Raw genomic sequence first — 122092 nt, forward strand, 5'->3', positions numbered from 1 at the left:
TTCGGTACTAATCATGGTTTCAGGGATCCACTGGGGGTCTTGGAACATCTCCTCAGACAAAGGAACAGAATGCTCTACTTCTACACCTCAACATAGACTGAACAACCAACGAATATGAATTTCTAGTACCTCATATAAGGTCAAGATCTTTCAGAGGACCTTGCAAATAATCTACTTTGGAGACTTTCCTTGCCAGAGGAAGCCAAAACTGAAAGTTTTAGCAAAACTGAGAGGCCCTTACCAAGTTCTAAGTCTAGAACTGCCTTTCCTCGATGTTTGCATTCATCTTCTTGCGTAGGGAAGGACAGGGAGAGAGGCTCTAAGAAACCTGTGCACCTGCCTTTACCAGAGAATTGCTACACCAGTGGTGGGTCTGCAGTGTGAATGGTTAAGAATGAGGGAAACATTACATGTTTCCCCCACTGTCTGAAGTTAAATGTTCTGTAAAACCTTTTGTAAGCTGGAAAGTCATAAAGAAGCAGTTAAAAAGTGTAAATCCTCCTCTGATTTGTTTTGGTTAACAAAACAGGTAGTAAAGTGGGGCTTTCATAAAAGCAAAGTGGAGCAAAGCAAACTATTGGATAGTAGAGGTAATCGTCTTCCATTTTCCCGGCTAAGCACTTGGTTTGGCTGGCAGCTCAGGTATGATGGCATGTTGTTCTCTCTATACTGGATCTTAACAAAGAATTCCATAGCAAAGCAGGTTTTTATCAAGAGTAAAGAAGGCTAGGGGCCCCTGAGTGGCTCAGTGGGTTAAGCCTCTGCCTTCGGCTCAGGTCATGATCCCAGGGTCCTGGGATCAAGCCCCACATCAGGCTCTCTGCTCTGTGGGGAGCCTGCTTCCTCCTCTCTCTCTGCCTGCCTCTCTGCCTACTTGTGATCTGTCAAATAAATAAATAAAATCTTAAAAAAAGAAAAGGCTAGGATAATCAGGTTTTGAAAATAGGTACAGGTATGTTCTTACACTTCAGAATTTGTAAATTTATTTCTTAATTAATATGTAATATTTGTTTCACGGGTACAGGTCTGTGATTCATCAGTCTTAAACAACACCCAGCGCTCACCATAACACATATCCTCCCCAATTATTCTTATCAGTGGCTCCCTTAGCATGAAAACCAGACAGTGGTTCTCAAAATACTACCAACTCCCCCCCCCCCCATTCCCAGTCCCACTTAAATTTCTACTTCTATCATTCCAAAACTTTTTGTAAATAAGTGAGACTAGGGGTGTTTATACTATATAGTGAACATCTTTTTCATGACCGTATACTTCCACAACATAATTCAGCTGCAGTAAACTTGTTTCATGGCTATTCCATACCTTCCGGTTTCCTGTTAGTGATTGAGTAACTGGGCAGTGGGGCACTGATCAATTAGGAAGGGACATTGAAAAACCTACTGAGACTGCATTTAATAAAGATTAAGAATAGCTGTTTTCTTGGGGGGCCTGGGTGGCTCAGTCAATTAAGCGTCTGACTCTTGATTTTGGCTCAGGTCATGATCTCGGTCATGAGATGGAGAGCCTGCTTTAAGATGTTCTCTCTGCCCCTCCCCCACCAAAGAAGACTAGCTGTTTTCTTTAAACTGCCATACTTTCCTTCTTGGATATCTTAGAGTGATTATTCCCTTAAAGGATCTTCAAGCTGACCATGAGAAATAATTAAAAACGTGAAAGAATTAAATTTTCTTGCTATTTGGGATTTTCCATGCTCCCTTTGTATTAATGTTTATCTCCTTTTACATTTTAAAAGTAACATTTATACACCAATGCAGGAGACCTTAGAGAAGATAAACATTTAGATACTTTAAATAATAAGTAGAATTCACCAATGAGAGGTGGGAATTGGTAGGCCAAAGAGGAAAACAGCTGAAGAGAAACCATAGATCTCTAGCCCTTCAGGGTGTTCTGGAAAGGTCTCATGGAAGACAGAGGTGTTGAAACCTGATGCCTTTGTGTTTTAAAATTATAAATCTTCAATCTCTCTAAGAGTGTACATAAATAACTTATTAAACATGAAAGTCTTGAGAAGGACCTATGAGGGGCCCCTGGGTGGCTCAGTGGGTTAAGTCTCTGCCTTCAGCTCAGGTCATGATCTCAGGGTCCTGGGATGGAGCCACACATCGGATCGGATCGGGCTCTTTGCTCAGCAGGGAGCCTGCTTCCCCTTCTCCCTCTGCCTGCCTCTCTGCCTACTTGTGATCTCTGTCTGTCAAATAAATAAATAAAATCCTTAAAAAAAAAAAAGACCTATGATATTCAGCTGAATATACAACAAAAAACTGAAAAGAACTGACTTGGTACTAAGAACCTTGCTAGTTTGAAATGGGAAAGGAAGGCCAAGATTATATAAATCTTTGTTCAGAGCCTACCAACGCATTTCAATGTTTACCCAAAGTGTCTAGCAGTGTTATGCATAATTTATTGCATACATTAATACTGAACACCAAGATAGGGGAGGTCAGTCTCACCATCTTAAAGGCTGTACAAAACCTCAAAATATAGGTATGACTGACCTATGCCCCAGCAACAGATGGATGGCCTGTTAAATTAGAATGCTCTTGGATAAGTCAACAGTAGTTAGCCTCTACTAATTGAAACATGAGAAGGCTTTTAAAATGTGATTCTGGCACTGTAAGAATGCAATAATTAGTATTTAAAACCAGGAAATAAATGTTGGTATTTCCCTTTCAAAGTGCCAAGGCTCGTATCTTCCATGACATTTCCCAAGATCAAAAGCAAACAGTGGAACTTTTGACATTTTCTGTTGCTGCAATTTCAGGGGAATTACCAAGACATCATAACAAGTGACCTGAATGGGGTAGTGATTTCAGGACTACCTGAGTCATAGATGTAATGCGCTGAAATAGGGAAACCAGGCATTGTACTCTAAAGACCGATTTACAACTAGGCAAATAAGATTTCAAAAAGGATTGGTAGCTTGTGGATTTTGCTAATGATGATGTATGTGTAAATGACCTTTATTTAAAGTCTTCGAGGTTCACTGTTGGGTGACAGAAGAATATGATAATAGAGTTCATAAGAAATAGCCATGCCTATTAATTATTAAGACATGGTTAATACCACTTGTGAAGAAAAGTCTTCTGAAAGTAAGACTTTAAAACCACAGAGAAAAACAGGAAAGATGGACTAATTCATTTCTTCCATGTTGGTAGAGTCTGCAAGAACTTGCTGGAAATAATTTTAAGAATTGCGTATGTGTGAAAATAATTGTGTGGGTGTCTGAAAGCCGCTCTTAAAGCTACTTGCTTAAAACAGTTTGTACTACTACCTCAGCTGAGGACTTCTTTTCTGTATCCAACTATTGTCAGAACAGATTATGAATGGGTTCTTGGTGGGGTTTGGATTCAGTGGAGCTTTCCTCCGCTCAAATTCCATATGTTACCGAATTTGTACTTCTTGGAAAGTACATTCTTCTTTCCACACGTGTGAAGTCACCAGTGGTACGGCTTAGGATGTTTCTTTCTAATTCTGGAAGTCCCAGTTGTCTAGGAGCTAGACATACCTTCCGAGATTGTCTTTTCCATACATGACAGAGGTTCCAATTCTGAGAAGCACAGTCTCATTCTGAAGTTGAGGAAGCACACCCCCAGTGTCTCCTTTTCCTGGTCTACCCCAGTGGCTTCTCCTGATCCACACGAAAACCAAACCAATCTTATTCTCAGGCCTAGAAGCTTTCAGTGAGGACTCTGGAGTCAGGATCTTATTTTATGTTTTCTCTTCCCGAGCAGGTGATTCCTACTGCTTTCTGGAAAATACAGCTTCAGGTCAAAAGATCATGGTCAAGGATTACAGAAATGGTCCTTTCGCTTTTACTTTCTTTACTAATAGATCAACCTTGCTTTTGTTATTCCATTTCCTCAACCCTTTCAGTGACCTCCTTCAGCCCTTGACCCTACTTCTTTTAACTTTGCCAGGAATAACATTCTTCTGCCTTCCCTTCCATCACCACTATTTGGACACCCTTCGGTATATCTTTCCAGGTAAAAGAAAGAATCAAATGGACTCCAAGTCTGTCTCTCTGAGGCCTTGAAATCCAAGGAGAACACTGACAGGAACTGAGCATGCCACCTTGTAGACGACATCTCATTTTTTTAGTCCTGTCCCGTGCTCGCCTGGTCATTTCATCCTGGAAGCTGCTTCTGGACTGGGCCCACAAAGCTTATTTTTCAGCTTTGGATTCTGTTTCAATTCAAGCTCCCTTCTTTTCCGGTTTTTACCGAGGGCATCTCATCCCATATTTTGCAGACTGTATACTTTGAGTCTCATCTTCTTTATCTGTAAAGTGGGAATGATTACCTGTGAGGAGGACATGAAACTCCAAAAACAAAGCTCGAGAGGTGCTGGGAGGGGACTAATAGGCGTTTCTGGGTCGTATCCCTCATATTCTGCTGCTTCTTAAAACCCAGCCCAGCTCTGGGAAAACAGGAAGTACTGGTAAAGAGCAATGTAAACCAAAAGTAAAAAGCCTGCGGGTTTTAAAACACTACCTTTAGTTGGGTGACTCAGTCAGTACAAAGTGAACTCAGGTGCTTAATCTTACTTCGTTTTACCGCAGCCCTAGGGGTGCAGGCACGGACCCTTCTTTCCATTCTGCGGGGAAAAAGCTGAGGCTTAAAAGTTTAACTAGCTTAAGGTAAAAATGAAAATCCCCAAATCTAAAAGCATCTTCAGAAAGATTATTACGACTGAGATGTGAGCATTTTCCATTGAACTCTGGTTCCAGAATTCCTGGGCTCCCCAACCAAAGATTTCACTAGCACTTCTTAATACAACAGGGTTACTTTGTATTCTCAACCTGTTGTGACCAGGAAGGACCTGGGCTGGGCTGAGGCGCTAATTCTTATTTCAGAATTGATGTGTGGACTCCTATTGGGTACCAAAGTGCTCTGCCAGCAACTGAAAAGTCAAAAATTGGCCAGAACTGTGTTCAGGTCGCAATTTTTACTTAGATTAATTTCATCTTGAAGGCCCTAGGATGAACAGATATTGGCTCTGCCAGATACCTTCGTTGACTTTCTGAGGAATTAGTCTTTCCCTAATCATGGAAACTTCCCTTTGTTTAGTGCTTTATAGTCTCTTAAATGTAGTTTGCCTTATCCTAGCGGGAAAAAATGGAGGGGGGCGCCTGGCTAGCTCAGTCAGTAGAGTGTGCGACTTTTGATCTCAGGGTTTTGAGTTGTGGCCCCACAATGGGTGGAGCGATTACTTAAAAATAAAATCTTTTTTTAAAAATGAGAGATGGGCCTCATCTACTACTGGTATGTGATGCCCTTTTTTTTTCTGGACCCCACTGCAACCTCCAACTGCTTTCCCATGCTGCCCCTCTCATGTCTATAGCTTTTTCACGTCTGACCAAAGATCTGAAGTCAGTCCACTGATCTCTGAGTATCAAGTCAGAATCCAGTTTCTCTAACTTAACCTTGTATGTTATGACTGCTGAAGCTGTCCTCATTGAGAAGAGGATTCCTCTCCCAAGGATATTTGCAGGAATTCTCATTTGCCGCCAGATCCCAGAATTGTAAATCTATTTGCTTCCCTCCCTCCCCTCATCTGGGTGGGTGAACCCCAGCTTCTCCCTTGTTTCCACCTCAGCACTACTGACATTTCGGGCAACAACTGGGCGGGGGAGAGCTGGGGCTGTCCTGTGTGTTGCAGGATGTTTAGAAACATCCTTGCTCTCCAGCTACTTGTTAATCATACAAACACATACACACATCCACACACACACCCCCAGCAGCAGCAATCCAAAACGCCTTCAGACATGGGCAAAATTGCTCCACTGGAGAACCACTGCTTTAGATAAACATCTGACCAAGCCCTCATTTAGCCATTTAGTCAACCTGAGCAAGTCCTAAGTATTAGACATTCTATGGGCAAGTAACAAAACTTTTTAAATAGTTAAAACAGCCACCATTTATGAGTATTTGAGTGAAGCATGCTCTGAAGTATTTAGTCACCTTTAATCCTTAAATTCTGCAAGGGAAGTACCCCCTCTTTTTCAGGGGAGAGGCCCATCTCCAGTGAATGCACCTGCCTGAGGCCACACACTGAGGGGCAGCACCGGTGGGATTCCGAGGTCCCCCTTCACCCCTGCTCTCTACTGCTTCCTTCCCCTTGAGCGGTTTGCCTTCCAAATGGGATAAGCCTCAGGCCCCCTTCTTTACGAAGCCTCCTCTCGGCCTTTCTGGGGACTCCGAGATCTCTCCGCTGACAGATGGCAGACCGCTGTGCCCCAGCGGCTTGCTTTGCTGCTCACCAGATCCTCCCTTGGTTGCATTTGGCGCCTAGGATCGGTGTCCATGAGGCTGGCAGCTGCATCAAGTTTCCTTGAAATCTATTTGGTCAAAGATACTATGCTGTTCGTGGAACAAACAAGGAAGGACTAAGCGGCCTGAAAAAAACCCACATTCTGGGTGCTAAAATTTTATTTGAGAAGTTAGGACATCTGCACTTTTCTGAGAAGTCTCATTTTTCTGTGGCTTATCCCTTTGACCCTGGTTCCATGAAGGAAGCAGAGGTCTTCAGGAACATCACTTCTAGGCCCTGGGAGGGGACGGGGGCCGCTATCTTACTTTTGCAAGGCTTTGTAAGATGTTCTTGGTTCACCTTCCTCCATCAAAAGATGGAAAAAGATCCCTAAGTGTGACTCCTTGGTCCCTTTTGCCAGAATGATGTCCAGGGTCACCGAGGCAAAGTCAGACTCAAAGTGGATGACTGCTTTAAGCTGCAAGCCCAAAACTACTTTGAAGCCTTGCGTTTAATCTTGATCAATGAGCAATTTGCATTTTCTGAAACATCCATATTTGATATTAAAATGACTTAACTCCCCACATGTACTTCTAAGAGTGAAATCAATGCGCCTGGGTGCATGTTTCTCACATACCACATACCCCTGGGGTTGGTGTGTTCATTCGAGGCAGGTGGACTCGAGATCTTTAGGAACCCTTCATGCACTCTCTGTCTATAAAACGGCGTCATGAGAAGAAATCCTCCGGCTTCACAACAGATGATTTTCCTTGGGTTTCTGGGAGCCCCTTTTCTTGGGCATCAGCGAATGGATTTCCCCGTGGTCAGGCTCTGCAGGGGCCTCATAGGTGGCCGGGCTTGCCATTGCTTCTGAACACAAAAGAGGAACAAAAAGCTCTGGACTTGAGTAACAGTCTATTTTGATCAGGAAAGATGGCACAAATGGGGGAGATGCCAACAGAGTACAGCAGGGGACAGGAAGCCTGAGGCAAGAAAAGAATCTCTCTCCAACTCAGGTCTCCAGACTTCGGGGCTTCCGGTCTCCCCAGTGCCTCACCTTCTCTTTATGACTTCATTCCAGGAAGAGTTCCTTCTGTCATTGAGTTTGACGCCTCTGCCAATCCTCTGAAGTAGGGCAGTTCCGCCATTTTGCAGATGAGGGGGGAAACGAGTCTTGGTGAGGTTGCAGAACTGAACCCCAGGAGATGCTGATCCCAGAACAGACTGGGGAAGCTGAGCCCATGCTGGCCACTGGGTCGGCACAACCCCCCCGGGGGGGCCAACCTGAAACCTACCTTTTCTCAATACTTTTCAGCATTTAAAGGTCTCTGAATTCATAGCTTATTAACTATGGTCCCAAAATTCCCCTGGGTGTAAAGTACTTCATCCATAGAAAGTACCTGTCTATTCCATGGTGTTCATAATAATCAGACACTGCTGGCATCTGTGTATCTCCTTCCAGCGCCTGTGGGCACCACACCAGGGGTTCACACCCTATAGCCTATTATCCGCAAGGCCAGCCTGACCCCCTTAGCAGATACAAAGCCTTGTGGTGCCTCTTTTAAGATGGAATTAATCCTACATTGCTGCCTCCACTCCCGTCATTCCCAAACACAAGCCTGTGCTTTGACGCCTTGGGGCCTCAGGAGGAGTTGGGCCAGGGGAGGACTGCTAGCCCCACTCGCACACCAGTATGGAGCGAAGGAACCGCACTGTTGGCACTGGGAGGCCAGGCTGGTGGTATAGTCTCCAGCTTCCACAGTGAACCCAAGCGGTGGGCTGGCCACGCGGAGGGGTCGCACCCCACAGAACCGTCCCCAACACTCCCAAGTGTAGAGGGGGATTTGCATATCATTTCAGAAAAGGGGAGGAGACTGGGGAGAGGACAAAAGTGTGTTCATTCTGAGACTGACCAGAGGGGGAGATCAGAGAAAAAGGTGACCTTCAGTCCAGCAGCCAAGCCCTTGACTGGAGGGCCCAAGCAAGACAATATGGCTCCATAAGGCTTCTGGCCTTGGGTGGGGGTAAGGACCAGGGTAAGGACGGGGTGACCACTAGTCCTGCCGGCAGCCCCTTTCCACCAGGGCCAGCTGGACCTGGCCAGGCGGAGGAATGGGACTCTGGGGGCGGCAGATGGAAACTCTGGGCCAGGATGAAGCCTCAGGAAATGTTTCCACCCCCTCCTGGTCCCCACTATTTCCCAGGCCTCTCCTTGGCACCAGACAACCTCCATGGTTCCCTCCCACCAGCATTTGTCAGCTGGGTCCAGTGCTTGGCCTGGAGAAACAGACACACGGAAAGGACTCTGTCCTTGGCTAGCCGGGTCCTCCCCTCCCACTCACATCTCCCCTGGGGCTTAGGAAACAGAACTTCAGTGCATTCTTCTAATGCTGATTGAATTCCTTCCTTCTAGGCAGCTTTGTGTGCCCTTGGCACAAATGAGAAAAAGAGCAGGAAGGGTTTAAAATAGCACACAACTGGCCAATTCACTCTGCCAGCATGGGCTAGTTATTATAAACAAGAAAACCCAGGTGATGCAATTTGTCACAACTGTCTTTGGCCCGGGCTCCGGTGTGGGTTTGCATTTTTAAGAGCACACGTGTCCGTTAGCCAAATGGAAACAAACATACTAGCCGCATGTTCGGTGGCCCACTCCAGGGCCAGTGCGGGGCGTGGCTGCACTTCGCCCGGCAATGGGTTTCGGTGTCCGAATAAAACGTGGTTGTCATCCATTCCTGGCCTCGGGCCCCCTCAGGTGACCTGGGACTTGTGATCATCAGGTGCTGTTGAAATCAGCTATTTCTAGGAACCGGAAACTGGGACTGCCATAAAAGGAAGCCACTTCCTGGAGTTTTTCTTAAAGGCACGTTGGACAGAATCTAGACAGGGCCGCCTCAGGCCAGAGTCTCCTGATTGCAAGGAAATGCTTTACGGTGGACCCGCAGCACTCCTAGGGAGCTCCTCCCCAGACTTTTGAGAGGGCCTGTGTCAGGAGTATAGAGCCGTCATTTATAAAGGAAGTTTTACATCACTTTATTAGTTATTACATCTGTTCTAACAAGAGAAGAGGGAGCCGTCCTGGGATGAGGCTGCTTGTCCGTCCGCTAGATTCACTCAATGAGCAGCAACCGCGTAAGTCGGTTCTGTGTCTCAGCAAAATGACAAGCGGACAGCCGGGGACCTTCCGGGTGGTTTGGGAATGACTGAACGTCAACGGCACAGATGCCACGGGTCTGCCACAGTCTTGTTGCCAAACCAAGCATCTTGACTGGGGATGGATGAGAACAGCATTGCGACACTTGCGGTCCCTTCTGCTCCCTTCGCCTGGAGAGGAAGTAATGTACCTTATCAGGATTCCAGAGCCTGGCTGATCTTTGCACTTGAGTGATGCTTTAGATCACAAAGCATTTTAGATCACAAAGCATTTCACAGCTATTATCTCCCCGTTTGAGGCCAAGAGGGCAGATTCTGAATGGATGAGAAAAGCACCAGGACGGGAGGAGCCGTTTCGCTCAGATGACATAATTATTAGTTAGTTGAAGCCAGAATTAGAAACTCCAGTCTGCTCTTTCACAACCTGGGGGCTCTTTGTTCCTCGGCTCTAATTTTCCCCACACCTTCTCCTGGCCGAGTCAGCCGGAGGGAGCCACTTGCCGTGGATAGGCGTCTAGAGTCTGCCATGAAGGACTTCATCTCTGCTGCTTAAGACAGGAGAGTCAATTAAAGTTCAAATGCCCCTGGAAGGAGGGATCTAAGTCGGGGATCGGCACACTTTCTCTGCAAAGCACCAGATAATAGGTAGTTCAGGTTTTTCTGGCCATCTGTCCTCTGTCACCCCTCCTCCAGCCCTGCCTGTAGCGTGAAAGTGGCCCAAGACTACACAACGAGGGAACAAGGCCCTATTTATGGACACTGACATTTGAATTGTGTGACTGTCACATGTCACAAAATATTACTTTTTTTTTTTTTTTTTTTTAAGAATTTCACACCATTTCAGGGTGTGAAAACTCTTCTCAGCTCACGGGCCATGCAAAAGCAGGCAGAGGGCCAGACCTCTGCTCTCAGAGGTCCTGGGTCGGTAGCTGTGCGTGGCCGGGTAAAGGCTCAGATGAAAGCATGAGGTGGGGAGAGCCCAGGAGACCAGCCAGTGCCCCAGGCATCCCGGGAGGCAGGGTACAGACAGGTGGCCCTTGCTGCCTCGATGCCGTCCCCTGGGTCCATCTCAAAGGAAGCGGCTGCCCACTGGCCAGCTGTGCAGCCACTGAACCCGGGACATTCGCTGCAGCTTCTCGGGCCTTAATGCCGGTGTCGGTCGGCCAGCCTAGTGGGGAGCCGGCCGCGTCCACCCCGCCCCGCGTGCAGAGCTGCGCCCGGATTCAGCTTTTCTTCTCACGCCATCCTTCTGTGGGGGTCCTTGCCTCGCTTGCCTCCATCAACGAGGATGAAAGGTCAGATTGCTCCATGTTGCGGTGACATTTGAGGGGTTTCATTATGGATTTGCTGTTTTTAAAATATAAAAGCCCCTTTGAGGAGAAGGCTGTCGCTGTAGACACAGTAGGTATCGAGTATAAGGCGCTATTGTCCTCAAAGCACTTCTTATGATCTCACCTGGTTCTCCTGAGTGGAGTGAAAAAGGAGATAGAATTAGCACCATTTTACAGATGGAAAAACTGAGGCTCAGAGCACTAAAATGACCTTACCAACACAAAGAAGGAGGGCAGGATCTGCTTCCAGATCTGAGTCCAAAGCCCTGACTCGGTGGCCTTTGGCACAGCAGGTTGCCTCTAGGAAGGAAGGTAAGCAGAGAAGGGCTCCAGTAGGGACCAGGAGCCTTGTCTGGACCCAGACCCCTCCAGCCTCAGCCTCCCCTTTGTCTCACTGTGAGCCCTTAGGCAGGGCAGCCACTTTGTGATTCTTCTGCTGCTTTGCCTGGAGGTGGAAATAGGCTTCCATCTACTGGCAGTGCCTGCTGCCCGCCAGCCCTTACCTCCCTCTCCCTGCCTCCCCCAGAAGCACAGTCTCCAGGGAGACCCACCCTGAGCCTCAAAGCCATTCTGCAATGAAAACCTCTCCTAGAGAAGCTTTTCTTTTTTTTTTTTTTTAAGATTTTATTCATTTATTTATAAGAGAGAGAGGGAAAGAGCACAAGTGGGGGACGAGCAGCAGGGAGGGGAGGAGAGGGAGAAGCAGACACTGAGCAGGGAGCCTGACTCGGGCTCCATCCCAGGACCCTGCGATCATGGCCTGAACCACCGAAGGCAGATGCTTAACTGACTGAGCCGCCCAGGCACCCCTCCCAGAGGGGTCTTTACTGTTCTTTGTTCTTATATACTTATTAGTTCATTGTCTGACCTGCACTCAGCACTCAGGATTTCCATGTGCATGAATGAATGAGTTAATGTCTCTCACCTTCATGTACCCGGGGAACCCGGGATAAGTTCTCCAAGTTTAGCTTTCAGTGCAGTAACCCACATGTAGCCAGACTGAAGCAGTCCGTAATAAGGTGGCAGGGGAGCAACCCAAGGGCCTGGCACTCTGCACACATTCCCCACATCCCTGGTTCCATCCACAGCGGGCGCCCTCATCACCCATGGCTCAAGGCCAGCGGCTGGCCATAAGGATTTGGACCCCAGTCTTGAGAGCCCACACTGTTTTCACTGGCTCCTCATGGGCACTATGCTGTGGGTAAAGGAGGCTCATAATTACCCCTAAGGACAAACCCTGGGCCCTGTGAGGAGAGCTGAGGAAGGAAGGAGCGCAGGCCCCCTCACCCCACCCCAGCCCCTACCCTAGCAGGCTAGCAGGCCAGCGCCTGTGCCTGGCCACACTGGGGGCTCAGCTGCTCCCTGCAGGCTGCGTGCCACGGGCTGGAATTCTAATATTCTTCATTGGCAGCCAGGGTAGGCAGGTGCAGAAAACTGACCTGATAGCACTGCTTCCCTCTGAAGCACACGGCCTAGGGATGGATGTGATGGGGGCCCCGTTTATAAGGGACACTGACTCTTTACCTCCTAGCCTGAGCTTGAAATCCTGCCATCAGAACTACATCCCTTGGTGTGTTACTGCTTCTGGTTTTCAAGAGACTCCCTGGAAAAATGTTTAAAAAAAAAAAAAAAGAAAGAAAGAAAAGAAGTTGGCTGTGAATATTTGTGGGAGGAAGCCCAGAGCAGAGGGGAATAGGGGAAAACCACCATTCTTTGCCAGGGCCCAGACCTCCGCACCAGGCCTTTGCCACCGGATGAGAGATGCGGGACTCAGCCCCATCTTTGCCCTATTTGCTATGAGTGCAAGGGACAGGGGAGCAGTGTGAGGCCTGAAAAACCCCCCTACCCCCGCCACACACACACTGTTCACAGCTTCCTTCTCAAGTCCCCCCAGTGCTGACCACAGCTTCCTCCTCCTGCCCGCCCCCCAGCAGACCACCCCACCCAGCTCCTGCCCCCGCCCCTTCCCCCAGGGGTAGTTCAGTTCCTCCTCCAGTACCACCCTTCTCAGAGGCAGCAAAAGAGTGGAAAAATAAGATATTTTTGTCCCGTTGCACAAAGTTTACCTTATTGAAGATTTGAGGTCAAAAGCTAGCGAGTCCCTGCAGGGATGCCATCAGATCTCTGCAACATCACAGCCTGAGAGTTCCAAGCCCTGTGTCCTCAGGTAAGGTAAGTAGGTGGGCTCTAAGCCCCTTACCCCGCACCTGTGCCCCAGGCAGCTGAGCCGTCCCTTAGCGCTGTTTCTTGCTCCCCCCCTTTCCAGACATGGTTGCAAAGCCAGGCTTCAGGCTAAAGGATCTGTCTCTGTGGGAGACTTCCAGGCTGTGTGGCCAGCTGGGCGGTGGCTATCCATGGTCTTCAGGGCGACCCTGGTCTTCACCATGAGGCAGGCTGACGTGGCCTAGCGTCGGCCTGCTTCCCCTTGGGCTGGGCCCACTCCTGTAGACCCCACAGGCCCCAGATGCGGCAACAGCACCTGGGGACCTGTTAGAAGCCCAGACTCTCAAGTCCCACCCCAGAGGGAGTGACTCGGAAACCCTGGAGGTGGGCCCAGCGACCTGTGTTTTAACAAGCCTCCTGGTAATTCTGAGGCACCTCCAGTGTGAAAAACTAGATCAGCCATCCTCGAGTGTTTGAGCTGCCTGCCCACCCTTACCTGCAGACAAAGCGCTGTTCACGCCTCCACATCGGTTCTCTTTGTCTTATTTTACATGTTGTATCTATTTACGTACACATTACTTTTTCCATATAAGGAAAAACATCTGCAAAAAAGATTGAAAAGGGTGCAATCAAGATGAAATTAACAGTATTTGTAAGTGTCTTACTTTTCTCTGGTGATCAGGCCACGGTGGACATCAGCGCCTATGGATGTAAAGTCCCAGCGGTTTGGCCATCTCCTGGTCAGATCTGTGGGAAGCTCTGTGGTTTAACCTCATAACCTGGCTCACTACAAGCTCCCGCAGAGGTGAGAAAAGTCAGTTCTGCCATCCAAGGGCCGCTCACGCTGATTTCCAAATCACGGTCCTCTCCAGTCCCAGGTTCCCTTACAAGGATGACTTAAAGCCACCTGTCATTTTCCGAGTTAGCTTACTTGAGTGTAGAGAATCGAATCTCTCCCCTTCAGCGGGCCTGTGGCCGTTGCCCCAAGCTGCAGGCCCCACTTCTCCCTCAGGGCTCCCCTCCCTCACGACCCTCAGGGGTCAGGGGCCAGGGGCCAGGGGCCAGAGTTCATAGGCATTTGATGTTGATAACGCTGCACAGCTTTCTCTTTTCCCGAAGGCAAACATTAAACAGACTAATGGTTCCTTTCCCGGACCCCACAGAGGATCTTCCACACCCTCTGGAATGTGTGTACCTGGCTTTGCCGACCCTGCCCCAGACTGAACACAGCACTCCTCCTCTTTCCCAAAAAGCCCCATGGAGACCTCTGAAGGGACGTCATCTTCTTAAGGACCCACCAGGAGCTGTAGGGTCCACCTAAGGAAGGCTGTGCCCGGTGGGCCTCAGGGGGCCACCCATCCGCCTTCACTCCATGACCCGCTCTCCCTGACTCTGTTACCAGCCAGGAGGTCCCACATGGGAGCCAGGGGTCTCAGCCACCCGCAGCAGGCAGCCCCCCCGCCCGCGGGCCCCCGCGGGCCCCCTGCACCTGCCTCAGCGCCCCGCCCCGCTGGTCCACAGAGGGGGGGGGCGGGGCGCTGGTGAACGGGGGTGGGGCTTTCCCTGTGGGGGCAGGTCCCAGCTGGCGACCAAAGCAGAGGGAGGGGCTGCTGCCTCCCTGGGGGGCTGCAGGGTGGCATTTCTGAAATTTCATTTCCTGTCACCATTCCGCGGCAGGTGTTTCTGTTTTTAAGTACGTCTCCAGTTGCTAATCCGGTCGTGTGAGGCGCTAGTTTTTTCCAAGGACCCAACTGCTATTTTTTCCTCCGGGGGAGGCGCGGTCAGCAGCCAGTTCCCAGCCAGGATCCGCTGTGTGGCAGAGTCCCCTCCCTGGGCCAGCCCCAGCCCAGAGACCTGGGGACACGCCAGACAGCTGGGGAGCCCCAGTGGAGCGGGGAGCATTCCCTCGGGCAGCTCAACCGCCCTCTGGGTTTTGGTTGCGTTGCACACATCACGCGCACCTGGCCCCACCCAGGGAAAGAAAAATAAAAACAAGCCAGGCCCATGCACCTTCTGGGGACCCAGCCCCACGGGGCCTTAGAGTAGCGGGGTACAAACGCGCACCAGAGAGAAGCAGATGGAAAGCTGCTCACAGGAAAGCCAGAACCTCAAATCCATTGACTTGGGGTTTACAAACACCCTGAGAAGCACCAGATATATTCCGAAGATCCCTGACCCCTCCATGAGAATTTCAGTTTTCCTTTGAACAAAAATCTTAAAAATCAACGTAAACATGTTCCACGGCATATGAAAAGATCATCTCATAACTGTTTCTAGAGATTTTAGAGCCACGAAGTATTGTTTAAAAGGATGGAAAGGAGGACTTCATTCATGAACAACATCACAGTGTTCCAGAAGTGCAAGTGGGGTGTTTGCAGGTTTTCCAGTAGGGGAGAGACACCGAGGAACTGCTTCATCGCACCACACAGGTGGTGTCACTAAACACGATATTCAGTGTTGGGTTCAGGAAAATAACATGGCAGATCCTGTTCAAGAAAGCGTGCTACTGCGAGTTTCACTGGTGTGGAGACTTTGTGCCTTTCATTTGTACACTGGTCTTGGGTAGCATTAGGTAAGGGCTATTAAGCATACAGAGCTTAAATAATGTGTTCATAGTTATTTAAGTAATATAGGTGAAATAATTTGTCATCCCTGGGAGGATCGTTAGACTTTTGGTTTCCTTTTTTTATTTATTTTTAAAGATTTTATTTATTTGAGAGAAAGCATGAGCAAGGGAGGGGGGCCTGGGGAGAGGCAGAGGGGGAAGCAGACTCCCCGCTGAGTGGGGAGCCCACTATGAGGGCGGATCGCAGGACCCCAAGATCATGACCTGAGCCGAACTCAGATGCTTAACTGACTCAGCCAACCAGGTTTCCTCTTTTTAAAAAGAGGATTATACATGACTCACATTTTAAAATCATCACTTTGGTGTTCAAATTAGATATACAGAATTATCTAGAATGAAGGTTGTTGCTGGAGCAGTCTTTCAGGTTTTAGGACGAGCAAAGGGAGGGAACACGTGGGAGGTATCCTATCACTTGTATGTTTACAAGGAGCTGAGTTTAAGCAGAAACTGTTCATTACCAGTGCCCTTCCTTGTGCCTGAAATCTTAGTTTCTAGTGCTTTGTGGTCAATAAGTAAAAAGTGAATTTCATGCATGTGCCATTGCCTGCAGGACAAAAGGAAATGTGATTTGAACATACACACGTGGGCACACGCACAGCCTGTCCCCCCACCCCCACCCTGGAGCAGTGGCAGGCGGACAAGCTCACCACCCAGGAGCGAATTGGTGTCTCATCTCCCAGTCCGCCTTCCCAAGTCCTTCCCGGCCTCGCTCACCTGTGGGTTGCAGGTCATCTAGCTTAGGTCCCAGCTGTCATGCCATGAGGGCAAGAACCACAGCTCGGTTTGGGTCATTCTCAGACCCTGAGAGCCCCGCCTGGCTCACAGGAATAGAACTAGAAACAGCAGGGCAAGAGGCTTAGGAATGGTAAGTTCCTGTAAGTCACGAGCAACCCATGAAGTGGCAAGGTGTCCCGGCCCCCCATGATGTGGAGCAAATCCAATCCCAAGTCCTTTTGGTGCTTCCAGCAGAGCCAGAAACTCAGGTGGCAGCAACCCTCAGGACAGAAACCCCAGAGATCTGGACTCCCTGCCTTCAGAGAAGAAACCTGCCAGAATGTTCTCATTTGGAAGTGGGTGGTTGGTGAAGGAGGATAGACTAAGGCGGGCAAACAGAACAGACAAACGAAGCCCTGGGAAGGGATTTTTCAAAAGCTGGATACCGCAGGACCAGGAGGGGCTAGGGGGTGTTTCCTGGGAGGACAGGGGTTTGTACCATCACCTCTGAGAGAATCTGACGGTACCCTAGGTGTATTCGTGTGCCCAGGCTGCCAAGAACAAAGCACCACAGACGGCAAGGAGGGTGGGTAACACCACAGGAATAGATCTTCTTACAGTCTGAGAAGCTGCAAGTCAGAGCTCAAGGTGTTGGCCGGTTCAGCTCTCCTGAGGCCTCTCTCCTTGGCGTGTGCCTGGCCACCTCCTAGCTGCGTCCTCACGCAGCCTTCTCTCTGTGCGTGCTCATCTCTGCTGTCTCTCCCTCCTCGAATAAGGTCACCAGGTCCTGCTGGATCACGGACCACATGCACAACCTCATCTAACATAAGGATATCTTTAAAAGCCCTATCCCCAAATACAGTTACAGTCCGAGGTAACTGGGGATTAGGACTTCCAACGCGTGAATTCAGGAGGATGTATTTCAGCCCACAACACCAAGAAGATGGCATTGGGCAAGTGTGGAAACTCTGGCCCCACACTGTGCCCTTGCCAGTGAAGGTCATGCAGAGCCCCGCTCCGCCCCCCCGCCCCCCCCCCACACCAGTTTGGTTCAGATCCGTAAGAAAGACTACCCACTAGTTCCAGGAATGCCTTGTCTCACCTCTCCTCGGCCCCCTGGCAGGATGCGCCGACGCTGACCTTTGGCTCAGACTCCAGTTTTTGAACCACAGGCTGCTGAACCAGCACTGAGCACTTGTTGTGTCCATCTTTGTGAAAGTGGAACAAAGAGCCTATTTTCGTGTTGACCTGTAGAGGCTAGGTAGGCCCCAATGGCCCTGGGTCCTGGGCACTGATCCCAAATCTGCTCAGCACGGCACAGGCCACCTCAGGTGCCCTTCTGGATTCTGTTTACTCAGACAGCTCGGCAATCTGTCCAGCCCACAGGGCTGGCTGTCACACACATGGCCCTCGGCGCGCCACACGCTGGGTCTGTGAGTCACCTTCCCCAGACGCCGCTGGTCCGGAAGCACTTGGGGATTCCGACAACTCCGTTAGCAGCAATACCTGACCCGCTCACTGGTCTTCATCAACAAGACTGTAGTGACTGGCACGTGATTTCCACTGCCATTAGTGACAGACCAGGTAAATCAGACCAACTCCTTCACCAAGGCCAACTAGAAAAGCTGAATTAGTTGTAAAAGTTATGAAAGACATCCGAGAGCTAACACGAGACTGAACACTTATTGGACCAAGATCCCACACGGAGCAGACACTCAGGTAGGCAAAGTGGCCGTTCCGAGCCTGGGTGCAATTGCTGATATGCAGAGGACGGCAGGTGGAGACAGAGCCTTGCTTTGGAAAGCTTCCCAGGCTGCTGGGCAGGCCCACGTAACTGCAGTAACATGCACATCAGAAATGAGTAAATGGAATTGAGATTTTTCTAAGGTATTCACATTGTCCAAAAAAAAAAGAGATAAAAGTGATCATTTCTTTTAGAAACTGGATAGCTCAAAAAAGTATTGTAATTTCCAAGTTTGACCACTAAAAACTAAAAATTTTTACAAAACTTTGTAAAAAGTATAACTACCAAATGAAGAGAGAAAATAATGAAATCGTTTAAAAAGAACTAAAGCAGGCAAGAAAGAAAAGAGAAGGAAACTTTGACTGGGACAAAAAGAAAATAATAACATTTAAGCCCAAGTGAATTAGTAATTAGATTAAAATGTAAATAGGTTAAATCCTTTAAAAATTTAAAGGTCGGCTGACTTGATAAAAACAAAACCCCATTATAAGCTGCTTACAAGAAGCATCCTTAAAATACAAAGAGAGAGAAAGGTTAAAAGTTAAACTATGGGAAAAGAGACAGCAATCAAAAACCTAAAGAATGTCAGAGTAGACATTATCGGGAAAAAAATAGATTTCAGGGTGCTCAGCTGGCTCAGCTGGGGGAGCATGTGACTCTTGATCTCGGGGTCGTGAGTTCCAGCACTACGTTGGGTGGAAAGATTGCTTAAAAATAAAATCTTTTAAAAAAGAGAGATTTAAAATCAAGAAGTAGTACTAGAGGTAAAGAAGTATTTCCTAGCAATAAAAATTTTGATTCACCAGAAAGATCTAGCAAATTTAAATTCCTATGTGCATAATAAAAACAGCCTCAAAATGTAGAAAGCAAATGTTGATGACTAAAAGAAAAAACAGCAAATTTATAACTCTAGTTAGGAAATAGTAACACATTTCTCCCAAAAACTGGGGAAACAAAAAGTCTGAAAGGAATGGGAAGGACATACCACTTCACTGATCCCAAATGATGCATCCAAGCTATCATCTAGCCAAGTATTGGACTTTAAAAATAAAAAGGAGAAACATCTTTTGGACATCTTGACAAAAAGACAGAGTAACACATCAGGAAAAGAAAATTCAATTCTTAAAAAACATTCTAATAACAACATTCTATGCCACAAGAAAATGGATAAGGTATTTAAGATATTCAAGGAAAGAAAATGAGAGCCAAGGACTTTTTTAACCTAGCCAAGCTGGCTCTTAAAGACAGATATTACAACAACAGGGGTGCCTGGGTGGCTTAGTGGGTTAAAGCCTCTGCGTTTGGCTCAGGTCATGATCCCAGGGTCCTGTGATCGAGCCCCACATCGGGCTCTCTGCTTCGCTGGGAGCCTGCTTCCTCCTCTCTCTCTGCCTGCCTCTCTGCCTACATGTGATCTCTGTCTGTCAAATAAATAAAATCTTAAAAAAAAAAATTACAACAACAACATGCAAAATTGAGGGAATGGCAGTTCCATAGCCCTTGCTTAAGAAACTACTAGAGAATGAAGTTTAGACAACCAAAATGACAGCTATGTGGTCTGTGTGTGTGTGTGTGTGCATGCCACGCTCGTTAAAGGAAGGCTGCATGAAGGGTATAAAAGAGAGAGTATCGTACGTATTAATGCTCCTAAAAGAAGAAGAGAAAGGCGTGGCGTGGAATGAGCACACACACACAAAGTAACCTTTTCAGCTGTTTTCAGTAAACAAATTTTGAGAGTAGTGTATCACTTCCCACCAAAAGAAACCAGTGTCTCAAGGGGAAATGTCTGGGAGAATTGTACAAGATGAGCCTAGGATATCTTGTCCTGGGCGATGGGAAAGAAACTATCAAAGACACAGGAGCCAAGTAGACTTGGCCAAATATGGGACAATTTGAGTATCGAGGACAGTTACTGAACTGAGTGAAACATGAAACACACCCACAGTTTCCTTCTTCTATGTGCATGACCCTTGTTGACACTGAACCACATAGGCTTGGGCTGTGCAGTCCACTTACGTGCAAATTTTGTCCAATAAATACAGTGCTGTCCTGTCAACATACTTTTTCTTCCTTATGATCTTCTTAATAACAATTTTAATTTCTAGAAACAGAAATCCTACCACGGAGCTCCCACTACCTGTTGGAGTTGGGGGGATAACCGGGTAGACAGGAGGCATCCAGAGATTTAAGGATAAAGTCCTACCCAGGCCAAGATGCACCTTTTTTCTTTCCCTGCTTACATTGTTTTTGTTTGCTTGCTTGCTTGCTTTATAATCTATTGAATTGGTTCAAAGGGCATAGAGTTCCACTGGGGAGACATGTATTTATGAGTTTAAAAAAAGGTAAGAATTCCTGGCAAATGAATATGCTCTCAGGGACATGAATCTCAAAGACACCACGGGCTGTAGGAGTTAAGGCAGGAGACTTACTTCTCAGGGCTGTGGCGGAAAGACTTTGGGCTCATAATGGAAAATTTGGGTTTCCAGCTTAGCTCTGTGTGACCTCGGAGAAGCCCATTCCACCTTTCTTCATCCTCATCGGCAAGTCAGCAAAGGAAGCCTCAAAGGTTTGCTCTGAAGCTCTTTGTCCAAGGAATGTCTTATAGGCTGCTTGGTTAGGACCAACTTTCTGTCCAGGCTAGTGGGTGCTAGAGAAAGGGTATAGGCCAAGGAGATACAGCCATTGTCGGGGGAGGGGGGCAAAATAACCCACAGAAGAACTCTAAGATATCAAACAAGGGCAGGCAGGGGTGTCTGCCTCTCCGAAGGAGGCTTCTCACTGCCCTGGGCTCCCCTGGGCTGAATGGGACCAAGATGATCCTGTGTCTGGCAGGTCACCTCTCCTCCCCACCCCACCTGCTCCCCACTTTCCTCAACCTTTAGTAAGGAGGTTCAATGAGTTCTATATCCCTGTCATGGATCTAAGTACTGCAAAGAAAATTCATCCTAAATCATCATCCAGCCTGGAAGGATCTACGTTCCTTGAAATGGGAACCCAGAAACCCACTCTCACCTAGGCCTGCTGATGAGTCCAGCCATCATGCTGCCCTCATTGTCCAAGGCGAATGACTATAAATTACCCTGTTGATTCATCAGCACCAAGGGCTGGGAGGAGGGAGGGGAGGGGGTTGTATATAACCAGGAAGTCCAGAGGACCTGGGCTAGAGAGAAATCCTTGAGACACAAAGGGGTGGTTGTCCTAAAATCCCATTGACATCTCTTTTCCTTTTCTATTTTTTTTTAATTGATAAATCCAATTTTGAATGTGTGATCTGAGTCCCGGCCGAGCCACCAAGCAGTAGATCTGGCCACCCTAGCCTGCTGCTTTCTAATCTCTATAATGGGTCTATGGCACTGCTGCCATGTTACAGAGAGAGACACGAATTGTGAAAGAAAGCACTGTGTGAACTCTGAGTGTTGGGCATTGTCTGTTCATTTCTTCAGACAGCTTCTGCAGGATCACCAAACACGTGCTAGGCATGGCCAGCTGGGCAGAGGGCAGGTTTCTCCCACAGAGGACGCTCCTGAATGTCAGAAAGAACATGTGACCTCATGACAAATTCTTCATCACCAATTCTTCTTCTAAGTCACTCAAGAACCCCTGCTTGGCAAGGGCCCCAGGTCACCATGGATGTACTGGAATGTCCCATAGCCGCATGGCCCAGAAATGCGCTGCTGCTGGACTTTTCCAGGCCCTCGGGGGAAACCCACCCCAGAGCTTTCCAGGAGTCAGGTACTTTTGGATTTGTTTCCTTTTTCGATATGTACCCACAAGGAGCCTGGTTCCCTTGCACTCCCTGGGAGGTGGGATCGTGCAGTGGTTGCCAGGCTGGATCTGGTCACACTGGCTCATTGGATGTCCCTGGGCAGGTCACACTTAGCAGCAACATTTGGGAGGTGTCCCTCTGGTTTCTCATCTGTGTATGCAGCAAGGAAACCATAACTCCCCCCTTCATAGGGTTAAGTGAGGATACAGTAATTCACACAAGTACTGAAAAATGCCTTGCCCCCCAGAAGCCTTCAAAATGTGTTAGCTAATTACTCACAGGGAAAAGTTAAAGCTGTATGAAATGCTTATTTCTCAGAGAGGCAGAGAGGCTCGAGTAGGCCTCTGTTGTGCAATATGGACTCAACATGAAGGAAAAGCTTTTCTGGCCGGTGCACCTTCCAGGCCAAGAAAGGGCAACCAAATGGGCCCCAAGTGGCCCAGGCCTGAGGCTTGAGGGGTAAGTTCATGCACAGCGGTGAGTAGAGGCTTGTCACCAGTGTGGACAGTAACTGAAACCATCCCCCCGCACAGCAGGAGCTGTGGCTCCGAGCAGTAGGCCTCGGGGAGACAAGCGAGGACCCCTTCTCTCGCACTGCTCACTTGACACACAGTTAGACATTATACACTGCATCCCACGGCACTTGACGCAGAAACGCGGGGACCTCCCAACCCCCAGCCACGGCCACGCTGCCCCAGGAGTGATTTAGGGTCTGGGCTTATTTATGAGAGCCCGTGAGTTCATTTCACAATGTCAAACGATCCTTGGTGACTAATGGTCCCTGCGGCACTCAGTACCTTCACAGAGGTCGTCCTTCCGTGCTCTGAGGGCCTCCGTGCTCCGGGAACATCCATCTGGGTGTCTGTTGCAAGGAGCTATTGTGTCATCAAAGCACCCAAAAAAGCCGGGGAGCCCAGCCCCTGCTGAGGTGACTCTGGGGGTATCTCAGCAACAAGGCATACCCCAAAGAACAACGGAGGCAAGAGCTGGAGAATGGGAGCGTACACATTCACCCACCGAGAAAAAAATAAACAGTGCATTGGGCAACTGGGTCTCACGCGACGTGTTCCAGAAACAATTTTATTACTTTACTGTTTTTGCTCATAACTTACCCATTGAAACCTGCTCTGCGGGGCTAGCTCTGATTTTACCCATAAATGAATCTCTGACAGGTTCTGTGGCTCTCCTTTTAAAAAAAAATCCTCTGGCCACTATTTAGCAACTTTTATTATGGAAATTTTCACATATAACCAAAATTTTTAAAAATGCTATAATGAACCCCATATAATGAGTCACACCGCTTTGCTAGTTATGAATGGTCTTGTCTCATCGGTTTGCATTTCGCCCAGAACACACACACGAATATTTTTTTTATAAGGTTTATTAATTTTTTTTAGAGAGAGAGCACGAGTCGGAGGGGCAGAGGTAGAGAGAGAATCCCAAGCAGACTCCCCACTGAGCAGGGACCCCCCCCCCCTCGACGCAGCGCTCGATCCCACGACCCCAAGATCCTGACCTGAGCCGAAGTCAAGACTGGGACACTCAACTCACCAGGCATCCGTGTGCTGGAACCTTTTAAAACAAATCCTCTAGTTATTTTTAGAAACAAAATTGTCTTAGTTGAACTCAGTCTGGTGACATAATCTAGGATCCCAAACTCCTAGACCCCGTGTCAAGTGGAAGTTCCCTCTCCCACCTGAGGCTGCTGCAGGCTGGGAGCCTGTCTCCGAGGTTCTTCTTCTCCTCCCGCTTACAGCTGCCTCCGGCTCCCTCAGGGGGTGGTAAGGAAGAGAGGAGATGTTCCCGCTGGCTCTCAAAGGCTACACGCCAAGGTCAGCTAGGAACCCCCCCACGGCCTTCTCATATCTCTCTTCCATGCAGGTCTTGTCTCCTCAGACTGTGCCCTGATCAGATGGGCAAGGGGTGGAGACAGACAGGTGTCAGGTTGCCCGGGTTGGAGAGCAATGCATGCCGGGTAAACCAGACACAGCATGGCCACCCTTCACTATGATGACATTTTTCCAGTGGAAAGAGAATTTCGGTGGGAGGAAAGGAAGATGCGCCCTGCTTGTATGCACTAGGTGAAGTGCAGAGTTCTCATTCCTGCTTAGGGGACCTGACATCTCACTTGGGGATGTGGAAATAGCTGTCACTTCTTGCCTTGGAGTTCTGCTATGCAGTGTGGATGTCACAAGCCACGTGTGGCTGTGGAGCCCTGGAGATGTGCTGTAAGTGCAAGCCACGCACTGGGCTTCCAACAGTAAGACAATGCCTTACTACTACTTTTTAAATCGATTACGTGCTAAACTGATAATACTTTTACACTGCATTAAGTCAAATGTATTGTTGAAACTAATCTCACCTGTTTCTTTCATGTGGCTACTAGAAAATCTTAAATGTAAAATCGAAAAATGTTATGTTGGAGGCTCCCATCATCCTTCTGCAGACAGCTTGGCCTCTGAGACTCACCGAAAACTGTGAGGGGAAATTGTTGCATTTTAATATCATGTTAGGAACACTCTTCCTCCCTCCCCACCAAAAACAAAAAAAACAAAAATGACAAAAAAAACCCACAAAAAAAACCCACAAAAACTGGTCCTGGAGGGGTGCCTGCATGGCTCAGTGGGTTAAAGCCTCTGCCTTTGGCTCAGGTCATGATCCCAGGGTCCTGGGATCGAGCCCCACATTGGGCTCTCTGCTCAGCAGGGAGCCTGCTTCCTCCTCTCTCTCTGCCTGCCTCTCTGCCTACTTGTGATCTCTGTCTGTCAAATAAATAAATAAAATCTTCAAATAAAAATAAATAAATAAAATAAAAACTGGTTCTGGAGCCAACAAAGGTTTGATCTGGATGCGTGCCCTGTTGGCCCTCTTCCGTGTTACTCATAATAAAGAGAGGCCCGGAGAGAAGTGACTGGTTTGGCCGGGGCCCCCGAGTGTCACTGAGGAGCGCGCCCGTGATTTCCAACTGCTTCTGCGAAACAGTAGGCAAGAGAGGGGCCAAACTTCCAGAAACCCTCCCGCATCAATGCCTCAGAACGAAGTCTGCCAGTGTCCCCTAGCGGACTGCGGGTTGGGGGGGCGAGGCCGGTCGGGGGCCAGGGGGGCCCCCCTGCACCTGTGGCCGGCTGGGTGTGCGCCCCACAGACCGCGCAGGGCCCCGGGAGGCCTGGGCCTGAGGTCAGCAAACCGGCAGCCGGAGGCCGGAATCTGGCCCTCAGACCTGTTTGGACTGGCTCGCCACGTTTTACAGTTTTTTGAATCATTTGCCAACGTTTCAACATTAGGAAACGTCAATAAAAATATGGCTTCCACTTCTGAAGAATGAGCTCTGGCAACATGAGGCTTGCTTTCCTGCCAGGCAGCTGCCTGCCGGCGCTCCCAGCAGCTGCCCCTCGGATGTGGGGATGTGGCCCCGAACCCCCTGAGCCCCCCTCCCCGCAGCCCTGCCCCTGCCCACTCTCTCCCCGCGGGGGCCTCGGGCGGCCTGCGCTCAACTCGACCCGCGGTTCTTCTTGGAGCAGGGGTAGGAGGAAGGGGAAATGGGTTCCACACCTCGCTCCATCGAGGCAAAGAAATCAAATCTAAGCCAAGAGGGCTTCATGTTCCAGCAAAAAGATCTTTTCTCCCTGGCTGCGCCCCCACTTAGCTCCCTCCTCACCGTGGACACCTGGGTGTGCCACCCCAGCAACTCCTTTCTGCTGCATCCCAGGATGAAAGGGAAGGTGGCCGTTTAGTCGTTTGCCCTAAGAAAACTGAGGCCCCTTGAGGTGGCCATCCACTGGATGCTGGGAGCTGGCTGGGGAGTGGGGCCCCCGAGGACCAGGGTGTCTGAGGTCTGGGGCTTCTCTCTAGCCCTAACGCTCTGGGGCCAGGTCACCAGCATTGGTCGGCCATTTGTTGGTTCTTCTGCCCCAGGGACAGATAATGTATCTCAGAGTGGGAGCAAAATTCGATACAGTCAGTCTCCTCCACGGCCCCCTCTTGGCTTTTCCCAAGGGCCACATCCAGGCACAGGGAGGAGAAGGACACGAATTCAGCCAGGCTGAGGGCAGTCACCACTGGTGAGATGCTCAGCTTAGCGCTTCTGCTACTTTCCTGACCATCCGGCCATCCTCTGTTCCTGGTAGCATCCCACCCTCACCGCCCTGGAGCCAGCCCTGTCTCCAGGATGTGGGGCCAGCCACACCCAGACACCTGCAGCTTCCAGAAGAGAGGAAGCAGGGTCCCTGACAAGGCCTGCCATGGGAGGTCAGCAGCCTGACCGGAACCAGGCAGCCTCCGGAGCCACAGCCCCTCGCAGCAGCCTCACTGTCACGGTGACATGCGTCCAGCAGGGTCACGTTCCCTGCCGCTGCCTATTCCCATCCAGTCCTCAAAACCGACGAATCAGTGTGGAAACAGACACTTGTGCAATTGCCTGGAATGGGGAGCCGTGCTTGCTGGGTAGATGGCAAAGGATGTTACATCCTTCATTTCACTAGAAAATGAGCGGAGACAAAGCTCTGGAGTGGAAGGAGGGGGCACGAACTTCTTTGACCAACCAGGTGAGCTCTCAGTGCAGAATCCTGGATTACCTGCCCCTCTGCTAATCACAACATTCACACTTCCATTTGCTCCTTTGTTTTTCCCTTTTGTTTGTTTAGGGGGAAAGTACCATGCATGATAGGATTGAGTGGGAAAAAAAAAAAAAAACAGCCAAGCAGAAACCATGGTTTAGAATGCTACTTTTATGGTAGAATGGGGCAGGGAAAGAATCTCATTCAGGCTTGCTTGGATTTACATCAAGAAAATATGGAAGGATACAGAAGACGCTGGCTAAAATAGTCGCTGGGGGACAAGGGAGAAGAATATATCTTGGAGTATACGTTTAAAAATAAAATAAAATGTCAACTAAATAAAAATACCACAAACAACTCACAAATAGTTTAAAAAGCAGAGCAGGAACTCCCACCCTTAATCCTACTCCTGTAAAATCATACTCATTTTGGTTATTCTCTTTCTGTTGTCATCCATATGCTTTTATATTTTTTTAAAGATTTTTATTTATTTCTTTGTGAGAGAGAGAGAGAGAATGAGGGAGGGAGAGAGAGCATGAGAAGGGGGAGGGTCAGAGGGAGAAGCAGACTCCCTGCCGAGCAGAGAGCCCCATGTGGGACTCGATCCCAGGACTCCGGGATCATGACCTGAGCCGAAGGCAGTTGCTCAACCTACTGAGCCACCCAGGCACCCCATGCTTTTATATTTTATATGTGCCTACAACCACAGCGCACAGAAAAGTGTCCCCTGATCACTTCGCTGAATATTGGAAGCGTTTCGCAGGTTGCAAGTAAGAATTCATTTTGGTTGGATACATAAAATTCCATCAGTCTTCTTGTTTCTAAAGACCCTTGGTCTTTATTTCTTCTTTTCTGAAGCTAACGGGGTTGATTCGCTTTGAAGCTCATCACTCAGCAGAATCGTAGCCAGGTCGATGGAAGAACAAAATGAGAGTCTGTCTCCTCCTAGGACACAAGCAGAAGAACCCACACCTTTCCTCCAGGCCACTGGGATTGTGACCTTACACAGCCGGTGTTCCCACCAAGGGTTTTCATACCCTTCAGAGCTAAGATACTCTCAGATCTGTTTACTTTTCATTTTAAAATGGTTATAGACTTGGGGCGCCTGGGTGGCTCAGTGGGTTAAAGCCTCTGCCTTCAACTCAGGTCATGATCCCAGGGTCCTGGGATCAAGCCCCACATCAGGCTCTCTGCTCAGTGAGGAGCCTGCTTCCCCCCTCTCTCTGCCTGCTGCTCTGCCTACTTGTGATCTCTCTCTCTGTGTCAAATAAATAAATAAAATTAAAAAAAAAAAAACTTTAAAGTGATATAGACTCACAGGAAGTTGCAAAAATGGGACAGAGAGAGCCCGGTGCTCTTCACCCAGCTCCCCCCAGTGGTTACATCGTAGATAAGGACAGTACAGTATCAAGGACAAGAAAATGACTTCGATACAATGTGTGTTGTGCTGAGCCATTTCTCTGCAGATTCCCATAAGCAGCACCCCAGGCAAGATATGGAACTATTCCAGAACAAGAAAGGTTTCCCTCATGTGGGCCCTTCTGCCCAAGCCGTCCCTAATCCCTGGCAACCAGGGACCTCTTCTCAATCTCTCTGATTTTGTCATTTCAAGAATGTATGAATGAGGGGCACCTGGATGCCTCTGTCGGGTAAGCATCTGCCTTCAGTTCAAATCACGATTCCAGGGTCCTGGGATCAAGACCCACATTGAGCTCCCTGCTCAGCGGGTAGCCTGCTTCTCCTTCTCCCTCAGCCCCTGCTTCTGTGCTCTCTCTCTCTCTCTCAATCACTCTCTCGCTCAAATAAATAAATACAATCTTTTTTTTAAAAGAATGTATAAATGAATCATACAGTATGTGACCATTTGAGATTGGCTTTTGGGGGGCTACTACAAAATAAACTTATGAATATTCATGTACAGATTTTCATGTGGACATAAGCTTCCATTTCTCGGGCATAAATGTGTCATTGCTAGGTCATACATCGGCTTAGTTTTTTAAGAAACTGACGGATCGTTTTCAGAGTGTCTGCACCATTCACGTTCCCGTCCACAATGCACAAGAGGCCCAGTTTCCCAGCACCATCTCAGCATTTAGTGTTAAACGTATCACACAAGTGGGCCAGCCAGAGCCTCTCCAGGACGTTAGCCGGCAATGCGGACAAGCACGTTCTTTACCGTGAGGTGTATTCTGTTTTGTTTTTTCTGTATATCTGATGTTTTATTATCTGGGGCCTCACTGACCCTGGCAAGACTGCCCCTCACAGGGCTAGCTGGTTCCTACAAACAGCAAATGATTCTCCTGCAAGCAAGCCTTCCATATGCAGACTAACCATCCACAGCCCACACCCTCAAACCCCTCATTGTTGGGCTCGCTCTCTGCCTTAATTACCCCAGGGCCCTCTGAAATTATTCAAAATAGCCAATCCTAAACCTGCTCAGCCTGCTTACCTGACGTATCCATTCCCACAAAATCCATAAGGCTCCTGCCCTGGTTTTCTTCCTGCCCCTCTCGGCTTCCTGACCTGCATGGCCCTGCTTGACATGGCGAGCCATCTCTAGGGAAACGATCTCCAGGGAGATCCCTTTTCTAGGGAAGCGAGTAGCCAGCGATCTTTTCAGTGGCAATTGCCTCCAGATTGGTGGGCCTCACCTTATCTGAATAATAAACCCACATTTTAAAACAGGAAGACAACATAGGCTTGTAGTTGCTAGTGGCTGCCCTTAGCCCCGACGAAGAGAGCCTATCTGGGGACTAAGCCCACCCGAGGAAGCACAAAGGAGAGACAGCGTGTCGTTTCTGGTCCCAGGTCCATCTGCCCCTGAAAAGCACCCCAGACTTGCTAGTGACATGTGCAAGTTGCCTTTGTGTGGCTGCTGGCTTCAACACTTCGGGGTTGGGTTGTCTGTGCCTGGCACCCTGACCAAGGCACAGACAGGCCATGGTGCTTCCCCACCCCTCCCCCAGGTGCTGCCTTATGGCAAGACCCAGATTCCCCGGAGCGCGGTCCTGACTTGGCAGTGACCCAGCAGAGAAAGGAGTTGGCAGGGGCTGGGCACAAGGCCCAGGTACTAGCGGGGAGAGCAGCTTTCTGGGCTGTTGTTCCCTCCCCTGTAGGAGAAGCGATTAGGCTGGAGGTCCCCATGGGCCCTCCCTGCTCATAGTCGCTAGTTCTCTAAGTTTTCGCTTCGAAGGAAAAATAATACTGTTGACCCTTGAGGAACACGAGTTTGAACTGTGCGGGCCCACGTGTGCACAGGGTTTTGTTGTTGTTGTTGCTGTGTTTCAATAAATACAGTACTGTAAATGTATTTTTCTCTTATGGTTTTTTTAAGATTTTTTAAAAATTTATTTGACAGAGAGGTAGAGAGCACAAGCAGGCAGAGCAGCAGGCAGAGGAAGAGGGAGAAGCAGGGTCACCGCTGAGCAGGGAGCTCGATTGGGGGCTCGATCCCAGGACCCTGGGATCATGACCTGAGGCGAAGGCAGACGCTTAACAGACCTAGCCACCCAGGCGCCCCTCTCTTATGATTTTCTTAATAACATTTTCTTTTCTCTAGCTGCGTTTCTTGTCAGAATACAGTATATAGTCCATAGAACATACGCACCACGTGTTCCTTGACAGTTTACGTGTTCGCTAAGGCTTCAGCTCAACAGCAAGGTATTAGTAGTTAAGTTTTGGGGGAGTCAGAAGTCACACTCAGATTTTCAGCGGTGCGGAGGTTGAGGGGGCGTAGATCCACGCCCCTAATCAGCCCCCCCCACGCCCCTGATTGTTCAAGGATCACCTGTACCAGCCGCCCCTTACCGAGCGCTCACTGCAAGCCAGTCACTACTCTGAGTGAGTCAAATACGTGAATTCATTGAATCCTTTCACAGCCCTGTGAGGGGTGTGATTATCCCCATTCTACAGATGAGGAACCAAGGCTCAGAAGAATGAAGGCCAGGACAGTTAGTGGAAGAGCTAGGATCAGCCCCGAGGAGGGGGCTTGGGAGTTGTTGCTGGTGACCTCCGCTGAGCCCTGGGCCTCACTCTCTGAGGCTCCTTCCAAAGGAAACGCTCCTACCTCTGACCTCAACCTGCGGCATCATTTTTCTCCGTCGTTTCTCTCCCAGACATAATCACCTGCAACTGAACCTCAGCTTCCAATGGGGTCACATCCTGATAAATCCACTGTGCGTTGAAAATCCTGTGAGTTGAAAATGCTTTTCCTGTAGCAAACCTATGGAACACCATAGATTAGCCTTCCATAAACTTGCTCAGAACACATAGGTGAGCCTGCACTAGGGCAAAAGGGTCTCACACAAAGCCTTTTTTTTTTTTAAGATTTTATTTATTTATTTGACAGACAGAGATCACAAGTAGGCAGAGAGGCAGACAGAGAAAGAGGAGGAAGCAGGCTCCCTGCCGAGCAGAGAGCCCAGCCGGGCTCAATCGCAGGACCCTGGGATCATGACCTGAGCTGAAGGCAGAGGCTTTAACCCACTGAGCCACCCAGGCGCCCCCAAGGCCTATTTCATAAAAAATTGGTTATCTCATAACCAATTGAGTGCTGTGCAGAGTGTAAGCATGATGATTCATAAACCTGTATTTTTTTTATTTTATTATTAAAAATAATTTAAAAAAAAAGAATTGGTTATCTCATGCAGTGAAAGTGAAGAACAGAATGGCCTGTGGGCGCAGACGGTGGTCAGTGTGTTGGTCGTGACCCCTGGCTGACGGGGAGCCCCAGCCACTGTCCACCCAGCACTGTGGGAGAGGGTCCTCCCGCCAGGAAGCCTCCAAGCCTCTTTGCCTTGGAGCTGGCAATCGGTGGGCTCTTCTGTAATAACCTTGAAGGTCCGTGCACGCTGGCTGATGGGAGTACATCATTCTGGAGGAGGCTTGCGCCCAAAAGCTATTTGCCTACCCAAACGGGCCGTGGGAGGGCTCAGGGGCCTGGGGCCGCCGTGGAAGCAGTAGGCGCTGACACAGGCAACCCCCCGGGGCACCGGGGCCGATCCTAGCCCCTGCCCGCCCCCTCCTTCCTCCCCACCCCACCCCCCCGCCCCCCGGTGCTGCGCTGGAAGTCGCCCGATGAGCTCGTTCCTCCTGGGGCCTCTGAGGCCGTCCTGGGGGATCCAGACCTCCCCGCCTGGAAGGAAGTGACTGCAGGGCCGCCCTGGCCTGGACGGGGCAGACTTGAGACCCGGGCTTGTGCCATGCCCTCGTCTCTCCGGTAATAGAATTTCTCACCCGTTCGCGGCTTCAGACCACCGAGCACCAGCTCCTTCTGTTTCATCTCTGCCCAGCATCGCCGCTGCCCCACGGCTCACACACCACAAATGCCCGCCTGTCGGGGGCCACCAGTCGGGACAGTCACTCAAGGAGGAACCCCTCCAGCATCGTGTCTACGGGTCAAGCTGCCTCTTGCCCACACCCGGAGGCTTTCCATCACCAGGGTGAGAAATCCCGTCCGGGGCGGACCGCCTGGGACTTTGCCAAGGCGGCGGCACTGCGCGCCCTGTCCACCAGGGGGCGATTGCGGAGAAAAATTCTCGGGCTGTTCGCAGAAGCTTTCCCCCAGGCTCTAGAGCAATTTTTTCTAATGCTCTTCTTTCAGCTCAGTGTATACAAAAAACAAACAAACAAACAAACAAAAAACATACAGCATTTTCCTAGTCTCACCCTTACACCTTGCCACTTAACTCAATGAAACTGCCTTCTAGTTCAGTAAAATAACTTCTGGCTAACGCGGTAGGGGATGGGGCTCTTCCCTCCGGATCCACAGGTCAGTGAACTCCCTGCCCGTGGGGTCTTTAGAAGACTTTCCTTCAAAACTGTTTGACTTTCAGGAAACTGAGTCACAGAGAGGCTTAAGATCTCTGTACCCCGCTCCCCCTCCTCTGTACAACGGCGATCATATTCCCTTACAAAGTCTTTAGGAGGAGTGAGTCATTACAGGTAATGTGCCTACAACAGTGCGAGGCATGCAGTAAGTGCTTACTAAACGTCAGCGGTTGTTCTGCCGCCCGGGCCTGGCTGTGCAATTTCCTGGCCGGCCTTCAGCTCCCCATGCTCAGGGCGGCTGCCCTGTCAGCCACAGGGGCTCTTCGGAGAGCTGACGCCCCGTGGGGGTAATGACGTCCCTTTGGGTGCTCTGAACCCAAGCCACTAGCTTGGAGGGGAGGCTTCTGAGCCCTGGGGAGCCCCGCTGGGCCCCAGGAAGAGAAGGGGCCCGGGAAGCCTGCAGGCCTCCAAGCTGGACCGTCCCAGCGAGGGGGCGTCTGTCCTGAGCAGAGCTCACTCCGCCAGCTTCCAGATCGTCGGCAAGTAAGGACCTGGCGCACTTCTTCTGCAGGACCCCGGCTCTTGAGGACTCAAACGACCGCTGTCACACAGTGTTTCCCAGGAGTCCTTGCAGCATCGGATTGCACATCCTTGATCTGCAGAAATCTAGGCGTCGGGAACATCGGAGTCAGTCCGGTTCCCAGGCCGCAGGGGCAGCAGGTGGGCCCCGCACGTGTGTCCGCAGGCGGCGGCCCCGTTCACTCTGCGCAGGCCTCCGCCATCGGGCTTTGGGGCCACGGCGAGCGATTCAAGATGAGCCGAGGGTCATCTTTGCAGGACCAGGTCTAACTCGGGAGGTGCTGGGGAAGGAGGGAAGGCGGAGCCTCGAAGGACCGACGCTCCCGCGGCCTTTGCGGGGCAAGAGCGACACCTGCTGGTCCGCGCAGGAAGCGGAACGCTCGGAGAGGCGCCTCCCGCCGCCTCTGCCTGTTACCTGGTGGGCCCCGCGCTCCTTCCCTCCGCTCCCCGCCGCAGCCGGCCCTGGGGCCGCGCTCCTCCATCCTCTGCCAGTTCGCCCCCGGCCGCTCTCCCCGGTTCCTCCGCCCCTCCTGGGGACAAGCCGGCGCCAGGGACCCACCGGCCACACCTCTGACTCCAGTCTCCCCTCAGCCAGGATACCTGTCCCCGGACTACCTGGTGGTCTCTACCGCGAACACCGCTCCTGCCGGCCCCTTCGCCTGGCAGATCTGGGGAATTTAGAGCCGGCGCTGAAGAAGAGCCCCCCAACCAGGGGACCGAGGGGTCCTCTGCTTCATGCTGTCACCTGAAATCCGGCTTTTCACCTTGTCCTGGGTGACTTCACAGAGTCATTACCATCCCGCTCCACGTGCCCCACATCTTTGCAGACTGAGGCTCCGGTTCTCAGTGGGTTCCCTTCGGTACCCTGTGACACGGGCTGCCAGCATCTCACCCTGCAGAGAGATGGCCTGAAGCCCCCAGCACAGAGCCTGGCTCAGGGAGCACACGTGATGTGTTTAAAGAATGAACAATGAATGTAGTACTAATTTCCTACAGCAGCCATAACAAAGCACCACAAACAAGTTGGTTTAAAGCAACAGAAACTTATTTTCTCACAGTTTCTGGTGCTTACTTCTGGTCTAGAACTCTTTCACAGAACTGCAGAATCAAGGTATGGGCACAGCCACACTCCTTCTGAAACCCGTAGGGGTGAACACTTCCTTGACTTTTCCAGCCTCTGGTGGCAGCTGGTGATGGCATTCCTTGGCTCCCAGATGAGTCTCGGGGCTCTGTCTCCGTCCTCCTGTGGCCCTCTCCCCACATGTCAGTTTGTCTCTGTTCTATCAATAAGGACACCGGTCCTGTCGGGTTAGGGCCCACCCCTGTGTCCTCATAACTCGATTACATCTGCAAAGACCCTATTTCCAAGTAAGGTCACAATCCCAGATACCAGGAGTTAGGACTTCAACATTTCTTTCTTTCTTTTTTTTTTTTTTTTTTTTTTTCCTTGCGGGGTGGACACAATTCAACCCATAACAAGTGGCACTTTGCTCAGTTAAAACTACAGTTCCAGAGGCATGGTCTGTCCCAGCCTGCTAAAGGCCCGCAGCACTTATGGGGGGGTGGAGGGGAACCTCACCTCCACACTGCAAAGATGTACTTGTTTCCACTGTGAGTCCTGTCCCCTCTTATTAGCTCATGAGGGATACTTTCGTGGTCTTGGCGATACCTGTCTCTCTCTCTTTCATGTTAGGTGTTAATGTGGAATATTAACTTGGAATAAAGCTTCTCCCCCTGGGCAGTGGCAAAAATCATTCTAGCGTCACCCTGTGTCCAGCGGAACAGGCAACCTCACCAAAGTTTGACCTCCTCTGCCTTATCTAGTCCAGACCCGACGGCATTCCCGCTCCTGCTCCTCCGCGCCCACGCTCTCTGGGGGGTCCCCCTGCACCCTGCTGTTCGCCCTTCCAGGAAAAGCCCACAGGCTGCCACATCCGTGCCTCTGCCGTGTCAGTCCTGGATGATCACCTTTCCTGTGCCCAGCTCTTCCTATTGAAATTCTTCCCAATCTTCAAGGCCAAGTTCAAAGCCGACCTCCTCCAGGAAGCTTTCCCAGATCCTCCAGCTCCCTTCACAGGAGACTGGTGACCCTGGCTGACCTTCACTTAAGGCAGGGACTACACATTGCTTAGGCCTGAAGCGAAGTTCTGTCTTTGCCCCACTCCCCCTACTCCTACTCAGCAGGAGAGAAGTAATGGAGAGACGTCTAGAGGCCATTGCCATCCCTGGATGGCAGCGACCGAGGTTGCTGGAGATACTCACGTGGAAAAGAGAAGACATCTGGGAAGTCATGTGCCCCCGGCTTCCTTTAACCGCTAACCCTATCAGACTATGAGCTTCTTGTAGAAACTACACCTGGGCTTCTTTGGAGGTCCTCTGCACACACACACACACACACACACACATACACATGCCACCTGTGCCTAGCACAGAGCAGTGCTCAGAAATAACCTCCTACCCAAAGGAAAAGACCTCTCTTTTGTACCGCTTTTAGGTGATGTGATAAGCAGAATTGTATGGTGGACCCCAAGATTGCCTGCACTCCAGGTGTACCTTCCCTGAATTGAATAATCCTTTCACGCCTGTGAGTAGGTGACGTTATATGGCACAGTTGACCTTAAAATAGGGCGATTATCTGGGTGGGCCTGTCCGAAGCTTATAAGCACTTTAAAAGCGGTTTTCTTAGCTGGTCACGGAAGAGGATGTCCAAGAGCGCCATGTGTGAGAGGTATGACCTGAGGGAGGCCCTCCATGGCTGATGTGGCCACCTGGCAGACCTGAGTGCCGCCCCTAGGTCCCCTAGGAGCAGTCCCCAACCAACCCCTAGCAAGACCACGGGGACCTCGGTCCTCCAACCCTAGGAAAATGAATTCTGCCAACAGCTTGAGGAAGCTTTGATGCAGACCTTTCGGAGCCTCTGGTGAGGACGACACACTGATTTCAGCCTCATGAAAACCAGCGAAAATGTGCCAGACTCCCTAACCGTGGAAACTGGGAGTAAACAAATGGGGCTTAATTGTTGCATCTGCTCTGTATGTGGTGATTTGTCACACAGCAGCTAATCCAGGTGGTCAACCCTCTAATGACTGCATACACCTTTCCCTGCAAATGGAAAAAGAAAAGCAATGAGGGGTAATTTGTCCCAGGAGGCACTCAAACACATTTCAAAGGCAGGAGAACTTTCCTGGTCTTGGCTCAAGGATACAGATAGATCAGATCAATGGAATGCAATAATGGGCCCAGAACGAAACATGCATATATGAAAGTTTTGTTCATCATAAAGGAGGCATACCAAGAAATAAATCAGTGACCAAATGGTTTAATAAACAGTGCTCAATCAGTTAGGTATCCCTTTGGAAGAAATGAAAGTTTGGTCTCTAAACCTCACATTATATATAAAATCAGGATTGAATTAAATGACTGAGATAACCGCACAACCTGTAAAATACTGTGATGTTACAAGACAGAAGAAAGAATATTTGTATAATCTTTGAGTGGGGGAGGCTTTCCTAAGTGAAACGTAGAACACAAAAGCTTCTAAAGGAAATTCCTGAGAGATCTGGCTCCATCAATTCAAAATTTCTATTGAACATTGCGACCAATAACAAAACTAAAAGGAAGGATCCGCCTGGAAGAAATCATTTACATATATAACCGGCAAAGGATAAATATCCAGGTCCAGAAAACATAAAAGTCTGTACTGATAAATTTTAAAATTCCAAACAACTAGATTAGGAACAGGCCATTCATCAAAAAAGTAAGTGGATCATAAACACACAAAAGCTTCTTTTCTTACCAGTAATCAGGGAAATGCAAAGTAAAATCACAGCAAGACATCACTCTTAATCCAATGTTATTGGCACAATTTCTAAGTTGATAATGCCCATTGTCAATAAACAGTGTGAACGGTAATTATTGTAGCATTTTCATAATATTTGGAAACAAGACAGAGATCCATAATAGAACAGTGGCTAGATAAATTGTGGAATATTCGCATTGTGGAATGCTGCAGGTTTTCCCTGTAAAATCTCAGGCAGGCCTCTATGAATGAACGTGAGAAGATCTCCTGCACATATCATTAGGTGAGAAAAGGAAGTTACAGAAAAAACACTGACATGTTTTATCAATTGACTCCAAGACTCACATCTTAACATATTTCAACACCTCTGAAAATCAGAAGTCACATTACAATGAATGGCTTCTTTTAAATGCCATTGGCTTGGTGCCAGTCAGGATATAGCTATGTTGCCTGAGCATGGGTGAACCCTGAAGATTCTATTTTTTTAAAAAGATTTTATTTATTTATTTGACAGAGATCACAAGCAGGCAGAGAGGCAGGCAGAGAGAGAGGGGGGAAGCAGACTCCCTGCTGAGCAGAGAGCCCGATGCGGGGCTCTATCCCAGGACCCTGAGATCATGACCTGAGCTGAAGGCAGAGCCCTAACCCACTGAGCCACCCAGGCACCCCAACCCTGAAGATTTTAGTTAACAAAACCATTTAAGGACCATCTGATGAAGGAACGTGAGTCCTACCACCTAACAACTTTCTGTTAATTCCTGGGAAATCAAGAAAGTGTTAGAATCGACAACTGCAACTCGGAAAAAACTCCCTGAGACAGTAGCAAAGTCATCTTTAAAGAAAGGCTGCCAGAAGACTCTGGATGGCTCACAGAAGGACACAGCGTGTGAAAAGGGGTCCGAAGAGATTCAGAAAAGCCAGATTCTGAACATTCAGAAATTGTAGCAAACACCTGAACCAACTTATGTTTCTGTTTAATGTATGGACTTGAGAAATAATACAAAAAAGAACCACTTTGTGTAAATCAGTCTAAACTCTTCCAATAAATGTCAAATAAAATTTATAAGTGAAAAGAAAGCATATGTCATAGTTTACCTGGCATTATAGTCACTTCTTGGTAGTGTGTGTGTAAGTTATTATTGATGGCATCTTGGAGCTAATAAAATGCTGTAATATAGATCTACTGGTGTGAGCAGAAAATAAACTATATGTGTGTATAAATATACAATGGGAAAACATTAGAAGATAGAAGGCTATAAAACATTGGTGAAGGGTTTGTTAGCTTTAGGGGGAGATATGAAGTAGGAGGTAAACAGTAAAGAAATTTCTGTTACTATGCTCTATGTGTGTTGGGATTGTTTACAATAAAATAGAGCACTAGCCCTACAAGAAGTAAAATATATTATTATGGGGCATCTGGGTGGCTCAGTCATTAAGCACCTGCCTTTGGCTCAGGCCATGATCCCAAGGTCCTGGGATCAAGCCCCATATGAGGCTGCCTGCTTGGTGGGAAGCCAGCATCTCCCTCCTCCACTCCCCCTGCTTATGTTCCCTCTCTCGCTGTGTCTCTCTCCATCAATTAAATAACTAAAATCTTTAAACAATAAAATAAAATATGTGATTACGTATTCGGAGATTGAAAATATGTCATTGTATATTAATATACTAATATGACTATATATTAAATCACATGTATTAAATTACAAATCTATAGGAATTTAAATAGTATAGTAATAATACAGGAATAGGCAAACCAATGAAACTGACTAGAAAACCCAGAAATAGTTCCAAGTAGGTGGGAACGTAGAACTGTGACCCCACTTATTGGCTTAGGTGCCAAGGTCCTGCTGCCGTAAGACTCGCAGAGTATGACGAAAACCATGAGGTCCTAGTTATGCTGAGAAGTCCTCCTTTTGGCCTCTGTCCTCCTATGAAACCCCCAGGGCTCCTGGGTTCCCAGCCCACAGCATGGGATGTGGCTTCTTGGGCTGGGTCCTGTGATCTGGAGGGAGGCAGCCCTGCTTGGGTGAAAAGCTGTTTTTGGAGGGGATGTTCTGAGTTTAGCAATGAAGACTGAGTTTCCTGCTCCAGCCATGAGTACAGGAGTTGAAATGGAAGTCTTGCCCAGCCCTAGATTTTTTGGTTGTTTTTGTCGAGGAGATCGCTGCTCACAAAACTAAACCCCACATGTTACTTCTCTTCCTGACATGTCCTTTCAGTTCACACACATTCTTCACCCACAGTGTAATAAAATCTTTAAAGAAAAAAAAACACAAAAAACTGTAAGTCTAGAATTCTTTATCCAGTGGAATTTTCAAAAAACGATGCCAAAACTTTCTCAAACAAAAACTGAGAAAATGTACTGTCCACAGACCAGCCCTGTAAGAAATGTTAAGGAAATTCTTGAAGCATAAAAAAAATATGCCAACTGGAAACTCAGATCTACACAAAAGAATGAAAGTCACCAGAAATAGTAAGCGTAGATTAAAATGAAGGATTTTCTTTTTGCTTTTTAAATTTCTGAAAAGATAACTGATGGTTTCATTACAAATGGTAGAGTAATGACATTTTTTCCGCTTTTTTGTTACAGTAAGGACTTAAAATTTTATTTGTTTGTTTGTTTATAGCATGAGCAGAGAGAGGGGCAGAGGGAGACGGAAAGAGAGGTTCTCCAGCAGATTCCACCCTGAGACCGACATGAGGCTCGAGCCTGAGATCACGACCTGAGCCACCCAGGAGACCCCGAAGTTTTTTGTGGTTTGTCTTTTTTTTTTATTTTACCGTCATAAGAACACTGAACATTGAGATCTACCTTCTGAACAAATGTTTTAAGTGGACAACATAGTATTAAGCATCAGATGAGGGGCAGTTAAGAGGGTATCTAAGAAGTGGAAAGGGAGATGGAGCAGTGGGTTCTAAAGACGGTGTGCTGCTTTTGGAAGCTTTGCAGATTCCGGAAAATGACCCACCGCTCAGGACCACTCTTGACTTTGCTCAGGAGTAACCGCAGGCAGCGGCTGCTGGGGGCACACTCACCACAGAGCTCTTGAGGCCCCAAAGCCCCAAACCCTGGAGTTGGACACTCGGTAATGACTTTCTTAGGTTAAACTTTTTATTTTGAAACAATTATAGTCATTCGCAGAAAGATACAGAGAAATTCCCCACGCTAACACCTTGCTAAGCTATAGCCCAGTACCACACCGGGACATCCACATTGACGGTCAGGATACACATTTCCATCACTACCAAGATCCCTGTTACCCTCTTACCTTCACACCCACTGACCTCCCAGCCTATCCCCTCCTCAGCCTCTGGCAAACACTGTATGTTTTATATGTTGCTGAATTCTATTTGCTAAAATTTTGTCAAGGACCTCTTTGCAGGTATATTCAAGGGAGATATTTTTTGCATTGCCTTTGGCTTTATATCAGGAGAATACTAGCTTCATACAATGAATTAGGAAGTATTACCTTCACTTCGCTTTTCTGGAAAAGACTGTGTAGTTAGTGTAATTATAATAATTATATATTATTATAATTCTTTGTTTGCCAGAATCTCCAGAGAAACCATCTGGGACTGGAAATTTCATTTTGGGGATTTTTTTTTTTAATTTATTATTTTTTTAAGTAATCGCTACACCCACCATCAGGTTCGAACTCACAACCCTGAGATCAAGAGTCATGCTCTTCCAACCGAGCCAGCCAGGTGCCCCTCTTTTTGGGAGTTTTATAATTATGAATTCAATTTCCTTAAAAGCTATAGAGCTATTCAAATGATTTATTTCATAATGGGTGAACTGTGAAAGTTTGTTTTTCAACAAATTGTTGAAAATTAGATGTTAAAATCATGGAAGTTGACAAATGTGCATAACGTTGTTTCATCATTCCCTTATTATCCTTTTAATGTCTCAAGAGTCTGCAAGTGACATCCTGTACCTCATACTGGTAATCTGTATCTTCTCTTTGGTCAGTCTTGCTGGAGGTTTGTTGATTTTACTTATCTTTCCAAAGAACCAGATCTTTGTTTCATTGATATTCTTTATTGGTTTTGTTTCAATTATATGGGTTTCTGCTCTTTCTTTCTTTCCTTCTGCGTACTTGCTTATTTGGATTTTTTCTAGGTGTCTGAAGTTGAAGCTTGGATTTGAGATTTTTCCTTTTCTCTAGTATTTGCAGTTAGTGTCATAAATTTCCCTTTCACTCTTTTATTAGCTGTATCTCACAATTATCAGTATGTTTTATTTTCACTTTTCTTTCAGTTCAGTGTTTTGTGGGTTTGTTGTTGTTTTTGTTCTTTTAATTTCCCTTGATGCTTTTTGACCCATGGATTTTTTTTTTTATTTTTTATTTTTTTTTAGATGTTGTTTCTTGTTTCTATGTGTTTGGAGATTTTCCTGTTCTCTATTATTCATTCCCAGTTTGATTCCATTGTGGTCAGAGAATATCTGTTATGACTTCAATTTTTAAAATTTGTTGAGCTTTGGGTCTATCCAGGATATAATTTATCTTGGAATATGGTATGTTTACACTTGAAAAGCATATGCATTTTGGTGGTATTGTTGGATGGCTTCTATATCTTTGATGATTTTACATCTAATCGTTCTATTAATTAAGATGTTGAAGTTGCCAACTACAACTGAGGATGTTCATTTCTCCAGTTCTGTCACTTTTTGCATCACACATTTTACAGCTCTGTGATTTGGTGTACACACAGTAAGGATCACTCTATCTTCTTAATGAATTGTCTTTTTTATCATTCAATAATGTCCCTATTTTTTGTTATTGTTTTTGATCTGAAATCTAATATTAACATAGCCACTACTGCTTTTAATTTTTACCTTATATCTTCCTTTTTCTTTCAGCTTGCCTATATTACTAAATTATTGAGGTGTGTTCCCTGCGGACAGTTATAGTTGGATGTTTCTTAATCCACCTTGCCAGTAAGTGTCTTTTAATTGGTATATTTAGACCATTTGCATTTAATGTAATTATTGATATGTTAACACTTAAGCCTGCCATTTTATTTTCTGCTTGTTTTCTTTCCTGCCTCATTGTAAGTTACTTGAGTTTTTTTTTTTTTTAAAGACTTTTCTTATTTAATACACAGAGAGAGATCACAAGTAGGCAGAGAGGCAGGCAGTGGCGGGGGGGCAGGGGAGCAGGCTCCCTGCTGAGCAGAGAGCCCAATACGGGGCTCGATCCCAGGATTCTGAGATCATGACCTGAGCCGAAGGCAGAGCATTAACCCACTGAGCCACCCAGGCGCCCTTTGAGCTTTTTTTTTAAATAATTACATTTTTATCTATAGTATTTGAGTGTCTCTCTTTATATTGCTTTTCAGTAGTTTCAAATATCCCCTCTATATTCATTTAGAATTACCCTCGGCAGTGTTATAATTTTGGCTTTAGCAATCAAACATAAATTTAGAAAACTCATGATGAAAAGGAAAGCCTACTATATTTTTATTTATGCTTACCATGTTTTTTCTTTCTTCAATTTTCTCTTCTTTTGCCATTTCCTTTCTGTTTAGAGAACTTCCTTTAGCCATTCTTTTAGGGTACCCCTACTGGAGATAAATTCTCTGGTCTTCTGAACCCATTCTGTCCATCTGTCTGAGACCAAAGTGGTGGCTCAACAGAGCTACATCAAAATATAGAAGTGGGTGCCATCCCAAAGTATGGCCAGAACCGAAAATAATTACTCTTTTAGAATAGAAAAGGGTGAGGGGAAAGAGCACTGCAATTTATCACAGTGAGATGATGGGGGCAGGAAGGATTTGAAGGGGATTTAGAGCTTTGATGAGGCAGGACATGGAATAAAGCATAAAGAATTAGGGGTCAAGAGCAAAGGGCAGAGAGGAATACATACAACTGCCCTTTACTCTTAAGTGCTTCATAAAGAAATGTTTTTATTTCCCCAAAGAATGCCAAGCTACTACCCCTTTCAAGTTCTAACCTAAAATAAAATACTATAAAACTTCAGGTCAGGTGAGAACATAATAATAAACTAATAAACATCTCTAGAACTCATGTCAGCAAGATCAGAAAGAAAATATTGATTTCATCATGCAATTTATAAGCCATTGCCATAGAGTCACCTTACCTGAACTCATCCCCACCTATCTTGACTCCCAATTCAGAGAACAGGGAGCTAGTAAGCTAATAGCTTTCCTTAATTCTTAGATGGGCAAGGCAGGGTCTCCAATTTTCGATGTCTGTCTCTCCTTAAGCATCTTGGGCCTCATAATCCCTTAGCATCTACCTCTTCTCCAACTACTATCTCTCCACCCTGTCCTTTTAGAAATGAGTAAAGAAAGGGGACTGTTCTTCCATGGTCATATCTGAAATGCTGTATTTTCCATTTCAGTGGTCACAAAGCAGTGAAGGAAACTGTTGTCCTCAAGTTTGAGAATTCTCTAAGTGATTAGGAACTCTTTCCAGATTCAAGACATCCACAAGCTTAAGAAAAAGAATGAGCCCATAATGATTTAATTGGCTTTCTCTTTTAATCAAAAACATACTTTGTTACAGAGTTCTCAAGAAAGGTTCAACTATTTTTTAGCCACAGACTTCAACCAGACAAAAGTATACAGAAAGCCACAAAGGAACTACCGGAGCTTTAGCTGACCAGTTTTCCCAAAAGCAGAAGCTAAGTGTGGCTCTTCTCTGGGTTTTGGCATAGCTGCATTACTCTGATTTCAGGAGAGGAGACAGAGTTGGGAAATACCACCACCAAATCAGTCCCCAACCCCATCACTTCATCCAAATGGTTCTGCAGCCCACCAGGTTTGCATCATCTATAAGCATTCTTGCTGTTCCCTTAAGTCACATGTCCAAGGCATTGGCCAGAAGAACCCCATACTTGGAGGAAGTTTCTTGGCTACCTGTTTAGCCTTTTAACCAATCCAAGCCCATGAGTCCTTCTATGAATGACAAGCAGCCATGACAACAGCAGTTGGTTTCATTCCTTCCTCTCCAGCTAACACAGAGCTGGCCTCTACCAGGACTCCCCAACCCCCCACCCTTGACCCACTCCCAAGGAAGGCTCTCAAGGTCCTTGAAAAGCCAAGTTCATTAATTATACTTATCGAAGAATAAGGTGAAAAAGTACTCTGAAAGGAACACTCCACCCAAAATTCTTCTAAACAAAATGCACCTAAAAAGAGCCAAGAATAAAGTAAAGGATCATCCGCTGGTATTATTTTCTTCTGTCACATGAACCATCTTAACTGATGCTATTCAGAGGGATTTCCCTGTTTTGAACTTAAAAGAGATAAGGAACCAAAGACCAGAGATAAGAAACCAATGACCTCTAATATCATCAGGCATTCACAATAAGTTTTCAATTCATTTTCGTCGGGAAAAAAAAAAATTACCAGCACACAGCACTTAAAAGGATGGTGTCACACACATACCAACCCAAAAGGTGGAATGCCATGACTCAAAAAAAGCCTTAAGAAACCTTTAATAGAGATGACGGGAAAATAAAATGAAGGTTTTTCCCCTCCTCTCTTTTTTTTTTTTTTTCTAAGTTTTTATTGCAGCCCCCAAGGTGGTGCTAGGCCTTTGGTTAAATTTAAGTCTCAAGGACATATTATGTAACTTCTTGTCCATAGGAGAATAATAATAAAATATCAAGCCTAATCTCATTTGAACAATGTGGAAATAAGGAAAAAGCCCCCTCAAACAGCAGAGCAAAAGGAAGGAAGAAATCAAAACCTGCTGCAAGGGAGGCAAGGTCACTTAAATTTCAGAGCTGGAAGAACACATCTAATCCAACTCCCTCATTTTACAGATGAGGCAACTGAGGCCCAGAGAAGGTAAATGACCTGCCCAAGGTCACATATCAGATTAGTGGCAGAGTGCAAGCCAGAGTGTACCTGGTGCCAGCCCAGAGCCACTAGTTTTAGCTTGAACAAGAACATGGGCTCTGAGATCTACTGTGAAAACTATCCACATCAATAGAGAGAAATGATTGTCTTCACCTCAGTTCTTCCTACAAGGGGTTGGGGGGGGGGGGAGAAGGAGAGAGGAAAGAAGGAAGGAAAGAAACAAGGAAGGAAGGAGTATGGTTCATTCATTCATTCAAGTCTGATGTTAAAATCCCTGAAAACATCAGCAATTACTTTTAGCTATTCCTTGGGACAGGATATCAGACCCTCAATTTTCATAAAGGCACCTATAGGTCAAAAATATCTGGAGAGGAGGAAAGCCAGAAGATAGGGCTCAAAAGGGGATACCTAAACAAACAGAAACAACCCTCTCATTTCCCAAGTTTATTTCTTGCTCGTATCCTTTTTTGCTCTGACTACTGATGCTAATGTAGTGAGTCTTGGGACTCCAGTTTTTGTATGAGCAGGATTGAGGTGGAAGCAACAAAACCTTTCAAAATCTTTCAAAGGGGGGAAATATGAATATGACCCACTTCTCCCTACCACAGCTACCTGGAACTCAGCGAAGAATAAGGAAACATTCTAAGCAGTCAAACCGATGAGACACCGAAGCACTGAAGAAGGCCTTTTCAGTACTTTACAGGAAAGTTTCTTAGGACCCAAGCCAGTTTTCCTTGTGTTTTAAAGATGGTTCTAGCAGGTCTAGTTATTTCGTTTTCTTGCCCAAGCAGCTGGAAAAATGAATTCGAAAGGAAAGAAGAAACTCCTAAAGGGAGGTACACATGAAGTGGTCGGAAGAGAATGCTGGAGGGTATGTGTGTAAAAAAAAAAGTGAACATTCAAAAACCAGAGCAGTCTATGACCATTTACTTTATCAAGGCAAAACCTCAGCAGCCTTGGACATCTACAAAGACAGCTAGGCACAAAAGAAACATGCCTAGTATGTTCTCTGATATACATATTAAATAACTCCACCACCACCCCCCAAAATGGCTAAAATAAAAAAGGTTTACTGCTTAAATAAGGCAAGTTTGGATAATGCAGAAAATGCCATTCCACAGTAACAGCAGATAAACAAGATAAACAACCCAGTAGCACTGGGACAGGTGCTAGGGACAAGACCAAGCTGAGGATGCTTCTATGAATGTGACCACTAACCTTATACATCCTTCCTGAAAGATATTAGGAGAAATTACCTAGTTGTCAGGAAAAAAAAGAAAAGGAAAGGTTTACACAAAAGATTCTCAGAGCCTATCTTCTATAAACTTTCCAAAGAAGAATTTAGGCTACTATTTACAGATAGCTATCTGTGACAAGATGAGGTCTGCCTTTAGAAAGAAAAAAACAAAAAGGCATTTCCTTCCCTCTAACTCCTTTTCAGAGTTACTGAAAAGTTACTAAAAAGTTTTGAGTTACTAAAGAGTTACTAAAAAGCTTTGAAAACTGGAAAAAAAAAAAAAGAAAAAAGAAAGCATTTCCTCATGTTGTTATTATCTGCTAGTCTTAGCTCCATCTACTGAAAAGTTGGTAGGTGATTTTACAGGTAATTGCTTTCATGTACTCAGTTACCTCAGTAACTAAAATTCATCAGCCCAATCTGCTATCGTTAAATAAAATGCCAGTAAAATTACTTAATAATGAAAGGAGCCAACCATAGAAAACTATCAACAAAAAGGATTCTGCCCTACTCAGAATAAAACCGCTTCTTCCAAACAACTCTAAAAAAGATCTGAACTAATCTAATTTTGCATAACAGCTAGTAACTATTAACCAGTTACCATCAAACCAGGAATAGAAATATTTCACCTCCACAGATGCATAAGGAGCACCATGGGAAAATGTAAAAATTTCCCTCTCCAGATGGGCATAGTCAAAAAGATAACTGCAATAAACTTTTAAAGTAAAACGTCTATCATCTGGAAGAGCATTTTATTTTGCCTTCAAAATTTCCATTACAAATAGCCCCCTTTACACCATGCCCTTCCCCACAAAAATGAATTTTTAACTTTGAAATACAACACAGCTAATATGTCTTCAGTTTACCTGGATAATTAGAGTATGGTAATCCTTAAGCTAACCACACAGCCTGTACATCTACAATGGTTACAGGAGGAATCGTGAGAGGAGACCTATTTAGTGAGGAGGTCGACACAAATGAGCCGTGCTTCTAGAAAAACAAGGTTATATGGCAGTGATTTACTCATTATCTTTGTATACCAGGGGTAGCATACTATAAAAAATGAGACAGCTTATATCCCATAAAACAATCTACTCCCTGGAAAATAAAGGCAACACCATTAAGGATTCCCTTTGATAACGTACTGAAAGGCACTGGACCAAAATGGAATGGCCTCATACTGGATTATAAAGGTACTTGATTCAACTCTCACTCAGCTTTCAATGAAATTCAACATATTGAGATACGAAATAGCTGGAGAAAACCTACCCAGAACCATATCCTTATAATAATCAGATTCTGAGAACTGAGGAAACTATCCTACCCTAAAGTAGCTGTAAAATTTTAAACCTAGTGATTCTTGAGTCTTACTCATCAAAGATGACTACCTCTAAGAAATGGAAATACTGTTTGACAACTAAGCTCTCAGAAATAACTGATCATTAACATACTAGTTGTGTTCTCAAAAGCAGGTGACTGAATCTAGGTACAAATATAAAGCAATTAATAACTAGAAGAACTCCTACATATTGGTAGTAACATTATGGCTCTTAGCAGAAAGAAACCAAGACAGGTGGCTTGGCTTCAAAGATAGACTTCTTAGCGAATATTTTCCACATACTTTCCCCAGATGACTAAACTTGAAAACCTTCCCTAAAGGAGAAAAGGAGGTGATGGATGATAGCATAGCATGCTAATGATCCTAATCAAATAATCTGAATTTTTAAAATCTTTCCCTTCACTCCTATTCTTCATTCACAGTAAAATAGACCTAAAGTCCGCAATTTCTAGAGAATGAAGGTATCTTTTTTAAAAAAATCTGCCAATAAAACCCGAATCACCAAACATTTATAGATTAAAATTAGGTCTTTAACAAAAGTTATCTGTAAGTACTCAAGAGCTCAAATGAGCCAGCAGAGAAATTATTTTAAAACAAAAGACATGTAGCTCGGATGGATCTATGTTTACATCACAGCAATAAGCAAACTCAGTGGTTTCCAGAATGGTCTTACGAAGAAGACCTTCTGAGCAAGGACACAGACGACTTACCCATTCAAGTCAACAGACGGATGACTATTATGCATAGTGCTTATCAAATCTCAAACTTGTCACACACCTTAAGAATCTTATTACATTTAAGAAGGCCCACCAAGCGATAAGTAAAAGGATCTGAAAGATACCCCTTGGTTTTATTTCACACTGTTTATCCTGTAGACAACCTATTTATCTTATAGACAATCAGGCCTATTTTGCTACAGTAAAATAAAAGCTTAAAAAAAACCCAACCAACTCTACACTTGATACATAATGTCCGGCGGGGAAGTCCTGGCAGAGTGTGAGGGAAACCAAAGCTGCCGGACAGTACTGGCCGCTGCCTGTCATTTAGAAGGTGTCCTGCTTCTGAGGTTGAACTCAAAAGTGCAAAAGAAAACAAAACTTTAAAAATCAAACCTAGAATTCAACTTGGTATGTTGAGATCCGGTTTTATTTATGCTACTAGCTAAGTAAAAAGCATACATATTGTGTCTGTGGTACAGTCAATACATTTGCAACTTTTCTACGTAAATTCTCTATACAAAGTCACTGCCAACTGATATGATCATTGATGGCAAAGGGCTTAGAATAACCAAAAGGTATAAAAAGTTTGCAGTCTTGCCCCAAGATACAAAAACTGAATTTTAAACAATGTCATAACATACATGATTTAAACAGTATACGAAAAAAAAGTCACACATCAAATCAAGTACAAAAATATCCAAACTACCTATTATGAACTGTAATGTTTCCATTATTCTGCACAGTATTTAACATAGAATTTAGCAGTTTCCAAAATACTCACTTTTAGTTTAAGCATTGCCACCTTTGCAGAACAGTGAGATATTAGGTGGAGTGACACTGCTTTTAGTGTTTTTAAAAATACAAAACCTTTCCTTATGAATTCATGAAGGAAAGAAATTCCTCTTCTAGGCTACTTAGTGACCAACCTTATGCCTAGAAATAGAGAAGAATACATCTACTGTATAACAGGGCAAGAGTAGTTCTTAATAGTTACCCAACAGGGATAACAAATGTTAATTTTAAATGGTATTTCTCTGTGGAGTAATTGTAAGGAATTCTCAATATACACACAGATTAGTGTTTTGCCTTGGCAAAAATAAAACTGAAGTTGCAAGACCATCTGAATTGAAATCATCTTCACTAGTTTAACTTGCAAAAAAATATTTTGGATAAAAGGTTATAATACATTACTATCTTATTTTTTAAACACAGAGTGAAGTTGCTCTTGGTAAAATTAACTCACCCACATGGCACAATATTTGGAGTAAAGTATGTTCAACAATAACAACTCGCACACAAAATAACATAGGTGAATTAACTTTGAGAACTTCTCTCCTTTAAAATCAGCAATATTGAATTTATTCTGTAGAATAACACATGTATCAATGTTCTGCATATAAAAGACTCTAAGACATTTTAAAGGGCTAAATTTTCCAGCACTGGAATGATTCCTTCATACATAACTGGTGAGGATTTAATAAGAATGTGTTTTTCCTGATCTTCAAGCTCTGAGCCATGCCTGAAAAGTTCTAAATAGGAAAAAAAAAAAAAATGTTTTAATCCAGTTTCTGTCTGCTAGGAGCAAGGCAGCAAACACACTTTTCAACCCTTTATGAAAAGATAAAGCAGAACAAAAGTGAAATATATATTCGGATTATAAACAGGATTGTATCTTATAGTCCATCATCCTGACAACGTTAAGGGCCCCGACAGTGAAAGACCTCAGTCTAAAGGCTGTGGGTCGGCAATAGGCATGGTGTGAAGCACTTCATCTAAGAGTTGGAGGGCCCGGTGTAAGTGAATCTCAATCCAGCAAGGCGTTTCTTTGATGCTTTGTCTTGGGTAATCCGGTCCCCAGCCTTTCACAAAACTCATCCTGAGTATGCACAAGCGACGAAGGTCATCAACGCCAATGCCGGCAGCCGCTGACAAACCTAACGGAGAAGATTTGGAAGACGTCAGAGGGACAGGCTGGTATCTTCCATCCTCCCTACACCTTATTAATAAAGTGACCAACCAGCTTTCTTTACTTCATGCTCCCCAGCATATAACTTCTCTGTCAAAGTGCCAAGAAGTACATGTAGATCTACAACTTTATCAACAGGGACTGAAAACTTTCGGTTAAGACAATTCACATTCCACATGAGTCTTCTAGCTACCAGCAATTATAAAGTAAGTTACCACAATCCACCAACACCCCACCTATTTTTCTCTTTAGAAGGAGAGGTGAAGGGTTTTTTTTAAAAAAAAAAAAAAAAACAACTTGTTTTTAAGAGGCAGCACATGTCCACAGATTGGTTCTAAGAACCTTACTGTCTGTTTGAACAGCCTCATTCAAAGTAAGACCTGACTAACCGTGAGACAGTTAATAGTCCTGGTTCCACTAAGGATTTCTTGGATGACCCAGAGGATGTCTGTCTCTTAAGTTCACAGTGTCACAGAGATACCGTGCCATTACTCAATGGGGGCAGTAGTTAAGAATGAGAAATTTAATAACAGCTCTGGACTCTTTAGTAAAAGCATGTTTATAACATCAAAACTAGCAAATTAATGGTTTAGATGCTCCAATTATTTAAAAAGCCAATTCTCTAACTGGATATGTCTTATCTACCTCTACACTGTAAACTCCTGAACATAAGTCACAAAGGAGATTCTGCAGCTAATTTTCCAGTCAGAACATACAGTCATATAGTCAATCTCCACTCATCAGTATCACAGTGAATCTAATGGGAGGCGTCTGCATGTGCTGTAGAGAAACCTGCAGGGCCACTGCAGTTTTCTTAGCCAGTGTGATTTGCTTACCACACTGAAGAGGTTAAGAACAGGGGTTGAATGAATCACTAGTTATGCCTTCAGACGTGGAAGATGGGTGCCACGTGTTTCCATCATAAAAGTCTATAGTCAGGAGTTTAACTCTGCAGTAAAAAATTCCCCATCAGTGTGAAACCTGGCACACAGTTCAATTTTACCCTAAAATTAAAAAAAAGTCTACAAGTTATCAAAATACCACCCTCACTTAGTTTTCTCTCCATGCTTAACATACTTAAAAAAAAACCTGGAGAGGTACCTAATTCTGAAATTGATATATGCTTTCCTTCTAGAATAAAGCCAAGCACGTCAGTGATTACAACCCACCCTTGCTGGTGAGGTAAGAATTAAAAGCATCAACAACAACAACAAAAAAATAACAGGAGATTGAGCAATATAATCTAACAATAACCCCCTTTGTCCTTTATCCCATATTCCCTTTTTGATACAGAAAGAATGAAAGTAAGGTCCTAGACAAAGGGCAACTATTACGGAACAGTTTTTTAGTTCAAAATGTTATTATCCCAGTAAAAAAAAGTAGTTTAGTTTTCTGTTATTGCCTAAAGTAACTAAGCAACTGAGTGAATCAAGATAAAATACCAACTATTACACTTCAGGACAAAAAACTGAAAGCATACTTACTGATGGCTGGAGCTATTCCACCTACTGATCCGGGGCCAGGGATATTTCCCGCCACAGCTGCTGCCTGGGCGGCGGCGGCAGCCTGTGCGGTGGCCGCCTGCTGCTGCATCTGACGGTGACACTGACGCAAGTCAAAGACCTTGAAACAAAGAGCATTAAGTTCAATGCTAGGAGTCCATCAGAAATGCTGCCACCGCACATCAAAAACCAATGCACGATTTATTTAAAATTCATAGCTCCACGCAGCTCTAAGAAAAGAAATTAATTTAAAAATCTAAGTTTTTATGTAGAGTCTAACTAGTGGTTAGAGAAGGGGACTGGAGCTCAGCACGAGGCACAGTTCACTATCAGGAGAATTCTGGCTGCCACAGGCCTCTATGGCCCTTATCTAATTCAATGTGGGTCAGTCACTGTCCCTATGAAAAAACCCCACCCTTTATCCTTTATTCATAACCAAATTGCTGAGAGTGCTCTTTAGGCTGAATTGATGGTCTTGGTCATGTGCCAACTTCTTTATCATTCTAGCTATTTGGAAAAGTGTAATAAATGGCACTTGTCACTATTTAAGAAAGCATCTATACTTTTTAGAGATGTACACTTTAGTACATAAGAGCAAAGTAACAAGATATCTAGGACTCATTTTGAAATACTTAAGAAATAAGGGCACCTAGGTGGCTCAGTCAGTTAAACATCCAACTCTTGGTTTCTGCTCAGGTTGTATCTCGGGGTTCTGAGATCAAGCCCCTCATTGGGCTCTGTGCTCAGGGTGGAGTCTGCCAGGCCCTCTTCCTTGGCTCCTCCCTGCACCCCTACCCCACTCTCAATTCTCCCCCACTTGTTAATAAAAAAATTTTTTTAATACTTAAGAAATAAAGAAAAAAAGGATGGATCAAACAAATGTAAAATTGTAACAACTACTGAATCTCAGTGATGGATATACAGGATTTCACTAAACTAGTTTCTCCACTTTTCTGTATGTTGAAAAGTGCTCGTAATTAAAAAAGTTTAGCTTTGAATCTTATCACTAATATCTGCTAATTACATGGGCTAAGATTCTTAATCTCTGTGGAGCCTCAATTTTCTTATCTATAAAATGGGAGTGCTAAGTGTACATGCTTTTTCACAGAGTTGTAGTAAACTTAGCATAATATACAGTAAGCTGTCAATAAATGCTACCTAGTATTTTGGTTTCAGCCTCCCCTGAATCATTTACCTTTCAGGACAACATAAGGAGTTCCTAAGTAATTTCAGGGTTATTTACCAGCCACACCAAGGGCACCAAGGGCTGGTATACTGAGGAAGGGACTGAAACTTTTATCTTTATCCTCATGAAAGTACTGACATACTCTTTAAGTAAGCAGTAAGTTACAAATGACAAATCATATCATCTTTTTTCTAGGAAAAAAACAACTTCCCAAAATAATGTATTTGCTTATATTTGCTTTTTTAAAAAGCACTGAAAGGGATTTCTGGGTGGCACAGTCGGTTAAGTGTCCAACTCTTGCTTTAGGCTCAGGTTGTGATCTTGGGGTCGTGAGCCCTGTGTCAGGCTCTGAGCTCAGTGGGGAGTCTGCTTGAGATCCTCTCTCTCCCTCTCCCTTTGCCTTTCCCACTCATAATCTAGCTCTAAAAAAATAAATAAATCTTCTTTTAAAAAAAGCACTGAAATATTAACAAGCAGAGTGGTCATCTACAGAAGCCACAGGAAACAAAACAGAGTGGAAACAGGCTGCTCAACGCAAACTTTTTATATTATCTTAATTTCTGAACCATGTGACTATATTCCTTATTCAGAGAGTACATTAAATTATTTTAAATATCCTCTCAGTAAATGAAGTCTTGCCATTTGCGACGACATGGATGGAACTAGAGGGTATCATGCTGAGCGAAATAAGTCAATCGGAGAAAGACATCTATCATATGATCTCCCTGATATGAGGAAGTGGAGATGCAACGTGGGAGGCTTGGGGCAGTAAGAAAAGAATACATGAAATAAGATGGGATCGGAAGGAAGACAAACCATAAGAGACTCTTAATCTCACAAAACAAACTGAGGGTTGCCAGGGGGCAGGGGGTAGGGAGAAGATGATTGGGTTATGGACACTGGGGAGGGTATGTGCTATGGTGAGTGCTGTGAAGTGTGTAAACCTGGCGATTCACAGACCTGTACCCCTGGGGGAAAAAAAATATATATATATGTTTATAAAAAATAAAATTATAAAAAAAAAAAATTAAAAATTTTCTTAAAAAAGTGAAGGAAAAAACAAACAAAAATCCTCTTAGTATGCACAAAACCCAGTATGAGCAAGCACAATTATCTTTAACCAAAAAAAAAAAGAAGAATCATCATCATCATCAAAGAATGCATAACACGCAGCTTTATCAGATCAACAAGAAGAAGTTTGGAATCCAAACCACTAATTTTCAGATACCTTAAAAATAAATTCTGATTGTCTTTAATCATGGTATTTGGTATTAAGAAGAACACAGAACTATCCTCTCTAAATTACAATTCATATTCTTATTTACTTATTTCTCTATACAACGTCGATCTTCTACCATCAATGAAGGACAAAACTTATACTATCTCATTCTCTGAAGAGGTATGAATTTGTCAAATATATAGGTATTACCCTGCCAAACTGTAGTTCAAAAAGACTGCAGGACAGAAAGCATGAGAGTCGGGTCTGAAAATCAGAAATCTCACAATGCCCAGAACAGGAAGCATTATTTTTTCAAGATTTCCCAAGAGTCCATTAGACTCTGAACTTTTCCACTGGGCTATGACCTCTCAGAAGGCATTACACCCAGTCAGTACAAAGCAGGAACTCAAATATTTGAAAAGCCAAACAGTTCTACAACTACTTTTTTTTTAAAGAAGGAAATTAACAAACTTTCTATTTTAGAGCAGTTTTAGGTTCATGCTAAAACTGAGCAGAAAGTAAACAGAGTTCTGTCCCCCCTCAAGAACAATGTCCCCTGGCACAGTGATACATTTGTTCATTTGTCCTAATTGATGAACCCACACAGACACATCATCACCCAAGGTCATAGTTTACATTAGGTTTCACTCTTGATTTGACATATATATATATATATATATATATGTACATATATATATATGTATACACACACACACAATGTGTATATATATATACATATATATCTCCTACACACACACACACACACACACATATATATATATATATATATATATATCTCCAATACTGTAGTACCATAAAGAGTAGTGTCAATGCCCTAAAAAATCCTCTGTGTTCTGCCTATTTATCCTTCCCTCCTTTCTTATCCCTAGGAAACCACTGATCTTACTGTCTTCATAGTTTTGCCTTTCCAAGATGTCATATAGTTGTGTTTAACATTTAGGTCTTTACAACCACTTTTAAAAAATTGTTTTAACCGGGATGCCTCCATGGCTCAGTCGTCAAGTGTGTCTGCCTCTGGCTCAGGTCATTATCCCAGGGTCCTGGGGTCAGGCCCCACATTGGGCTCCCTGCTCGGCGGGAGGCCTGCTTCTCCCTCTCCCACTCCCCCTGCTTGTGTTACCTCTCTCGCTGGGTCTCTGTCAAATAAATAAAATCTTTAAAAAAAAAATTGTTTTAATCATCACTAACCAAGTATGGTACCTATATAATCTTACTCTCTGGGAACAGGGAATATAACTAACTTACAAATTCCTAGGGTTCAAATATGCTCTCAACATCCCCCCACTCCCCACCATAAATAACCAATAGATCTTCACACATCGATTCCTTACAATATGTTGTAAACAATCACAATTATGAATGTCTTAGCCTAAATCTAGGCTAACGTCAGCTACAATTATAGTAGCCATAAAAATGAAATTTTAAAATATTATCACTTTTATCTGCAGATGTAGAAATTATTTGTTAAGCACCTCAGCAAACCCTTCCACAGTGGATTATTTATGTAATTAAAGCACTCGAACCAGAAAATTTATAATTACTGGCTATATTGCTAAGTGAAACCTGGGTCGCCTCTCTATATATATCTGATCCATTAAACCATAACAGGTTTTATCTGTTATACCGGATGGCAAAATGAAGGCTATCACTGAAATGCAATCATTTTGCTTTCAGAATCTGACTCAGTTGTTGGTAAAGACAATTCAAAGGAACCAAAGGTTTAAATATTCTTTTGCACTCAGATCCAAAAGATATTTCTTCCTTTCTTTCTTTCTTGTTTGGTTTTTGTTGTGGTTGTTGAAGATTTTACTTATCTGAGAGAGAACATGAGTGGGAGGGAGGGGCAGAGGGATAGTGACAAGCAGATCCCTCGCTGAGCACAAAATCAAACGTGGAACACATGACCTGAGCTGAAGGCAGATAACTAAGCCACGCAGGCACTTCCAAAAGATATTTCTGATCACCATTCCTGACTTAATCACTTTCATTTATTTAAGCGTGTTTCCTATGGTTAATCTCATGTAAGTTTATTACATCCTATTACTTAACCCAAGTTAGTGTCTTATAAAGCTCAATGTGAACATCTTCAGGATACTGTCTTTCAACCAGTCAAAATTTTGGTATTTTGCATATATAAGGCTTAATTACAATACTCTGAGTTTAAATCAACACCAAAAACTAGAAACCCAGAAGAGAAACGGGTAACTGGTGTTGTTATATTGGGCATTTGAACATAAGACTGAATTAAGAATTTATGAAGTTACTGGACCTGGAGGTAAGAATCACAATATATGGCAATTGAGAATCAATTTAATCAATCTGAAGGTTATTAGGATTATAATAACCTTCAACCTAGCCTACCCGTGGTTTAGAAGCATCCCCTAACATGTATGTGTTCAAAAATAAACCTGACTCAGCATCAGAGAAATGTAAATCAAAAACCAGCACAATGACTCACACCCACTAGGATGACTAACATCAAAAAGACAGATAATAACAAGTGTTGATGAGACTGCAAACTGTAAACCTTCCCACACTGCTGATCAGAATTTAAAATGGTTAAACCACTTTGGAAAACAGTTTGGCAGTCCCTCAAAATGCTCGTTACCTCATAATCTAGCAATTCCACTCCTAGGTATACATCCAAGAGAAATGAAAACATACATTCACATAAAAACTTGTACACACTAAAGTTTATAGTAGTATCATTCATAATATAGCCAAAAAGTGGAAACTCTTTATCTATCAACTGACGAATGGATAACAAGATGTGGTATATGGAATATTATTCAGCCATTAAAAAAAAATGAAGTACAGATACATGCTATGTGGATGAAGCTTGAAAACGTTATGCCTAGTGAAAGAAGTCACGTTAAGACCACACTGTATTAATTCATTTATAAAAAAGGTTCTGAATAGGCAAATCTGTAGAGAGAAAAAGTAGATGAGTGGTTGCCTAGTGCTGAGGGAAATGGGGGGGGTGGGGTTTGAGGAATGACAGCTAAAGGGTACGAGATTCCTTCCCAGAGTGATAAAATGTTTGAAAATTGATTGTGATGAGGGTTGCATAACTCTGAATATATTTTTAAAAATCACTGAACTGTAAAATTTAAATGGGTGAATTACGTGGTATGTGAATTGTATCTCAATATCTCAATAAAGCTGTTAAAAAACCTGACTACCCAGTAGTATGCACCATAAAACAAAACAGATCTTACTTTTGAAAGCAAAACAGCAAGGCCACTCAGAATTCAAACATTTGCTTCACATAAAGCTTGTAAAATGCCATTTCATTACATCAGATTTTCATGAATGTAAGGGGACTATGACATCATGAAAGATGAAGGGAAAAAAATTAACATCTTAGTAGAACGCCCCCCCCCCATTTAGTTCTAGCTTCTTGGTTCATAAAATAAAAGAATGGTTCTTCAAAGCTTTGTTTTCTTCATTTTAACTAAAAAGAGAAAAATATGTTTGTATGTGCATGTTTAGGGGGTTAGGGGGAGGTATATTCCCAACGTGTGGGTACTAATCCTTCCGGAAGTTCATGTTACCTGAATATAATTCATCTCAGTATTATTATCTCTGGTGGTAATACGACAATTTAAACAGCACTATACATATCCTTTAGTTACTACTGCCTAAAAAATTCACAAATGAAGAAAATGCCAATGGTTAAGACTTAGCGTATATCTGCATCTCTTTCTTTCTGGCTAGTAAGATTCTTCTGAACAATAATAATATGCTTGGTAAACAAATAATTCTTTTTAAACCTTAAACAGTTATTACAACAAAACGGTATGCTGTTTTTTACTCCACTAAAGTGTCCCACAAGATATTTATTGTTCATGGCAAAAGCCTGAGATTACTATAAAAATCTACCCATGACAGTGTTTTATCAAGTGATTTTATGTCTCATACCTCAGGAGCTTTTCAAGAGCCATCTGTACCAAAATAGAGATGTTACATTTATTTAAAAATCCTTGAAATTACTCTACTTATACAAAATTCCACATTTTTTAACTCAAATGTTTTAAATATGACCCTACATCAAATAAATTCGTAACTACCATCTGACACATAGTATATAATCCACACTCTAGTTCTTTATCCATACACAATCCAGAGATTTCCAAGTCAAGATAGATGAGTAGGTATGCACAAACAGCTTCTTTCTCTGCTAAGAGCACAAAGGATAGAAAAACTATTACAAGTATATATCCTTCAAGCCAATAGTAAAATTCACATGGAATTTTCACATGGAAAGAGCAGTCAATAGCCAAAAGAATCCTGAGAAAGGACAAAGTTGTAAAACTCACACTTCCCAATTTCTAAGCTTACCACAAAGCTACAGTAGAGCAGTACTATCAAAAGAAGATACACATACAGATAGATAGATAGATAGATAGATATAAATATATAGATATATATGATCAATGAAACAGAATTGATAGCACAGAAGTAAAAGTAACCTTTACATTCAAGGTCAACTGAATTTCAACAAAGGTGTCAAGATAACTCACAAGGGAAAGAATAGTTTTCAACAAATGGTTGCCAGAACAACTGGATGTTCTCATTCAAATGAATAAAGCTGGATCCCTTCCGTACATCGTACACACAAATTAACTCAAAATGGAGCACGGACCTAAATTAAAGAGCTAAAGCTATAAAATGCTTAGAAGAACACATAAGAGTAAATCTTCATGACCTTGGATTAGGCAATGGTTTCTTAGAAAAGACACCAAAAGCAAAAGTGACCAAAGAACAGCTAAGTTGGACTACACCAAAATTAAAAATTTTCATGCTGCAAACCATACCATCAAGAAAGTGAAATGAAGGACAAGCCAAAGAATGGCAGAAAATATGCACAAATCATGTATCTGATAAGGGACTAATACCCAAAATATATAAAGAACTCTTACAACTCAATAATAAAATGACAACCCAATTTAAAAATGGGCAAAAGATCTGAATAGATATTTCTCCAGAAAAGATATACAAATGGTCAATAAACACATGAAAAGATGTTCAATATTATTAGCCATTAGGGCACATTAAAACCACAATGAGATGCTGCTTCACATCCACTAAGATAGCTAAAATAAAAAAGATAACAATAAGTGTTGATGAGAGTACAGAGAAACTGAAACTCATATATACATTGCTGGTGGAAATGTAAGATGGCATATAGCCACTTGGGAAAACAGTCTAGCAGCCCATCAAAATGTTCAACATAGAATCAACCCTATGATCCAGCAAATCCACTCCTACATATATATCCAAGAAAAGGAAAACAAACATCTACCTAAAATCCTGTATATGAATGTTCAGAGCAGCATTATTCATAAGAGCCAAAAAGTGGAAATAATCCATGTGTCCACCTACTGATGATAGATAAACAAAATCTACAGTGGAGAGCAGGAACTAAAGATAGGAGGTACTTGGGGTACCAAGACTAAAAAAAGATGTAGAGGTTAGTAATTCAACTTCTTATAGTAATCTGGAAAAAGACAAGAACCAGGATCTTTGAGGGCTACAACTGGGTACCTGCCCATGAATTAAGTGCTAGTAAAACACTTTGACAGCTAATTTGGAAAATGCACCTAGGAATAAAATTCTTGCCCATGGCAGAGCTAAGAATCAGAAACCTATGTAAGAGGAATTAGGCCCTGTGCATACCTGGGGATTGGAACTCAATTTCCTCATGGGACAAAATTTCTCTACCTCCTAAATATAAGAACTGATTCTGAGATGCGGATCCCAGGGTGCCAGACTAAGGCAAAACTGCCTATAGGGAGAAGCAATAACAGGGAGGAAAAAAATTAAAAATAAAATGAATTAATTCTCTCAAGGCAAATTTGCCAACCAACATAAAATAGACTGCAGAGCATAAAGGAAATCCAACATCACTTAAAAATAACAATAAAGCACAAATAACTAAAATTCCTTGTGGAAAAACTGGAAAATGCAAATGAAGATAATTCCACCTCCCAGAGACAATTCCTGGTAAGACATCATGTACACGATTCTAGACTTGCAGGTATATATATAAATGAATACAAATATCCTTGATATTATTTCTTTCATAAAAATAAGATCACATTCTATATATTGTTTAATAATCAACATTTCCACATCATAAATATCCTATCAATAAATGTATCTTAATATTTTATTGTTCTAGTCTATTCCATTGTTCTAACAGATCAACACTATAAAGATTCTCTATTGTCAAGACTTTCAAAAGGGAATTACTGTTAATTTTGTTAAGTGTGATAAACAGCATTGTGATTATGTCTTTTAGAAATATTTACCAATTATTCACTCACACGAGAATATATTATGAATGAACTAATATAATATTTGGAATTGGCTTTAAATTACTGGAAGAAAAAGGTACAGTGATAAACACAAAACAGACTGATACAATGCTGATGACTGCTGAAACTGGATGGTGAGTACATGAGGGTTTGTTATTTTCTCCATACTTGATATATTTCAAAGTTGTTTTAAAAAAAAAAGATCCCTGTATTCTTTAACTGAATGGCAGTAACTGAAAATGAGAGTTTGTTGTTGTGAGGCCATCAAGCAATTCCATTTCTATATATGCTATTTGACTCTATTATTCGTACACTAACAATTTCCTGGGAATAAGTGATGAGTTACAGTTAATTTCACTATTTTACAATGGCCAAAATGAAGATGCTTAGAATAACTGTTAAAAATCTGAAATTAAACATACATTTAGGCTTTCTAAATCCAACTACCTTTCTTTCAAAAGCAGTGTATGTTATAAATTAAAATTGAAATGAGCTGAATAAATGATAAACACCTCAGGCTTAATATACAAATAAAACTCACTTAATGTACAAAATAACATTTAAAAATTGGGATTGAAGAATTTTTCATTTCTCACGTTCTTACTTTGAAAAGTTATTAATTTTAGAATTCTCCTCCGTACAATCCTGAAGACTGGCTAAGATTAATTTCTAGAGTCTGATTTTTACCTATTATGTATCAAAGGGATACAAATTTGAAGATTTCACTCAAAATTTTCAAGAGCCTGTGTATTACTCTAAAACATTTAATAAATTTATTAATAAAACATTAGGGCATGAATACAACCATAAAACTAGATATAGCCAATCATGTCAATATATGCCCCAGGAAATGAGTTTTATACACAAACATAATTTCTGATTATTTAACACATTAAAAAGACATTTTTCTTCTCCTCCCACCTCCATCTCAATTTTTTAAACAACAAATAGAGCTTTCTAAGTCTAAAATGTTTGAGTAAAACTGCAACTAACCTTTATGTATGCACTTGGGTAGATCTTATGAACAGCATCTCCAGGTGCACGCCCAGCTTCTCTGTCTAAGTAGTAACTCTGCACAAAGACTGCATGGTCGCTAAGGCACCTGACCCAAACATCACCTTCACCTTTACATTCCAACTGCACACCTTTGCCTATGTGCAACCTTAGGAAGAAAAAGGAAATTACATTTTGTTTTGGAAGTATTTAAAGATAAGTTTTAGTTCAGATTATACAGCATACCAAATATATTTTTTTTAAATAAAAGATGTTATATAACACCATTACTGAAAGATACCCACTGTTAACATTTTTGTGTACTTCCTTTTTTAATATCTCACTCATAAAAAAAAATGATGAGCATATATATAATGCTTACTATGTACCAAATATTTAATATAAATTCTCACTTAACCTTCACAATTTAGTAAGGTAAATACTATTATTCCCATTTTATAAATGATGAAACTAAGGCATATAAAAGCTTACAGCTACACTGCCCAAATCAACGGCTACTAGCTACATGTGCTCATTTAAATTACAAAATTCAGTTAATCACATGAGTCATATTTTAAGTGCTCAACAGCCATATTTAATGTAGGTAGTGGCTACTGCAGTGAACAGCACAGGTATAAACTGTTTCCTTCATCACAGAAAATTCTATCGGACAGTACTGGCTTAGAGAGTAAGTAATTTGCCAAAGTCACATAGCTAGTGATAGAGCTATGATTATGTACTTAAGCACACACACACTTCCTTAAAGATCTGAGATCTTATAATACCGAAAACTATGCATATTTTCCTGTAACATTTCATCTTAAGCCTTTACATTTGCTACATAAACTTTCAATTAACACTTTAATACATAAAAAAATGAAAGTTTATCAAAATTTACTTAACCATTTCCCTATTTTTATTTTTCCAACAGTATAGATAATACTTACAGAAACACGTCCTCATTTTATATTTCCTCTCAAAAGATTTATAGAAATAATATGATAAGAGAAAATAAACAAATTGGTTTCAAACTGGATACCAAAAGGTCTATTACTATTCAAAATATAAAAACATCACTAACTTAAACAAAAGACCATTTTTATCATATTTTAAATAACATCTGTAATTACAATGCAATGCTTATGAATTCTGAATTTTTAAGATGACCTTTATCTATATTCAAAAATCTTACAAATGTACACAGAAAAATGTAACTTTGAATAAATGACAAGGTACCATGTTCAAGTTTTAAAATAACTAACTAAACACTCAACAATACCTTGCTCTCTCAATGGCTTCTGTCCTGTGAACATTGGAAAGTTGACCCAAGCAAAAGCGATCTCCTCCAGAAGGGTCCACATATCCATCAACAGTAACAATAGGGCAGCTTGAAGGAACCTTAAATGTCTCTCCTACTTGAACATCCATTTCAAAGTAAGCGATGGAACACCAATACTCAGGAGCTACAGGAGGTAAATAGGAGAGAACACCTACCCATGTAAGATAGATATACGGCATTCATGTTCATTCCCTAAGACAAAGCTTTTCCTAAAAAAAGGGTGAAGGAAGGGGAGAGGCACCTGAAAAGCACCCAAAAGAATTTGATCAAAATGACAATCCATTAAAAAGTAGGTACTTCCATGTCTTCCATTTTTCAGCTCAGTACCTGAGCATTCTTGAAACTCTAGTCATTTTTAATGGTTCTTACCTCAAAGGACTCAGCCAACTAGGAACTTAAAGAACAGAAGTAATTAGATTCTAAAATATTTTATCACCATGTTTCATTTAACTGTATATGTTTTCTATATAGTCTGAACTTTTTTTTTTTTAAACACACTGACTCTAAGACATATTCCAGGTAAGTGTTTTTGAGTAACATCAATTTATGACATACTTTTATAGATCCCTAATTGAGAGAAAGGGCATAAGCAAGTCAACCATCCCAGACTAGAGTCAAGGTTAATTACACTCCATTATACAGTTGCTGTGAGCAGGATTCTCAACTGTCTCTTGGGTGAAAGGTCATTTGTCCCATCTGTATTTTTAGTGAAGTCAATTCATGTTAACTACTACAATTTTAACTTTGCAGATGTATTTAGTGTATTCATTTGAACAACAATAAATGACAAGTAACTTGGAATGACTGAGCGGGGAAAGGCACTACTATCTGGTATGGTCTGCAAATAGAGTTGATCAAGTATTTCTAATTGTTATTTGAATACAAATATTATTACATAGAGATAACATACATGGAAATTATTTGGTTTTCCTTTTTTAACTAATTTAACAGATACACAGAAAGTATATAGGAATTACTCTAGGCACAACATACACAACAGTAAATACCACAGCTATTGTCCCTGTTCTCATGGTGACGCAAAGGCAGACAAATAAGGAAATAAATGAGTAAGAGGACTCCAGGAATGATAAACACTGTGAAGAAAATAAAACGGGGTGTTTGATAGAAAATGATTGGAAAGAATCCTTTAGACTAGATGGCAGAGGTACATCCTATCTGAAAAGGTGAAATTTGAAAGACCTTATATTTATATAAAGACTATGAACAGAACACTTCAAAAAGAAAGTAAATGCAAAGGCCCTGGAGTAAAAATGAATTTGACATATTTAAGGGGAGAAAAGGCCAGTGCCACTTGTTAGAGACTAAAGTTTTCTGCTGATAAACCAATTATTTATCTGCATCTCAATGTGCCCTTTATGAACTTTGACTAAACTAGAATTTGCAGCAATAAAACTTTCAACAATCTGTAGATACTTAAAATGACAAAAAAAGTAGATCTTTCAAACTTCCAAAATATCTTAAAATGAAGTATGACTGATACTTAAAATATATTTTAAAAATCCTGTAGGGGTGCCTATGTGGCTCTGTCAGTTGAGCATCTGCCTTCAGCTCAGTTCATGATCCCAGGGTCCTGGGATCAAGTCCCATAGCAGGCTCCTTGCTCGGCAGGGAGCCTGCTTCTCCCTATGCCTACCACTCCCCCTGTTTGTGTTCTCTCTCTGACAAAAAAAATAAATAAATAAAAACTTAAAAAAAAAAAAAAATCTTGTAAAATCTGGGGTCCCTGCATGGTTCAGTCAGTTAAGTGTCTGACTCTCCAGTCATGATCTTAGGGTCCCGGCATGGAGTCCTGCTTTCTGGCTCCTTGCTCAGTAAGGAGTCTGTTGTCCCTCTCCTCTGCCCCTCCTCCCACTTGTGTTCTCTCTCTGATAAATAAATAAAATCTTTTTTAAAAAATCTTGTAAAAGCTATGTATTTAATTGCTTTTCAAAATGTTGTCAAGTGGGGCACCTGGGTGGCTCAGTGGGTTAAGCCTCTGCCTTTGGCTCAGGTCATGATCTCAGGGTCCTGGGATCGAGCCCCACATCGGGCTCTCTGCTCAGCGGGGAGCCTGCTTCCCCCTCTCTCTCTGCCTGCCTCTCTGCCTCCTTGTGATCTCTCTCTCTCTGTCAAATAAATAAATAAAATCTTTTAAAAAAAAATGTTGTCAAGTAAGAAAGTGTTTTTCAATGAAGAATTAATAAAACCAACCACATGAAGATGGTGATTCAAAAACAGCAATTCAAATGTTCTGCTACAGAGATCAAATCAACTAATCACAAATACTTAACATTTATTTTAAATATGTTTGGTTATCATTAAAACATGAAAAAGTAGTGATATACTGAAGTCCCTTCTTAAAAAAAACTAGTTCTGAAATTTTTATTAAGTTATTCTGTATTAAAGACATCCATTATGCTATGAACAAAAAGCTTCAGCAAACGTGACTGGCAGATATATTTATATTAGTTGAAGCCAAAACTAAAGAGATTGTCTAAGACAATTACCCAATATTCTAGAAGCAAAAAACAGTAATAGCATTTAAAGGGATCTTTAGACAATCCAAACAGTAAATTCTGTTAAAAACAATGCCATGAAGTCATGAATGTTCATAATGCTGGATAAAAAATAAGGTCCAAGGTACATGCACTTCCTAGTTCATACTGAAGAACATTATCCAGAAGTAAAGTGCCATGGTGAACAATCTTTTTCCATGAGAGTCTCAAGAGAGAAAAAGAGAGTTGTATTATCTCTCTGTTTAAATATGAAAAAGTATACTTTTAATCATCATGAATTGTAACATCTGCAACTCCACGTAAACCTTATTTTATTATTTTCCAGTCACCAAAGGGGTTTCTGTGTGCTTGCCTAATATGGTTACATAAAGCGGCATCTCTGAATGAGCTGACCTGTTAGTACTGAGATGAAGAGTTTTAAGAAACTTGAAGTTAACAAAGTGGCATCAGAATTGCACATCCTAGACCAGGGACGAAAAAACAACCACCTTTTAAGAGATTAAGCCCTAAGAAAGCAAGAAGAAGGGAGTTACTTTCTGAGAAGACAGAGAACTAGAAGTACTCTAAGTGGGTTCCAGAAAACTTGGCAGTGCTGCGATACAACATACCATGTGAAAAACCTCTACTCCACTCTCAATTTGCTAAACAGCCATGAAGAAACTTTTTTTTAAACAGGAGAAGGTAATAGGAAACACTCATTAAGACTTTCTAGATCTCTCTTTGCTCTTTTGCTCCAAGGACCAAATGCCATATTAACTGACAAGCCTGCAGCTTCTCAAAACTAGTATTAATAGCAGATGAAATTACTCAGTTCAGAGAGGGCTTTCTTAATGTCCGAAGTCATATGAAAGGGAATGGGACTGTTAATGTGCTTGCTGATGGTATTTTTAGCTTCTTGTTGCTGAATTAGTGAAGTTGAGCTGGTCTCATGAAGCCTATGGACTGCTCATCACTGGCCAGAGAAAAGGTTTTTAAAAACCTGAGTTAACAACATGATTTTTTTTTTTTTTTTGGTAATATAAGAACTTAGCTAAAAAAATTTTTGTAATGGGGAAATGTATTATAAAGCACAATTACACTGAAAAATACAGTCTCCGAGGCATTGTCTTTAATTTCTGAAATAAAATCATTCAAGAAGTTAAAAACTTGATTTACAGTACCCAAGAGATTCATTATGAATTATTTCTTTTATTATTTAGATCTGAGTAAGATACCCTATGAAAATCTTTTATCAACACGTAAAGGCAGTCTCTTGAATAGTAGTAGATAGTTCCTAAGTACTAGAATATAACCTGAATATAGAAATCTGCGGATTTGAACTCATTTGTGAATTACCAAAACAACCTCAAAGACACTGAGGAAACTCTTCACTTTAATTTGTAATCAATATATAATTCAATGAATACATCTCAGCTTTAAGAAAAAGCAAAAACAGAGTTAGTTCATAAAAAAGAAATAAAATGATTAACCTTTTCCAAAAATTTTTTTCAACTTGGTTATCAAAATATAAAAATCACCAAGTATATAGCCTAACCGAAATCCTTAACACCAAGGTAATGACCAATAATAATTATTTTCCTTTTTTACAATTTATATTACCTCATTTCTGAAATCATCTATGTAACTATCTTCAAAAATCATTTCTCAAAATAGATTCACTATATATTGATGGCATTTCAATATTTCAACTATATGTAATATAGTTACATACAGGGTATATGGTTATTTCCCATCTAAATGGCCTTAAGTCTGTGGTAGAATATTTTAGCATTTCTTAATCAGACCTTAAGGGGCTGTATTAACCAGACACCTGAAACAAATATTAACTTTGTTTTCTATTCCTTTATGAAACAGGATTGCAGAGTTGTAAACTAACATCTATAATTTAATAGAATTAAAAATACTAGAGGGGTGCCTGGATGGTTCAGTTGGTTTCGCTCAGGTCATAATCCCAGGGTCCTGGGATAGAGCTCCACATCGGGTTCCCTGCTCAACAGGGAACATGCTTCTCCCTCTCCCTCTGCTGCTCCCCCTGCTTGTGTTCTCTCACTTTCTCTGTCAAAAAAATAAATAATATCTTAAAAAAAAACAAACAAAAGAATTAAAAGTACTAGATAGAAGGGGACACAGGGATTAAGAAAGGTTTCCCAACAGTGGTATATGCCAGCTAGATCTTAAATACAGTTTGCCACATTTAGGACTTTAGGAGTACATGGGTGGGCATCAAGATGGCCCCTAATGATTCTCATTTCCTGATATTCACATCCTTGTGTCATCCCCTGCCCACAAAATAAGATCTTACAGAAATTATGATGTGACTTTTGAGGCTAAGTCTTAAAAGACCCCAAGGCTCTGTCTTGCCTTCTCTTGATCACTGACTCTGGGGGAAGTTAGCTATCATGTGAAGACACTCAAGAAGCTCTACAGAGAGGTCCACACAGAGAGAAATGGAGTTTCCTGCAGACAGTAACACTGAACTACCAGCTATGTGGGTAAACCACCGCAAAAGTGAATCCTCTAGCCCCAGAAAATCCAACAGCCAACATCTTGACTGCAACCTCAGGCAACTCTAAGTCCAGAGCAAACCAACCAAGCCATTCCCAAATCCCTGACCCACAGGAACGAAGATAAAGGACTGCTATTACTGGTTTAACCAGCTAAGTTTGGGGAGTACTCTATTTCAGAAAAAGTAACTAACATAGAGTACAAGACCATCAGATTTTTTTTGCATAGAGGAATGATACAGCTGAGCAAGCTTGAGTAAGTGCTTCAGGATGGTTAAAGCATAAAGAGACAAGGCTAGGAAAGCACACAGGGACCAGGATCAAGATTATATATCAGAGACTGTATGTATATATGCCCAGCTAAGGAATTTGGACCTTAGGGCCAAGCAGTAAGTAGGGGAAACGATGCAAGTTCTTCAGCAGAGAAGTAATTAGATTCAAATTTGGAAAGAAATACTGAGTAAGAGTAGAGATTAAACTATGACTAGAAGCTCTCCCAATAGGGAGACCAATTAAATATCCTCTTAACAGTACAAGAGAAGAAATGAAGAAACAGTTGTGAGGTAAAACTCCTCTGGACTTGTACGTATTCATAGCCAAAGAGTTCACAGGCAACTGAGTTCCAATCAGCTGATTGTACTAAAGACGTATGCACCGAGCTAATCCCTTCGCAAAACCACTCAGAGACCTTTCAGGATCATTCCCACCATTAAGTCACTTCCTATTCTACTCACAGTCAAAAGCTTTAATGCCAATGTGGGGTGTTCCAAATGTGTATCCTGGTAACTAGTTAATGCTATTCCCTAACCACCAGGAGCTGTCAGATCTCAACATCAGTCCTACCATGAGAAGAAGAAAAAATCTATCAAGAAGCCAAAAGCAACTGCTGAATCCAAATTGAGTCCAAATAACCGGCTAAATGCCACCATTTCCAACCTCACCTCACCATCTCATTCAGGGTGTTTTTCTCCTGATCTCTGGTTTTCCTCCCTCCTGCAGACCACCTTTCACTAATCTATATGGACACTGAGGCCCCCCAAAGTCCTAAGAACCACGACTCCTAATGATGCTCTCTTGAAGCCAGAAAAAATTCTTAATCTTATGACTCTAGATTTTCCCCTTACCACAATGTCTATTCACAACAAATTAAAATTTTGATACAACGATTTTATTTATATGATTTCAAAAGCAAGTAAAACTGATCTACTAAACTAGACGGGTGATGCATTCACCACTTTCAAAGAGCAAAAAAAAAAAAATAGTATCCACAAAAAGCAGAATAGTGCTTATCCCTGGTAGGGAGAAGGAAAGTTTTTGACTGAAAATGGGATAGGAACTTTTCTAGGGGTGTGGCAAATTTTAATTCTCAATCTGGGTGGTGGTTACCTAGGTGTTGGCTCAATGTTATTCATGAGACTATACATATAGTTGTTTTATATACTTTTCTGTATATTGTATTTCTCAGTAAAAATGTTTATAAAAAGGCAAGGCTCCTTAACCTCCAAAAATGTTTAAAGTTACAATAAATATGCAAATAACATGAAGAAAATCTACTAAAGAGGATTATTTAACTACTAATCATGTATGGTTAAAAAGTATTTCTGCCCCAGCCATAGCATTTAAAACAAATATTATTTGCCTCCTAAATCAACAAAAAGTATACCAAACTATCACACCTATACTGGTGAGCATGGTAAAACTGGTTCTCACATTCTGATACGGTCACTGTAAAGCAATTTAGCCTTTTGATTCAGAAACTCTTTAAATCTCTTAAACTGAAATATGAGAAGAGTCACGAGCTTGAAAATCTTACCCTCAATGGTTTGGGGTTTTTCTAACATCTGGAAGAAAAATTAGAACATAAAAAAAACAAACAGAACACTGTTTAAGAAAATTATGTAGACCTATTTGAAGAACTGTAAGTTATCCTTTAAACTGATCATTATGCCTACTGGAGCTATGCTTTTAAAAAATTTTTATTAGAAATACACGTTCATATATTTACACACAAAACAATTTTATAGGATTTCCTTCAAAATAATAGGTGAGGGTATGAATGAAACACAGCTGATAACAGCTGAAACTGAGGAATGAGTATATTAGGGGGAGGGGGCATCTGATATTTGGTGTATGTTTGAAATTCTTCAAAATAAAACAAATTACTTTTAATTGGGGGAAAAATTAAGTGATGAGTGGAAATTAAATATTTCCAACTTTTTAAGCTAAGGAAAAAAGGTATGAAAGGATAGAGGAAAACAAATCAAAATCCTATATTTATGCTAAGAAGCCCCCAGTATTTTATTTAAATTTTGTTATACTTCTATAGTTTAAAAAGATATATTCAAACTCTGAACTGAGGAAATCTATTTAGTTATTTACTCTTTTGAAGATTATTTAATCAAAAAGTTTCTAAAAACTCCAATTAACCAAAAATTCCTGAATCTATCTTCTGAAACAGACACAGTGAATTATCTTTATTTTCAGCATCTACTTCAGATTCTTCCCTGGCTTTTTAAGCTACATTTTTACAGCTGTTCTATTTTGAAACCTAGTTTTCTTCTGCTGCATATTTATGTATTCAATGCTAAAACCAGCATTTTGTTACTTCATATTTTAGCTGAAAAAGACAGTTCTTGTCTTTTCTTTCAGACAGTTAAAAAGAATCAAATATGGACACCCTATGTGTGACCATATCAGCTAGTCATGAACTGCTGATTAGTTAATGTGATATGAGTATTATATTTATCTAAAAAGTTAGATTACTCTGTAATTATACTAAAACGTGTATGTGTTCGTGTGTGTGTGTTTTAATTACTATAAAGAAAATCTAAATATAGGGAATCGATGTTGAAATGCACTTACCAGGATGATTGGAAATGGGAGGCTGGAATGCAAGCTCATTGTGAACTGGCCCTAAAGAAAAGACAAAAATCCCATTTTTATTTATTAAAAGTTTTCCAATGCTAAAACTTTTAATAAACCTTGCTTAAATATAACTACTGTACCTCAGGAGTTGTTTAAATCAAGCTTATGTAATATCTAAAAATTTAAAAGCTTTGTTTAGATTACTTTATAATAAGCAAATACTCGAGTTACTTTTGTGGATAGTTAAGAGCTAACACTTTAATGCTATGTGCCAAGTGCTATTAGCAATTTATAATAATTGTACATGGAAAACTTAATGTAAATTATAAATGAATTATTCATGTAACATGATAGACTATAATTTACAACGTAATATATAATAATAATTCAAATTGTAGGTCCATTCTGAAAATAAGTGTTTAAAGGTTTATTAAATTAAGGATATTTACATAATGGAACAGTAGCTAAGATATTTAAGAGATTATTAAGTGTTAAAACATCCTGCTAAACACTTCACAAGTATTACATTTACTCCTTACAACATTCCTTGAAATGGATACTATTGTTACCCTTAAGGCTTAGTTAGTGAGGATTATATAACCTGCCAACGGTCACACAGCCAGTTAAGGGGTCCAAGCTCAGCACCTTAACCACCTGAGCCAGGCAGCCATAAAAAAGTATATTCTCTAAGACATGGAAAAACAGTAACATAATTGAAAATAAGAAGGATACAACAATATATACACAGTATGATATTTTCCCTCCCAAGTGTATAGAGACCCATTTATATGACTGGAAGAAAAAATACGACAAAATTTTAGAAGTAGGTATCTCTAGGTAGGAGCACTCTGGGTAATTTTTATTTTCTTATTTACACTTTTCTGTATCTTCCAAGTTTTCTTTGGTAATATTACTCTTATAACGGAGTAAAAGGAATTTAATACATAAGAAAAATGTATGCTCTTGACTTCACTAAGCCAGATGAACAATGTTCCTCTTCTGCCTGAAACTACAAGCTATGATTATCAGTAGAGTCTCCTTCCCAAACAAGACTGCACGGAGTAATGATAGATTCAACATCTAAGTGTCTACAGTATGCTGAACAGTATGAGGATGAGTACCTTGAGATCTTGACACTCAAGGAGTTTCAATCCACTTAGGGTGGATATACAGGTATACATGAGATCTAAGAACATATAAAAAGCAAACAAACAAATGAATGGAAATCAATGTGGTGTTAATGAACCATCAGCAACAGAGAAATAAATGTATTTAGTAAACATCACTCCTCTAAAACAAAGGTATGATAACAAAACTATAAAAAGTAAATACCGTTTACCAAAAATGCTGAAAAAGCAGTAGTCATTTAATGAAACTAAATTGTAAGATGAATAAAAGATGAAAAACATTAAAAAAAAAAAAACAGAAAGGAAACCAGTTCTCAAAAAAGAAAAGGCCCTTACAACAAAAACGAGAGCTTACAGTAATGTCCGGGATGGGGCGGCATAGGCGGGTGGTGCTGAAGATGGCCGTTTTGGTGGTGAGGCAAATTAGGTGTGTATGGTGCGCTCCTACTTCCAGTCCAGGTGGTAGTGCTGTCTAAAAATTAAGGCCCACATGGATTAATTTGCTTTTAGAAAGTCTGCCTATTTTTTCTCAACTACTTAAAAGATTTTAAAAAGCATGTACATACTATGATGGTAAGTAGCTGGCTGACCAGTAAATCCATTCTGCTGCTGTCCTGGCTGAGGCCCTGAAGCTATCTGCAACAATCCTTCACTATGGCTGCCCGCCAGTATACTGGCAGGCTGACCTAGAGGAATAAGAAGACATTAATACGGTACATTGATCGATGCAATCCTATGTTTTTATACAGTAAATGAAGGACAAATTATATCTGATAATCACAACTATAAAGATGGGCAAAAAATGGAACTTGTCCATGGTCTATCAAATAACAAACCCTAAAGTTATCTATGAAGGCAAACCTTAACTTGAAAATGTCCAAAACTGTTCTACCTTAAGTAATGTCTAGCTAATTTCAGAGGACTTTTCCTTTGTAAATATTCTTCAAATGCCAGCAAAATCCCACTGTATGTCTAGCCTATCATAATAACTTCAGAAGTACATCAGCTCATCCCTGGCCATGCCATGTAGCTCTGGACCTTTCTGATTAGGACTCCAAAAGTCCAAACTCAAGAAAGTTGGTTGAAAACTGGAAATTCATTATTATCAGCACTGGTACTGGTAATGGCAAAATGCAGAGTTTGATAAAAGAAAAGCAGAGCAGGCAAATATTTTAAATGGAATGTGATGGGTAAGGTGAAGTTTAGAAAAGGTCAAGCTCCACTGTTCAATCAACAGAGCACTGCTAGTAAAAAAAAAAGAAAAAAGAAAAGAAAAACAGAAACAAAAAACAAAAACCACAACAACAAACTATAAGTCTACTTTGAAATTTTTTCATGTACTTTAAAAAATCAAAAATCACCTCCTTCCAAGAACACTATCATCTTCCTGGATTGACAGGAAATTAGCTACCCATTCTATATGTAATATACCAAGAGGAGCAAGATTTGTGTGGTTTCTGTTCTATTCAAAACCATTCTACGGTATTGCTTACTGACCTACTATTTTTTTTAAGATTTTATTTTTTATTTTTTAAAGTAATTTCTGCCCCCAAAGTGGGGCTCAAACCCACGACCCTGAGATGAAGAGTTTCATGCTCCAACGACCAAACCAGCCAGGTATACACAGCGACCTACATTTTTAAGGCTTTCTTTTTTTTTTTTTAAGTGGAAAAAGTTTGATTTCTTCAAGCAAGCATTAATTAAGCCAATTATTTATTGCATTTGGAAAGCACTGAAATTTCACAACTGTTACCTATCACTGGAATCACTTTCTCATTCAAATGGGAATACAGATAGAAGAAAGGAAATGACACCATTACTCAAAGCACCAAGGAAAAGGAACACTTTTCTCCTCTCTGCAAATCACATTTCCTTATGGTGAGGATTATAAAATTAAAAGTTAAAGAGATTACTGCAATAATCCCCAAATTATTTACTTTTAAAGATGTTTTTAGGAACCCCCTCCCTACACATATGCCCAATTTTTTCCAAGTTATCTTTAAATGTTAATTGCATTTACTCTTGCTTTTAACAACTATGCATGCCACAGACTCTTAGCTAACTTACAAGAAGTGTCACTATGCAGGTGAAATGAGATTATCTTAATTTACAGATATTTAGAAAGAAAACCTGAAAATATTCAAGTGCCAAATGAACACAGACTATAAAATAGCCCACTGTGGTTATCTCTACTGAATATTTCCATTCCACAATTCCAAGTATATAAGATGAAATTAAATAGTAGAACTAAACTATACTAGCTCATTTGAAATAATCTTCCAATTCCTGTTTTAGTCCTATTTTTTTCCTTTTAATTCTATCAATACACGTTTTGAGATCTAGAAGAACATTTTGTGACAGATTCTAAAAATAATCATCTATTCAATTAGAAAAATATTCATCTGTTCATCTATTCAATTAGAAAAATAACCAAGAAAAATTATCAGAATTTCATAAATATCACTTTTTCTAGTATTTAATAGGACTTGACTCCAGGGCATAGAACACTTAAGACCATTTCAGCAAGCATCAACAAAGGCATGCAAATTCAATCTCCAGATAATATCAACAGAAGTAAGTAAGTAAGTGGCTGCACTCTCACTAATCTATGCTTGGGTGGCTATAATGTACTTGCTTTCTCTTACTCTCCATCGCTGACTGCTCTGTCAACTATATTTCCAAATTGGTTAATAAAGCGTAGACAGATAACAGAAGCACTAAGTAATTAAAGAGGGTCCAGGTTCTAAAGTAGGTGCTTAACTCTAAACTCCACTTAGAATATGTTGTCTATGGTGAGACTGTCATCTTACAAAGCAAATCCAAAATATATTGCTTTGAAGAGGTAAAATGAATTAGAGGGAGGATATTTGGTACACCATACTTATAAACTTAATTAGAGAAATCAGTCTATTTATTCCAAAGATCAAATTTCTATTTTGAATCTGATCAGATATTAAAGTAAATAGAATACTGCTCCCTTTGGTAGCTGCTAATAAAGTACTAGTCCAGATCTAGCAACAATTACTGCTGATGTGGGCTTAGATACAATCTCCTTAGCAACCAGGTACAAATAACACCATATATAGGCCAAGACCCTGCTCTGTAATTAGTTTAAAACAAAACAAAACAAAACAAAAACTCCATTGCCAAACAGCAAACTGTGCAAACTTCGGTACTGTGAAAATAAATAACAGTATTTATAGAACAGAGTCATTATTGCCTGATCGGGCCCCAAGAAAAGATAAACCTAATAGCCCTCTGCCTCTACAATGTGGCAAAGACAATGGCATCTCTGTCATTGGAAGAATCTTTTTGAAAAAGATTTCTTGGTTAAAAATAATAATAATAATACATAGATACCTAGAATTTAGCTTTATTTCAAAACAGACTAAAATACTTAATGTCTATCTTGAAGGATATATATTATATATTATACATATTATTATTATACACATATTATTGTATATAATATATATATTGTAAACATGATCAAGATCCCTTTTTCTAAGTTTGTAAAAATGAAAACTGAAAATGACTATTACAAAGTAATATTCTGCCAGATACAGCACAACAGAAACCCTGATTAAAGCAAAGTGTACAGTTCAATTGACAGAGATTTTTATAAACACCTTGGTCCAAAACTACTTGTTAACTGCTTAAATGCTTCTCTAAAATACATCTGAAAGTGCAAGACAATTCTTACTTCTGCATGTAATAGTAGAGAAATTACAAATTAGACCACTAACTTAAATCAGTATTATAATCAAAGTCATTACTTAAATTCCAAGTGACTGTACATTAACATAAAAAAATTTAAGTAAATTATAAACACCACTTTTTCCAGGACCAACTGAGAAACCAATTTAATACTTTTTTCCTATAAAAGATACCACAGTACTTTTATTTTTACTTACTTGGAGTTTTCCTCCAAGTAGATATAATGATGACATATAAATATTAAATAGGGTAAGATCAACTTGCTGACTACATTTGATTCTACTACTCACTTGTGGAAGCCACAGGAATGTTGGGAAAGTTGGTGGTGCTGGTAGCATTAGACTCAGATGGAGCTAACAGAGCTGGGGTGCTGTACGTCTCCGTTGAGGCACGATTACTTGGTGGATGCTGGATGGTTTGAATTGAATGCCCTTCAGTTGATAATGATGGCTGTCCCTCAAAGTCATGAACATATTCATCCTTCACCAACATACTTGGTGGAGCTATATAAAAAAATTAAACACATTTTAAAACCTTATAAGCTTCAGTTACCAGAAAAAAAAGAATCTTGTAATATGACAACACCTAAAATCAACTATAGTGTAAATAACTCTAACTCAAATTTCTTTCATATTTGAAAAGAATACTTTATATGCAAAAATATTTATTTAGAAGTAGGTATCTCAGATATATTCTATCAACCTGATTGAACCCCTGAAATTTGAAACTATAGACTATAGACTGTATTTCAACAACTTCCAGCAATGGTCCTCAAGAGGTATTCCTTAGTTTCTGGACTAACCTAGAAGTAATAACCATCTTAAATACATGAGTTAGGTGAAAAGTAAATAGCTGGGGAAAATGTTTATCCACGAGAAGACAAAACTGAGATCAAGTACTTGGCTATATCTTTTTGCTAATTTCACAGTGTAGAAATATGAATGGGATCTGATAGCTATCCAGTTCCAGGATTTAGACGTACTGTTAAGCGACATGCTTTGAAAATGAAAGGTACTGAATGTCCCCTATAGGGTTAGAACCAGAAAGAAAAATTCTAAATGTAAGTCAAACTGAAATTTCCTTCTGAAAACCCAAATCAAATAATGATCTTTGACAAATACATGTGAAAAAGTTCAATCAAAATCTTTCAACTATGTGGTTATACCTTAATAAGCAAACCTAAACTCTAGCTGATAGAACGTAACACCTTTCCTTTAACAAACCTGAGAATGGTTGCCTTTGTTTTAAGAAAGAAAAGAAAACAAACTGCATTGATGTCAACTATTCTCTGCCCAGAACCTCCCTATTTGTTTTAGGCTACTGCTTTGGGGTATGCTTTTTATCTTTAGCAAACAACTCTTCATTGCTTCTAAACTAACACTCTCCCAGAATTTTACAATCCACTGAATTCCAATACTACAGTCTCTTCTTAGAACAGTCAATAAGTAGTCCACAATAAGACAATTCTCTTTTCTATTAAGAATCAACATATGGCACCCTTTGTCTTTCCCTATGTCAATTTTTGCAAAAACTTATTACACATTAATACCAATTTGTTACATGGCCCCCTTTTTTTAAAAAGTGGGGCTTGAAAAAGCCCCAAAGTGGGGCTTGAACTCGCAACCCCAAGATTAAGAGTCACACAAACTACCGACTAAGCCAACCAGGTGCCCCAACATGGCCTTTTTTTTTTTTTTTAATGAGACTATTTCAAAGCACTAAGAATGATCTGCTGTCCAAATTTCTATGTACAATCTCTTATGGGCTTCTTCATACATCAAAAGTCATAAAGGGGCACTTGGATGGTACAGTTGGTTGAGCGTCCGACTCTTGGTTTCAGCTCAGGTTGTGATCTTGGGGTTGTGAGATAAGAGCCCTGTGCGCAGCTCCACACTCATCACGGACTCTGCTTAAGATTCTCTCTCCTTCTCCCCATCCTCCACCCACGCATGCATGCACGTGCACTCTCTCTCCCTCAAATAAATAAATTTTTTAAAAAAGTCATGAAGATTTTGCAAAAAGTTTTTCTTTAAAAAATCCTAGAGAAACAAAAAGATAACTAAAAGGATGCTTAACATATCACTATATATCAGTAAGAAAATCGGACCCAAACACTCATCACTAATCTTAGCCAAATTATAAAAATAAAAGAAAAAATTGTTTGGGACACAAAGTGGATATTACTGTATTTATCCAATCTTTTTTTTTAAATTATACTCTTCAACAAAGTTCTATAATTTTCCTCATATAGATCCTGACATCCCTATGTAATTCCTGGACATTTTAGGATTTTTTGTTATTACTGTGACAAGGATCTTTTTACCAAGATATTGGTATTGCTAGCACATAAGGAGAAAGCTATTGATTTGAGGAAACAGTGGGTCAACTTGATACTCATCACTTTTGCTTTTCAGGTGACTCTTCTCAGCTTAATGTGCAATCGTAATGACTAAACTCTACTTTTAAAGAGCTATGCCTCATAATATTTTCTTGCCTAATATATTGACTAAACCTTCCCCAAAGGTAAGTGTGAGACTTCTACCCAACTATAAGTCTCTTCAGTCAAATAACTTAAAACATGTCCCTTAGGTAAAACTGTAGGATCAAGGATAGATGTCTGCAGTATACTTTTGCCAAGGGGAAAAAAGTAGGTTACAAAACACTATTGTACACTATGATCACATGCATGTTTTAAAAAAATCACAAACTATAATTAAAAAAGCAAGGTCCAGAACAAGGGCACAATATGCTTTTTATGTAAGAAAGGAGGGAAATAACACATGTATTTTTGCATAAAGAAACCCTGGAAGGAAACACCAGAAACTAATAAAAGTGATTACCTGAGGTAGGGGGGAATGGGGGCAGGGGTGGGAGCACTTCTTTTCACTGTATACCTTTTTATAGTATTTTGATTTATGGACCATGTATTGCCTATTCAAAAAAATAAAATTAAAAAACATATAGTATATATTTTTTAAGTCCAGAATAACAGATACCAAACTATTAAGTATTTTTCTTTATGGACTAGCATTCAACAAATTCATTCACTGAATAAATATTTATTGAGCACCTATGTTCCAGGTACTGTTCTGGCACCCGGAATACATTAATAAACAAAAGAAAAATCTCTGCCCTCATAGAACTTTGACTTTTCTACAATATTTTTCTACTGTTTAAATATCAAATATTGAGCACATATTAATCCAGCTCCTCCTAGCTGTCTATCTTGATCTTCATCTAATCAAGTGTGTAAAATGCCACCTTTCATGCAGGGGTATAATGAGAATGATGAAATACTTGTAACTCATATAGCTCAGTACCAGGCACAAAGTGTATACTTAGCAAGTGTTAGCTGTTATGCTTTAACCATACTTTTAGAGCAATCATACATGTAATTGTAAAATGTTCTATGAAAAGTAAAGGAATGTATACAGGACACAAAAGCTGAAGCCACTGGACCCACCCTAAGTCAGCGCTCTTCATCACCACCAGCAGACAGAGCACTGCACTATCTGATGCTACTACTGCTGTCTTAAGTTACCTTATCTTTCCTCCACTAAACTATGAGCTACCTTGAGTGGAGAAAACACACCTTACTTTTACCCTATTGTCCCTAGATCCTAACACACTACCAAGCAATACATGCTCATTAAATAGTTCTTAAAATGAATATGCAGACTGATGGGGTCCTGGAAAGTTTCACAAAAGATATGTGATAGGCTGGAAATGATTACCGTAAGATTCCAACTCAAAAGCGAAGGAATTCTCTCATTTTCTTAACTTTTTTTTTTTTTTAACCTGGCTTTGTATTATTTCTCTGTCCAAATCTAGAAGGGGCTGTGAAAAACACCTATTGTTTTCTGAGGAAATAAGCCACTGAAGCCGGCCTTTAAAAAAAACCACCACTAGGGGGATCTGCAAGGCTAAAGCAACCTTAGAGTCAATAAAAAGAGCCTATCACAATCCAACCAAAGACACCTTCTCAGAACAGCAGCATGTTAGGATGGGGGGCGGGGGTGTAATGAGTCTTCAAAACTGGCTCCTCACAACCACTCCCACTAAGGAGATTCTGATACAGATATCACTAGAGGCCCCCAATCCTTACTCCCTACTGAGGAATAATTTTCCAAAATCACGGATGGAGAATGGCGAAGATCTGAAAGGTATTTACTTTCAAAGAAAATAAATGACATAATATCAATATCTGTGTAGCAACTGGCAGGAATTTAACCAGTCTTAGAGCCACCCTTCCCAGACCACAACCACATTACCAACCCACTATTCTCAGAAATCTAACCCCTAGCAAGTACCAAAATGCACTACAGTCTTTCTCTTATATAGGGACATGGAAGAAAAGTGGACAATAAAAACAAGTAGACTTTCATGCTCTTCCTAAATTTTGCTTAAGGCTGGAGGGCATTTCTGCCTCACGTCTAAGATTCTGCAACAAGAAGCGCCAACTCACTCACTGCCCTCCAGAACAAGTGCGCGCCTTTCTAAGACAACGGTGGTTCTTTGTCAGAGTTGCTCTGCAGATTAATTACTTCTTATAAACCTTTTAGTTCATTAACATGTTCTAAGTAACAAAGCTAAAGTTTTAACAGATCTCTGTTCTCAAATATTACACTAAAAGACAAACCCCTCCCGCTACTGAGTTCATTTCCCTAACTCAAAACACACTCCTTTTTAAAACAGAATTGGATCATCGATGAAAGTGAAAGTAGCCTTGTTTTATTTACTCAAAATGTAACAAGACTGAAAAAAAAATTAATGTATGTAGTTTTAAACCATACTTAAAATTATCATTTACAAAAATAAATTTGGGAGAAACAAAGAAAAATTAGGATATTAGTATTTCTAAAGGACATGCTATACATGACTCCCGATTACCGAACATTACAGGTATTTATACCCATTTAAACTGGCTGAGATTTTCTTCCAAAACAGCCAGTTTTTACCAATTCAAAAAAAACTCTTCCTTTATATGTTTTATACTCCCGTATCATATTTTTTAGAACACTTGAGTGCATAAATGGTAGTTCAAATCCAAAGAACCACCAGCCTATTGAAATCCAGTTTTAAGGACTGACGCATGCTCCCCCAAAATTTACATTTCCAAACAAATAAGTATTTTTCTTATAAGTTTTATGTTACCAGCACCCACACAAACTAATTTTAGGTCAATAAAAAACAGAGGGGACAGAATAAAAGAAAACAGAGAAAGTTACAAGAAACAGATTACCTACCATTACTCTGCAGTGTTAATCCTGAGAGATCTTAATTTTTTTAAAGGGGAAAAGAAAATGAAATATTAATCATTACCATGAAAATATTTCCATTGTACTTAAAATTACAAAATGTAAATTTAATTCAGAGACTCAAAACTTCATGAACCATTTCAATTCAAGAAGATTAGTATAAATGCTATCTGATAGTATATAAACAATTCAATAATGTCTTCCATCTTACTTTTCAAAAACATGGTTCTAAATGGGCAGACTATGAACTATAATGTATACATAGTAATAAAGAAAAATACAAGTCTATTTTAAAGTTCAAATTTAAATATTTATATGTCATTAAAAATATCTGATTCTTTAACCTTAGTTGAAGTCCTGAGCTATACCCAAATTTATAATTTAATGTAGAAAAATTAAAACACTACTGAAATCTTTTCCTTTTGTGCATCTGAGGATAAAAGCAAAGCCTACTCACCAATTCCAGGTGATACAACTCGTTCGTAGTGATATGGATTCACACAGACACTATCACATTTTAAGTCAAACGCATACTGACAATATTTAACATGTTTGAGTTCATTTTTGTGAAGATCAGGCCACCTCCAGAGACGGGCATAGATCACATGAGGAAATCCCTTCCGACCTGCCACCTAGGAAAGATAAGACGACAACTTATTGATCATCAGTTACACATTACACATTAAATAAGGCACTTTATATATGTTCTCAATTTAATTCTTACAACCCTACAAACTCAGTATTATAATCCCCATTTCATAAATGAGAAACATTAATGAACTAAAGTATTTTTTAAGACCCATGCTCAGGCTTTTAAAATGCAAAAAAAGTATGAGTTTGTTGAATAACCATTCTTAAAATCTAGAAATAAAATTTTTAAATCTAATGACAGAATATTTCTACATGTTTCTTTAAAAATATTCAGCACAGGACACACATGATGTAATTCTATACAAAAAAATGTAATCCATAAAAATGAAAGATTAAAAATTTTATAAAATATAAGCTTTTAACTCCCGGAAGTTTTCAAAATGTGCTTGAATAGAGTCTTTTTCATACACAAGTACCAAGCATACAATATCAGACGTCCAAATTATAAAAGGGCCAATTATAACTGAGTTTTTAAAATGTACAATAAAATTTCAAAAAAAGAAAGAAAAAAGCTACAAAGATGAATACCAAAGTGCTAAAGGTATGGGGTTTCTTCTGCTTTTTATTTTTATTTTCCAAATTTTCTACACTGAATTTTTTTCTTAGAACATAAAAAATCTTTTATGATATATCTTTGTTATATGAAGAATATATTCTTCATAGATTCCCGTAACACACACCACTGCAGGATGTACGGTATCTGAAGAGACGGTGCAGACATTACATTATCTAATAGCAACTTAAGAGGAAGCAAGAATTTTTTAATCTACCACTACAAAAGACACAGAAAAACTCTCAGACAAGACTAACCTGAAGCCTCCCATCCAATGTCCTCTGTATGGTAACACATTTGCTAGGATGAGCTCCATTTGTAGTTATAGCTGTTATTAAAGAATCCAATTCATCTTTTTTCTCTTTCAGCTTCTTTACCAAACTTTCAATTGCTCTTTTTGCAAATGTTTCACTCTCTCCGCCTTGTCTATGGCACATCAAACTATGGACAATGCTCAGACAGGCATCATTACTTGTCGGTGTATTTGTAATAGACATATTGTCCATTTGTTAAAGTTATTTCTTTTAAATCAAATATGTCTCCAATTTCCGGAGAAATTTTGATCTTTTGGAGGCAGTGAAAAACAATGGCTAACGTTGCAAGGAAAATTATTAGGCATGTGGTATTCGGGATAACCTAAAAAAAAATGAGACATAGACATTAAAACACATTTCACAAAGTAGATTCAATTACTTGGGAAAAGATGGAAATGCTCCAGTTAAGTCAAAGAGTCAACGCACATAATTTAAATTTGGTGCTTAGAGTTTTAAATAAATTAAAATGGTGCTGTTTTTGACATTCCAAAAAATATTAAATCTAAATCTTCTTATTATATAAGCATGCTCAGTCAGGTCTTGTGGACTGAACCAGTCACCCTAAAGTTAAATCTTAACAAGACTTTTTAAAATGAATGCTAATGAAGACCAGCACTTAACAACTACTTAAACCTAAAAGTCTACCACTAATTCACATGAAAAATTTACCATCACCTGTTACAAAATGCCGTTTATAAGTTAAAAAACACCCATCTTTTTAAAGAGACCACTGACAACAATAAAAAGATGAATACAAATTTTTAAATGGACAAAGGACTTAATACCCATTTCTCCAAAGAATAGCCAATAAGCTATGAAAGACACTCAAACATCATTACTCATTAGGGAAATCAAAACCACAAGGAGATACTACTTTACATTCACTACATTCAATAAATCAAAAGAGAAGACAATAATAAGCATTGGTGAGGAAGTGGAGAAATGGAGCCAACATCCACTGCTCGTGGGACTCCAAAATAGTATTGTCACTTTGAAAAGTAGTCTGAAAATTCCTCAAAATGTTAAAAGATTTACTATATAACCCAGGAATTCCACTCTTGGCAATTCTACCCAGGATTACCAAAATCCTATGTCCACACAAAAAAGTCTATGTAAATGTACATGGCAGTATCATTCATAATAGCCCAAAAGTGCAGTACAAATGTCCATTTACTGATGACTACATAAATGAGTATATCCATACAATGGAGTATTATTCAGTCATAAAAGAGAATGAAGTGCTGATACGTGGTATAACATGAATGAAGCTGGAAAACATGCTAAGTGAATAAAGCCAGTACATTACAACGGGGCGCCTGGGTGGCTCAGTCAGGTCAGCATCTGCCTATGGCTCAGGTCATGATCTCAGGGTCCTGGGACTGAGCCCTGTGTCAGACTCCCTGCTCAGGGGGAAGTCTGCTTCTCCCTCTCCCTCTGCCTCCTCCCCCATGACCATGCTCCATCTTTGTCTCTCTAATAAATAAATAAAATCTTATGGGGAAAAAAAAAAGCCAACCCATTTATAGGAATTATCATTATAGGCAAATGCATACAGAAAAAAGTAGATCAGTGGTTGCCAGAGGCTAGGGGAAAGGGAAACAAGAAATGACTGCTAATGGGCATGGAGGTTCTTTTGGGGATAATGAAATGTTCTAAAATAGATAGTGGTGATGGCTGCACAACTCTGCCACTATAGTGAAAACCACTGAATTATACATTTTAAAAGAGTGAATTTTAGAGTACATGAATTATATCTTAATAAAGTTATCATTAAAATAAGAGACCACTGGGGTGCCTGGGTGGCTCAGTGGGTTAAAGCCTCTGCCTTCAGCTCAGGTCATGGTCCCAGGGTCCTGGGATCGAGCCCCGCATCGGGCTCTCTGGGCAGCAGGGAGCCTGCTTCCCCTTCTCTCTTTCTCTGCCTGCCTCTCTGCCTACTTGTGATCTCTGTCAAATAAATAAATAAAATCTTAAAAAAAAAAAAAAAATAAGAGACCACTGAATTCCTCAAAAGATTTTACTTGTAAAAGCAGTGAGGTAAATTATTTTCAAAAGAAATCAAAATACAGAAAATTGTATTAATGAAGAATCCATTCAATATGCACAAAACTAAAGTAACTTATCTAACCTTAAGATCTCACATGGAATAAGAAAAGGCCATCAGCCTAAGAATAAATGCGATAAACCTGGAGTGGAGACTACACCTTATGCTGAACTGTTTATTTGTTTGGTGATGATATTGTATTCCATGCTTATTCTTTTATTTTCTTTTGCTATTTACTTGAATCATTAAAAATCTATTCCCCACCAAGGTGCCTGGCTGGCTTATTTGCTAGAGCAAGCCACTCTTGATTTCAGGGTTGTGAGTTCAAGTCCCACAATGGCCACTGAGCTTACAAAAACACAAAACCAACCAACCAAACAAAAACTAACTCATCAGTCTCTACCAAAGCCTGTTCCTCTTCTGATAACCTCTGCTCATGAAGCATTAATTCTACTCAACTACCCAGCACTGGACAGCGTGGTAAATCATCTCTGACCTACCTCTCTCATTCATTATCCTCACATTCTCTCACAGAGTTACATGATTTTCTACCTTAGTCATTCCGAGCAATCTCCTCCTTCCTATTCTCCCTGATGCTGTTGTTGTTTTGAGCCACCTTGGCATTTCTATCAATCACTTGGTATGTAATTCATGCTCCCCTCTACGGTTACCTATTTTACATAAATGCCTCTCTTCAACTAATTATAAGCCCAATGCAAAGAAGCAGTTTTCTTATACCTTGGAATAGTAAGCATTTGCCCACATTCAGTAAATACATGTTGAAAGAATAACTCAAGATCACCTGCCTGGGGTGGTGGGGGGAGTTGGGAGTCAGAAATCTGGATTAGAATCCTAGCTCTCACACTAAGTAGTTGGACAAATTAAGTTAAACTCTCTGAATCTGGATTAGAAGGTATATACAGAGCTCAAAGAAGAAAATCTACATGAAGTGCCTAGCACATAATGTTCAGTAAAAAGCAACTAAAAGGGCACCTGGCTGGCTCAGTTGACAGAACACATAACTCTTTGATCTCATGGTCATGAGTTCAAGCCCCAGGCTGGGTATGGAGCCTACTTTAAAAAATAAAAAGGAGGGGCACCTGGGTGGCTCAGTCCATTAAGCATCTGCCTTCGGCTTAGGTCGTGATCCCATAGTCCTGGGATCAAGCCCCAAATTGGGCTCCCTGCTCAGTGGAGAGCCTGCTTCTCCCTCTCCCTCTGCCTGCCACTCTGCCTACCTGTGCTCCCTCTGTCAAATAAATAAATAAAATATTTAACAAAATAAAAGAAAATGAAAAGGAAGCTATAGACTGAGTACTAAAATGTTTAGTGTTTATAGTTTGGATACTAAAATTATTACCTTAAAAGGAGCTTTTTTTACACATTCTTTCAGTGTTTATTCCAGATTCTTTTATATGGTTCTTACAGATAAAACAAAGCCCTCTGAAAGCCCAGAAGTTTGTTTTCTTAGTGTAATGTCACACGTATTATTACCAAACTCAAAGCACATGATTAAGGAAACAGGAATTAGATAGATAAAAAATAGAGTCTAAATCTGTTGGCTGGTATTTGAATTCCATATTCTTTATGTTGATTCCTCTTTCAGTTGAACAGTTGTTTTTCTAAAACACAATGTGCATTTTTCTGTATTTCTCCTACTAAAATATGTCAAAGAAAATTTAGAAGGGCAAGGACAGAAGTAAATGACTCATCCAAGGCTCACAACTCAAAGGCATATAGGAGCCTGGCAAATTATATAAATGAATAAAATGTGTCAGGTTTAAAGAAAAGTACTGAGGACCACAAGTGCACAGCTATCTCAAGTAGGCAGCCACTGTTTACTTCCCGTGGAAGCAGCATATGAAAACACTAGCCCACTGCTGCCAGATCTTGAATGCTCATTCGGGTATGAAATCTCATTTTTAAGTATCAGCAACTTATCTGTGGAGAAAGGGGAGGAAGGAAAAGGGAGAGAGAAAAGCCACTGGGTATGCCAAACAAAACACACCTTCAACTCAAATCTGGCCCAAGAGAACCACCAGTTTGAAATCTCTGAGTGCCAACCTCATAACAATTTTAATATCTAGAATGAAAGATCTATGGTACAGAGATTATACTTGTCTTATTCATCATACATGCCCAACTCCTAGGACATGTAAGTGCTTTTTATTGTCAAATGAATATGTTTCTGTATGTGCTCTCAGATGCATGTCCATGCTATTCCTTTTGCCTAAAACATCCAGTCTCATTTTATCTATCTGAGTAAGTCCTAGTTACCCTTCAAAATGCAGCTTAAATGTCTCTCCCCTAATCCTGGAGAATGACTTTCCTGGTGTGTTTACTTTGTATTCCCTCGTATGTTCATTATGCCCTCCCTCAAATTTAAAACACACCCCAGAAATTGGAAGGGGAGGTGAATAATGAGAGACTACGGACTCTGAAAAACAATCTGGAGGGTTTGAAGAGGTGGGGGGGGGTAGGAGGTTGGGGGAACCAGGTGGTGGGTATTAGAGAGGGCACGGACTGCAGGGCGCTTGGGTGGCTCAGTGGGTTAAAGCCTCTGCCTTCGGCTCCGGTCGTGATCCCAGAGTCCTGGGATCGAGCCCCACATCGGGCTCTCTGCTCAGCAGGGAGCCTGCTTCCTCCTCTCTCTCTCTGCCTGCCTCTCTGCCTACTTGTGATCTCTGTTAAAAAAAAACAAACAAACAAAAAAACAAAAACACACCCCAATTACAACTCAACACATTATAGTTATTTGATTAGGTATTTGTCTCATACTTTGTTGCCACAAATCTAGAAGTTCAAGAAAACAGCAAAACTTTTTCACCTTAGAAATTCCCAGCACCATGCACAGTTCCTGATATATACGAGGCAAACACAGACTGACTAGCTTTTTTATTCTGTGGCATTTCCTTGCAACAAATTTTAAAGACTATAAATACTTTTGTTGTTGAATTCATTTCTGATACTACTTTCCAGAAGATTTATGCTAATTTAAAATGTAATTACAATGTTTGAGTGTAACTATTTCACCACACTCAGATGTTACCATCCCTAAAACTTAAGCTATATGGGGGCCTAAAGCTTTAATTGCACATTTCTTTGAAAATTGATAAAACTGTCTTCACTTGGCACCTGAGTGGCTCAGTTGGTTGAGCAACTGCCTACAACTCAGGTCATGATCCCAGGGTCCTAGAATCAAGTCCCATATCCCCTGCTCTGCAGGGAACCTGCTTCTCCATCTCTCTCTGTCTGCCACTGCCCCTGCCTGTGCTCACTCTTTCTGTGTCAAATAAATAAATAAAATATTTAAAAAAAAAATCCTCACTTCCTCAAACACCACATTCTTTCTTGATTTTATGCCTGTTCTACTCCTATGACAAGTGCCTAAAACATAAAGTTCCCTGCATAAAAAATAATGCCAACAGGGGCATAGAGATGTTTTCCTACATTAAACAGCTCTAGATAATAATTTTTTAAGAGTGATATGCAATGACAGAGTTGGCTCAGTAAGTCAAGCGTCTGACTTCAGCTCAGGTCATGATCTCGGTATCCTGGGATCCAGCTCAGAATCAGGCTCATCAGGCTCCCCATTCAGTGGAGAGTCTGCTTCTCCCTCTCCTTCTGCCCCTCCCATTCCCCAATTTGTGCTCTCTGTCTCTCTCAAATAAAATCTAAAAAAAAAAAAAAAAAAGAGTGGTATGGAATGATACACAAAAGTAATAGAATGGTATAAATAAATTTGTGAGTTCTGATTAAAACTCTAGCAGTATGATAGGGCAAGTTAGTATGTCTTTCAATTCTCTCTGTAAAATGGGAACAAACTCTTGCCTTGCCAACTTTACAGATTCTCTATGGTAAACAAATTGCAACACTGTATGAAAAGTAATCTGGGAACCATAATTGACCAATTCAACAAATACTGTATCTACTAGTATGCGCAAAGCACTCCAGAGACAAAAAACAAGTAGCACATAATCAGAAAGTGGTTCTCAACTCTATCAGACAAACATCCCATTTTTGTAAAAAATAATTTATACTACCCCCTCTTAGCCATCCTGAAACAAAGTTCTAACATATGTACATACATTTTTTAAATTTAACAATGCCTTAATTGTAACATAAAGGAGAAAAAGATTAATATATAATAAAGCATGCATTTCAATAAAAATGCCCAGGCATGGGGCACCTGGGTGGCTCAGTCAGTTAAGTGTCCAACTCTTGATCTCAGCTCGTGTCTTAATCTCAGGGTCATTAGTTCAAGCCCTACATTGGAGCATACTTAAAAAATATTGTTCAGGCATGATATTTGCACTTAGTGTAGAATCATCGTAATTATGACAGCTTAATTATGACAAATTCAGACCTTCCAAGACAGGTGTGTTGTTCTGGCAACTCAAATAGCACAATGGCACTGCAGATGGTGACATGGATTTCCCCAAACACTGAATTCTTAACAAAATTCCAAATAACTTCAATTTAAGAAAAAGAATTAAGAGAAACTTAATTCCTGAAAAAAATGAGTATATATTAAGATGGGAGTTAGGGGCACCTGTGTGGCTCAGTTGGTTGGGTGTTTGCCTTCAGCTCAGGTCATAATCCTTGGGTCTTGAGACAGAGCCCCACATGAGGCTCCCTGCTTAGGGGCGGGGGGAGTCTGTTTCTCCCTCTCCCTCTGCCCTTGCCCCTGCTTGTGGTCTCTCTTCCTCAAATAAATGGATAAAATCTTTATTAAAAAAAAAAAAGATGGAGTTGGATAATTAATTACATATTAACCTTCTACATGAATTTCTGGGGCATGTGAAAGTGTTATGGGATGCATGGTAACTCTTCACAGTTCCTCACATCATAGGATGGCATCCCTTGTCCCCCATCTACCAATGCTTCTCTAATCTCCACAACATCCCTTACAGTAAAGTACTTACTCCATTGAGAACCACCAATCTAGAAGATCCAAACCTACTACTATACTAAGTAAGAGATGAGAATAGAGGTGGCTATTAAATTGATTTGGGTCTATAAATAAGAAAGGATGGGAAGTCCAGAAGTAAGATAAGTCTTACCATGGTTTAGCAATAAGGCTAGGCTATGCTACATTGCAGCAACAACCAAACACAAAAATATCAGTAGCTTAAAACAAAGATTTCCTGCATAAGCTAAACTATCAGTCCATCACAGATAAACGGATCACTGCTCACTATCATCTTTCAAGAATAGGCTAAGGCTCCATCACTACTTATGTCCTCAAATGGCTGGGGAAAAGACAGGATAACTCATGCACTGTGTCTTAAAGTCTCGCTTCTGCTCACATTTGATTGGCCAACATCGTAAGGCCATGCCAGTGGTTCTCAACCACGAATACTCTGTCCCTCAGGGGACTTTAGCAATATCTGAAGACATTTCTGCTTGTCACAACTGGATGGGGAGGTGAGAAGCAGAGAACTACTGGTATCAAGTAGTAAAGGCCAGAGCTGCTTCTAAACATCCTGCAACGCACAGGACCATACTCTGTGACAAAAATTTAGTCAGCCCAAAATGTCAGTAGTGCCGAAACTGGGATATCCTGAGCTATGCTTAAATTAATGTGGGGAAGGCAGACAGAGAAATGCAGACAGCCAAAAGAATACTGGTGGAGGGGCACCTGGGTGGCTTAGTGGGTTAAAGCCTCTGCCTTCAGCTCAGGTCATGATCCCCTGGGATTGAGCCCCGAATCAGGCAGACTCTCTCCTCAGCAGGGAGCCTGCTTCCCCTCCTCTCTCTCTGCCTGCCTCTCTGCCTACTTGTGATCTCTGTCAAATAAGTAAATAAAATTAAAAAAAAAAAAAAAAGAATACAGGTGGAATAATACTAGTAACTACCACATGCGAGTAAGAATTTGCCAGGCTGAAGGAAAATCAGGAAAAGCAGAGGGATAAGAGTGCAGATTTTCTCTAGAGTAGGTTCATCACAGGAAAAAGGAAGGAAAAGTGGCATTAGATTTGCATTAGAAAGAAAACTGTAACTGAAAGCATGGAGAATAACTTTGGAAAGGGAAACAAAACTAGTTAAGCAACAGTGATCAGAAAAGTGATAGGCTCTAGATGAGGGATATGGGCAATAGAAACAAAGGGGGAATCAATATCTCTAAGTAGAACAGACTAGGATTTTTTAATCAACGAAGCATAAGAGGTGAAAAGAAGGGACAATCAAAGAGGACCTATTCCACAGTTAACTGAATGATGAAGAAAGAATAAAAGATTTTTTTTTAATCTTTAAAGATTTTTATTTATTTATTTGACAGAGAGAGAGAGATCACAAGTAGGCAGAGAGGCAGGCAGAGAGAGAGAGAGGGAAGCAGGCTCCCCGCTGAGCAGAGAGCCCAATGCAGGGCTCCATCCCAGGACCCTGAGATCATGACCCTGAGCTGAAAGCAGAGGCCTAACCCACCGAGCCACCCAGGCACCCCAAGAATAGAAGATTTTAAAGGGTTAAGTAACATATTCAGTTTTAAATACACTGAGTTTGACGAGCTCAGTAGTAAAGTTAAGCCTGGGGGTTGCTAGGGGGAGGGGGGTAGGGAGAGGGTGGTTGGGTTATGGACATTGGAGAGGGTATGTGAGTGCTATGAAGTGTGTAAACCTGGTGATTCACAGACCTGTGCCACTGGGGCTAATAATAGATTATATGTTAATAAAAAATAAAAAATTTTTAAAAAAGAAAAGTTAAGCCTATTCAAAAGTCTCTAAAATACAGATATTATGTAAAGATAGAACAAACCATCCTATGGTGACAGGGGTAATAGAAGGTAAAAAGTTAGCAAAAGGACAGAGGTTCATACTTTTATCTGTCTACCTATTGTGTGTTTTGTCTCTAGCCTTGCTATTAATCATAAGCTATTGCCTATTACTAATCACAGCTCTAAAAGGCATTCCATGGACTACAAAGCCAGATAACCAGGCTAATTAAGATACTCCCTAAATTGGGGGCGCCTGGGTGGCATAGTTGGTTAAGCTTCCAACTCTTGGTTTCGACTCAGGTTGTGACCTCAGGACTGAGATCAAGCCCCACCTAGGGCTCTGCACTCAGCTAGGAATCTGCTTGGGAGTCTCCCTCTCCCTCTGCTCCGCCCCTCTGTATGTGCAGGTGCATGCGTGCCTGCTATCACTCATAAATAAATAAATAAACAAACTCTCTAATTACGGGAATTACGGGAATTCATAAACTTTAGTTAAAGAACGTTGACTTTTGGGACGCCTGGGTGGCTCAGTGGGTTAAATCCTCTGCTTTTGGCTCAGGTCATGATCCCAGGGTCCTGGGATAGAGCTCCGCATTAGGCTCTCTGCTCAGCAGGGAGCCTGCTTCCCTTCCTCTCTCTCTGCCTGCCTCTCTGCCTACTTGTGATCTTTGTCTGTCAAATAAATAAATAAAATCTTTAAAAAAAAAAAAGAATGTTGACTTTTTTTTATTTCTCAGGTGTCTGTTTACTTTTGAATTACTGGCAGTATTATATATGTAAAACAAAATATACAAGTATATTTTCTAGAAGTTATAGGTATTTTGGTCAATGCAATAGACTACTTAATATGGGACTATGAGATAAATGCTTACGTTTAACATGGGAAAAAAAAAAAAAAACCCTGGCCCAGTGAAATATCATCAGAAAGAAATTCTCAGTATAGGCAGTCTAGGCTTATAAGCAGAAAACAAAATGGGCAGGCTCAGTTCAACTGCCTAAACCAGAAGTTACAGCCTAGATTCTAAACAGAGGAAGGTCTTAAATTGGGTTTCCTTAAACTGAGAGTAACTGAAGAAGCACTCCCAAGAGGACAAAGGATTATGTACATAGGTATTAATGATTATAAAATCTGAGATGCGAATGATACAATCAAACAGAAAGAATGTTTTTTGTTACAACTCTTAAGATGAACTGCAAGAAACAAATTTAGAGATGTGCTTCTTGTTCACCCATAGGTCTTTGGTAAATGTGATATTGGTATACCAGGCTTCAGCTTTAAAAATCTTATTTAAACATTAACTTTGTAACTAGACTTTCTCTGGGGATAATTTTGTAATGTATAAAAATATCAAATCACCATGATGTACACCTGAAACTCACAGGGTATTGTATGTCAGTTATACCTCAATCCAAAAAAAAAAAAAAAGGAAAGGAAGGAAAAGAAAAAAGTCTGATGGGGCGCCTGTGTGGCTCAGTTGGTTAAGCATCTGCCTTTGGCTCAGGTCATGATACCAGGGACCTGGGATCAAGCTCACACATGGGTCTCCCTGCTCAGCAAGGAGTCTGCTTCTCCCTCTCCCTCTGCCTGCAGCTCTCCCTGCTTGTGCATGCACCCTCTCTCTCTGTGTCAAATAGATAAATAAAATCTTACCAAAAAAAAAAAAGCAAAGCCAAAACAAAGAGTCCTGATGATACCCGCTAGTTGTGACCAAGATCCAGCACTCTGAGGCCAGCTCTATTTTCAGACCAAGACAATAAATTCCCCTTTTGACAAGTTTGACTGCTACATGTTTCCCAGTACATAATTACTAAACAAAAATTAAATTAAAATTCTCAGAAATAACAATGATATAATACAAACCACATAAAAATTGGAACCAATCAGTAATCTAGTCAGTAATACAGGTAATTAGTTATTTTAAAATAGCAGTTCTCACTCTCTGGTCTCAGGTTCCCTTATTTACATTCCTAATTACTGAGATTCCAAATAGTTTTTGTTTATGGTCTAAAACTAAAAGGTATTTAAATATGTATTTTATCAAATTAATTTAAAATAATAAGAAATCCAGTATCTGTTAATATAATTAATGTTTTATGAAAAAATAACTACTTTCCAAAACAGACAAAAATATTAGTATTCAGAGTTACACTGTTTTTCCATTTTTGCTAATTTCTTTAATGTCTAACTTAAAAGAAGACATCTGGATTCTCATATTTGTTTCTGGATTCAATCTGTTCGGATATATTATTTCAGTTAAAGTACATGAAGAAAATGTGCCTCACATGCATACATACTTGGAAAAGAGAGAAGTATTTTAGTGGCCTTTTCAGATAATCATGGTTATTCTTCTTTTATTCAACACAAAAATGCAACAAATGGCAATCCTTAAAGGTTAGCTACAATGTAGAATCTGAAACTGTATCAATGAACTTCTTGGCTCTGTTACATTAAGATCCATTGGTGTACACTGTACTTTGAATGGATCTCCTGCCCACGCATGATCTTGTAATATCATGCATTCATCTCTGGAAAAAACTGGTTCTTTGGGGGTGCCTGGGTGGCTCAGTGGATTGAGCCTCTGCCTTCGGCTCGGGTCATGATCTCGGGGTCCTGGGATTGAGCCCCGTGTAGGGCTCTCTGCTCCACGGGGAGCCTGCTTCTCCCTCTCTTTCTCTCTCTCTGCCTGCCTCTCTGCCTACTTGTGATCTCTCTCTCTGTAAATGAATAACGAAAATCTTTAAAAAAAAAAAAAAAAGAAGAGTCTGCCTTCAGCTGAGGTCATAATCCCAGGGTGCTGGGATCAAGCCCCACATCTGGCTCCTTGCGCACTGGGGAGCCTGCTTCTCCCTCTACCTGTTCTTCCCCCTGCTTGTGATCTCTCTTTCTCTCTGTCAAATACATAAATAAAATCTTAAAAAAAAAAAAAACTGGTTCAATTAATTATAAAGATCTTCCAAATGCTGACATTTCCTTACACAATATATATTTTTTTAAATTACATTCATTAATATCACCACCAATGTCATCAGAAAAGTCTTTAAGTATTACGCAGCTGGCCAGCCCATGTGGCAGACACAAATTTTCAAATCTAAAATTTTCACCTGAAAGATATTTTATCATTAGCAACAACTAGTTATTCTCCCTGAGTGTCAGGCCCACTTCACTAATTTTCAAGAAAATACCTGACAAATATCCAAGTCTAAGTAACTACAATTCTTTTAAGTAAAAATAAGAGAGAGATTTCACTTAAAAAAGCAGCTAATTTACCTTACAGTTCAACCACACAAGTACTATTCCTAGAGATGAACCTTGTACTTGGATGTACACAAGAACTTTATGCACACTTCCATTTAATCGCACTGAGTATTAAAAAGATATGCACTCCAGGGCAGAGATTTTAAAGATAAAACTTTTTACTGCTTCACCAAAGATACTCTAAAGAAACATTTTTTCAAACGCTTAACGTGTTCTGGCTGTAAAGAACACAGTAAAGATTCATACAGTTTGATGCCATTGCCTTGATTCATGCAAAGATGCCAGCGGTTTATCACCTACCACTGCTTCTTCACCATCAGTGCACATGCCAACACAGAAAACAGCACGTAACATGTTTTATTATGTCAAAAACAATTTTGACTTCATAAATCTCCTAAAAGAATAGGGTCATGGGGACCCCAGGAGTCTGTGGACTACACTTTGGAAAACACTATTTTAAAAAATTGAAAACTAAGGTGAATTATAATAAACTGAAAAATATGTCATAAAGCCTCTGAAACAAAGGAAACTATCAATTCATCTACCTTATTCTTTCAAAAGCGGTGTTTCAGAATCCCTGCAGGTTAGCCCAGCCCTATTAACTATAAATCAAGAGTGGGGCCCCAAAAAGGACTCTAGGAGTTTGAGGGGCTGTCAGTTTTAGAAAGCACTGATCTAGTTTATACTAGTCTACACATTTCACTTTACAAATTACTGAAACTGCAGTATCATGAATATATACAACTGATTAAAAAACTAATTGCACAGGAGTCATGTCATTTTTCTTTACTATTAACTAACTGCCTAATTTCAACATCTATACACATAAAATTCTTCCTTTAATTTTAGTGTGGCATATCTACGACACAGATGTACCTAGTGTGTTTACATACAATGATACCTGGTTCATCTTACTCCATTAAGTATTATTTCTGGTCATCCTTTCATCAGATGACTGAATTATTACAATGATAAGCATCTGTTGACATACGCTCTAGAATTCACTAGCAAATACTACTGATAAATATCCTTAATTAAGTTTTACGTTTAGAAACACATTTTGACTTGAAAAAGATCTGAATTCATCCACATTAAAATAAAGAAATCATACCTTACTACAAAAGACAAATATTCAGTAGCAGTCCTAAAAAAAAAAAAAAAAAAGTAAATTTTCCAGTGCATCAATGACTGCAAAATAAAGCCTGTCACATATCAAAGCAAAGCAATAAGGACAAAATATCTAAAGCCTTTAAGATCAAGAAGTTTTGTGGGGTTTTTTTTTTTGGTTTTTATTTATTTATTTATTTGACAGAGAGAGAGAGATCACAAGTAGGCAGAGAGGCAGGCAGAGAGAGAGGAAGGGAAGCAGGCTCCCTGCTGAGTAGAGCCCGATGCAGGACTCGATCCCAGGAGATCATGACCCGAGCCGAAGGCAGTAGCTTAACCCACTGAGCCACCCAGGCGCCCCAAGAAGTTTTTTAATCATTTTTTAATCATACAGATTCCCATGCCTCCTCACTCAATTCCCATTCTGAATGTGTATGTGTGTTGGAATTGAGCGTAGGAAGAGAAAAATAATTTTAAAAAAATACAGCTCTTCCAGAGATGAAGACGCATGTACTCCTCAACCAGCACTTAGGAACTACTAAGGTGATGTAATGGAGAACTGAGTATGCCCACCCTAGATGATTTCTATAGAAATGCTAACTAGTTGGGCTTGCTGAGCAACTGTCTCACAGCACACAACTTAACTCTTGACAGCAAAAGTGAAATGCAAACTTGCCTCTCAGGAACCAGTGAAGTGACCAGTTAACTGATGCCTAGAAAATGTACGGTTTCTCACCAGATTAACCCCCCTTGAATACCAAATTCCACTGGGAGTTTAGATGCTAATTTTGGCACCTAAACAAAGTCCTAAGTCTCTAAAAGGAGACCAAATAAACATTTTAGAGTACTTTAAGAAAAAGATCAACTTCCTATTTGGAATAGTAATGCTATACCAACTTCTTATCACAGGAAATACAAGTCCCTAAAACTTGCTACCAGACATTTCAAATGATTTGAAAAAAAAATGAACAAAGAAGAGAAAAGAAGGGAAAGAGGGACAAATGAAGGGACAAATACTGACGCAAAATAAAAGGGACAATACCTTCAAGAGACCCATTAAGTTAGATGTGACATGATTACACAGTACATATGCTCATCATTGTATTAAAGGATGGAAAACTGACACAAGTGAAACAGTTCAAAATATAAAGTTAGAGGACCCTAATAACTAAGCCATCTCCAACTCTAATCTTGCTGTACCCCAGGCCAACTGAATCAATTTTGGGAGGTGGGATCCAGCCACCAGTATTTTGCAAAGCTCCCCAGAAGATTTCAAAATGCATCTAAGGTTGAGAACCACTGTCCTAAACCTTGGGAGTAAAGAGGCAATAAAAAGATGAACCCCACACAGTTCCAAGTTCTCCAAAGGGCAAACAATTCTCATTTCAAGTAATACAGTTTTTGAGCTTAAATGTATTTGCAATTATCGACAACTTCAAATTTAGATGTTGTAACAGATAGGGGCGCCTGGGTGGCTCAGTGGATTAAGTCTACACATTTCTGCCTTCGGCTCTGGTTATGATCTCAGGCTCCTGGGATGGAGCCCCCCTCCCCTGCACAGGGCTCTATGCTCAGCAGGGAGCATGCTTCCTGCCCACCCACCCAGCCCCATGCCCCTGCCTGCCTCTATGCCTACTTGTGATCTCTCTGTCAAATAAATAAAATCTTAAAAAAATAAATAAATAAGATGTTAGACAATCTTTACAACCAGTCTTCGGTGTCTATCTGACCTATGATATAATTTGCAGTAGCAAATAATCCAGACTTAAAATTATAAGATTCTGACCACCTATCATCTTAGTTTTACATAAGTAAGCACTACTCTAGTTTCTATCCACTCGCATGGTTAAAACAAATTTTCCTGGATGCCAACCACACCACAAAATAATGTCAAGGTGACACAACCTAAAATACCTTGTTCCTGAGAAACTGGAATTCAGCCACACTTCCCATCACCAAAATTACACATTTCAAAATGAGAAAAAAATCCAGAAATTCTAAATCGGACTCATTACCAAGCAGATGTTTTGTCATATTATGATGCAAACAGTATCATACTGAAAGTTGCTCAAATGAATATCTACACATATTAACTGTTTGAATTTTTAAAACAATAAAATCTTCATCAACTGTTGAGTAAAAAGCCCAAAATTTGATAATTTAAAAAAATTATATCCTGTGTTATGGTTATCCAAGTCCTTTAACTTTGATTTAGTGTAGAAAATAATGAAATCAATGAAACTGTTCTAGTCATGTTAGTTTTACACATGATTAAGCATCACTTCAGTCAACCTCTAATCACTTAAGCAAAGCAAAGATTTCTGCCTAACTACACAATCTTCTAGAAAAAAAGGAAATCAAAACATGTACAATGAGCATTGAAATGGTCAACTAAGGGGCGCCTGGGTGGCTCAGTGGGTTAAAGCCTCTGCCTTTGGCTCAGGTCATGATCTCAGGATCCTGGGATCGAGCCCCGCATCAGGCTCTCTGCTCAGCAGGGAGCCTGCTTCCTCCCCTCTCTCTCTGCCTGCCTCTCTGCCTACTTGTGATCTCTGTCTGTCAAATAAATAAATAAAATCTTAAAAAAAAAAATGGTCAACTAAGATTTTAAAGAACCATTCACTCTAAAAATCACTGAACGAAAACTGAAAAAAAGTTAGGCATGAGCTAGAGGTGGACAATGTAGAACTAAGCTTAAACATAAGAAAAATAATGTACTCACCAAAATAGGCAAAATTTTAGATGAGACAAATCACACATTTTAAATGTAATGAACAAGGCAGATCCTACAGGGTTAACTGCCCTAGTAGAGGCCTCAGCAATTTACAGCTCAATAAGAATAGTGTCTAATGATGTTACTTTAACACCAGTTCAATCAGGAAGGAAAAAAACAAAACAAAACAAAACAAACAAACAAACAAACAAAAAAAACCCAGCTTCCAAACCAGAGAGGTATAGTGTGACTGGGCAGCATAAATGAGTTTAATGCTTGCTCTTTAATTGGGGGAGGAGGGGGGATGACACCTACAGGGGAATGCAGAAAAAATAATTCACACATAAAGAAACAGCTCAACTAAAATGCAGCTTAAGAAAGTGAAGCATACGTAGATTTTTAGAAATAAGATTTGCTGCTTCATAGTATAAGCAGAATTGATTCAAGCAGCAAAGTCATCAGAAAGGCCAATGATCCATATAAAACATATTCTAAAAATTTCGAATTCACTTTCTCAGCCCAAATTTTCATTAAATCTGCAACTGATTTGCAGTTCTTTCCTAAGCTCAAGATTTACAATGATGGCATTTAGCTAAACAGAGAAACTTCTACTTAGGCACTCCCACTTCAGAAACAAAAAAAAAAAAAAAAATTAAGATGTAATACCTCTTTAAAGCAACCTCACCCAAAAACCTGGAAAGCAAAGAAAAAGCCACTTCTATTAACAGAGTCACAAAATGGTTTATCAATTTTCTCTAGAAAGGCTTTTAGTTTTAATTCTAACAACTTAAACCTACATAATTCATTATCACCTTTAGACCTAAAAATACTGCAAATCCTAAATGCTTAGCCTGCCTGTATTACTCTGTTCTGTAACAAGTCCTTTTAAGAAAACAAAATCGTAACTTATGAAACATTAGCAGAATATCATATTTTAAAATGTTAATTATATCAATCATTTACAACTTGAAATGTCATATACTAAGCACATCAGAACTTTTCAAAAAGGAAAATAAGAAGTCCTTAGCAGAAAAAGAAAAGTTACACATTAGAACTTACTATATTTCAACTGAAATATATTTAGTCTCTGTATAACAAGGCAAAGGCAATTTATGAAATCCACAATAAAATTTATCCCAATGCAATGTTCTAAATCTGATTACTTTTTGAAAATATGCATTTCTTTATTCTCTCTTAAGACGACATGGTCTCTTCCAACAAAAATACTGAACCTACTTTTTAAAAGCCACATAATCGAACTGCCATCAAGACTAAAAAGATGCTAATTCTGGCAAAAGTCAAAGGTTGTTAACAAAAATTAGCCAATATTACATGCCTTTAAAAAATTAATTCGGACTAATTAATATGATTCCACATTGTTTTGTATTTATAATTCCGGAATAACCGGCAATTTCACCCTCAAGTGTGATGCAAAAATTAAAGGCATTAAGAAACTAAATTCAAAATAAATAATTAGAAATAAATATGTTCATTAAAAAAAAATTTGCTGGGAATTTCAAAGGGGAAAATAGCTATCAATCACCAACAGAGTTTTTAAAAATCTACGTATACCCGCAAAGAAATCTTTCTAGTTAACCACACACACCCATTTCTTTGAAAATCTTGCCTGAGAAATTACAACCCCAGTTTGGGGCATGTGATGGAGCCACCGCCCTACATCCTACACCAATTTCACGCTCAGTACTTGTAGTCCCAGCAATAAGATAAACTGTGTCCTTATTTTTTATTAGGGGTGGGGTGGGGTTGGGGTGGCGGTCAGTTAGGTGCTGAGGCTGCTTCCCGCATACCGCCATCACCCACAATACTCAAAAAGTAAACAAATCAAAGCCAGAAACAAAACCTGGAATGACACAACCATGAAGGTAAAGTAAAGGACAAAGAGAAAACAAAAATTTCCTTGAGAAAAGAAATGACGGCAGGCCATTTACAACTTTCATTTATACCCAAGGCGACACACTCCAGCCTCCCCAGCGCGCCGGGCTGGGGCGGACAGTGAAACTACTCAAGAACAACAAAGAAAGCTGCGGCCGCGGCAGGAGTCCCGGTCCGAGTTCAACTTGATTCTGCCACACACCGCAAGGGGAGTTCGGGGCCGGAGGACCGAGCCCGGAGCCCGAGGGACGCGGGGACACGCGAGGCGCCGCGGCCCCGCCGGTCCGGCCCGTCAGGGGGGCCGCTCTCGCTCTCCCGGCGCACCAGCCGGCCTCCCGCTCGCTCCCCGCCGCCGCCGCCGCCGCCGGGAGCCCGCCCCGGGGCGGGGGAGCCGCGGGCGGGGTGCGCGGGCCCGGCCGGGGGAAGGGGAGGGGACATGGCGCGTTACCTGGGCTCGGGCGATGGCAAGGAGTGTCCGCTCTCCCGCCGCCGCTCGTCCGCGGAGGCGCCGGGCCCGTCGCTCCCCCGGCGGACCGGAGCGCTCCTCCGCCCCCGCCCCGCCGCGTCCGGGCCAGGCCGCCCCTCCTCGGCGCCGCGCCGCTGCCTGCGCGGGCCGCCTCGAGCTCCCGGGCCGCCCCGCGGCGGGGTGCCTCTCTCGCGGGGCGCCCGGCTCCCCTCACCCGCTCCCGCCCCCTGAGCGGCTGTGGAGTTGAGAGGAGGGCGGGAAGGGCCTTCAGAGGAGAGCGGGCGGGCGCGAACGTGGGCTCCGCCACCCGAGCCGCTCCGTTACCGCAGCGGCGACGACGACCAGGGCCGTGTTGTTGCTGCCAACTTGTCGAGAGGACACTGAGCATGCGCGCACGGAGACCACATCCGGGTAATTTCAGGGTTTGGCCCTTTTTCCCCCCGCAGCTTTCCTTTCTCCCTGCTGCCCCCGCCTCCCGCCCGGAGTGACGGGAGGGTCGCTCTGCGCCTGCGCCCGTGAGGCAGCACCAGTCGGCTGGCTGCCCAGAGTCCCGTTCTGGGCTCCGGCCCCGGCTTAGGGCGCTGCCCCACAAAGGGCTGCTTGGAGGGAGTTCATCAGAAAAATTGGCATCCCTTTGCAGAAAAGTACTCAAGCAGCGCGAGAGAGCTCGGAGTAGAGTGGGCGTCCAGTAAGTGTTTATAAATAGCGATCAGCCGGCCCTTGTGTTTTGAGGACCTGCGGGCACAAAAATTAGACTTGGACAGCCAGCTCCGGGGTGAAGGTGGTTGTAGCGGTTCACTTTGGAAAGAAACTGGCGACGACCGCACCTTCCGTTTCCACCATCCCTGGATCACTAGATCCAAAAGTGTTTAAACTTGCCAAATCCCTTTTGGGCTTAAGGGGTGCACAGGAGAGTCGAGGAATTACACATTTGAGAATCTGGTCAGGTATTAGGAAAAGTGAGTAGAAGAGATTTCGGTGGAACCTCAGAGTTGGACGGGACCTACAACACACCTGTTAACTAGGTTACCTGTTGGGTAGGGAAAAGCATAAACTCTGCTTTTGAATTAGTACTCTATTTGAAAGTTTTCCAAGATGCATGAATTTCTTTTATATTCAAAAAATTTCAGAAAGCACATACTAATTATATAATTTTTAAATTTTTATTTTATTTTTTGCTACCACCTAGAAAATGCTTCCATTCAGGGGTCACATGAAAACTAAATACTGGGGAGTTCTAAAATCATTTCTTAAGTCTCTTCACCCTCCTACCTTTCACACACAGTGTCCTACCCCCTACCCTATTTCCATGCTGTCTTCCCTACCATCACATCCTGTGCTCTTACCTCTTCTGCTAGAAAGACTCTACAACTGTCATCTTCAATGGTCCTTACTCCTGGGGTTCAGGAAGACTTTCCAAGACTAGTTTTAAGGTAATTCATTTACAGATCCGCCCCTGCTATATATACTATTTAATAAAATTGTTCAGCTTGACAAATCACCTGAGGACAGAGCATCCCCTTTCAAAACTGTCCCACCTGACGGAACAAATTAAAACTCTCACCCATTACTTACGGTGCATCATCAACTCAAGATGTTTTTGGTTGTTGTGAGATTTTAATTGGCAAAACCAGAATCCTGGTCAAGCCAGCTGTCCACCTACTCCACACCAGTACCCCTGCATCTGAAAGTGGCTAGAGAAAAACACAATCACACTAGTGAGTTTCACTTTAATTTCACCACTTTTAACCACCAGTGGGCCCTTAGTGCTGCTCCAGAATTCCACTTCCTTCCTCCATTCTTCTGGATTTCACACCTCTCTGTCCTCTAATCTACACTTCCTTCCCTTTCATCCTCATTTCTCAGTTAACAACCTTGCTTTCTTTTTCATTGAGAAGATTGAAGCAATGAAATGAAAATCTCACAGAATCCCACAATCTCATCTACCCATACCCACATACCAACATCTTTAACCTCTTCTCCACCTTACCCCTATTATGTAGTTGAGTTTTCCATGCTCTTAGCCAAAGGCAGTCCCTCTGCTAAGGCACCGAATCCCAATCTTGGCTTGCCTAATCAAGATCATCAACATCACTCCAGCAATTACACCCCCCTTACTTATCAATGTTTCCCTCTATGCTGGGTCATTCGAATCACCTATAAGAAGTTATTTCTCTAATCATAAGAAATCTCTTTGACCCACTTCCACCATCAACTACTACCCCATTTCTCTACTTCAATTCCAACAGAACTTCTAAAAGAGTTTTCTATGCTTTCTGTCTCTAGTTCTCCCCTCTCTGTAGCAGAATACATGCCATATGATACAATTTATAAAAAGTTCAAAAACATGCCAAATACAATGCTTATGATAGGACTATATACATATATAATAGAATCATAACAATGCACACAAGGTTACATATGTGGCATATTTTAGGGGTCCAGCTGAGCCCGTCTCTCACCTTCTCTTAGAGCAACTCCATTCATGCTTTTATCCTTACCACATTATCAAAACTATCAAGGTCAACAATGAACTTCATATTGCCTAAGTCCAATGATTTATTTGGAACTCTCATCTTGATTGACCTGTCTGTAACAGCTAACACAGCTAATTACTTGATTCACATTTTTTTAAACCATATCATCTCAGTTTTCCTCCTTCATCACTGGTCCCTCTTTCCCTGTCTTATTTCTTCTTTGTTGATTCTCTTTTCCCAGACCTAGGGCCTGGCAATGACCTAGAGCTCATTCCTTGGATTCTTCTCTTTTATATCAATACTCATTTCACTGGTGAGGCTCATTAAGCCTTCTAACTTTCAATACACAGTATCGGAGATACATGATATCATCATATATGATGACATTTCCAAATTTATGTATTCAGCCCAGACCTCTCATCTGAACTCCAGATTCTAATACCCAGCAGTCTACTGTTTACATCTCAAACTTTTGCCACAAACTGAAAAACATTCTCCCTCAAACTGTTCAACCCACCAATTTTCCCGTCTCAGTTGATGACAAGTCCATCCTTCCAATTGCTCAGATGAAAAACCCTAGAGTCATGCTGGACCTCCCTCTTTCTTTTACATCTCATATCTAGTCTGGATTCAGAGCCTCCCTTAGCATCTCCACTGCTACTACCCCCTGGTCTAAGCCACCATTATCTCATGTTTGGATTAGTCTTCTAAAAGCTCTTCCTGCTTTCAGTCTTACCCCTTAGAGTCTATTCTCAACATACTAACCAAAGGGATCCTCCCAAATCATAAGTCAAATCATGTCACTCCTCTGCTTAAGTCCCCACAATGACTCCTCATTTCACTCAGAGTAAAAGTCTTTGTCCTTACAGTAGTCTACAGGGTTCTACAAGATCTGCACCACCACCGCACTCCATCATTACCTTTCTAATCTCATCTCCTATTATTCTCTTGGATGAATCTGCTACAGCCTTATTAGTATTAGATACCAGCCACATTCCTGAGTTAGGGCCTTTGTGTTGGCACTTCCCTTTGTGTGGCACACATTTCCCCCAGGTATCTGCAGTGCTAACTCCCTAACACCCTAACCATCTTTAGTCAAATGCCATCTTCTCAATGAGGCCCACCCTAACTTTTTTTTTAAATCACAACTCATTTTGAACCCTACACTACACCCCAGATCCCTCTTACCCTGCTCTATCTTTCTTCATAGCTCTTCTAATACGCTGTATTATTTACTTATACTTATGCTTATTGCTTATTATCTATTGCCTCCCACTAGAATGTAAGCTCCACGAGGTCAGGGATTTTTCTGTAATGTTTACTACCATATCCCAAGTGACCAGAGTTGCTGTTGACAAATAGGAGGTGCTTAATAAATTGTTGAATAAATGAACAGGTGTTTCATGCTTCTTCCCAAAAACAGTGAAAACTAGTGATAGACTTTATCTAAACTGTATCTTATTCCTGTAAAAACTATTCTAAATTTTAATTTTAATAGTTCATCGGGGTGCCTGGGTGGCTCAGTCGTTAAGCGTCTGCCTTCCACTGAGGTCATGATCCCAGGGTCCTAGAATCAAGCCCCGCTCACATCAGGCTCCCTGCTCAGCAGGAGGCCTGCTTCTCCCTCTCCTATTCCCCCTGCTTGTGTTCTCTCTCTCTCTGTCAAATAAATAAATAAATAAATAATTTTTAAAAAAAAATTTAATAGTTCATCAAAATTTATAATATTTTATGTTGTTTATACCAATTAGGTATTCAAAATTATTTATTTTTAAAGATTTTATTTATTCGAGAGAGAGAGAGTGAGTGAGTGAGCACAATGTGGAGGGGGGCAGAACCAGAGGAAGAGGAAGAAGCAGACTCCCCTCTGAGCCTATTCTGGGCTCAATCCCAGGACCCTGAGATCATGACCTGAACCGAAAGCAGACACTTAACTGACTGAGCCACCCAGGCGCCCCTTGAGATTGTATTAATAATACAGTCAAGATGAATGTTTTAAACTTGGAGACTCAATCAAAATTTTTTTTAATTTTTAGGGAAATATGATAGGCTGATCAATAAAAGACTTTCCAGCCTAAAATCTCATATTATCATGTTCAGGAGCAAGTGGAATGGAAATACAAGATAACGAGAAAAAGAGTGATGTAGGATTTCTTTTTAAGAAAAGCTTGTTCATGTATTTTTTAAATGGATGATAGGTACATTATGATATTTAGATCCCCTTGGATACACTTACAGAATGATGTAACAATCTTATTTTAAAATGCCAATACTTATTATGCCAGAAATAACAAACTTTGCCATTATTTAAACTTAAGATGAAACATTTTAGATATGACCTTTAAAAGTACAAGAAGAAGCGTGGTTTCTCAAATTTCTTTTAAGAGACATGCAAGCAAGAAATTCTGAAGACCACAATCCCAAAGAACTCCAAGGGACCTACGCTACCACTTCTCCTGAGACTTCTTCAGGTGACACATCTCAATCCATATCCATCTCTGACCTGGGGAGGCAAAGGCTTGAAAGCCTTCTTTCCCTGTTGTTTTCTTTGATGGCTCACATCCCAGACTTGGAGCTTCTCCAGGGTAAGGAGAATATAGAGCTTTTGGCTTTTCGTTCCAGAGGTGGAGGGAGGGAGAGCTCCCACCTCCAGCACTGCCCAGCCAGGCAGAAATAGAATAATTTTTAATACAGAAGTGACCTAGCAATTGACAGGTCCAGCCATGAGTTTCATGACATTTCGGAGTTAACCCAATGTTTTTAAAAAAGAATCTAAGTTGCCCTTGAAAATCATTTAAGATTGATTAACCCAAACACTATAAGCATTTCCCACATTCCTAAAGCACAATAGTAAACTCTGTCATCTCCTTTGACTTAAAGTGCAGGAAATTATGTTTGAGAGCAACTGATGAGCATTTGACCCTCAAGTGATATTTTCTTTTCGCTTTATAAGAGGCCAAAGACTTGATGAAGTAAGAGAAGATGAGTGGAGACAATGCTCCGTTTTATTTATTTATTTATTTATTTATTTATTTATTTATCTATCTTAATTTACTGAAAAGCTATAATAACTGCTATCCATGCCAGATCCAGCAAGGGCCACAAAGGCAGCTGTGGACAGAATCCCAAGGGTAGGGAAGGGGTGGAGGCAGGAAGGAAGGAATTAGGTGGGAGGGGAAGGGAAATCACAGCCCACCTTTGTCTGGCCACAGTCCTCTAAGTAGCAACACAAACCAAGAGGCAGCTGAAAGCAAGGGACAGGAGCAGTACAGACCCCTCTTCAGTCTTAACCATTCATGCAATGCACATTTTCCTCAATACTTACCAGGTACCAATTACAAAGGGATTCAGAGATAAATTTACTATAGTCCATGCCCTTGAGTCGCTCCTACTCTACTGGGGCAAGAAAAAAGTGTTAATAGATCATTCTGATGATGGGGTCATGGGATACCGTGAGAAAACAAGAGAAGGAACAACACGTGGCTGTGGGAGTTCAGAAGCCTTCACAAGAAAGTGACATTTGAGTTGGACTTTGAGGTAAAGTAGGAGTTTGCCAACAGAAAAGGACTGGGTAAAGACTTTCAAGGCAGAGAAATAGGCTACAGACATGAAAGTGGTTGGCGTGTTTGTGGAATGGATGAAAAAAGAATTCAATATATAGCCATAGATATACATATATACAAACAAAACAAAAAACAAAACCCAATACACCACTTATAAGAGGGTACCCATTACAGCATTGTTTGCCATAACAGGTTGTTGGAAAAACTCAAACGTTTACCTAAAGGAGACTGGATAAAATAAATTATGGCACATCCATACAATGAAATATTACATAACTATAATTAGAGTGTAATTTTCACTGTACCCTTATGGAACGATCTCAAAGGTTTACTGCCAAATGACAATGCAAAGTCCAAAATGATATGTATATTATGTTATCTTTTCTGTTAAAAAAAAGAAAAATAGTATGTGTTTATAACAACAATGGTTGTATAGGGTAGACTGGGAACTAGATGGGAGGAAGCTTTTCACTGAATTAATATCGTTTATTCTTGAACCCTGTAAGATGCACTACTTCTTCAAAAAATTAAACTGAAACTTGATTCAAACTTGAAATTCAAAGTGACTGGAACGTATATGCTCATTCCTCTCCTTTAAGACTCAATCGATAATCAGGGCTCCTGGCTGGCTCCGTTAGAAGAGCATGGGACTCTTGATCTTGGGGTCATGAGTCTGAGCCCTATGATGGGTGTAGAGATTATTTTACAAAAATAAATAAGATGAGTTAAAAAAAAAAAAAAAAAAAGATTTGGTGATCCTCTAGCATCCCTGATGTTTATCAGGATTGGGAGCCCTATCTTTGTTCTGACTAGGTTGTGAGTTCCCTGAGGGCAGAAGTTCTCTTGAGGACTTTGCACGCAGCAAGTGTCAGAGAATGTTTGTTGACTGAATGCATAGAGGAGAGAGGTGAGAGGTGAGGTGAGGTGAGGCTGGAAAGAGATATGGAGCCAGACTATGAAGGAAGATATGCTGGTAAGTATAGAGAACATGTATGTTTGTGTTTTTATGGTTTTACTGAGGTACAATTTACATTGACAAACTTTTTAACATAGAGAGTTGGATGGATTTGGGTAAAGGTATACATCCCACGATCCAGTTTGGAACACTGCCTTCTGCCCCTTTGCGGTCAAGTCAATCCCCACCCCCACATTCCTGGCCCCAGGCAACCACTGCCACACTTCCTGTTTTTAAGGTTTTGGCTTTTCTAAAATTCCATATAAATGGAATCTTACAACACGTAATTTTTTGCATCTGGATTTTTTCACTCAGCATGATGTTTTTGAGATCCAAAATGTTCCTGTGTATATCAGTAGTTAGCTCCTTGTTATTGTTCAGTAGTATTCCATTGTGTGTATGTGCAAATCCATAGAAACAGAAAGATTGGCAGATTTAGTGGTTATCAGGGGATAGAAGGAGGGGAACTGAAAGACACAGGTTTCTTTTTGAGGTAATGGAAATGTTCTGGAATTAGTGCTGATGGTTGTACAGCATTGTGACTATACTAAAAGACCCTGAGTTGTACACTTTCAAATAGTTAATAAACTTGTGCACTTGAAACTAATGTAACTTTGTGTGTCAACCATTCTTCACTAAAAATAAACAAATAAATTAATAAAATAGTTAAAATTCATAGAAACAGTCAAATGGTGGTTACCAGGGGCTGGGGGAGACATGAGGAAATGTTGGTCCAAGGGTACGAATATTCAGTTATAAGATGAATAAGATCTAGGGACCTAACATATAGCATGGTGACTTTAATTAACAAGACTGTATTATATACTTGAAAGCTGCTGAGAGATCTTAAATATTTCCACCACCTAAAAAAAAAGTCATTATGTGAAATGAATAATGTGTTACTAACCTTATAATGATAATCATTTTACAATATGTACCTGTACCAAATCATCACATTGTATACCTTAAATTTACACAATGTATGTCAAATATATCTCAATAAAGGTAAGAGAAAATAAAATTATTAAAATGGTAAATTTTATAGTATGTAAATTTTATCTTAAATCTTACATTTTAGGGGTGCCTGGGTGGCTCAGTCACTTACGTGTCCAACTCTTGATTTTAGCTCAGGTCATGATCTCAGGGTCATGAGATCGACCCCCAAGTCAGGCTCCACACTCCACACTCAGCAGGGAATCTGCTTGAGATTTGTTCCCTCCCCCTTGCCCCTCACCCTGTTTCTCTCTCTCTCTCTCTCTAAGTAAATAAATAAATCTTTAAAAACAAATAAACAAACAAAAAAAACCTTAACATTTTAGGTAAGCATCCCTAACAAGGTTACTAAGCAAATAGTCCTCAGAGGCAGGCTGACTTGGTTCAGGTCCCCATTCACTCCTTACTAGCTATAAGACAGTGGACAAATCATTCTAAGTCTCCATTTCTTCACCTGTGAAACAGAGACAAAAAACAGAGCATATGTCACTGAGCTATAGGGAGGACTCAGTGAGATCATGCTGGTGAAGCACTTAACGTGGTACTGACAAGAAGCTAATTAGTATTAGCTAACTTTTTAAATCCATGTACACCAGCCATGTGTCATGACTATAAGATGGCTGAATTTATTCAATTCAACATGAAGCAGGAACGATTCTCAATCTATAGGTGGTGAAATTGAACCGTCAAGAGATTAAAAATAACTTTTCACCATATGGAGGACCATTCTATAAAATAATTGGTCTATAGCTTTCAAAAATGTCAACGTCATGGAAAACAGACTGAAGAACTGTTCCAGACTGAAGGACACCCAATAGACATGACGATGAAATGCTGTGCATGGTCTTGAGTTGGGTATGGAAAAGCTGGGACATTCTTGGGACAACCGATGCAACTGGAATACGGACAGTAGATTAGATAATAGTATTGAATCCATGTTAGGTTTCCCGATTTGGGCAAGTATAGTGCACAGGGCCAGGATTAGGGTGCGGTAAGCAAGGCTCCTAGGAAGCCCTCTCAGGGCCACTGACTCAGACGTTCCTTGCCTCCCCCTGAATCTGGCACTGGTGTTTCAGTGATGTAAGAGAATGTCCTTAATCTTAGTAAGTCCACACTGAAGTATTAAGGGGAAAGGCAGACCTATGTGTATAACTAGCCCTCCATTAATTCCGAAATAATATATAAGTAGAGAAAGAAAACGTTAACAATTGGTGAATCTGGGTAAAGGATATACAGAAGTTTTTTGTGCTATTCTTATAAGTTTTCTCTAAGACTGATTTTTTTGGTTTTTTTAGCTTTTTAAGTCACCTGCCCATGTAATGAAGTTCTTTTAATAGGAGAGCTGGATTTGGAACCCTCTGTGGTCTCCAGCGCTCTGTACAAAGTGCAGTGTAGAACTGTCCTGCAACCCAGATCTGAAGTCAAGACCCAGAAGGGCCTCCTGACCAGGTGCCTCCAAAAGGAAGTGGCCCAGGTACCTTCAAACAGTTTTTCTTCCACTTGAACAAGATCTTTTTTTTTTTTTAAGATTTTATTTATTTATTTGACAGACAGAGATCACAATTAGGCAGAGAGGCAGGCAGAGAGGGGGTGGGGGAAGCAGGCTCCCTGATGAGCAGAGGACCTGATGCGGGGCTTGATCCCAGGACCCTGAGATCATGACCTGAGCTGAAAGCAGAGGCTTAACCCACTGAGCCACCTAGGTGCCTTTGAACATGATCATGCAGATTCTGATTCAGCGACTCCAAGGTAGGAACGGAGCATCCACATTTCTAACAGGCTCCTAGAGGAGATGATACAGCTCGTCCCTGGACCAGAGTTCTAGATGCAAGACTCTAGACTCTACATCCCAGACCTCTAGGGCATTGAATGCCAAATCTCCTGAGGAGGGGAATAGGAAGGAACACCACCTGATTCAGGAGGCAGTCCACAGTTATGATGCCATCTACTTCCAATGCTTTTCAATGATAAACTCGGCTTTCTTTTTTCCAAAATCCCTCATTCAGGAAACATGCTGAGTGAGCCTACTAGGTGCTAGGCTTTATTTTGGTTGAGGAATTGGATGGTGACGAACATTAACGGAACCACCTAAAATTTATCCAGCCTCTTTCTTCTCCTAGGAGACTCCAAATCAGCCTTAAAACTACATAGTTTTTGGTCCAAACAAGTGAACGTGGCATCTGTCTCACTTGGTGTCACAGGCACAAAAGGGAACATCGCAGGGTGGAGGGTGCTGGAAATAACAATTTCATCAAACGCAAAAACAAAACATTTTTTTTAAGGTAGAGTTGGCATCCTTTTAGTGATAAAAGATTCTTATAATGAATATTTATGCAAAGGGTTTGAACTTTCAACTCAGGGGAAAAGCAGATTACCCTACCATCACCAAAATCTTTTCTTATTTTTTTTTTAAAGTTTTATTTATTTATTTGACAGAGAGAGGGAATACAAGCAGGGAGAGTGAGAGAAGGAGAAGCAGGTTTCCTGATGAGCAGGGAGCCTGATGTGGGGCTTGATCCCAGGACACTGGGACCATGACCTGAGCTGAAGACAGACACTTAAGGACTGAGCCACCCATGTGCCCCTCCTTTCTTATTTTTAAAGCAATTTTCTGGGGAGACAGACTGGAGGAAAGTAATTAACTTTACCTTGGACGAAAATTGCAGTTACTATTTTCTTTTAAAGGGTTCGAGTATAATCAAGTGCCACTTTTTAGAGGTGGAAATGAGGCTGTTGAAGGAGAAGTAGGATGCTGTGTGCGTTTGAAGGCACTTACCTGGCGTCTGCTCCTCCCTCAGAACCGGCTGTGGGAAGGATGCAGGACCCTGGTTCTAAGACTCAGCCTTGCTGTCCCCTCCTCCAAGAAAAGGTGCCTGGCAGAAGCTCCCACAACACCTGCCACTCCGAGATTTGCCTTTCCCTTGCCCCCAGTGACTGCTGCCACTCCCCTCTCTGCTGTTTTCTCTTCCCCTTTTCCTATGCCTGGTGGACTTTCACTTCCCGGGCCCTTTTGACAAGCTGCACCCAGCTGCTGCCTTTGAACTGTCGCTACGCTTCCTGCCCCCCCCACCCCCTGCCGCCCACGCACGGTGACTCCCGTGGGGGAGCGCTGCTGCGGGTGGAGCCACCTCCCGGGCCTGACCACCTGCGCCCCCGCGCGCGCATCTTTCATCAGCAAGGAAGTGAGAACTCTACACCCTGCGGGCCGCAGGCAGCCCGGGCCCCTGGTGGTGGTAGCCGTTTGCTCCCGCCCGCTTTTCAGGGAGGCTGGCTCACGGGTGGGCTCTCACCTGGCTCGACAGGAACACCAACCCCGTCTAAGAAAGACGCTCTGGCTCCGAAGCGCCTGGGCAGCCTGGACGCCCGGCCCGCCCTTCCCAGCACACAGATCGCTGGCGTGGTGAGCGGGCTGCGGGAGTTGGTCTGAACCTGCCAGAGGCCACGGGGGCTGGGGGAGGGGGATGTTAGTTAGAATGCCGGGCCTGACTCCCTTAGCCACAGTCCACAAAGGCTCCTTGGCAGAGGTTTTTTGTGGAGGGTTTGACCCAAAGGCCCAGGAATGCAGGCTTGCGCGGTGCTCCCGTACAAACTGCCCTCCGTCCTCACTGCTCCCCCAGGAGCAAGTCCCAACCGATCCCTCAGCCAAGGAAAAGGCCACGTGGACCATCCCAGGCCCAGGCCCAGGGTCGGCCTACCCTGCTTCCCTCCCTCCCTCCACCATTCCCCATCTCATCCAGAGGCCCAACTCTCCTCATCCAGAAAGCCACAAGCCACCACCCCCCCCCCCCCGCCCCCGGCCCCTGATTTCCTCCTATCCTGTGTGCTTCATTAGCAGACAGCGGCTTAGAGGTGGAGGTTAGGGATGGGCTTGTGAGGCAAATGAGCTCATGTTCAAATTCTGGCTCCATTGCCTGTGCTCCTGGGCAAGCTACTGAACCTTTCTCAGCTTTAATGACTTCCTCTACAGAACTAGGTATAATCATGCTTGTTAAAAATGTTATTTCCCTGAGGATTAAAAGAAAATTTTCTCACCCGGCGAAAACTTACTGAGTGTCTACTGTTTTCTGGACACTTACTATAGAGGAGGGTTCAGTGGTGTACAGACTAAGTCCTTGTCTTCTAAGAACTTCTGGTGGGTGACAGACAATAAACATGGAGCCAAACGAATCATATTAGTGAAAATTGCTGTCTTAAGTAAAGACCATAGAGAGTGATGGGATTTGGATCAGATTTGGAGAGGTACGGAGTAGTAGTATTTTAGATGGGGTGACTCAGGGAAGATGTTTGAAGAGGTGGCCTTTGAGCAGGGACCTGAGTGATGCAAAGGAGTGAGCTGTGCCAACACCTGGGGAGAACAGGTGTAAAGATTCCGAAGCAGCAATGAGGTCGGTGTGTTCACGGAACAGTAACACCAGTGAAGCAAGGGCAGGGTACGAGAAAAGAGCAAGGTAGGCGTGAAGATCAGAGAGGTCATATGTGGGGAGAAGTTTTAACATGCACTCAGTGCTCCATAAATTCCAACTTCTTAAAGGGGTCTTATTTTCCTAAGAAGGCTGTATGCTCCATTCATTGCACAAATATTTACTGAGTGCCCACCAGATATCAGGCACTGTGCTGCAAGATAGGAATATGGAAATGAACAAGGCAGATGTGGGAGAGGAAAATAAGAAAATGAGCAGGGTGCTGTGCAGGCTCAGAGACAGCCAAGGCTCCCCTCCTGCGAGCTGAGGGGCTGAACTTAGCTCCAGGGCATCCTGATGCTTGCCCTGCTGTTGTGCAGCACTGGCCAGGAAAGGGCCCAGTGAATCGTTCTTTGAATAGTAAGAGATGGAAAAAGAGATGCAGAGTAAATATGAACCAATAGGCCTCCAGAGTAGCAATTTCAGTGTCACCCAAAATAGACTTTCAGGGGGAAAACATCCTAAGGGACAAAGAAGACCTTACATGCCCTGGAGGTCAGTCGACTGACTCAGTTAGTGAGCTCAGTCCAGTAAAGAACTTTGTACTCAACAAATAAAGAATGTACATTTCTTCAAGAATATATGGAAGACTCCAGAGATCACTCACCTACTAGCCATGCTCCTCGGTAAATTTTAAAAATTAACAACATATGGGCCATGTTCTTTATCACAAACAATAAATTTGGAAATCATTAATAAAAGAATAGCTTTAGGGGGCCCGTGGGTGGCTCAGGAGGTTCAATGTGGTCTCTTGATTTTGGCTCAGTTCATGATCTCAGGGTTCCTGGGATTGGGCCAGCATCGTGGTTGGGCCCTGTTCCTCTGGGAATCTGCTTTTCTCCCTCTTCCTCTGCCCCTCCTCCCACTCACTCACTCTCTCTCTCTCTAAAATAAATAAATCTTTTTTTTTAAAGAATAGCTTCAAACTCCTAAAAATCTGGAGATGTAAAAAATACTATTAAATACTAGAAAAAAGAAATTATAATAAGGGAAATTATAAAATATAATGAAAGCACCATGTGTCAAAGTGTACATAAGGTAGTGCTTAAAGGGATTTGCAGTGTTACAAACATTTATTTAACAAATAAGAAATACTGAAATCAAATGAGCTAAGTGTTTAGTGCCAAACCCCAAAGGAATAAACAGGAAGGAAATAATAAAGATATGGCAAAAATCAATGATACAAGGTGCTGGGGAGGAAGGGAAAAGCAATAAACATGAATAACAAAATCAAAAGATGATTTTAAAAAATCCTGTCATAAGATCAATAAAAAGCAGGAAGATATACAAGTAAACAGAAAACAGAATTAAAAGGAAAAAATAATTTACAGACAAAATAGACATTTTTAATAAGATTATGAACTACTACACACTAATAAATTTGAAAATGTCAATGAGGGGGATACACAGCTAGAAAAACAGAAAATACCTATTGACCCATGGAGAAACAGAAAACTTTAAACAGAAAAATAACCATTAAAAAAATTTGAAATTGTGGGGCACCTGGGTGGCTCAGTGGTTAAGCCTCTGCCTTTGGCTCAGGTCATGGTCTCAGGGTCCTGGGATCGAGTCCTGCATCGGGCTCTCTGCTCTGCAGGGAGCCTGCTTCCCTCTCTCTCTCTCTGCCTGCTTCTCTGCCTACTTGTGATCTCTCTCTGTCAAATAAATAAATAAAATCTTTAAAAAAAATTTTGAAATCATGATGAGATTCCCCTGCTCCATCAGATATAAACATATACATATATATAAACTATATAAAAATATATATATTTGCTGATATTGAAGAACAATGGGAAAGTAAAGTCATAAAAAATTTTTAAAACTACTTATGAGGAGGAAAGAGACAAGGAGTAAGAAACTAGAATGCTCTAAATGTACCTCGTTGTGTGAATTTCACTATAAAACTACTTAAATCTTTAGCATAATTATGAAATAAAATTAAATTTAAGTTAAAAAGCAATCCCTAAGAAGTGAAGGCAAATTGAAACAAATGAATCTCACTCTCTCAAGCTGTCGGCACATGGAAGTGACTTTAAAACAAGGCATTGGACTCCACATCCCTAGCGGGACATAGCCTAAGGACAAAAGAACTGCAATACAAACATACAAATACACATCTTAAAACCTATTTTTTTTTTAGATTTTTTTTTTTTTATTTGACAGATCACAAGTAGGCAGAGAGGCAGGCAGAGAGAGAGACAGCAGGAGGAGGCAGGATCCCTGCTGAGCAGAGAGCCCAGTGCGGGACTCGATCCCAGGACCCTGAGATCATGACCTGAGCGGAAGGCAGAGGCTTTAACCACTGAGCCACCCAGGCGCCCTATTTTTGACAATCACTTTGGTGGTAGAGTCTTGGCATTATTATTCCGAGACTGTTAGTGGTGTGTATTGCAGGATAAAGTAAATGAGGAATTATATTAGTGTTATTGAGAACCGAGATTTGACATGACAGAAAGGAAATATAGATGTTACACAGATGAGGTTACACAGTCCTGAATCTGAGTTGGATGTGGTAGGTGGAATTCTAATATGAGCCCCACAGAGATAAACCCTGGAATGATCTCCTCCCCTTGAGTGTGGGCAGCACCTGTGAATATGATGAAATATCACTCCTGTGATTAGTCACATTATATGGCAAAGGAATATGATAAGAAAAGATATGAAGGGATTTTAGACATATAATTAAAGTTCTGAAATCAGTTAAGTTTAAATTAATCAAGGGGCGCCTGGGCGGCTCGGTTGGTTAAGCATCTGCCTTTGGCTAAGTTTGTGATCCCAGGGTCCTTGGGATCAAGCTCCTCATTGACTCCCTGCTCCCAGGGAGTCTGCTTCTCTTTTTCCGTCTGCCCCTCCCACCCCCACTCATGCTTTTTCTCTCTCTCTGTCAAAAAAATAAATAAAATCTTATAAATAAATACAATTAATTAATTAAGAAAGGTTGACCTTAGTGAGCCTGACCTAAACAGGTTGCCTTTTAAAAGAGGATCTAGAGGTCAAAGACTCTAGAGGGTGAACCCTCAGATGTGATCACTTTTATTTATTTATTTGTTTTTAAGATTTTATTTATTCATTTGACAGAGAGAGCACACAAGCAGGAGGAGCAACAGGCAGAAGCAGAGGGAGAGGGAGAAGCAGACTCCCTGCTGAGCGGAGAGCCCGATGTGGGGCTCAATCACAGGACCCTGGGATCACGACCTGAGCCAAAGGCTTAAGTCACTGAGCCACCCAGGCACCCTAGGTGTGATCACTTTTAGTTCAGAAACAAAACAGACCTGCTAGCCACAACTGCTGTTTGAGCCAGAGATAGAGGACTGACCAATGTAATGCTATGAGAGGGTTCAAGGGTTGGAAGGAAAGAGAGAAATGTGTTATTGCCACTTATATGGAAAACCCAAGAGAATTAACAAATCATTAGGTCTCACACAAGTTTGGGAAGGTTGCCACATAGCAGGGAAACATACAGAAAGCAACCCTGTAACCTGTAAACAAGATACCATTTACAGTAGTTATAAAACTATAAAATATATAGAAATTAAACTACCCAATAATGCACATAAAAATGTAAAACTCAGTTAAAAGGCATGAAAGAAAACCTGAATAAACAAGAACATACTGTTATGTTCACTGCTAGAAGAATTTAACATTATAAAAACAGCAATTCTCCCAATATTAACCTATAAATTAAATGTAATTGCATCATAATCCTAAGTGAAGAAAATTGATTCTAAAATATATACAGAAGAACACATATCTACAAATACTTGAGATACATCTGAAAAGAAGAGCAAAAGGGGGTGGGGAGGGATGCACCCTACCAAATAATGAGACACATTGCAAATCTGGAATCATCAGAGCAGTTGTGTTCCTGGCATAGCAAGAGCAAATGGAGCAGGTATTAATATGGTGAACTTGGGATAGAAAGACTCCACTAATCAGTGGGAAATAGATGAATTATTCAGTAGATAGAAAAATTGTTTTGCTCTAAGGAGAAAAATTCAGTTGACTCTCATAACATATGCAAAAAAAATCCCTTAAACAGATTAAAATCCTAAATTTGAGGGATGCCTGGGTAGCTCAGTCTGTTAAGCGTCTGCCATTGGCTCAGGTTATGATCCCAGGGTCTGGGATGGAGTCCCACATCAGTCTCCTTCCTCAGCGGGGAGCCTGCTTCTCCCTCCTGCCTTGCCATTCCCCCTGCTTATTCTCTCTTTCTCTCTCTCTTACAAATATATAAAATCTATTAAAAAATCCTAAATTTGAAAAACAAAATCATAAAGCCAATGGAAGGAAATGTAGAAGAATATTGTTGGGACTTGAGGGGTGGGAAAATTTTCTTTAAAAAAGATGCCAAATATACAAATTATAAGGGGACCAAAAAAAATCCATAGGTTTGATTAAATTAAATTATGTCTGTCTTATGGAGGCCATCATAATCACAACTAATAGATGATCAAATGGGAAAAGTTATTTGTCATCTTCAAAACCAACACAAAATAAAGATTTATAATATTTTTAAAATTCTGAGATAGCTTTAAGGAAAAGATAGGGAATCCAACAGAAAACAAAATGAGCATAGGATATGATGAGGCAATTCACAGAAGAAATCTGAATGACTAACAAGTCTACTAAGAGTTGTTTAAGCTCATTAGTAATCAGTGACATGTAAATTAAAGCTAAATACCATTTCAGATTGGAAGAAAGAAAAAGGAGAATCAGCCACCATTTCCTGCTGGCAGTGAGTGGGGCCCAGGACATTTCAGGTGCACTTGGTGGGAGTGGAGCATAAACTGGGAAGTCGTTTCGGAGAGCAGCTGGCATTATGGAAATAGGACAAGGTATCCCTGAAACCCAGCAGTTACCCTCCTGAGTTTTTGTTTTTTTGTGTGTGGTTTTTTTTTTTTATTTGAAACAGAGAGAGAGAGATCACAAGTATGCAGAGAGGCAGGCATAGAGAGAGAGAGGAGAAAGCAGGCTCCCCGCTGAGCAGAGAGCCCGGTCTGGGCCTCGATCCCAGGATCCTGAGCCAAAGGCAGAGGCTTAACCCACTGAGCCACCCAGGCGCCCTCCTGAGTTTTTATCCTCGAAAGAAACTTAAGGCTGTTGTGAGAATCGAGTGAGTTCCATTCAGGAATCAGTCAAATGTTTGTTCTTCTGTCCCATCCTTTTTGGCAAACTTATTTCCACAAGGCTCTCAGATATTTTCACCCGGCGGTAATGAGGTTGGCAAAAGGGATCTAGAAATGCAATCCCACAGGCCGATTGATTGATCCTGAGTGATTGCCAAAGCAAACCCTGTTGTCAATCACGTCCAGGTTAAAACTTAAAGCAGCAACAACACTGTATACCTTTTCACATCTACACAAACAACAGCAGCGCTAGTCTTGACTTTCCAGATCCAGAGCCCCTCATTGTTCCTCACTCTGCCCTAAGCACAAACCCCACCTATCCCCAGGCCTCCCCAACCTCATCTACCATCATCCCTTCCTCCCAAGGCCTCACTTATTAGAAACCACCCCCTATGGAACTACCACTGCTGCCTCAAGGGCATTTGCATTAATAGGATCTCAAAAAAAAACCGGGACAGAGAGATGGGGAGAAATAGTACAAATAAAAAAGGCCAAAAAATGCCAGAAGAAGATATACAAATGACTGAAAGCACAGGAAAAGAGGCTCACTCATATGCAGGTTAAAACCACAGTGAGGGGCTGACTGGCTCAGTCAGTAGAGCCTGTGACCTGCCACCTCAGAGTCATGGGTTCAGGCCCCACAATGGGTGTAGAGCTTACTTTAAAAAAACCCAACATGAGGATTGATGGGGGGAGGGGGGTTGGGAGAGGGGGGCTGGGGTTATGGACATTGGGGAGGATATGTGCTATGGTTAATGCTGTGAAATGTGTAAACCTGGCGATTCACAGACCTGTACCCCTGGGGATAAAAATATATTATATGTTTAAAAAAAAAAAAAAAAACCAACACCACAATGAGATATCGCTTCATGGCCACAAGGATAGCTAAAATTAAAAAGATTTGCCATATCAACTGTTGACAAGGATGTGGAGTACTTGGGAGTGCTAGGAGGAGAGTAAAATGGTTACAGTCACTTTGGGAAATGGTCTGGCACTATCTTTAAAAGTGGTATATACATTGATCATATGACCCAGCAATTCCACTTGTAGATATTTACCACCCCCCAAGGAAAACATATATCTTCACAAAGACTTGTGTGCACCAATGTTCAGACTAGCTTTATTCAAAATAAACAGAAAAGGAAAGAAGCCAAATGTCCATCCATGGGTGAATATATAAATAGATTGTGGGAAATTCATTGAGTGGTCTACTACGCAAAAATAAAATGGCATGAATTATTGACACATGCAAAAATGTGGTGTTTGGGCCACCCAGTTTGGGCATCTGTATATTATACACAGTTAAGTAATGAACTATGCTAGTATATTTGTGGTGTGGAATATTTACCTTGTAGCTCTAAGATTAACTAGCCATTCCTTGCAGTATTTCTCAAATTTACCTAATAATAATTATGTAGGATGGTAGCATGAATAGGGGCCCACTATATCCATTCCTAATCCCTGGAACCTATGAATATTACATTTTATGGCAAGAGGGACTTTGTGGATGTGATTAAGTTAAGGATCTTGAGGTGAGGAGATAATCCTGGATTATTCTGGTGGGCCTTGAAGTAATCACAATGGTTCTCATCAAAGGGACACAGGAAAAGTCAGAGTAGAAAAATGATGTCATGATGGAAGGAGAGATTGGAATGTTGTACTATAAGGATGGAGGAAGGGGCCAGCAGCCAAGGAACACCACCAGAAAGCCACTAGAAGCTGAAAATGACAAAAAGATTCTTCTCTCAGAACCTCCAGAAGAAAACAGTCCTATCAACCCCTTGACATTAGCCCACTGATTTTGAACTTCTGGCCTCTAGAACTATAGGACAGTACCTTCATGTTGTTTTAAGCCACTAAGATTTGGGTAACTTGTTACAGTGGCAACAGGAAGCTAACACACTTGGAACACTTGTTCAATATCCAAGTTACCATCCATCTCTCCTTACATTCTGAATCCATTAGTTTGAGTGGGGAGCCTAGGAATCTGTTTTATAACAAGGGTCAAGGTGATTTTTATCCTCAGGTAATTTGGGGAACTATGGCTGTAGTGGACTGTGCTAGCCCAGGCAGATTCCTCGCCACCAATTTTCTGGTAACTCGACTCCATCTGCTTTGATCTGAATGTGGGGACACCAGCAAGAATTGACCACTTCTGGCTCTTGGTTGCCCTTGAGTCTTAGACTGGTCCACAGGAGGACACATGGCCTCCACTGGCCAATAACAATCCTTCTCTGGGTATTTATACATGGAAGCCATGTTCTTTGCGCTGAGATTACTAGGCTAAGATGGAGCATCTGTCTGCCCTTGCTGGCAACCATGTTCTCCGACTCCATAGAGGAAGGCCATCTGCAGAAGCAATGAGGATAATAAACAGGGGGGAGCAGAGTTAAAAGGTAGGAGAGAGGGAAAAACCCTGATATCCTTTGAGCTCTGGATTCGGTTGCATCTGATGCTGTTACCATCCCTGTTCTTTTGACTTACAAGAAATCAATAAATTGTTATTGTTTAGGCTTATTCAATTCGGGTTTAGTCCTCTGAAATATAGACTCCTATCATACTGGCATGTTATGCGACGTGGATCCTTTACACGGGCTTTCTCTTGGCCTGTTTCTACGCCCAACATCAAATGCTTCATACTTGCCTATGCCAGTACATACTTGTCGGGTCGGACTTTATATGCTAATTGCAGAGAGATTTTAGTCATTCTGTCTCTGCCATTCAAGCCAACTCCTTTACAGTATAAATACTCTTAACCACACAGAAGCAGTCCCCATCAACTGGATGTTCAGGCTACTTCTTTTTCTACTTCTAATCCTACTCCCTCTCCTCTATGCAATGATAAGCAGTTCTGGCAGCTCTGGGAGGGGGACTCCCTTTCAGAGAAAACAAACTGCAAAACGCCCAGGATTGCTTTTACTCGAAGTTCCGTCCATAAAATACCTTCTGCAGCCACGTTACATCGTGTTTTATAGGCATCGTTAGCCTGAGGTGAGGAGCAAGAGATTGAGTGTTGACTAGAAGATTCTCCCCCATTATTCAAATTATTTAATCGATGATTGTTTTTTATCTTTCAATTCCAAAGTTTCTCAGTTCTAACCCTGCCGTTAAACACTGTTACCTGTAACATTTGCCTGGCGTAAATCCTCATTGCCAGGGGGATGAGGCTACAGCATTTTCAAAATGAGACTGACCAAAGCAGGCCAGGGCTTTACTGAAGACTAACACACAGACCGCTGCTGGCAAGTACTGCCTGGTCCTTGGTAGAATCGGGCTGTAAAACCTGATGGAAGAAAGTGGGAATTCCTAACTTTTTCCTCTGCCAGCGGGATGGAAAGGGCACTGGCTAGCAGTTAGGAAACCTGAGCATAGTCTCGGCTCTGCCATTTGTTACCATTTAGTAAATTCTGGCAAGTCAGTTAACATCTCTTAATTCTAATTTCTTCATCTATGAAATGGAATTCATCATATTCCCCTACCTGCCTGCCTCACCGAGTGCTTGTAAGCATTAAACGAGGTATACAGATTAAGGTTTTATTATGCACTATACAAATGTAAAGTTTAATTATGATGGCATATTCTCAGCCATCCTTATTCAAATCTGGGATTGTAAGATTGTGACTATTCTAACTACCAAGACTGAAAAAGTAAATTGCTTCTCATAAATCAATTTATTTACTCTCCATCTGTTATGACTTAGGAATCACCATATATAAAGTAGCATCAAATTTGGAATACCAGTTAGGATATTACTATATCCAAATGGTTGAAGATTCAAAGTGCAGATGCACATAACATGTAAATAGATGCTACAGATTTCTGCAAAACATGCCTAAAATGGTCTTCAGCAGATGCTTCCAAATTCTCTCTGGATTACAGCTTTTGAACAAAACAAAAACCCAATGGATTTGGACCAGAGATCTCTAAAACCTCCTCCACACCCCCCCCAAGTGTCTTTATTTAGTCCTAAATTTAGAGCAGATGGAGAAACCAGCAAGCAAGACAATGCCTGCATCTGCTAATAAATTAATACTGCTGAGCCAAGCAAGTAGAAAAAGCTTGAACAGGCTCTACACTTAGCTGTAACGAAGGCAGGGGCCCTGCTTTTAAGGCATTTATAATCAATATAATTTAGACATGATACTGTTTTGATAGCATTTATTGAGGACTTACTATGTGCTGGGCACTATTCTAAGGGTTATACTCTTATCAACTCATTTAAACCAGCCAATGACCCTGTGAGATGGATACTACTCTATCACCCAATGTAATGAGAGGACAATGAATCAGAGATTAAGGGACTTTGTACGACTAGTGATATAGCTGGAATTTAAAAGATCACTCTCATAGCCACTGTGCTAAACAACTGTTCTAGAAAGACACAGACAGGAAGGAATAGACTGTCCTAGAACCTCATTTAATATTTACCATATATTTTTTATTATTTTATATGATTGGTGGTTGTCAGGGGCTGGAGGGAGGGAGAAGGAAGGAAGGAAGGGAGGAAGGAAGGAAGGAAAAGCCTGCTCCATCAACTGATGAATAGCTAAACAAAATACGGTGTGTCCCTACATGGGAATATTTACTGTTCAATCACAGAAAGAAATGAAGTTCTGATACATAGATATGACATGTATGAACCTTGAAACATACTAAATGAAAGAAACCAAACACAAAC

General features: G+C 41.5%; 1 protein-coding gene and 2 long non-coding RNA genes across 9 annotated transcripts; 1 reads left to right on the forward strand and 2 right to left on the reverse strand.

The window, feature by feature from the left end:
* Positions 1-9297: 9297 nt before the first annotated feature.
* On the reverse strand, positions 9298-12880 carry LOC116882217. 3 transcript variants are annotated; one of them, XR_004385584.1, is made up of 4 exons: positions 12821-12866; positions 12279-12357; positions 10971-11054; positions 9298-9594 (listed from the first exon to the last, which is right to left on the reverse strand). It is a non-coding gene; the product is annotated as an uncharacterized LOC116882217 (long non-coding RNA). The 3 variants fall into 3 exon arrangements; XR_004385585.1 differs by lacking the exon at positions 9298-9594 and adding an exon at positions 10679-10770; XR_004385586.1 differs by lacking the exon at positions 12279-12357 and having other exon boundaries at positions 12821-12880.
* LOC116882216 lies at positions 12843-14233 on the forward strand. The gene is made up of 3 exons (XR_004385583.1): positions 12843-12926; positions 13600-13722; positions 14037-14233. It is a non-coding gene; the product is annotated as an uncharacterized LOC116882216 (long non-coding RNA).
* Positions 14234-47994: 33761 nt separating this feature from the next.
* On the reverse strand, positions 47995-100214 carry SMAD4 (SMAD family member 4). 5 transcript variants are annotated; one of them, XR_004385587.1, is made up of 13 exons: positions 99823-100211; positions 81590-81968; positions 80586-80760; positions 80117-80146; positions 75161-75373; positions 71720-71839; positions 71509-71625; positions 70024-70074; positions 62082-62292; positions 60803-60971; positions 51046-51184; positions 50398-50510; positions 49419-49529 (listed from the first exon to the last, which is right to left on the reverse strand). XR_004385587.1 is itself a non-coding variant. In XM_032882480.1 (12 exons), exons 2-12 carry the CDS (start codon positions 81836-81838, stop codon positions 49318-49320), a joined length of 1686 nt encoding a protein of 561 aa, XP_032738371.1. In that variant the 5' UTR covers positions 81839-81968; positions 99823-100211; the 3' UTR covers positions 47995-49317. The 5 variants fall into 5 exon arrangements, 4 of the variants coding, with proteins under 4 accessions (XP_032738371.1, XP_032738372.1, XP_032738373.1 ...); XM_032882480.1 differs by lacking the exon at positions 50398-50510 and having other exon boundaries at positions 47995-49529; XM_032882481.1 differs by lacking the exon at positions 50398-50510 and having other exon boundaries at positions 47995-49529; positions 62082-62265; positions 99823-100210.
* Positions 100215-122092: the final 21878 nt, after the last annotated feature.

This window comes from Lontra canadensis, unplaced genomic scaffold (assembly GCF_010015895.1).
Source record: "Lontra canadensis isolate GAN:19392208 unplaced genomic scaffold, GSC_riverotter_1.0 scaffold82, whole genome shotgun sequence".
Taxonomy (NCBI): domain Eukaryota; kingdom Metazoa; phylum Chordata; class Mammalia; order Carnivora; family Mustelidae; genus Lontra; species Lontra canadensis.

Excerpts from the sequence above, each read along its gene's own strand:
- SMAD4 (XM_032882480.1), bottom strand. The coding sequence starts at position 81,838 with ATGGACAATATGTCTATTACAAATACACCGACAAGTAATGATGCCTGT. Across the intron at positions 80,761-81,589 it reads CATTGGATGGGAGGCTTCAG|GTGGCAGGTCGGAAGGGATT; the intron begins GTTAGTCTTGTC and ends TATCTTTCCTAG. Across the intron at positions 70,075-71,508 it reads GCCCCATCCCGGACATTACT|GGCCAGTTCACAATGAGCTT; the intron begins GTAAGCTCTCGT and ends TCTTTTCTTTAG.